The 122488-nt window shown below is 33.3% G+C and overlaps 9 protein-coding genes and 1 long non-coding RNA gene across 16 annotated transcripts; 6 read left to right on the top strand and 4 right to left on the bottom strand.

Annotated features, from left to right (window-relative positions):
• Positions 1-1468: 1468 nt before the first annotated feature.
• LOC134282393 (uncharacterized) lies at positions 1469-35853 on the bottom strand. Its single transcript, XM_062764789.1, has 20 exons — positions 35725-35853; positions 26688-26835; positions 24434-24548; positions 23018-23096; positions 22825-22930; positions 20842-20956; positions 18774-18862; positions 17834-17979; positions 17359-17479; positions 16689-16769; positions 13844-13955; positions 7690-7738; positions 4685-4757; positions 4367-4511; positions 3972-4147; positions 2814-2895; positions 2679-2698; positions 2397-2453; positions 2103-2195; positions 1469-1954 (listed from the first exon to the last, which is right to left on the bottom strand). The coding sequence occupies exons 1-20, from the start codon at positions 35851-35853 to the stop codon at positions 1899-1901; spliced, it is 1992 nt and encodes a 663-aa protein (XP_062620773.1). The 3' UTR covers positions 1469-1898.
• LOC134282381 (uncharacterized) lies at positions 30975-33869 on the top strand. The gene is made up of 4 exons (XR_009995282.1): positions 30975-31059; positions 32483-32634; positions 33052-33165; positions 33411-33869. It is a non-coding gene; the product is annotated as an uncharacterized LOC134282381 (long non-coding RNA).
• Positions 35854-36841: 988 nt separating the features above from the next.
• LOC134282394 (histidine protein methyltransferase 1 homolog) lies at positions 36842-46158 on the top strand. Its single transcript, XM_062764790.1, has 7 exons — positions 36842-37064; positions 37214-37302; positions 37740-37814; positions 38047-38180; positions 44569-44667; positions 45759-45874; positions 45994-46158. Exons 1-7 carry the CDS (start codon positions 36842-36844, stop codon positions 46032-46034), a joined length of 777 nt encoding a protein of 258 aa, XP_062620774.1. The 3' UTR covers positions 46035-46158.
• Positions 46159-46202: 44 nt separating this feature from the next.
• Positions 46203-74188, bottom strand: LOC134282417 (protein YIPF5-like). The gene is made up of 7 exons (XM_062764817.1): positions 74140-74188; positions 71387-71491; positions 69225-69391; positions 68639-68673; positions 47545-47655; positions 47047-47228; positions 46203-46769 (listed from the first exon to the last, which is right to left on the bottom strand). The coding sequence occupies exons 2-7, from the start codon at positions 71488-71490 to the stop codon at positions 46607-46609; spliced, it is 762 nt and encodes a 253-aa protein (XP_062620801.1). The 5' UTR covers position 71491; positions 74140-74188; the 3' UTR covers positions 46203-46606.
• Positions 49344-67003, top strand: LOC134282410 (leucine-rich repeat-containing protein 24-like). Of its 6 annotated transcripts, none has more exons than XM_062764805.1 (3): positions 49344-49676; positions 62826-62923; positions 63373-67003. In XM_062764805.1, exon 3 carries the CDS (start codon positions 64077-64079, stop codon positions 66078-66080), a length of 2004 nt encoding a protein of 667 aa, XP_062620789.1. In that variant the 5' UTR covers positions 49344-49676; positions 62826-62923; positions 63373-64076; the 3' UTR covers positions 66081-67003. The 6 variants fall into 6 exon arrangements, with proteins under 6 accessions (XP_062620789.1, XP_062620790.1, XP_062620787.1 ...); XM_062764806.1 differs by lacking the exon at positions 49344-49676 and adding an exon at positions 59643-59661; XM_062764803.1 differs by lacking the exon at positions 49344-49676 and adding an exon at positions 59740-60110.
• A 218-nt stretch (positions 74189-74406) lies between the features above and the next one.
• LOC134282409 (large ribosomal subunit protein uL6-like) lies at positions 74407-82135 on the top strand. Its single transcript, XM_062764801.1, has 5 exons — positions 74407-74441; positions 76830-76877; positions 77833-78038; positions 78259-78469; positions 81996-82135. The coding sequence occupies exons 2-5, from the start codon at positions 76832-76834 to the stop codon at positions 82094-82096; spliced, it is 564 nt and encodes a 187-aa protein (XP_062620785.1). The 5' UTR covers positions 74407-74441; positions 76830-76831; the 3' UTR covers positions 82097-82135.
• Positions 82136-84308: 2173 nt separating this feature from the next.
• Positions 84309-88215, top strand: LOC134282395 (uncharacterized). The gene is made up of 8 exons (XM_062764791.1): positions 84309-84443; positions 84742-84785; positions 84943-85134; positions 85522-85584; positions 85771-85962; positions 87484-87697; positions 87957-87979; positions 88158-88215. The coding sequence occupies exons 1-8, from the start codon at positions 84318-84320 to the stop codon at positions 88213-88215; spliced, it is 912 nt and encodes a 303-aa protein (XP_062620775.1). The 5' UTR covers positions 84309-84317.
• Positions 88216-91378: 3163 nt separating this feature from the next.
• LOC134282396 (uncharacterized) lies at positions 91379-94987 on the bottom strand. Its single transcript, XM_062764792.1, has 8 exons — positions 94848-94987; positions 94696-94764; positions 93561-93755; positions 93386-93451; positions 92587-92785; positions 92420-92500; positions 92184-92264; positions 91379-91883 (listed from the first exon to the last, which is right to left on the bottom strand). The coding sequence occupies exons 1-8, from the start codon at positions 94985-94987 to the stop codon at positions 91557-91559; spliced, it is 1158 nt and encodes a 385-aa protein (XP_062620776.1). The 3' UTR covers positions 91379-91556.
• A 5563-nt stretch (positions 94988-100550) lies between these two features.
• Positions 100551-108093, bottom strand: LOC134282398 (uncharacterized). The gene is made up of 9 exons (XM_062764793.1): positions 107986-108093; positions 106684-106872; positions 103119-103304; positions 102909-102944; positions 102604-102777; positions 101815-101937; positions 101402-101467; positions 100794-100979; positions 100551-100608 (listed from the first exon to the last, which is right to left on the bottom strand). Exons 1-9 carry the CDS (start codon positions 108012-108014, stop codon positions 100551-100553), a joined length of 1047 nt encoding a protein of 348 aa, XP_062620777.1. The 5' UTR covers positions 108015-108093.
• A 1539-nt stretch (positions 108094-109632) lies between these two features.
• On the top strand, positions 109633-119111 carry LOC134282382 (trichohyalin-like). 2 transcript variants are annotated; one of them, XM_062764779.1, is made up of 22 exons: positions 109633-110095; positions 110255-110392; positions 110502-110663; positions 110900-111019; positions 111262-111408; positions 111563-111691; positions 112030-112170; positions 112396-112545; positions 113120-113278; positions 113442-113579; positions 113917-114078; positions 114321-114458; positions 114654-114803; positions 115045-115173; positions 115311-115448; positions 115585-115689; positions 115976-116128; positions 116274-116378; positions 116561-116774; positions 116883-116939; positions 118536-118631; positions 118733-119111. In XM_062764779.1, exons 1-22 carry the CDS (start codon positions 109911-109913, stop codon positions 119009-119011), a joined length of 3195 nt encoding a protein of 1064 aa, XP_062620763.1. In that variant the 5' UTR covers positions 109633-109910; the 3' UTR covers positions 119012-119111. The 2 variants fall into 2 exon arrangements, with proteins under 2 accessions (XP_062620763.1, XP_062620764.1); XM_062764780.1 differs by lacking the exons at positions 109633-110095; positions 110255-110392 and having other exon boundaries at positions 110645-110663; positions 110900-111110.
• The last annotated feature ends 3377 nt before the right edge of the window (positions 119112-122488 follow it).

Here is a 122488-nt window from a genome sequence, read left to right on the forward strand (position 1 = left end):
AACTACTGCAAGATCGACAACTAAGGAGAGACTCACAATTACCAATACACTCTTTACAAGGAAGACTGCAAGAAATATCAGAAAAATCCTGTCCTTCAAAGAGTGTTCAGTAGGGAAATTGTCCGTCATAATTAAATCAAAACACAGGAAATCTATTAGAATAAAGCGTTATTAAAGTTGTTTAATGATTATTAATTTACATTGTATTCTCCTGTATTTGCTTTTTCTTTGTTTGTTTATGTTTCTTCCGATGGAAGACCTAACTTAGGGTTCTCCCTTTAGCCTCGAGCCTCTCATAAATCACAGAGGATCAAAATTTGCAGACGTTTTAATTCCAAATGCAACTGCATGGTACAGCAGTGCAAGTATGCACATACATGCTCTGTACCAAGCTGTTCTGACAAACACCCTGCTACAGAACATGCTATATTAAAATCATATAAAGAGACCATCTGATCTTATCCTCTCTGCCAGGAGGAGGAATGTTCCAAAGACCCCAATGGAAATTTTATCACTGAGAGAATTAAAAATGGTTTTGATATTATTGACCCAACCTTATCCCCAATAACAGCTAAAATGTAAAATCACCCTTTCTTCTTTTAATTCGGAACTATTTGATAAAGCTACAGACCAAATTCTTAATGAAATTGCTGAAGAAAATTATTATTACAACCTGTAAATTCTAACCTCGCATTTTACCATCAAAAATGTTTTGCAAGTGTAATTATTTGCACTGTAAATCAACTAAATAATGCTATCAAAATAAGATGTTGTATGGTGAACCAGATCTAACCAGATTTTGTTTCCTTTCTCACAAAAGGAAACATTAAGAAAATCTGGAAAATATCAAAATTAACAAGGAATCCTGTATTTTGCTTAAAGATACTGTTAGTATACTACAAGTAGTAGTGTATTGTATACAGAAAAATGTTTGAACCTGTTTTATTTTCTTCCCTTTCACCCTCCTCACAAGTTTAAACAGAGCAAATTCAATAAAAGCTGTATAATTTTTTAAACTGAACTGTGACTGTGTGAATTTTAAATTGGGCAAGATTGTTTGCAAGTGTGAATGGGCAAAAATAACACGGTGAAAATATTCCTCTGTATACAGTTTGCTATTCCGCAACTTGGTGGAGAGCAGCTTCCACTATATCAGGTATTATTTGAAAATACTGTAAACCTATTACATTTGGATTTGTATTCTTTTTAGTGGTTTAGGTGAAAAGAAACTTCTGCTAACTCAAGTACACTGCTAAATGGCTTGCATAAATATTCATAAGAACATTTAAAAAAGCTATAAATTCACTACTAATTTCAAATCTGTGCTAACATTTTCTCAATTAATAGGAAGAAATTCAATGAAATTGAAGACCAAATGTAATACATGCTAAATATAATACATTTACAGTACCATACACAAACATTAAAAAATATCTCACCTATACTAATTTGTTTAAAAATCAATTTCTGCCATTAAAATAAAATGTAAATGCAAAATACAAGACACTTAACTTTAACCTACAATTACATCTTGCTTTATAATATGTAAATCTATGTGAATACATATTTATACAGTTAAGCCTTGCGATCTCCAGCGTGTATTGTAATTTAAAATGCTACATTCACATCTAGTGAATATAATCAAGATTTGTGCATATCTATTGGTTTGCTCGAGGAAACTTCAGTAAGTTTCAATCAGAAAGTACAACTTTCATTGCTCCTAGCATTCAAAATGCAGAACCTTAATGACTTGTAAACGCTTTTATAGACTGATACTTCATCAACTATAAACAGACCCCATTTTGGCTCTTTTTTTGAGTTGAGCTGTTGTTCATTCAACACTATGCTCCTCTTCCTGCTAAATCAGCTTTCCGCCACACAAAGAACACCTCTTCTCATTAAATCAGCTTTCCCCCACATAGCGAACACTCCTGTGATGGCATCCAAGCAATATCTGGAATAAAACCAGATCTATTTATTCTATCTTAAATCAAATTTCCATGTAATTATTTCTCCATAATAACCTCATGTGTTCAGTTTGGAGTTTTTGGATAGGAAATTTAATGAGAAATTGCTTCACCTTGCTTTTAGTCAAGCCATACCTTTCAACATCTCAAAGGATGATGCCAAACTGTTGCAATTTATACAAGTCCTGTACGTCAATGAACAAGGCAAAAAGGTTAGACAACACATCCCTGTAAAAAAATTAGCTTTAACTAATCGCCCAATATGCAATGAATTACATATTTCTTCATACAAGTAATTATGCTTTTGTGTTTGTTGCTGTTCATATCGTCAATATCACTTTGGAAATTGAACTGTACCATTGCATTCTTAAAAATCTTTAAACGTAACACGTGAACTCTTTTGTAACAAAATCTGCTCTAGTGTATTACCAAATGTATGGCCATTAGGACAAATCCAGGTCAGTTCTTCTTCCTTCAGAGCTGTTGCTAGTCAGGAAAACAAGATCAGTTATAACTGAAAAACACTATTTCTTCATGAATGGAACAGACATAACTTTAGTATTTTTATGCCATTAACTTTAAACCTGTCAGAATTTTCTGGTTTAACCACAATTTTGTGCTAAAAAGCTTCTAATGCTTCTCCAGTCCTAAAAATTGCTTTCAATGTACAAATTACTGCATATAGGAATTATGATACTTTTTTTTAGGTACATGTAGATGCAGTATTTTCCCTTTATTTCAAAGTAAAGAATTCAATCATGTTATGAAGGATAACAACAGGCTAGGGGCTGAGGTTTATCATAATTAAAATCTCTGTGGACCTAACAACAAATTTTTATTTCAAACTGATTTTTGTCATATTTTGCATTGGGAAATGTTTCTCCTTGGTCATTCTGCCATTTAAGCAATGCACTCAATATCTTCATCTCTGAAAACAAAATTTTTGTTTCATTTTAATTTCAAACAAAAATTTGCTTTGCAATGCATTTCACCATTCTCTATTTCGTATATAAAATAATTTTAGAAAATTATCTTAACCAATGCATATTGTCTTATTTAGGCCAAAAAAAATTAATTAAATGTTTCTCAGGCCAAAAAATTCAAATTTCAATGCGGCAGGCAGACTTTTTTTTTTTTTAATTTCAAACAAAAATTTGCTTTGCAATGCATTTCACACTCTATTTCAAGCCATATTGTTCAATAAAATGATTATATCTGCATTTTTCTTAATTTTTTTCTCTAAATTAGTTTTAATATGTATTCAACTCTAAATAATGTTATTCTAAACATTTATTTAAAAGTTAATTCATAAAATACTGTAAATTAAGAAGAAATATATTGTTTTTCTAATAAAATGGGCTGTTCACCTTTGTGTAAAGGGGAATACCTGTTTGTGTCTTTTACAAGTTGTGAAAAATAGCAAATTGAGTTATTTGTGTGAACTGCTTACCTGTTTGTGTGAATGCGGCCATTTTTGTGTAATGCGGCAGTGCCTGTTTGTGTATTGATTAATTTTTTATGGCCTTATTTATTTTCTTTTTACTCTATGTCAATGAAATAAGTTCAATTCAAATTATGAAAGATCACAAAAAAGATCACAAAAACATTTCCCATTTAATAAATGGTTTTTTGTACCAAAATACTGGAAAACTCTTTCATTAGCACAGTCACAACTCTTCAAAGGAAATGGGCTGTTCACCTTTGTGTAAACTGCCTACCTGTTTGTGTGAACTGCCTACCTGAACTGCCTACCTGTTTGTGTGAACTGCCTACCTGTTTGTGTGAACTACCTACCTGTTAGTGTGATCTGCCTACCTGTTTGTGTGAACTGCCTACCTGTTTGTGTGAACTGCTTACCTGTTTGTGTGAACTGCCTACCTGTTTGTGTGATCTGCCTACCTGTTTGTGTGAACTGCCTACCTGTTTGTGTGAACTGCCTACCTGTCTGTGTGAACTGCCTACCTGTTAGTTTGATCTGCCTACCTCTTTGTGTGATCTGCCTACCTGTTTCTGTGAACTGACTCTGTTGTGATCTCAGAATTGCATCAAACACCTTCTCTACATGCTTCATCAGAATGACTTTAGACAGCTGAGATACAGTTCCTTTGGCCAGGGCCGCCTCATGAATTCCTTCATCAGTTGTTTCTGGGATGTGCAATTGTATTGTCATTATAAAGTACCTGAAAAATACTTGACATTTAACTTGTGCTCCTAAACAGTTCATTTTCCAGAGCCTGAAAACTGTTCTAGACACCCTTATTTAAGACATAGGAACAAGAAACATTAAAATTTTCTTGAAAACATTTCTATATGTACACATTTTGCTCTAAATTTTCAACAGGGCATCAGTTAATATATGCATACCAAAAAATATGAAATGCAGTGCATCCATACATTACCTTAACACACGTAGAAGTTTGACAGGCATAGTGATCCATTTGTGTGACTTGGACACAAAGCTGGTTAGGGAGGGGATGATATTGACTCCAGACCAGAGGCTGTGTCTGAAATACTCCAGGACATCAGGGATACTGTTCATTGGGACTGGAACAGAAAAATATATTATTCTAAATAATACTGTACTTCTTTGTTATTTTTCTTCCCCCATCACATATCATTATAAACACATTTCTTCAATAATTAGCTTTACGTTCCTCAAACACTTGAATTAATTCCAATGTTTTAGTTGTTATCAGAGAGGTATGAGGATAAGATACCAGTCTCATCTAGTAACAGTTGTTCTGCGGTTTTCCTCTGCTCCTCTTCTGATTTTATAGACAACGTGAATACCTGTAAACAAAATGAAACACTTACTAACAGTTTCTACAATATATTTGGTGCTTTATTTTTTTTGTAACTGTAATAAGAATTGTTTCCAATTTCATCATTTTCTTTCCTGTAAACAATATATAAATCAATTAGTGTTGGCAACGAGTACCCGGTTAACCGTCGAATGATGTGATTATCGTTTAGTAAAACTGCTATTCGGTTACTCGGATAAAATAAATTCTACATAGTAAAGGCATAAAAAATGAATGTTTTATAATTTATAAATGTATACTAACTTACACATTTCCCGAATTTTGGGTACCGTTAGACTTGATCTAGTGCATGGTTGTAGTGGATCAAATTGTTTTGATTAGTTTTCACAGATTATATAATTGCATGACAGCTTTGATTTCTTGGAGTATACATATTTTGAAGGCTTGAGTTATAATTACCTCATTTGATAATTTAATGAGATGCCGCTGAAGACATGATAAGCTTGGAGTTTCAAAATCTGTTAAATCACCTAAGCTTAAAATATTCGGAAACCAGCGATTTACTGGACACTCTACATATTACATATGTAACTATTAATTATGGAATATGTAAATAATTATTCTACTTGATTGCGGCATATTTCGGGGTCTGAAAAGGAAAGTGTAAAATGGTGATTGATGATGACGTATTTATTTGTCTTCTTCGTGTGTCCAATTCCCTATTAATTTTCTTTATTTTATAATCATAAATATATGACTAGATGCGATCTCGTTGCGAGCAACGAGTAGGTCTTCCGTCCGATATCTCGTGGAATAAGACCTGTGTTGGGATAATTCCATTAATAGGATAAAAATGTCAAAAGGCACAAAAATTTTTCTTAATCACGAAAGTGGACCATTCCGATTACCTACACTTTCATGAAAAAGGTGGTATGTTTCACAAAAAAAATAAATTCTTCGATCGCTCTACGAGAGTCAAGGAATAAGATTCCATTATGTTCACTAACTTGCATTGAGAAAAAAAATGTTTATATAGGTCAATTAAACGGTCTTTGAAAAATAGTTATCTTTTAAAAAAAATGTTTTCTAATTGTAACAGTTGTCCTTTCTATTAATTTAATTTGACACAAGTGTGCATGGGAAAACAGTGGTCACGTTTTGTACTTACTATATATATACTTTTCTTGAAAAACTATTAATTATAACTATGATTTAAGCTATGTGTTTCTGTGATGCAAAACAAAAGATAGTAGATATTGTACTTAATTTGCACATTAATTCTTTTCCATTTCTACTTTGAGAAACAACCAAAACCAATTAAAGAAGATTTGTAAGATGACCTTGGATTATAAATGTAGTTTGACACAGAATTGCAACGAACCTACGACGTGACAATCCAAGTATTCCTACACATTTCATTGCTCCTTATGTTACTTTCGTTCAAGCAAACGCTAGACTGCCTCTGTAAACTCCTATTGCGAAATGTCGGAATTGACAGAGACCGCTTCAGATTTTTGAATGTTAATATCTCGAGTTTGAATTTATCAATTTACAAACAAATTATATATTCAGCCTAATTAGAAAGTTTTCTATCAACCATACTAATATAATTCGAAAATATTGAAAAACAAAAAAGTTTAAAAATTCGACTTTTTAAACTCGCATGCCGTAACAACAGGAAGTAGAGACGACGTACGAAAGATCGCGTCCTGGATAGAACTTATCACGATCTATAATCCCTGAAAGTTTCACAGTGATATCTTTTACCGTTCTTGAGATTATGCGCGAACAAAATGTCATGTTAAAATCAGAAAATTGTCCGTAACTTGTCACCAGAAAGGAATTTCCAAAAAATATCTCAGATAAAATAATTTCAGATAACAACACATTGTTCCTGCAAATTTCATGAAAATCCATCAAGTAGTCTTCGAGAAATCGCGTGCACAAAATTAGATGGTCAGAAAAATAACAATAATAACGAACTCAGGCGAGCTTCAACACCTTTTGCGCTGGAAAGATATGGACTCAAAAAAGCAATTCAGCAATCCTTCCTCTACCTTCACTGAAAATCTCAAGTCAATATCTTCATTTGTTTTTCAGTGATTGCCAGGACAAGCTGACCCTCTTAAAATCAGGAAATCGTCCATATCTCACGACTGGAAGTGACGGCGTACATATAAAAAATTTCCAATAAGGTTCAGACCAATATCTATCAGATCTGAAAGTTTCGTGAAAATCGACCGAGCCGTTTCCGAGAACTCGCGTGCACAAAATCGGTAAGGAAAAAAAAAAAAATAATAATAGGGAAAAAGAAGCCAAACGAAAACAATAAGGTCTTCCGTTTCCAACGGAAGACCTTAATGATATCGTATGTGTGTATTGTAAATATAATGTCCCTATACAGTGTATTTGTGCATTACTACTACTGATAAGTATAGAACAAGATAAATAAAAGATATTGATACTTTTACCAAAAATCATCCGAGTAACCGGGTACTCGATCGGAAGATGAAGCGAGTAAACGGTTGCTAAAAATCGTCCGATTTGCCAACACTAGAATCAATGAATCTTTTTATATGCTTTATATCTGTGCTCTTAATTCTGTGCAATCAATACAAAATATATATATATACTGTAGTACTTTTTCCCGCGTGGTATTAATATTTTACGCTATGTACGCGGTATCAAATTGTCCGCGGAAATTTTTCCCATCGTACTCAGAATACTTGTAAGTATTATAGTGAGATTCTAAGATATCAGCGTAATTTTCTACCCGCGGATTAAAGAAAAATAGAGATTCCGCGGAATTATGACCCCGTGGAAAATAGTACGCCTACAGTATATATATACATGTAATGCACAGAAAAAAATTGAAATAAACCAAATCAATGAATCTTATTTTATGTTTTCAAGTTTTTTCGTTACCCTTGAACTTTTTTGAAGGATTAGTTGACACTTACATGCATTGGCTGCCTTTTCATGAATTTCAGATCAAATTTTTTCAGTGGCCTGCAAATTCAAAACTTCATAAATAATATGTGAAGAATGAAGTTATTGTAGCAATACAATTAATTATTTAACTTGATTTGGTATCAAATTTAGAGCTTAAACGAATATCATAAATCAATACTCGTGAATTTTATTAGTATTTAAATATTAAGTAAGGTAATATAGGAGTTATGCCTTTTCATTTCCTTGCAAATCTTTTTTGTTTATTACTATATATATAATTATGACATGTGTAAGAAATAAAAGTCTGTTCACGTCAGCAAAAAACAAAAATTAGAAAAAGAAGATTATCAACAATCACTTTACTTCTTTAAATTATTTCACTGTATTGCAATTTGATTACATAAAATGCTTGGTCATCGAACCTGAAGCTGCTCCCCATGTTTACTGTTATATTAATAAAACCAAAAAACAGTCCATTTCCAGAAACGTCTTGTTAACCGATTTAAACTATATTTGAATTTAAAATATAACATTCTCAAAAATAAAGTGCCCCGCCACAGCATGATACGCCCGTCAAATATTGTTCAATAATCATAAATTGGTTAGGATGCAAGAAAATCAGGTAGCCTTGATTAACAGATTGACACAGATTTCAATTATCTATTTTCCATTTCTTATTATACATCCTAAGAGACTTACAGTGTAGGGATTGACTATAACAAATAATACTAGTGAGACATGACTGCAATTTGTAGCAAATATATAAAAATTAAAATATAATTTTTTTTTTCAATTAACACATGTATAATTAGTTTTAATCATATTGTACAATACTAATTTAGTTTTAATCATACACTAAAACATCAATTTGTTTTAATTAATTACACCAATACGTAATATCGCGATTACCTTGCAGTTATCTAACTTACTACCGCTCTTTTGCGAGGGAGTCGAGAAAGCTCAAATCTCACGAGATTACCGGGGCACATGGCATTGTTTACAGTAGAGACAATCGAATGATTTGAACAATTTTATGCCGAAAGTACAATGTATTGCCAAGAATTGAATTCCAAATAGTAGATTGTAAGATAAAAATTAGTTTAAAACATTTTAACAGCTTTAAAATGCGAGATTTTCAATGAAAATATAATGAGAAGAGCCCGCTTAGTTAAAAATATCGTAAAAAATGTAACATTTTAGGATTAGCCCCTCTCAAAAATTAATTAGGCTGGTTCAGCGATTGTTAAGGAAGGTATTCCACCTGGATTTTAAACTTATCTGTCCTTATAAATTCTACAATGATCGATCTTGCATTGTATTCAATAGTACATTTGTCCCCAGCCAACAGATGTTTTCTACCTCTATCGCGAAAGAGTTCCGCTAAGTTAAGTAATCGCGATATCAAGTATTGAAAGATCTTTATCTGGACTAGCCATCAAGAACTCTTAATTAACACAACAACTAGAGGCCATTTCTTTTTGCCCAACTCCCAAGAGATAAATTAAGATAACTGCTGCACCAAATCTAGAGGTGCTCTTAGCTCCTGACAATAAACTCATTAATTTCTCTCTAATTTGACATGCAAATTACTGCTATCAAAATTCTTCTTGACCAGTGCTTGATAATTAAGCCCATGGGACAAACTGAATTCCTCTCAAAGCATAAACATTTGTTACAGATTGCTGTAAAGTATATAATGAAAAAATAAGTTTTTACTTAATTTAATGTTTTTTAATAAGGATACAACTACAGGTGACTCTCGATGGCTCGAACTCCGATCTCTCGAAGTTCTCTATCTCTCGAAGTGAACCTCCGGTCCCGTTTTTTCCCTCTATATAACTAAGCAAATTTACTCCTGATCTCTCGAACTTCCATCTCTCGAAGTTCTCTATCTCTCGAACCAAAACCTGGGTCGCGTTACGCATATTTCATTGAATTTTACTCTCTGTCTCTCGAAGTTGATTGCGCGTGTATACACGCCAATCAAGCGTAAAATTGATGCAGTCTGGACTTACCTGGAAACCGTAAAGGCCTTGGTCTGGCATGGAGGTGTTAATTGGGTGTTTACATAGATGACACTACACCTGTGGGTCGTCAGTGTGTTGTTTTATTTAATTGGTTATTATTCACGGGGTAAATTAAAAACAAATTCACAACTTATTTTGAATTGAAACCGAGACGATAATTATTTTAAAATTAATTTATAGCGAGCGCAGCGAGCGTCGCGAAGCGACGCTCGCGAAGCGAGCTCAATAGACTAACGTGTATGAACAGAGGAAATTCGGATTGAAATCTGTACATACGTCAGCGAAATTTCTCTGTGAAACCTTCCCAGAATTCCCACACTACCCAATGACCTTTGCGCGAATAAATCAAAAATAGTAAAAAAATTAAAGGAACATTGTTTCTTACCGAAATCTTAACGAAATGATTTTGCCATACCTTATTCAAAAAAATACCCCCATGACACAACACTGGCCTTCACCTTGCCCTTCGGAAAAGATACAAATGACGTCACCGGAAACTTACGAATTCTGACGAAGTTATGTCGGTTGCTTCCGTGAAACTCGGCTTCAACAAAGCAACTTACATGAAAAGAACAATTTATTAATGCAATCTCTTTTCCATAAAACTAAAGTTTGCGATCTAAGTCAACAGAACTTTTTAGCTCATTCTGACGTCAGACTTTCGTCACTTCTACGGTTCGGGTATTTCCGATTTTGTCGGAAACTTCCGAGAATTTTCGAATCTCGATCCCGATGCTTGGGAAATGATTTCATTTTGTTGTTTTGTTTTATTCTTTTTGCTTTTTTTCCTGAATGATAGACAGTACACGTGTAGGTTTATGATAGTAAATAAACTGCGCTCGCCCCAACGGTCACACCGTAAAACATATTAGATGTTCGTTTTAGTAAGTTCTCATAGACTATGAACTTTCATTTTGATTATATAGAGTCTACATAATCCCAGTATGGGAAATATTACACAAGAAATTCTTTTCTCAAGGACAGAATACCGATTAAGAAAAATCTGGTGAACACTGGTGAAGGACCCGATCAAGCCGCGGAATAGCCAAACTACAATTGCTATTCGGGTTTCATGTAATCATGAAATAGGAACAAATAAATATTGAATCTTTAGGAATTCGTTTTATTTATTTGAAATACAATCATTGTTGTTGAAATCAAGTAAATTACCTGTAAAATACGATTGAAGACGTGCAATGACATTATTAACATATACTTCCGGTATCTGTAAAAGTAGAACTTCGATGATCGGAACTGAAAATTCCGGATTTTATTTACTTTCCATCTCTCGAACCCCTCGATCTCTCGAACTTTTCTCGCGGTCCCTTGAACTTCGAGAGATCGAGAGTCACCTGTATATTTTTACATTTTTTAGGATTATGAAATTTAGAATTTAAAAGACATAGTTTTTTTAAAAATTCATTTTAATTAAAGGTCACAGTGACCTTAAAATAGGCCGCGACACACCTTCTACTTTAGATGTATACTTTTGCTAAGTTTGAAAGCTCTAGGTCTAATAGTTTTCTAGTTATGAGCCGGACAGGATTTTTCCATATTTTGCTATAGCAACTTTGTTGCAAATATATAAAAATTGAAATACAATTTATTTTTTTTTTAATGAACACATATATAATTAGTTTTAATCATATTATACAATACTAATTTAGTTTTAATCATACACTAAAACATCAATTTGTTTTAATTTCATTACACCTATTGAAAGATCTTTATCTGGACTAGCCATCAAGAACTCTTAATTAGCACAAGCAACTATGAGGCCATTTCTTTTTGCCCAACTCCCAAGAGATAAATTAAGATAACATCTGCATCAGATCTAGAGGTGCTCTTAGCTCCTGACAATAAACTCATTAATTTCTCTCTAATTTGACATGCAAATTTCTGCTATCAAAATTCTTCTTGACCAGTGCTTGATAATTAAGCCCATGGGGCAAACTGAATTCCTCTCAAAGCATAAACATTTGTTACAGATTGCTGTAAAGTATATAATGAAAAAACAAGTTTTTACTTAATTTAATGTTTTTTAATAAGCATACAACTATATTTTTACATTTTTTAGGATTATGAAATTTAGAATTTAAAAGACTTAGTTTTTTAAAAAAAATCACTATAATTAAAGGTCACAGTGACCTTGAAATAGGCCGCGACACACCTTCTACTTTAGATGTATACTTTTGCCAAGTTTGAAAGCTCTAGGTCTAATAGTTTTCTAGTTATGAGCCGGACAGGATTTTTCCCTATTTGGCTATAGCATCTTTATTAAAGGTCAGAGCGACCTACTTTTTGTGCGCGACACACCGTCTACCCAAGAAGTATGAGTTGACAAAGTTTGATAATCCTAGGCCTAATAGTATTCAAGTTATGAGCCGGACAGGAATGGACAGACGGACGGACACGAAGCCTATAACATAATACGTCCCGTCTTAAGACGGGCGTATAATAATAATTTAGTGTATATTTTTAACAAATGATTTCTGCAATTATTTGTAAAACAATCCATTTGTTAATATGGAATATCTATCTATATTTATAAACCTTTTCTTACTTTCAGTGTAAACACAGTGATCTACATCACAGTCACAGATCAGAGATATGAAATTTACAAACCATGAAGCTGATGCAGCATGTTTGGCTTGTAGATGATTAATCAATTTTTACATTGTCTCTTTACATATCAGGCTAATGGTACTATGTGGACAAAGTTTACAAAATGATTTGTCTTTGCTTTTGTTTGGAGAGAAATGCTCCTTTTTCCATTATGATCAAAAACCGGATGCTGTACAGTTTATTGTATGACATTTTGGTATTAAACATGAGTCCAAATATTCAAAAGCAATTTTTCAAATACCGTAAAATCCCGTGTATAGAGCGCAATGATGTAAAAGACGCACCCCCAACTTTGGGGGTAAAAATCCTGAAAAAAACGCTGGTCCTATGTAAAAAGAGCATCCCAAAAATGCAGAATTTGGACGTGACATTACTTTTTCTAGTACAGTAACTTAAAATAAAATAATGAAAAATTTACCAATCTCAAACGAAAGTAGAACGTCAGTTTTTTCACTTTACATATTCAAGTGTGCATGTGTGAACATTTTAATTTAATCTTTGTAATAGTTATCTAACAAGAGGTAATAATACCTGATTATTGTCTTTTTAATGAATTCCAAGCCAAGCTTGTTATCAATTTATGCTTACCAGTAGAATGCATATATACCAAGCGCGTGTCAGTGTGTATGTAAACAAAACTGGGTCATACCCAAGCGATATTAATGTCGAAAATTTGGCTTTTAGTAATTAAACAGTTCTTGGTATCCATTGATAATTTTCTTGAATGTAATTGACTGTTTTTACAAATACGTTTATATGTGCTTACATTGGCTAGTGTTTTAATAACGCAGGTGTTGAAGTGATAATTGTTATATAAACAATGGTCATGGCCTAAGTGACAACATAGACTAAAGTTAAATATAGCAATGACGCGGCAACAGAATCCCTAACAATTTGTAACTGGAATTACATATCTACAATTTAAAAAAATAAAAATAAGTCATAGAATTGAGAATAATTCAGAAAACATCAAAAAGATTATAGCTGTTGACTCATTTATAGGTATTAATTAAATACATCTATGTCTTAAGCGACATGCATTTCGTTGATGATATAAGCGACGGTAGTTCAAAATGGCGGAATATGCAATGGAAATAAAATATAAACAAAGATCGTTTTTCATCAGAATTTTATTTTTGAAACGGTTTTCTTTCTTTCAACACTAAGGGTATATGTTTATTTCTACAACAGGTAGGGTTTGCGTATATAACTCTCTGAAATTAGATTAACTTTGACGTAATTGGTTACAAAGGATAATCAATTCAAATGGATCAGGAAAATGGTCCTCGGCACTGAGAATGTGACCTGAAAAAAAGGGGGTTGAATTTTGTTCCTATATATTTAGCGCATTCCTACTTTTGAACAATTTTCTGACGAAAAAAAGTGTGTCCAATACAAGGGATTTTACGGTATTCATCAAAACTATTCATTTGCTAATATTCAAACATTCATTTCAGCTCCAATCAATATATCATTATTGTATGTGAACCGCTTTTCCTATTGTACTTACCAAGTAGCTAAGATACCAAACATCCTATTTGGAGAACTACCTATACCAAGTATTTTCCTTTTGTCAACAAAGTCTGTTGTAAGTGCAGAAAATTCAAGTCCAGTTTTTGCATCTACAGGGAAATAATAAAACAAGATATTAAGACATTGAAGAATGATGGAGTATTTTCAATACAATATGGAATATGTAAAGTGCAAATCAAATGTGATATAAAATATTTTCCTTTTTTGGTTTATTTATGCTAAAACAATAAGGTTTGTTTTTTTATTTACATGTCTGGAGAGAAAATGCAAATAAATTAATCAGTTTATTTATCTTGGACTTTTAAAATGTTGAGATTTTTGAACTGATTCAAAATTGAGACTTAACTCTTTTCCCCCTGTTGCCACCATTTGACGCACTTGCGATTTCCCTAGAGTGTTTATCTGGCTGCCCCCTGAAGCCATTTTGACTGACTTGAAATGACTGACCATTACATTTAGAACATGCTAATTAAGTACCTAAACATCATCATAGTGTCACATATTATATATCAATGTTTGGGGAATGGATTGAACTTTAGTATTGTCATATAATATTTTAAGAATAATTAATCTACAATTAACAATATATAGGTGAAACCAGGTAAAATGAATTTTTCACAACTAATCTTCATATTATGCTTTCTATGAGAGAAATTTTCTGTAAAACCAGACCTGCCAACCAAAATTGATGCTGTGGGGGGTCATGACCCAACATTCAGAAATGAAATGTTGGGTCATAGCGCGTGACGACATTTTTCGAGGGTTGAGTAACAATATAGTCCCCAAATTTTTAGACATCGATGTAAACACACACATGTATTCATTACATTTTATTTCAGGCTTAAATTATAATCTTTACATGCCAGTTTTGCTGCTTTAAGCACACTTTCAGATGGAAAGTATTCATAACAGTCATGGTCTTTGTTCTGTTTTGTACATAGCAATGAGCAAACTGTGTCATTTTTGAGTTCAGATCTGCATTCTGTGACAATTTTTCTCATTATGGAGTATACTAGTATAACAAAACATTTCTCTGAGCCCCGGTCATTACTCTCATCACATAAGACAGAAAAATGTTGATTTTTACATATTTCTACAACAGTTTTTTCATAATCTGGTGCAATTGCCCTTTTCACAATTTGAGTACATTTGGTGCGACCACAAGCAAAATTGGAGGCAATTTGACTATCTGAAAACATTCTTGGAACAAGTTTTGTGAAATGGTCAGCTACTGCAAATGATAGGTTATGCTCTGCTACAAAATTACTAAACAGAGTTTCAGCCAGAATAACTTTAGAAGACGTCTTGTTTTCAACAAAGCTAACAATACTCTTTGAAGATTTTGATGCCTCTTCTGCTTTCACATGAATTGACCTAGTTGCATGGTGTTTCACATCGTACAATGCACCAGAAGCAATTGAAAAATTAATCTGACAGAGCTTGCAATAAGCCCAATCTTCTCCTAGATTGCACTTTTGAATCCATTGGAATTCTTTTTCCCATGTACTTTGGTATTTACAACTGTATTTTTTACGTTTAGTAGGAGTCAGTGTACATGGCCCAGACATCGATCGTTTCCTTACCGAAGACATTTTCAAACTGATTGTGAACTCTTTATCAAAATAATTACCTGTTTTCTGATGATCACAGCTCATACATCGTTAAAAAAACATAGCCGCTGGCATTATTCATGGTCTTGTTTACACTTCCGTTTCCATTATCAAAGGCGCCGTCTGGTGTCGAAAATTTAAAATAAATTAGAGTTATCTCTCTTCGGATTATTTACCGAAAATTGGGTTAAAAAATGGGGACAATCGATTTTGCGGGTGAAAATGATGACCCGCCGCGGGTCATTACGAGTGGGGGGTGAGAGGTCAGTTTTGCGGGTGTGACCCACCGAATGCGGGTCACTTGGCAGGTCTGGTAAAACATACCATTAAACTTAAAATATAGTACCAAACCAACTAAAAGGCTCATTACTTTTTGTTTAATTAATTATAATTAAGATAGATTAATAATGATAGGTAATTATCTTAGACTTGAGCCAACTAAACTTCACAATCATGTTTATGCAGGCATGTTGTTTATAAATATTGTATATATTTAGTTGGCCATTTCTTGCAAAAGTCTTGGGGAAAATAAATTAATATTTATCTAAATCAATGCCCTGATGAAACAAATGCTGAAAGTAGATTATTTAGTACTCATAAAACACATTGGAAATCTGTGACCGCCATTGTTGTTCTTGTTAAAGATTCTATGATTTTTTTCCTTCTAATTTTCATTGTAAAATTTTATTTCTATTAAATTCAACTTTAGAACTGATGTAAAAACATTTTGAATGCTAATACAATCCAAGGTATGTTACATAAAATGCAGTATTAAGGCTTAATTTTGCTTGTGACAAGGCCCAATCTCTTCTTGTAAACAGACTGGGCATCATTGTTTTCACACAGGTAAATCTCACGTGAATTCACACCAAGCTGTGACTCCACTAATTAAAGTAACATTACCTAATGTGTAATACACATGATTGGCTATCATTTAGAGCTGAATTTATTTAGAATTAGGGGAAATCACAGAGCTAATTTAGGGTTGTTGTGTGTATGCATCAAAAGTCGTCAACAGGGAAATGGGGCATAGCGTCAAATGGTGGCATCAGGGGGTAAAGGATGTAATGCATTTGGGGGAAAAGAGTTAAAATTTAGATTTCAATTTATGACATTTAAGATCTAGGGACAGATTACACTAATTATGTAGGAGTATAAAATAATCAGAGCTTTCTAGTGTGTCACGTGTAGTGAAGTTTTAAATACACATACCTTCATTCAAAGATGGTTGAATAATCTGTAAATATCCATCTTGTGATGACATCACAAAGAAACTGTCCACGGAAATTAATCCTAAAATGACAGAATTAAACTTCTATTACTTCAAATCAACATTTTAAACCTGAAATTAAATCATATTATTTCCATTTCTAAATTTTTTCTCTGTGATAACTCTTTCAAAGTTAGTGGAGTTGATATCTTGATAATTCTACCAGAATGCAAATTAGGCAGGTCGATAGGTCAGGAGCTAGGGATGCCTAATACGCATGCAAATCTTGTGCACATTTGTCTCTGTGTCTGATGCTAAGGAGGCCAAATATGCATGTAAATCTTGCGTTGCTCCCTCTGTGTTTGATGTAAGTGGGACCATTAAAATTGACATGGTAGTCCTCGTGTAATATAAATCTAAGTCTATATTTTTTAAAATCTAAATCTACAATTTTATTTTACAATGAAATGGAAATACAAGGAATCACTGTCTAGTTAGTAAATAATGCCAGGGACATCAAAGATAGTGGGAAACATGGGGTAATTTATGCAAAAACGGCTTTGCCGTTATGCAAGTAATCCCATGTTTCCCACTATCACTGATGCCCTGGCATACTATATTATCTAGTCAGCGATTCCTTAAATCAATATTGTCTTTATTGTTTGGACTCACCTGTGACAGGAAAATCATGCTGACCCAGGTAAGATTTCTTCTCTACCACTTCTGATGTCTTGATATTAATCAGAAAAGACAATACATGGATGTCTTTGGACACTATTAGGAGTACATATTTCTGGGGGAAAAATAAAGATGACAAATTCTAAATATATAATAAAAATAAACCTGAAAGGTAGATATAGTTCTTGTTATTTATCATTTTCAACTCTCAAGAGTCATTCAAATTTTATAAGCAGAAGTCATGAAAATTATAACTGTTTCACAGTATTTTGTCCAATCTGTGATTCAATCAATAAAATTAAAGACATAAGACTTCTTTTACTTCTGTTATTTATCACCCCCCCCCCCCCCCCCCGACACACACTCAGCATATTACTATATCCCCTATAACTTTTTGCCGATGGATAAAAACCAAAAACCATAAGCATGTGCAGTACACACTTTCATAATGACTGACACAATGTGATACCTGTGATAACAGTTTCCAGGCAATACAGTCCACCCTGATGAGGTCTTCGTCTTCATGCAACACTGTTTTGGAGTCTGTAGTAAGCTTTCTCTTGTCTACGGACAAACTGATCACTTGACCCGATTGGTAACCAATAATAAGGCATCCTGAGAATAAAAGGGGAGGAATTTTAGTGCAAAATAAAATGCTATAATATTTATTCATAAAATCATGCTGCTATAACAAGAAATCTGTAAGCCAATGCTCACTAGTAATACCCCCGCTCTGATGTAAATAAGCACTATCATGTTAATACATGTATATATACACAAGTTCAATTACAGGCAGATGCACAGAAAAATATGAAGACATCAGATTCATATAAAAATTAATCCCACCATATTGCATGCCTCAACAAAGGGTGTAATAAAATTTCAAGTATCCGCTATGAATACTAATGAGAAAACTGCGACGAAAATTTGTTATGTGTGAAACAGACAGACGCAGAAACAAACAGGAAGTTGACATCAGTTTTGTGCGAAAATGTATCCAACCATATGGCATGCCTCAGAGAAGATTGTGTTAAAATTTCAAGCATCTACAATGAGTAGTTGCTGAGAAAACTGTGACGAAAATTTGTTATGTATGAAGTGGACAGACGCACAGACTAACAGGAAGTTGATATCCGATTTGAGCGAAAATGTATCCTACCATATGGCATGCCTCAGAGAAGATTGTGTTAAAATTTCAAGCATCTCCGATGAGTAGTTGCTGAGAAAACTGTGACGAAAATTTGTTTCGGACCGACACACAGACACAGGGACACACAGACAGACACACAAGGGTAAAACGGTATACCCCCCTCTCCTTCGGAGCGGGGGTAAAATAAAAGTTTCATTTAACATTAGAATTAAGACATATGTGCATGGCCCTGTAAATCTAACTTGAGTAAAATTGTTACCATTTTCTTCTGTGGTTCCTGGACACCAACATAGACTAGACGGAATGGAAGATAGTGGCAGTGTTTCACTTACAATGATGACATCATCTCTAAAAGATACAAATCAAGAATTTACTTATGACATTTAACCAAGAGTCAATTTTTACATTTTCTACTGTTTGTGAAAGCTTTTTTTAGATAGGTTCCCATTTGATAGATGCAATAATCAGTGCTCCAAGTTGCGACTAAAATGGTCGCATTTGCGACCAAAAATTGATTTTGCAACTAAAAATGAAAACACACTCGCATTTTCGCGACTGAGAAAATTTGGGCTGGAAACATCCATTTTTAAGATCGGGATCGAGATTTCATTTGTAAAGATTCTTTATCAAGAAAATGTTTGAAGACATATACTTAAATACACTTTACAAAGCGTCGCATGGACTTGGATCACGTAATGTTATGGCAGCATGCTGTACAAAGTTAGATTAGAACCAGAGACATGTATAAATAATGTTCCTGATAGAATGACATCGAAACTTCTTAAACTTTCTAAGATCCGACCTTGTTATTGAAGCATTTGGTCAATTGCTTGCATATCACAATGAATCATGCTAATAAAGAGTGTTTTGGGCGGCATTTATAATGACTATGTAATGGGTTAGGTACGTAGTAGTAAGTAAACATGACAAACAGCAGGCGAAGTCCTGTCTCAACAGCTGTCAAGCTTGTACAGGTGACTCTCGATCTCTCGAAGTTCAAGGGACCGCATGAAAAGTTCGAGAGATCGGGGGGGTTCGAGAGATAGAAAGTAAAGAAAATCCGGAATTTTCAGTTCCGATCATCGATGTTCTACTATTATAAATACCGGATGTATATGTAAATAAAGTCATTTCACGTTTTTCAATCGTATTTTACAGTTAATATACTTGATATCAACAGCAATGATCGTATTTCGACTAAATAAAACGAATTCTTAAAGTTCCAAAGTTTATTCTTTTTTCAATGATTACATGACACCCGAATAGCAATTGTCGGTTTGGCTATTCCGCGGCTTGATCGGGTCCTTCACTAATGTTCAACAGATGTTTTTAATCGGTGTTCAGTCCTTGAGAAAGGAATTTCTTGTGCAATATTTGCCATACTGGCATTATATAGACTCCAATAAAAGTTCATAGTCTTTGGAAACTTTATAAAATGAACGTCTATAAATTATTTTCCAAAAATTATCGTCTCGGTTTCCAGTCAAAATAAGTTGTGAATTCGTTTATCATTTATTAATATAATAAATAACCAATTAATTATATCAACACACGGACGACCCACAGGTGTAGTGTCATCCATGTAAACACCCAATTAACACCTCCATGCCAGCTCCAGGTGTTCACTGTTTTCCAGGTAAGTCCAGACTGCATCAATTTTACGCTTGATTGGCGTGTATACGCGCGCAATCAAAACTTCGAGAGATAGAGAGTAAAACTCAATGAAATGTGTATAACGGGACCCATGTTTTGGTTCGAGAGATAGAGAACTTCGAGAGATAGAAGTTCGAGAGATCAGGAGTAAATTTGCTTAGTTATATAGAGGGAAAAAACGGGACCGGAGGTTCACTTCGAGAGATCGAGAACTTCGAGAGATCAGAGTTCGAGCCATCGAGAGTCACCTGTATTTTCATTTGATAAAATTTCATTTCTGTAATCAGATTACTTGTGTTCTTCTGTACAACCATAAGGGTACATGTATTCAATAAAAAAAATTCATTCAACCTAGCAAATTTTTATAGTAACAGTAATAAGTAATCTTGGATATAATAAAGACATAATACATAACCTTATTTAAATTATCAAGTTTTATTCACAAAATGTATTTTTTTATAGCGAGTGAAATATTTGATTATGGCTACCAGAAATTCTGAAATGGCGACCAAAAAAAATGTTAGGTCGCCATTTTGTGACCTAAGAGCAAGTGTAACTTGGAGCACTGATAATGTAGCCCTCTCCCCCTTTTGGGGGGGGGGGGGGAGAGGGCTACAACTCCTTAGGATCTCCACTGGATTTTAACAAAACTAAATTAAACATTTGACACTTACTGTGAAAGAAGAGGAGGTATAATCTTTACCAGGTGTATAACACCACTTTTCATAGCAACTGCTAATATGTAATACTTCACATCATCAAAATTACACATGGGTGACCATGCAACATCTGAAAAAATAATAATAATAATGATTGTTGATTGCAATACCACAGGAAAAATTTACAATGAAATATTCCCTTCAGATATATTCAAAGTAAAGGAAAAGAAATAGCAAAACATATCAATTTTTAATTCTTCACACCTAGATTTTGAGATTTCAGACTCATTATTATAAGGTTAATTCAGTTAAATCAATTTTTAAGTCACAGGGAATGAAAATCACAGTTTTTATATTCTGTAAATAATAAAGTGCCACGCCACAGCATGATACGCCCGTCAAAAAATTACACAATTTTCTTGAACAGTTTAGGTGCAAGAAAATCACATCAACCTTGATTCTAAGATTTTGATGATTTTTCCATTCCTTAAAATATTTATCCATCCCCTGTGTTGTAGGCATCAATTATAATAAATATCACATCACCGATAGATTTCTGTGCTGGTTGTGTTAGACCTTGTCAAATGCCCATCATCAAATTAGTCTTAACAACTTAATCTATACCAAATTAATTTTGAAAAGAAAAGGCTGGCCATCAAATGACCAACAGTTCCTCTGTCTAATCCCCAAAGGGTACAGATTAATCAGAGCGACTGAGACAGCTAGCCATCCAACATTGAACTCATTGATTAATCTTTAACTGGATGCTTGTCTACTCATTACTACCAAGAGATGAATGGGTCTGCACTATCTACCATAATTTTTTTTTTAAAACATATAAAATACTCAAAGATTTTTTTTTTTGGTTGAGATTTAATGTCCGACAGGTTTTAATATGTAATTCATATGGACATGCTGATTCCATCCCACCCCATAAAATTAGTTTTTAAATTAATAATATTACATAATATCAGATTAGTCTATTATGCAAATCAAATTAGTTTTAATTACTTTTCATCAAATTCATTTTAAAACTTAAGCTAGTCAACAAAAGCTATTTTTAATCAAACAGGCTTACCCATTTGCCCAATACTCAAGGGATATAGATAAAAGCAATGCTCTGTCAGTTGGCTCCTCGCACTCAAAACCCATTAATTTCTCTCTAATTTGACATGCAATTTTCTGTTATCAAAATTCTTCTTGACCAGTGCTTGATAATTACACTCATGGGAGAGGCAGGATTTCTCTGACATACATTATATTTGTAATAGATTGCTGTCAAGTATATGCTTAGAAAAAATAAGTATTTTCTTGATTTAACACTTTTTTAATAAGAACAGTGCAAGACTCTTACATTATTTGGGATGTGTAAATGAATAGTAAAAAGACACATTTTTTTTTAAAAAAATCACTTAAATTAAAGGTCACAGTGACCTTGAAATAGGTCGCGACACACCTTCTACTTAAGATGCATAAACTGGCCAAGTTTGATGATTGTAGGTCTTATGGTTATCTAGTTATGGGCCGGAAAGGATTTTTCCATATTTGGCTATAACTTCTTAATTAAAGGTCAGAGCGACCTACTTTTTGTGCGCGACACACCTTCTACCCAAGATGCATCAGATGACAAAGTTTGATAATCCTAGGCCTAGTAGTATTAAAGTTATGAGCCGGAAACGAAAAAGCTAACAGACAGATGGACAGACGGACAGACAGACGGACACGAAGCCTATAACATAATACGTCCCGTCTTAAGACGGCGTATAAAAAGAAAATGAGTTTCAAAATAAATGCACAGCATTAACTTTTTACATCTCTACATCTCTATATGTATTGATCAGAAAGTTGTATCCTGACTGGTCCATTAATTAGGATTTGGAACACATCTGTTGGGTATCAAACATCTGAATTGTAACTTCTGTCAGAGGCCAAGGATGTAATCACAAAACCTGGACAATGTGAAGAACAAATTTGCACAATTGAAGTATGTATACGAACCTACTGCAAACATGTTGTGGCTGACTTCTTTAAATTCATTAAAGGTCATATTCTTTGATATTTTGTCTTCATATCTTTCAAACAAAATAGTGTGCAGATCAACTACCTGAATAAAGTAAAAAAAAAAATTATTAAATAACAATTAAATTTTAATTAGAATAACTTGACAGATCACATAAAATCTTAATCTTACCTCTTTCCACTTTTTTCTATCATTTCCTGTAACATATATAGCCAGTCTGTGATCACCAGTTAATGTTGCCAGTGCACATCTACAAAATTTTATTTTAAAAATATACAATAAGGATTAATAAGAACATCAATCTTCATCCGATTCCTGTATAATACTTACTATAACTGAGTATTAGCCAAAGTTTTTGTATTGCCATATATTGGGATATTTCTAAGTGTATTGCAGTTAGGGGTGGGACGATATACCGATACACCGATACATATCGATATTTTCCTCTAAGATACGGTTTACGATACAAGCATTCAAATATCGGTACGAAACGATACACGAACGACCTATCCAAAATTGAAAATGAAAGTACATGTCCTTGCAAACTGGCGGCTTGTACAAAGCGAAGAGATGATGTTGATTATTTAAAACACACTTAAGAACTAATAAGTCGTTGTTTAGGGGTAAAACATTTTCACTTTTAAGCAGCCTCGGAAGATTGGACAAGAAAAGTTCAGTATGTAATGCGTGCCTTACACAGAAAGCATCGTTTCCAGAGCATTTGATATTATTAATTGTTACTCCATCTCGTATTATTTTGTAATCTCAGCTTTGCTACAGACTTTCAGCAATTAATAAAAATGTAAATGTGATGTTTTTAAATGAATTTTAGTCAGTGTTCTCTGCTGAACTACACAACTATTTGTAAACAACTGTTTAAAAGTAATTTGGTAATAATAATAAGTACATGTATTTTTGTTTTTGTAAAGTTTTAGTGAATGATATTGATGAACTTCAAGTATTAATTTCAAAGCACACATGATTTGATATAGAACAATTTGTTGATTTAATGTCAAGGCAAAAAATGAAATAAAGTACTAATTCTTTTGAATAGTTTCATAATTTATCATGTTGATATAATGACATGACAAGAAATGAAATAAAATACTAATTTTTTAAAATAGTTTTATAATTAATCAAAATATCGAGATACGCATCGTATCGTGCCAATATATTGAGATACGTATTGTATCGCAAGATCTGTGTATCGTCCCACCCCTAATTACAGTATGTATAACAATATTTTTATCAAAACTTAATGTGGTATTTTCTTATTTAACCTATCTTCCATTTATAAGTAGAATGTACATATCTAAGATAAATGACCATGACATTTTTTTTTTTTTTGGTTTATCAAATTGATATGCACCAAAACATACACTGCAACAGTTTTTCCCTTACTGGTTGGTACAAAGGTGTATGACAATTGATCCTGACTTATTTTTTATTGTAGAAATTTGAGTCCAAGCACTTAACCAGCATATGTAAGGATAACATAAAAAAAAATATTGCAATACAAACTTTTCTGTCGTTTTATGCCTATGGCAATACACTGTATCAGTATTGTTGCCCAGCTCGAATACTTACCTCCCCAGTGTATCTACCCCTTCAGGTGACCACTTGGCCCTCACATAACCATGCTTAACTTGACCCTTCTGGTAAGGATGCAATGGATGGTTCAGGAATAATTCCTGTTGTTCATCTTAAAAATATATATAAATATACATAGTAAATTTCAAACAGAGATTTGTTCATAAGAAAAAGTTGTTTAATACCTTAAACAATAAATAAAATCAATTCAAAATGATGTCTTATGAGCTACGATTCTTTAAAAGATCTAATGGGTTATAAGATTTATTACACCAATAGTACAATTTTAATCCACATAAGCTCTGTATACTGGCACTACAGTACATTCTTTTATTTTGCAATCTGAATGTCAAGTGATAAATGACAAGCACTGTAGTGGGGCTGTCACAGTTCCATAATTTTTCAGGTCGGGTTGTTTCTAAATTTTTTGGTTAGGTTCTGGCTTTTTTGGTTCCTGTTTATAATAGAATAAATACTAACAGTGACAGCCCTACACTGTAGTAAGCTGATATTGGTCTCTACAAATCCATAGCTGCCAACTTCAAAATTTCTCTTTCTGATGAATGAATCACAGAATAATTATGAAGTGATGCCTGATTTATCTAGTAGATAATGTCTACTCTGAGCAATACTGTATACTGAATGAAAAATTTTCAATTGCCAATAATACTATCTTTTCCACAACGATCACATCAAAGCTAATTGAAAGAGTTAATATCTTGGAAGTTATCCATAAATAACTGATAGTTACTTGAGATTGCAGGAAATAGATAATGCACCTTCAATTCTCCCTAAATATTTGGTCTAGGTTGGTCCCTGACCTATAAATTTATATAAATTTCTTGTTATTTTCAAAACCTCAAACGCAAACAGCATTTTCAAGGCAATATTCTACTATTTTAACTTATTGGATATATGTTAATTATACACTGTCACTACAAGCTGTATGCATAGAATAACAAAAAGATTTTTTTTAAAAAAATACATGTACCAGAAAATTCAGTATTAATTAATAGCGAGCGCAGCAAGGCAGCGCGAAGCGCCGCTCGCATAGCGAGCTCAATACACTAACGTGTAGGAACGGAGGAAATTCAGGTTGAAATCTGCACATTGTTCCAAGAATCCAAGAGTCCACGTGAAAACATTCTTAATTCCCAATAATCCTTTGCGGTGCATAGCAACCAGTCAGGGGCATAACTCAAACAAGTTATTAAAAAAATAACTTAAATAAGTTATTTTACATTATTTTACACACACAATTTTTTTTTTTAAATAACTTAAATAAGTTATTTTTATATCCTACTTGGACATTGATTTCTTGGAAATTTTGTGTTTCCTGCCAATATGCATTGCATTTTGGGATTCCATTATGTAATACTAGATGGAGTTCACCGACTCCAATGGAGAATTTGTGAGGAGGTGGAGATAAACAGCATTTTTACCTTATTTTGTGGTTTTATCCACATGGTGTATATGTCCAATTTTTATCATTAAATAAAAAAAAAATCCCCACTTTTCCCAAGACTTTGGACACTTTTCCTGCATTGAGCAAGGTTTAAATTTAGTCAAACATTTGTTTTTGTCTTGGTGCACGAGCAAAATCCTTTGGTGCACGGGGTGTGAAGTTAGGGAGGAATGACACAAAATAACTTAAACAAGTTATTATTTTATTGAGGCTATTTTGGAAAAATAACGTGTTTGAGTTACTAAGACTAGGAGAAAGTAGGTCATAGCAAAGAGAAGTAACTCATTGAGACAAAAAAATAACTCATTTGAGTTATTTTTGAAAATAACTTATTTAAGTTATGCCCTTGACTGGCAACATGGTGGCTAAAATATAGCAACAACTTACTTGAAAAAAATTACAAACAACGATTTAATGCAATCTCCATGCCACAAAACTATCGTTTGCATTCTTAGTCAACAGGACTTTTTATTTGATGTCATATTTTTGTCACTTAAACGGCGCGGGTATTTCCGATTTTGTCGGAAACTGCCATAAGTTCCCAATCTCGATCCCAAAGCATGGAAGTGATTTCTGTTTCTTCTCTTTTTTAATGAACTGAGTAGGATAGGAAGTAGCTAGTAAAAGCTGTATCTGTGTCAAGGTTCTTGATCGTAAGTAAATAGCTGCGCTCGCCCCAATAGTTGCACCGTAAAACATATAATTCATGTGATAGACCCTACTTCATGTCAATGAAAGGGGTCTTTAAAGTAGTGAAAAGAGCATAGTTTGAAGATCATACTGCACCTTCTGTAAAAATACTTTTTGGTTTTTTCCATGATGAAAAAACTTCAAAGGGGAGTTTTGTAACATTGTTGGATTTTTCTGGGATTGGAATCAGTGAAAGATTGTAATGGAATTTCGTATCTAACTGCAGAGGTGAATGTTTCATTTCCTAAAAATAAAACAAATAAACTCTTTGTAAGTAAAATGTTTGAAATAAATCACAGGAGCATCTTATCCACTCTGTTCTCTACTTCACACATAAAAATACACAAGGGAAGAATCAAAAGTAGCACACGATTTTTAAACTAAGTCAAAAAACAACTTACTTGAGAAAAGTTACACAAATCCTGAAACGAACTAGCGCAAATGATGTCCTAGTACTTATCCATGCTAAAATATTCCAAATATATCCATCGAAAATAGCTTTTATCCAACGAAAATCCCAGCTTTCTGCACAGTGTGACTCGGAAGGCCTCGGGTACTACCGTATTGTCATCCGAGTGAGTTATCTTTTTCTTGGGCGAAGAGTTTCACACTGTGCAGAAAGCTGGGATTTTCGTTGGATAAAAGCTATTTTCGATGGATATATTTGGAATATTTTAGCATGGATAAGTACTAGGACATCATTTGCGCTAGTTCATTTCAGGATTTGTGTAACTTTTCTCAAGTAAGTTGTTTTTTGACTTAGTTTAAAAATCGTGTGCTACTTTCAATTCTTCCCTTGTGTATTTTTAATATATTCGATCAGTGCTTACCATCAGTTCAAGATATATTACTGTAGTCAGCGGCGATTCACACAAATTGTTCCGACGAAAATAGTTTCATCATTAATAAGTAGATACAACATAACTGTTCATGATAAGAATAATGTTGTGTATGTCATACGTAAAAGAAACTTAAATTAATGTAAATTTTTCCTCCAAAGATCACTTTCCCCCCTAAATGTAGGGCTGAAACGATTCACCGAAATATCGATATTGTTCGATATAAGTGCTCGGTTCAATGTTCGATTCACCATCTCGATTTTCGGTTCGATACGTTTTTTACAATCGGGTTTGGTTAACTCTTTGAAATAGATCGGGTTCGACCTTATTTTAACAGTTTGACACACACGAGGGAGAAAATTGGAACGGTATAGTTTCAGAGTAGGCTGCCTCTGCTATTATTTATACGAAGAAAGTGTTCTTAAACAACAGAACCACAAGTATCAGAGATGTGCAATTAACAAATTAGTAAATTCGGGCTAGTAAAAATTATAACTACGCATGTAATACATGAAAAGTACAACCGGTATTTTACTCATTTTTTGCTATCAAATTCCCAACCAGTGAATATTTTCCAGGCAGCATGCTCCGACTGTCAATAAATCTCCATAATTTTCTCCATTTTGCAGTACGTCCTGACTTATTTACTTCCAAAAACGATCGTTTTTTTTTCCTAATCCAAATTTCCTCCATTCCTCCGTTTATTGTAAATACATGCAGATATCTCATTAAATCATTTACGATCACTCAATCAACTGAAAGATCAGTGTGATTCACATGAAATATATTTCCAGTGTATTTAAGGATTTAATATGCAAACAAAATGAATTTATTTTCATTCTAAATGAGCTAGTGCAAAATAATCAGAAAAGGAAAGATCTTCAGATAATTTTTTTTAATTCATTTTTATTTTCTGTCATAATCATTAATTTTATATGATTTAATTTTAATAGAGAGAATAAAATTTTAATTTTCAAAAGAATGACCTTAGTACCCTGACTTTTTCAATGATTAATTTTTTTTTCAACATTAGTTTTATTTTAATTTTTGTCCCTATATTTGGGCTAGTAACTTTTTACTTGGGGCTAGTAACTTTATTGCTGCCACTAGCCCGTGGGCTAGTACTTGAATTTTTAAATTGCATACCCCTGATAGTATATTTCTATTGTATCACCACCTTTTAATTTATTTTTGAAATCTGAATATGTTTTCTTTAACCTTATGAATAGTTTCGTTCTTAAATTGTATCGTATTGAAAAAATTGAATTGTGACACAAGTATTGCAATACGTATCGTATCGTGGAGGGGGCGTATCGTTTCAGCCCTACCCAGAGTTCCCGAAACGCACCGGTCCACCGGGGATCCCCGGTAAATTTTGAATGGGACCGGTAAAATTTAAATTTTATCGGTCAAAATGTCCGACGGTTTTTTTTTACAGACTGTATAACAATGACACATAATTTTAACAAAATCATTTAATTCAAGATTCAATCAGCGTGCAAAGCCAAAGAAATTTCAAAAAAAAAAAACGTCAGTGGTGCGCCAGATTATTCTCGTGCATTCTTGTTTAAATGTAGACGGTGTATGTCTACTATAAAAGCCTACATAATAAAATAATATTCTCCATAAATCTGGAAAAAAAACCTGTCAAACAAATATTTTTCCTTCTTAATATACACTCTGTAGTTCTGACAGTAAAAAATGTAGCAATTTACTTTCGTTTTGCAGGACGAACTTTGCAGGGTTAACATGGTTAAGATCAAGCCAAGTTGCCAGCTATTTCTGCTTGATTATAGACAATTTATTACCATTTTTATTTTCTCTGTAAATTAATTCATTAGAATTATAAATGTAAAACTAATTTTTGGATTTTTTTCCCCATGCATTTGTTAGCATTTTATACAAGCGCGTTTTTCCCCGTTTCTAAAAAAAGCGGACTAGCTGACTTCATGTAATAAAACGACAAAAATGTCACTTAAAATCATCATTTTCATGATTAATTTGCATATTTTTATATTATTAGTACATATTTCTGTATAATACATTCTTAAGTAAAACAATCAAACAAAAGACGTCATGTTGCAGATTTTATTTTAAAAATAAAATATGTCAGAAAGGACATAATTTTTATACGATGAAGCCCTGGTCATCATACACCGTCAGCGACGTCTAACCCCAGATACATAGGCCTAATAGAAAATATTTTAATGAATTAATAAAAAAAAAAAAAAAAACGTATTTGCTAACTTTTCATTTAGATGTCCTAAGGTCTTCCTGATCATGGACTACAGTGGCAAACTGGTAAGACAAACTGAATGGGAAATAGAGAGAGAGAGAAAAGGAATAAATTAAAGATTTTTTTTTAACTGTTTGCATTACTTTTAAGTGGATTTTATTTTATCTAAAAAATTAATGTCCGGTAAATTTTACATTTGTCCGGTGAATTTTAAAAATTTACAGGACAATTGTCCGACAGATTTTTGACTAGTTTCGGGAACTCTGCCTACCTAAATGCAAATAAAAAATGTTAATATTCCTACGCTCGCTCCCTCCTCATCTTTTTTTTTTTTTAACATGTTTGATAACAGAGAATATCTAGGTCATTCTTCGGTTGATATTTTTTCACCGATGAATTGATTATGCTATATCAACAACTGTAGTAAAATCATGTTAATTGTTCGTTAATCATTATATAGTTTCCTCTTAGAGAAAAAAAAATCATTCTGTGTGTGTAGCAGATTCCTGCACGTGTGAAGACAAACTACACATAGGGAGAGTACCTATAAAATGTGTAACAAAACCCAAACTAGGCTGAGGATTTCTAAACTGACAGTCGTTTAATTTTTATTAATCAGAATTTGTATTCATGTGATCTAATTATGAAAAAAAAAGTTCTGTCTGCCATCGTAACTTCTCTGTTCGCGGGAGTCCATTTGACAACTCCATCGCACGTGTGTAGACCAAGGCTAACTGCCATGGTCTTGCGGACACAGGTATGTGTAGGCCTACTGTTTGTTAGGAGACTGGGTGACCGTAATGCTACGGACTCACGAAATTTTCACAAGTTCTATAACTAGACAGTGCAGTTTTATTTTTTATAAAAGTCATTAAACACTCTTAATTAAACATATTAAATCTAAAAGTCGAATATCTTTGGATTTGGGGTAACCCATATCTATTCTTGTTATATGTGAAGTAGAGAACAGAGTGGATAAGATGCCCCTGTGATAAATACCAAAATAAAGCAGCAAAAATCAACATTTTTCATTTCAACAGTTCAATGTAGGAAAAATAAGCAATTCTAGATACAACTGAACTCATACCAATGTTAACAGTATTGTATATAGAGACTTATTTAAATAATGTTAAAATTTGTAAACGTCTAGTAAAACCCATGCATTGATTTCGGAATCTCTGAGATTTTTCTGGCAATAGGACTCATTCGTCATATTTATGACGTCAGGTGTCGCTGGTGTACTAGAGGTGGTTACGTAAACGCTTTAATCACCGCGGCGCCTGTAACAATGTAAACAAATGGACGTGTCCTCGAACTTGGAGCCAAACGGAGGGGCTGAATCGATCTTTAATCGAGCTGTCACAACCGGGAGAAAGGTTTATCCGAATCTTGGGTAATTATTGTTTGTAAATAATATACATTTATGGAAACTTTCTAAGAATTATCGAGTGTAACATGCCTATATGACGAAGATAGTACAACGACAAAGCAGTGAGTTTACAATCGACGTTTTTGTAGGTTGTCAGATGTATTATCATCTTTACCACTTACACAAACACTAGATTCAAATGGAATTAGTATATGATACGAATACTCATGGCGATATTTTGGTTTTTTTTTGTTTTTTGGTTTTTTTACATGACAATCATTGCACAGCTAGGTTATGTAGATCTACACTGGTTACATACTGTTAAAAGAGCAACGTCCCAAATGATCATCAGGGTAATTAAGTGCAACGTAATATTCATTGCAAGGCAAATACAAACTAAACATTCATTTTATTTTAGTTCACTTAAAAAATTAATGATAATAAACAAAACTAAAACAATCACAAACATCATATTTCAACCCTCACCAAAAGACTCTCCAGATCCTACATAAAGATACATTAAATGACCATTCATTGATATTGGATAAATATAATTGATTTCCAATCAGCCTCATTTGTTTGTTTTTTTTAAATTAAAAAAAAAATTGAGACTGGTACGCTTAGATGTAAGTCGCCCACATTTCGCAGTGGTTAGAGTGTCTGCCTTGTCTACAGTCGCCAAAGCTAAGAGCTGAACCTAATGTCGCAGGTTCAAATCCACTGCATTACGTGTCCTACAGATGAGACCGTCTAAACCGTGGTCCTGTTTTGCAGTAAGTGTTCGCACTAAAAAGATCCATCCCTGCTCAATGGCCCAGAGTGCCGAGAATAGGTATATTTGCAGTCTGCCATCAGCAAATGATGGTGTCTCCGTATGAGTAAAAAATTCTTAAGAGGGAAATTAGACAACAAACAAACATAGATTTGATATGTGCCCTTGTACTATATAGTGCATATGAATAATTGTGAAATTTATTTGTTCTGTACATATTTTTTTCATAGTCAGTAGCTACTTGTATACTTAGAGCATTACATCTTTGTTATAATAAAGGTAAAAATGAGTACAAATATTTTAAAGTTATCATTTGCTAGGTCCATTTTGTACAGTACCGGTATTTGTGTTTCTATAATGTGACCCTCGACAACTTAGTTTACATTTACAATTTCATTAAGTCGGAAAGATATACTCAGTAATTAAATAAAACCTGCTGCATGTAAAAATAAATAAAAGGAATGTATACATGTAGTAGCTGTTATTGTACAACTAAATACAAAAAACATAATTAATTTTACAGTCCTCTGAAAAAAAGAATTTATTATCAGGACTATGGATTGACCTAACTTAAAGGCTGACTGTATATTTGTTCCTAAATAAAAGCCTATACTGAGTAAATTGGTTATTTTTCAGTTATTTAAGAATATATTTTTTTCATTTCATTTTATTTAGGAGATCAGCAGGTAAAATAAGAAGTCAAAGCTTACAGGGAGCTTTATTATGGCTGGATGGTACATGTTACATAAAAATTCTATTTTTCCCCATCTAATTCATGAAATGGCATCCATCCTATTGTCAGTGCTGTCAGGGAAAAAGATGAACTGGTATGTAATTGCATTTGTATTTTTTTTAATAATAGAAAGTACTCATAAATTACACCTAAGCTAGGCCATCCTTAAAAAATTGTTTGTTTGGAATTGCCACCTGAAGGGTTTCAGACACAGGAGGGAGGGAGGGAAATTACTTTTTTTTTAATTGAAAACCTAATTTTACATAGATCAGACACTATATATCAGTGTTTTGTATGGTGCATGTGATACATGTAATGGGCAAAAAAAAAAATTGATTAAATATAAAAAAATCTTCCTACTTTTGGTCAATAAAATTTTTTCAGGAGGGGGCATTTCAATGAGACGGGAGGCAATTCCAAACAAACTATAATTTTATTTTGGCCTAAGCAATGCTTCAATGCTTCCAATTTTAATTCTTAAAAAAAATGCATTTCCTTTTATTATCACTAGGTGTATTACAACCTAAGACAAAGTGTTGAGATGTTTGGCAGTCCTATACATTCACAGAGAAAATGTTCTGCTGGAAATATGGGGCAACATTCAGCCTGTACACACATAGACTAGGTATGCTCATGCTTGGAAAATTCTCTAATAGAATACCGGTACAATAATCTTGTATGCAGCATCTTCAGGCTTTTCACAAACTTACAATTAAGGATTGATTAAGAATTGTATTTTAATTTGAGAAGTAGATCAATTTTATTTAAAAAATTAAAAATATTTAAAGACAGTTTAATTTACCAAAAAACAAGTGCAGTCATGATAATGCTAATTACTCTATACTAATTGCTACTCATTCTTATTTGAAGGGATTCCACCAAAAACTGAAAGAGAAAAGAAGTTGATGTACTCAAACAATCCCTGGCAAGAGAAATTAATTTGTGAAATGAAAGAATGCACAGACATAACATTTTAATATTTGTTTGTACAAAAATTGACATTGAAAGGAATTTACTGTATGTGTACTTAAAATAGCGAGCTTCATATTTTAGTTGTTTTTGAGCAGACGAGGATGTGCTAATTCATAAATACCACTAAAAATTCATTTATAAATAGAATATACGACACAAATATTTGTAGCATTAATTCAAGATTATGCCAACAACCATATCCATTGATTGCGCTAAATTTTGAAAACACCAAGTTATGTACATGTACAGTATTTTTCCAAAGCTTGAACTTTTTTCTGTTAACGATTTTGCTTATTTTATTCATGGCTGTAAATAAATAAAACAAAAAAGATTGTATTAAATATTTATACATATTTATTCCTTTCGTACTTAAATTTGAGCATGCAAGTACAATATTCTTGGAAATCAATGCTTGTGGATTTGACGAGTCTCTCTTGCCCATGGATTTTGTTAACATATTGATTGAATCTACATTATCAATGAGTTAAAATCCACAAAATTACATACCCATGAACAATTTTTCTTGTCCATGAACATTGAACCCCACAAATTAACTTGATTAAAAAGATTCCACAGAATTCATAATACATGTACAATCATTTTTAATTCTTTTTCAAAGCAAGCAAAAAGATTTTTTTAAATTTTTCTAAAAATTAAATGTGTCAAAAATTCTTAAAACTATATACTTGTGTTCTGAAATTTAAAAAGTAATAGTTGAACATCTTCTAAGCACATCTCACTTAATAGCCTAATCATGCTAATAGCTTCTACAATATGTACCAATATGAGAAAGAATCATTCGGACAGAGTCTTCAACAGCTTAAATGCTTGCATTGAATTTTTCATATCTTTGTTAAAGAATATGGCTGATCTTAAAGAAACATCCGAGTGACTGCTAGTTATCACTGGGGATACTGGTCTAAACTCCATGATGCACACTTTAGTTCACAACTCTTGAGGAACATCTCAGTCTTTGTACATACTTCGTGTCTTGACTGCAGCCACGGAGCTGTTGGACTTGTATTGCTGGAGTTTTAAAGTCCAAAACTGGATGTCAAGTTTACTGCATCCTTTTTTAGTCTACTCTTGTCTCCTGTAAACAAGGAACTGTGCAAATATTATTTTTGTTTTGTTATTGTATTGAGTTAAAGTAGAATATTATATAATCAATATTTATCCAGGGAAAACCAAAGACCCTACTCGTACTAATCAAGCGGGGAAAAATATCTCATTATTTCTGGTGTTGAAATTTAAAATATATAATAAAATTAAACATTGAACTAAAATCATAAATTGCAGTACTTATTCCATTTGCTAACAAATCAAGTTAATTGTATGGGGACATAAACACATCATACACTCTATTTGTACATTTTTAAAAGAAAACTGCCACTGTACATTAAATTAATCAGAATTAATCCTATTACATTTACCAGTGCTGTGTCTGTCTGTTTAACAACAAAATCACAAAGCAACAAAAGCTTTAGACATTTTAATTAAATTTCAAACTTTTGAAATAATATTTTAAATAATATTAATTGCCATGTGTCAAGCTATTAAGACACTATTAATATAAATAGTTCAAATGTCCTTTGATGAAAAAAAAAATTAAAAGGGAGTTCACTTTTTTCCATTTAAGAAAAAGTTAAAAAGTCACAAAGTCAATATGTTTTATACTATATATAGTAACTCATTTTTATAGTTAAATCTATACGATTTAATGACATATACTTCGTAAAATACTAATTAAAATTAATCAAAATCAATATTTTACCAAAAATCTAATCCTTAATATCGCCGACTCCAAAATTCTGGTGACAAGCGACATCGTGTTTACCAAGTCAGCTGATCATCTTCATGACCGATTTAGCGTCACTTTTCGTCTCAAACAAATGTCTGGATCTGAAAATAATGAGTGTCCGCATCCTCTACAACATCCTGGCACACCACAGAGGGTTGACATTCTTTACAAATTAATTAATTTGGAGGTATACGTCCAGGAGAAACCACAGTGTCTCGCCACGCTACCATTTGTTTACTCTCAGTCAAGCGCTTGACAAATTCAAACGTTTGCGTAACCACCTCTAAAACCGCAGCGCCACCCGACGGTTAATGACGTGAATGGATACTATTTTTTGCTGATCATGCTGATGTTGATAATGGCGGATTGGCGTTTATCGGGTTTAAAATGAGGATATATAATAATTATTACCATTATTATAATGCCTCTCTCCGTGCATAACGAAATTCTATTATCTTCACTCCATTTAACGGCATCGTGGCAGAATATTTGGTCGGAAAATTCCACATCAGCAACTCTTTTCTCTTCGCACCTCAACATGGTGAACTAAAACTGGTTCCTACCCGATTACACGAACCAGACAATTTTTGAATTCTTATAAAGAATTTCATTGGTTCTTTCTAACTGGAAAGAGCCAATCCACAAACGCGTAAGAAACAAAGATGATCTCTTAACACGTGGGTTTGTTTATAACTTTGCCAGCGTTTGATTAAGCATGATTATTATGTCTAATGGAGTTTAAATTTAATTTTTCTGATTCCCAAGAGAAGGAGACGGAACTCAATATAGGTTCAAGTATGTAGAAAAGATTAAATCACTTACTGTCTTTAGAATATGACACTAGTTTAAATAATTTATTCAAAGAAATCCAAATTAAGGACTAGCTCAGTTGACATATTTTGCTTTGAAATATGATGATATTGTACATTTGATGCATGTTTTTTTTCTCTCCAGCAAGTGAGGCTCCACCAGAAAGTCAGACAAGTGCACAGGGTGTGGAACAGTTTCAAGAGTTATCTCAAGAGAATTTGGCAAGTAGATTTTGAATTTAAACACTCTTCTTGGAATATTAAAGTTTTTTTTTTTTAAATGATCTTCAAAAGGTATTTTTAACATTCAAGTTATAACGTTTCATTAATGATTTGAGGACAAAAGCATAGGCACTTGGTTTCAGGATGGTGTATTTTGTGTATTATGTGTTTTTCTAGATGTGTTTGAATACTCTCATTAAAAATAAAAATAAAAATTCGCTGAAATTAGCAGGTTTTAAAAATGTCATATTTACTGTATATAAAAAGAGTAAAGAGTAATAAAACATGCAGTAAACCCAAAACGTCCTCTATTCCAAGTGAATAACTCAAAAGCAATGGATCGAAGCGCTGATTTCTGAAGATGAAAAATGTAGAGGCATCCCGGAATTACATGGAAAATCTAGAGACGTCAGAAACCGTGCCAAACTTGTTCATGTTGTTCTCTCTAGATTAAAAACACACATTACACAAAATATACCATCCTGAAACCAGCACCTATGGACAAAAGCACACATTCATGTAAATTATATATTCTTCTCTTGCAGGATTTTAGCATATATTCCAAGTTTCAAAGAAATTCCTATACTTTTAATAAAGTTCATATCAACTGCTATAAAAGTGAAGATATAGAGAAATGGATAGTGAGTAAAAACTCAGACGAATCAATTGTGAAAACAGCAGCAGCCTCACACACTGATCTTGTACCTGATGTTTACGAAGGTAAAAAAAATCTTTCTTATGACAAGGGATCTGGGAGGATCTCATGAGAATATTGGTGTGTTTCCAAATGACCACACACACACATTTAAATACCAAATTGAAAACTACTCCTTTCATAACATCTAAAAATTCTTCTTTTTTTTATTCAGGTGGTTTGACAGTTTGGGAATGTGGGTGTGATCTAGCAGAATTCATTGCTGATGGAGGCCTTGAATTCAAAGAAAAATCAGTTATTGAGGTACGTTTTCCTGCTTTCAATATATATGTTCATGTTTCAAATCCTAGCTTCTTATAAATCTAGAGGATCTGGGAACCATTTTATTCTTTAGGTGATTTTTCACAGTCATATTATTAAAAACGGAAAGTTTTATATGATCTGTTACCACTTCTTGTCTGTAAAGTGGTATCAGATTAAAGAACATATAATTTTAATTACATTGAACAGCTAAGATGAATTTCAAAACCTCACAAAAATTAGTGATTTCAAAGTAATGAAAGGATAAAGCAAAGAAATATTACTGGGAGCAATTTACCAGATATGAATACAAATTATTTACACATGTCATTGTTCTTCCTAATTAAATTTAAATCAGATTTTGTTGACAAGTAAGTCATACATGTATTAGAATTTCAAATACTTATGAATTGTATTTATAATTAAATGCCTTTTTCAAGCTTGGTTGTGGAGCAGGTTTACCTGGGATATGTGCAATGAAACTTGGAGCAAAACAAGTCCACTTCCAAGACTATGCAAGTACATTGTATTAATATCATGTAAATTGTTTCAATAATGACAGATGTCAAATATTTCCAAGAATGTTTTAATATTCATCAAAACACTATTCAAAATATATGTAATTTGCACTGTTTGCTTTCCCCATTTTTCAATGTATGCCAGATAAAATTTATCCAAAAAATCTATCCCCATAAACAAAATTAGAACAGATAATATTTAATTATATGTTTAATTTTATTATTTCAGAATTCAGAAGTAATATCATATTTCACAATTCCAAATGTCTTAGACCTGAACCAGACAGACTCCTGTCAGTGTAGGTTTTTCTCAGGAGACTGGGGAGAATTTCAGATGTATGCCGAAAGTCATCCTGATTTAAAGTAAGTACACTTTCTATTTGAACATAGAAATAAAGGTTGGAAAAGAAATTACTAAATGATAACCATCATACAATGATTAACTCTTTAATCAACTAAGGATGACTGATACCTGAAACATCTAGAAATAATATTACATTACATAAATGATTAGTTATCTCCTCCCCCGGGGACAAGTTTTTTAGGCACTAATAAAATTTAAAAGGTCTGTATAAATCAAATATCAAATTACGGAATGTTTCATATCACAACTGTACTTCAGTCACTAGTAATTAAAGATCAATTGAACTGTCCAATAATCAGTTATTCCCTGCAGAATCCATGGAATCCTGTCTAGTATTGCGGCGTGGTCTTCCAGGCGTCAACATCTCTTTCTTTCCAGTTGCACTGTGTGGCTGAAGACGAGCCAGAGCGCGGGGTAAACGTGTGACCTTCGGTTTGTCTTCATGTTCTGTCGGAGGAGTGACTTCGTCCTTGTCCGTCAATAGTCGTCTTGGCGATAAACGTGACTTAGCGGTTGATTTTGGGGTCACGACCGCAGGTGAGACCTCTCCAGATGTAGCAGGTGAACCATGGTTAACAGGTGGTGGAACAGAAGGGCCATCCATCCTGGGAGTCACATGCGAAGGTTGTGGTGTGCTACATTTCAATGGATTTAGAGTCAGTGTTTTCTGAGTCGAGGATGAACCATCTGTAACAGTCTTTTCTGAAGACTGTGGCATTCTCGGCATCGTTTCAATCGCGCTGGGTGAGTTGCTGTTAAACGGGGTGAATTTCCTCAGATGTTGGCGATTTCTTAGCGTAACCCTTCCTGTGCCATCTACACGTACAACATACTGGTGGTATTGGCGGACCTCAACAACAACTCCCGTACGTTCCCATCTCCTTGGGTGGTTGCCCATTAAATTTTGGATATACACATGGTCTCCAACCTGCAGTGGTGGTAGCTGATGGGTATGCTCATTCCATCTTTCATTCTCTCTTGAGTGGCGTTTGGCAAGAGCTAACTCTCTACTCGACATCAGTTCCTTCCATGTATCATGAGGCGAATATCTACCCATTACGATTGGCATGGCATCTCTGATCGGACGACCAAACAGGATCAAGGCTGGGGATGCCTTCGTCTCTGGATCAATGGAGTTCCTGTATATAAGTAAAGCCCTCTGAAACTTATCCACGTCTAAGGAACCATTGGCTGTGATGTTGTCCGCAAGCATACGTTTTACCATCTTCACCGCAACTTCAGCTCTGCAGCTGGCATGTGGATTTGCAACTGATGAGATTCTATGTCTGACTCCCCAGGCTTTCAGGAATTCCTGTGTCTTTCCAGCTGTATACTGAGGACCTCCATCTGATGTTAATTCCTCTGGGATACCAAATGTGACAAACGTCTCACGAAGGCGCTTCACCAGTCCATCCGCTCCAGACTCCGATCTGTATACCATGGGCCAGTTGGAGTACCTGTCCATGACCACAACATAATCCTTGCTGTTGTAGGTGAAGTAGTCGCTGTAAATCTTCTGGAAAGGATATTCAGGAGGAACTATATCAGTAGGTGGCTGCATGGGGTTTGACTTAGCCATCTGGTGACAATGTCCACACTGGTCCCTCATCCTGGCAATATCCACCGTGATATCTGGCCAATACACTGAGTCCATGGCTCTGGCACGCATCGACGAGACTCCTTGGTGTGCTGCATGAAGTGCATTGAGTACTAGTTTATGTAAGGCAGGTGGAATGACTATACGCTGTCCCAAGAGAACCACACCATCAACAGAGCATAGACTGCCAGAAAAACGATGAAATGGGCACAACTCCAGTGGCAAATCCCTATAATCCTCTGGGAACCCTTCTTCTATCTGCTGAAGCAGGCTAATATACGTAGGATCTGATGCTGTGGCTTCACGTACCATATCCCAAGTTACAACCATGATGTTGGCATTTAATGCAGTTGTAGTGGCAGCAACTGTGGAGGTATCATCAGCTTGATCTCGATCCTCAGTAGATAGGCCAAAACTGGTGGGTGTATCACGACAACTGGCAGAGCAACTGTCAAGGGACTCGTCTACTGTGGCATCGCCAGGTAATACCAGTCGATCTGGGGGGCAAGCTGGATGTCTGGAAGCTGCATCCGGACCAAGGTTCTTCTTCCCAGGTACATGAACCACCGTAAACTTGTATCCAAGGGTCTTTTCTTTCAGGTTAAGGAGACGTCTGTTATCTATCTCAGTGAGTGATCGGTCATTCAATCTCTGGAGTAGTGGTTTATGGTCAGTGGCGACAATGAGATCTTCGCATCCGAGCACATAGTATCTTGTCTGGTGGAGTGCGTACACAACAGCCAAGGCTTTGCCTTCGATTGGAGCGTATCTACTTTCTGCTGGGTGGGTGAATCTACTGCCGACCAAACAAAGCTTCCATCTGTCATTACAGCATGCTGGGGTCTTACTGGCACAGCTGCAATACTTCTGCATCATGAAGAAGCCAATACCATCAATGGACCAGTCTGTGGCTAGACAGGTCATGCGTGCTGGGTCAAACAGACGAACACCTTCCTTCATCTCCTGGATTATGACCTCTTTGGACTTTGTAAATAGTTCATCTAGCTCATCCGTCCAATGGAACGGTGTAGATGGTTTCAATAGAGCTCGGAACGGTTTCATCTGTTTAGTCATGGCAAACGCGTAGGCACCTTGGTTGACCAATCCAAACCATGCTCTTGCACCGGTAATGTTGGATGGTGTGGGAAAGTTGCTGATTGCATCTAGGAACTTCGTGCTTGGTCGTATATTTGTAGGAGTAATTGTGAGTCCAGCAAAATCTACAATATCTTGAGCAAACTGGAACTTCTTCGGGTTGAGGGTAATACCATTCCGAGCACAGAGGTCTAACCATTCGCACGTCTGGAAGAATGCTGCTTTAACAGAATCTGCCCACATACAAGTGTCATCCATGCATTTGACCTTGTTCTTGAAGTCCGTAATGACAGCATCAAATCGTTGGTTGTAAGCATCTCCGCTGGCCATGAATCCCTGTGGAGCTACCTTGTATCTGTACCGTCCCCATGGTGTGATAAAAGTGGTAAAGTGACGGTCCTCCTCTCGAATAGGTACAGAGTGGTATCCATTCCAAGCGTCAGTAACGGTCTTCTTCATACCTTGAGGTACCCTGTCTGCTAGATGAAACGGACTCGGTACATGATGGGTCTGGCGTACGGAGTGACGGTTTTGTGGTTGAAGATCTACCGTCCTTCTGGGAGTACCATCAGCTTTACCTGTAACTACCATCCTGGAACACCAAGTTGTAGGGGTATTCTGGCTAACTTTCTCCAAGACTCCAATCCTTACGTCTCTCTCCAGGTCAGCATAGACTTTATCCTGCCAATGGATGGGTACCAGTGCTGGCTTGTGAACAGCAACTGGTCTGGCATCAGGATCTATGTGAAGCTTAAGGGGCTCACAGTTCATCAGCGGTAAAGGTTGATGTTCACATACATTAAAAGTTGTAGCACCGTAGTAATCAAGTAGCCATTCCTTTAATACATCCACATTTTCTTCAGTAGCGTCCAAGCCTGGTGGTAGTGTTGTTGGTAGTGGAGGTGGATTAGGCTGACGTCTGGGACAGGAGCAGGTAGTCTCATTTTCTACAGAAGCAAAACTCTCTGATGTGTCTACGGGATGGTTTGGGAATTCTGCATGAATTATTCCAAGAGAAACCAAAGCCTCCCTGCAGATGAAAGCTTTTTCCATGACATCAGATACATAACATAATATGCGTGTAGATTTGGAACCATCTCTGACCCTCACATCAACTGCAACCGCTCCAATAACCCCAAGGTTTTCTTTGATGGCACCTCGCACAACGAGCTTTACTGGAATTAGGTCCTTTCTGGTAATTCCCAGGTTGTTGGCTGTCTGTAATGGGATAATCGTACTCTGGCATCCGGTGTCAGCTACCATGGTCACTTGTATTGTTTTGAGCTTTGTAACATCTTTGATGGGATGTCCAAATGACGCATGGTCCTCGGCCAAAGGTGTCATATTAACCAGTAGCATCGGATGAGGTTTGGACGGCCTAGCTATCCATTTTCCTTCGAAGATGTGATGTTCAAGACGTGCTGTATTCTGATATTGTTCTGATGTGGTACATAGCTGGTCGTAGACATAACCAACCTTGTCGTCAGCATCTTTCGTCGGTTCCTGTGATGGTCCCTGATTGCGGAGTTTCTGTCCTCGTCCCTGTGTACAAGCCCTTGACGATGAATCACGATGTCCCCAGGCACCACACGTTGAACACTTGCTGCATGACTTGGTATAATAACCCTTAACTTTACACTTGGCACATGTAGATGTCCAGGCCTCACAACTTCTTTGTCTGGCTCGACGATCGTTTCTTTGTCCGTGGGCAGGGCCACCACATGCCCAGCACTTGCCTCCAGGTCCTTGTACTGATTTTTGGCTATGGGTCGTAGTCGACATCGCACCGGCTGAATCTCCAACTGCACTCCGTGTAACTTTGCCTTGTTCCTTCTGTGCTATGAAGGAAACAGTCTCTTCCAAGGTTCTGTCTGTCTTAGGATCACCAAGCAGGTCAGACAAAATTTCAGGGTCTGCAATTCCTCTAACCAGATTGTCCTTTATGATCTCATCACTGTAGTCGTAAATGTGGTTACATCCTTCCTCCTTGCATGTGGCCTTGTACTGACAGAGTGACGCCTGACCTCGGAGACTGGCTAAAAACGTTCTGATGCTGGTACCAGGTGCTTGTGTCATCTTACTGAGCTTAATGCGTTGTACCAATGTGCTCTCATCCTTCACAGCAAGCCGTTTAATGACATTCATCAGGTCTGCCTCTGGCATGTCTGTGATGTTACCTCGTTGGTCACGCATGACGTCGGTCCGAAGGTCTGAGTCACAGCAGTAGAACAGAGCAGTGGGTATGACGTTTTGGGCAATGGCCATACCCACCTTGTACATCTCCCATTGTCGAGTGAACGCTGACCACTGGTCTGGGTCACATCCAGCAGCTATGGTGGGTGGGTCCAACTTCAGTTTGGGAGCTGCGGCAGCTGCTGGCTGGGCCTGTGGCTGGTGAACAGTTCTATCATGGATCTGGAGGGCTGCCGTCATCGCTGCGGCAAAAGCTGCATCCAGGTCCTGAGACTGAGATCACATCCAAATACAGGGCACTCTAACGTTGGCATGTTGGGGAGTATAGATCGTCTTTTGTACCAAAATTGTCAATAATTGATTAATTTCTGTTAATTTCTTGTTCTGGAGGCCTGTTTTTCGTCAAATTGTGTAGAACTGGTATCAGTCATAAATGATAACCATCATCCAATGAGTAACTCTTTAATTAACTAAGGATGGCTGATACCTGAAACATATAGAAATAATATTACATTACATAAATGATTAGTTAATTACATTCAAATGTGTTGTGTTACTTTTAAAGTGATCTGGCTGTTACTGGTATTGAAGATGTTAAACTTTGTATACTTATAACTTTGTGGGTAATAATATATAAATGGTGCCTGTTTTGGAGGGTAACAGTTGAAATTGACACCCCAAGGAAAACCATTGTCAACCAACGCGTCAGCGGAGGTTGACAATGGTTTTCCGAGGGGTGTCAATTTCAACTATTACCCTCCAAAACAGGCACCATTTATTTTATTATACTGAATGTCTTCTTGATTTACTATGTCATCAATACAAATCGTCGATCGCCTTTTCGTTCACGTTTAGAAAGCTTTCAAACTCCCCGCTACTTCAAAAAAGATTTACTGACCTCTTTATTGTTTATTTGATACTCTATGAGTACTTTATCATCTAAAGTTTCGTTATTTCTGCACTCGCAAGCATGTTTCGTCTGTCGTTTGTTGTTTTCAAGTAAGCTACATCGGACGCAAGCTTTTATTGACGTCAAGTATATTCCGGTTCTTTCAAACGCGCAACTGATGTTTTGAGAATTCTACGGTGAACTGTACGCGCATAATTTCCACGCATGTGGCATTACCGTTGTGTTACCCGTTGTCACGTGTGTTGCTAAGGCTGAGGGTAGTAGAACAGATTGTTAACTGCGTCTAAATTAATCAGATTTTAGTATTTAACATGAAAGTATAATAATTTCTGTTGACACATTGCAAGTTTCACATGCATTTCATTTACTGTCAAATCATTAATTTTCATGGGGGTTTAATTTTCGTTGTTTTCGAGGTATTGAAAAAACCTTCAAATTTATTACCACGTTTTTTTTTTCATATGCATTACGACTAAACATTTTCCAACCACGAAATCAAATCCCAAAAATACCAATATTTTTTCCTCAAACTTCAAAACTTTGAGCCCATGAAAATATGTGATTTTACAGTATGTTTTGATTTTTCTTTCAGATTTGATTTCATTTTAACAGCAGAAACAATTTATAATGTGGATAATTATCACAAGCTACATAGATTATTTCAACAACTGCTCAAAGATGATGGTAAAATGTATCCTTCACAGAATTATACACTGCTGCACTATTTTCAATGGACTACCAATACATGTTGACTTGACTGACCCGTGCAGTTACCTTTCTTTAAAACTATCATTTATACAATTCTAATAACTTTTTGGTTTATATGACAGTCCAAAGAAAAAGTCAACAGCTGATCGTATGAGCTTTGTGGATGATTCTTTTGTGTAGAGATTGAATGTGATGAATACTTCAATACAGATGATTCTAAAAGAATTTTTTTTTTTACTGAATCTGCCACCTACATTTTTTTAAAGAAATATTTAAAAATCATTTTATGTCCATGTCCCATCAAATATGCAATGCCATGCATAGGTAATAAGAATATGCTTTATTCAATTAAAAAAAAGGCCTCGGAACCTAGCTGTCATGAATATTCACTCAAAAAAAATATTACTTACTTTTACTCAAATCAAGTAAACGAATTACTTATTTTAAGTAATTTTTAAGTAAAAAAGTTTGTCACCATAGCAATCATGATAAGTAATTTATAATATATTAGTAATTTTTAATACAATTTTATAGAAATATTTAAAAATAAACATTTTATGTCCATGTCCTTATATTTTCATTAATTATTTTTAATAGTTTACCTAAAACATTTATATTAGGTCACTTTAAACGATGTAAGTTGGGATATTTATATATCTTAACGAATAAGGCATTTAACTGTAACAAAAATGTTTAGAAACATTTAATTAATATTTTGAATATGGCAAGTAAATTATTTTTTAAAATTCTTAAATTAATTTTTTGAATGAAAAATAAAGTAATTAATTTACTTACAATAAGGAATTTTAAGTAATTCGTGAATTACTAGTAATCCTTAGTAATACTCAATCATAGTCAGTAATCAACAATTATCTTAAGTAATCAGATTACTTAAAATAAGTAAAAAAAAATTACTAAGCAATTTTTTATTTTGAGTGTTTCCTAAGACTAACACTAGGTCTATGATGAGTTATCTCCCTTTCACTATCTACAAATTCACTATAGGTAATTAGAAACAAGTTTGGAATTTGAATTTGGATGTAAATATGACTAAATATCCTTATCAGTACTCAGATTAGTAGCTGCCAAGTCCAATTACTATGGAGTGGGAGGAGGGACAGGGTTATTTGAGGATTTTGTGGCTAAAGAGGGATACTTCACTTACAAGTCTGTCAAAACTATAGAAGCTAGTAAGTAACAATACAAATACAGTAATCAGTTATCAAGATGGCTATAGAACAGATATATCAGACACAATATGGATTAATTTCCTTGCATAAAGTAACACTGCTTGATGTTTTTTTTTTAGGTGTACCACGAGAAATCATTATGCTGGAGAAATTGCTGTGATGGACTTTGTGTATCATCTATTTGATACAGGAGCTGTAGACTCTCAAATTAATATTGATAAAAAAAATAATTTTTTAAGAAAATTGATGTCTGGATTTTATAAAATCTGTGTTGCGCCAGTTACTTACTTTTGTGCAACAGTAAACTTTCAAACAATTAAATTATGAAGTCATTTATAACCTTTATTTTCAATATATTCATAATTATGCAAACTTTAGTGAGCTTTTAAGCATGTGAAGAAAATATACTGAAATTTGTAAATGTTTCACATTCAGCATTATAAAATAAATAAGCTCTGCAATACTTTGTCAATAACAACAGAAGAACTATATCACAAGTCTTGCAAACATGCAAACTAAAAAGTATATACATGTGACAGCATTATTTTTTCTTGTTTCACTTTATCATTTCTCATGTATATTGTACCAGTATTGTCTCCTTCCATGTCCTTAAAGCATAGCAAAATATTTTTGTTGCACTCTTTTCAAATACTCTTGGTTTTAAAAAAATGCACTAGAGTGAATCAAGACACAATTTTCCTGATAATTTAACATTGTCACATGACCAGTCCCTTAGAACACAGTTAATAATGCAAAAACTCCATAAACGAGTCCACAGGGATAGGCCACCAGAGGCTGCTGATTCTCCATTGACAGGGCGGACACAAATAGCTTAGAGGAGGAGAAACTGCACCATAGCACGGCCACTACCGTCAGTATAATACCCAGCATCCCCCTGTAAAGACACAAAAGTCATACATTTATATCATGGTATATGTATAACCCATACATATTTCTATTGCTTTCTATTATTGGCAAAAATTGTAATGTATTTGACTATTTAATGATTATTTTAAAAAATCATCACTGAAAAATAATTTATAAATAAAATATAATAGTTGTTTTTCAAGTCCATGTAAATTTGACGTAGAGTTACACCTTGATGTTTTTACAACTCCTGGATATTGATATAAGCCTGGTATTTATACCTAGTGGAGTTTCTGGATACTTACTTGAGGGAGAGAAGTACAGCGGAGAAGGACAGGATGACCATTGGTAGGAGACAGTAGCCCAGTACACTGATGATACAGCCCACCGATACCCCCGTGATGCTCATCATGTTAAGCAGGAAATACATGGCAACACAGCCCACCACACCAATTCCATAGATGTATCCAAAATGCAGCTTACCACTCTGTCAACACAGAAATAAACATACGGTCAACAGAGAAATAACTGCACAGGATTAAGGCATTAGCACCAAAATAGGTTCTTTTATCTCTTACATATATAAATAATTTTTTGTATTGTATATAGAGAAAGGGATGTTATTTAAATCAGAGATTACAGAGAAGTAATTGGTGAAGTCATCAAGTTTAATTAAACTGACAGTTGATTTGAAGTTGAAATAATAAATGTGCAAGCATCATGCCATGTTGCATTTTTTGTGCAACTGTTAAGCAATGCAATTATACAATGATGTAAGAAAGCAATTAGGATTGTAAATGTACCAGCATCAAGGATGCTCCAAAGGCCAGACAGAATACTAGGGGTCCAGCTAAATCTGTATCCTGCATCATGTCATGTTCAGCTGCCTTGAATGGGTTCAGAACCGCCAGTGTCTGTAAAATAAACCAGAGGTAAAATTAGAGTTATCTCCCTTTAATCACAGTTTTTAAAAACTCTTTTTGAACAATGTGGTACATATTTTTTTATGCATGCAAAACAAAAATGCCATTTTACATTAGTGCAGTCCGCTGCACTTGCCAATGCATGCATGAATTTAAAAAAATTCCACTCTGAGATTAGATTGACATTTTTATATCAATAGCTAGATTAACAAGGGCCTCTCAATTGTAATCTTTGTCAAGTCATTAATATTTCTGGCTCAAGAGGAGATAACATAAAATTCTCTTATTCTCCAAACTGCCAAATGTGAGATGATAAAGCAAATTACATTGGCTGTCAGTTGATCCCCAGTATTGCTCTGACCAATCGAATCTTAAAATGTCAGATTTGGCTGCATAATAAATCAAAGTTTTACAACATTGATTTGAATTTTATAATGATTAGGATAAAAGTGTGTGGCATGAAAAGTTCACCTCTGAAGCCATTATAGTTAGATGGATTACAAATTAAATATCATAAAAGTATTAATGGTTTTACAGTGTTCAATGGGCCCCACATTAGCTCCTGCTGATGGCAAATATTTGTTTACGTCTTGATTTCCAGTAATGGGCTGGAATTATAGAGTGGAATTTTATGTGGGAATGGGTTGGTCATAAATACATGAATTCAATCTTTAAAATATATTTAATAAACATGTTTTGATTACATTTTTAACATTTAAAAATTACCACTTTGATGTATTAAATATATCCTAGTTTAATTAAGTATAATTAAGGCTATCTAAATTTAATTCCTTGGTTCTCAGGCCAATTTTCTCCAAATCAGATGCGGGAGGGCGGCATTTTATTTTTCATTTTATTGGCAATAAGGTAGATGAGGGAGGTATTTTTTTTAATTTTAATTTCCGAATTTTCTTTAACATAAAGATAATTTTTTTAATCACAGATATACTTTCCATTTCTGGTCAAAATTTCTGCTTTATCCATTGCTTAACAGCGTGTAAACATCGTAGGTAATGTCCTCGAATGTATTTTCAAACGAAGTAGCCAAAATCTCATTGAAAATTACCGGAAGTGATATTTGAAAACTAAACTACGAAACAAATGAGGTCGAAATTTTTTTTTTCCCGGATTGGTCTCCGCAACACCAACTTTTTATTTTATCAAAAATACAAAAAAATCGGCAATGCGGCTACCTCAAAACGGATGCGGGCGGGCCTGAGAACCAAGATTTCAATTTTATTTGGCCTAAATTGTCAATTTATATAGGACCATGAACTTCTTTAGTATTTGATCTCTTCAAATTTTATCTTTCTTTTATTTACTTTGTTTAATTCTATCTTTTTAAATAATGGTAATTCAGTTTAATTCTATCTTTTTAAATAATGTTAATTTAGTTTAAGTGGTATGAAAATAAGATAATGACAAATTTTTAAACTTATAATACCAAATGCAATTAGAAAGAATGTAGATTTTGCCAATGTCTTACACAGGTAATAAATTTCCTGGTAGCCCAGGTTCTCCCAGATAAAATAGTATTTATTTAGCATATGAAATTATGAATACACATTTGAAGACACTGTCACCAGTGTAATGTGACATGTCTCACTAGCTGTCATTCCTTATAAAGTAGGATCTGGTGTGCGTCTGTTGCCTACATTCATTTGTGTGAACTGTTGGTCACATGATCATTTTCTAGCTGTCTTCTGCTAAGATCAATAAAGTTATTTGTCTCACATTTTACACCAAACAGAAAAAAGCTAACTATTATCTCTCGAGTCACAGGCCAAAATACCAACACACACACTGTGTCTGGTATCTCACTGACTTGTTACATGATAAATGGAAAATAATGATTTAAATATCTGTCAATTGTTTGGTTTTGGAATTTGTAGGAGAAAGAAGACATAATGATTAGATAAGCCTAAAATCCACAAACGCTAGTCGATGACAGTTCAGAGACCCGCTGGTGTGCTCTTTACCGCTTCTTCTATCGGAGGAAACCAGAGACACTGGTATGTATAAACTTATTATTCACTATCTGTTATCACCAGCAAACATCAAAAGATTACAACAAAACAGTCAATAGTTCAGGTGTCATTTGTGGTTAGATGATCCTCACACAACACTGACCAGGATCTGATGGCTCTGTCAGTCTGGGATCAGCAGTTAGTATCATTGCAGCCATCTCTTTATCAGAGCCATCTAGAAAACACTTCTCATCAGCTAAGAATCTATTGGACATGATAGAAGCTTCATTCATTGAGTTTTATATTCAATTTTAAGGAGCCCCCTCTCTCTCTTTCTCTCTCTTTCTATTCATATTGAATGTATTTTTTTTCACCATGGATTTTTCGATCACTACTGAATGTTTAAGCATTTGGTCAATTTTTTCCTCGCATTAAAAGTAGGGAATTTCTTCCCCACTTTACGGAGGCATTCCAAATCTAAACATCTGACCTGCCAAATGGTACACAGAACTAACATCAAACATTAAAATTCTATAGTAAGGATGGTAGGGTTTGCTATTACTGAACGATCCAAGTTTACACAGTCAATATCTTCACAATAACAGCATTCAATTTAACGCTGGCCTGAAATATAACTTGGAATTGGAGTGTTTGGGATTTTCTTGTCCAGGTGTGAAAATATTTTTAATCTCAACAAAATAAGTGAAGGCCTCTAAAGTTTTAGCCAACATAATTGTCAAAAATTTATAAATTAAAATTCTAATCAGGAATGTCCATGTCCCTAAATATTGAAATTGAGGGGGATATTAAACAAGAGGCCCACGGGCCTTATAGGTCACCTGAGTATCATGTAACAACTTTCCAGCAATTGTATTTGGTTCGTGTTTTAAGCCAAAAGCCATGAAATTCACGAATTTTGAAAGAGGCACCATTGCTTATCAAAGAGCAGATTTCAAAGCATTAATTTATTTTTAGTCAAAGTACCCCCTTGGTACCCCTGACCCAGCAGCCCTGAAATTATCTATTTTGAAAGAGGACCCTTTCTTCATTATAAGGCCAGCATTTTTTTTTTTATGTTTAGGTTTAGTTATGAACATGAAAATAAAAAAGTCCCGAAGGAAAAGGAAATAAATTTTTTTGATAAATCAATTATTTACATTTGTACATTCTTTTTTTTATGCTATCCTAATAGGTTCCTTACCACTGGACACATAATGCTTACAAATAGGAAAGTAGAATATTTAATTGCTTATTTGAAGTTATTTCATCATCTGCCAGTTTGGGCCAGTAATATAAATTTTGTGATGTTGATCAAAATATATTTTTAAAAAATCAATCCTTTAAAAGTCTTTCAATACATCTTCATTTTCTTAATATGTGTTAGGTGAATGTGTAGACATTGTTCTAAAATTTACTTGATGCCGAAAATTATAATTCCTATCATAAAACAGACAGGAAGTATTGGGGAGTAGGGTCAACATTTTTTCAATTAAGAATAAAATAATTTTTCTGGCTGATACAAATGTGATACTACATATATTTGTATATTCTTGCCTTTTAATAGTTAATTACATCTAATGCATAAGCAACCATTTTCTGAATAATGATGCTTAGACTGTAAGCTATAACAGAGATCTAAACAATGTCCCTGGCAATATGCAATAGCCAGGTCCAGCACAATACCCCGATAAAGGTATATAGCTTGATAAAGCTATATAGCTTTATCAAGGTATTTAAAATACCTTGATCAAGGTATTTTATGTAATGAAAATTCAAAAAAAAAATCTTTAAAAATTAATTACTGAAAGTCGAGTTCTGAGTTGTTGTCAGTAAATTCACCCATGCATGTAAAGTACTCAAACAAAAACAAATCAGTATAAAAACGTGTCGTAAGAGGAGACATTATTTTATGCTTTCTTTTTGATACCAGAGTGTTTTTCATGCACGCATAGACACATTGTCAAAAACTCAGAACTCGACTTTCAGTAATTAATTTTTAAAGAATTTTTTTGAATTTTCATTACATAAAATACCTTGATCAAGGTATTTTAAATACCTTGATAAAGCTATATAGCTTTATCAAGCTTTATACCTTTATCGGGGTATTGTGCTGGACCTGATAGCTACCACGGGCAGTTTAAAACCTGGGGGAGGAAAATAATTTACAGTTACTTTTGAAACGAATACATAATTATCTCACCAGCATGTCATTGTGCAACAAAGTCGTCAGCATTTTATTTTTCCTTTGAACGGGTGAAACGTTTTGAATGGCACTCTTATCGATGAATTTTACATTAAACCATGCAAAATTCTTGGATCTAGCTTTATTTACCCGCCCTTTCATCCAAAACCCGGAAGTGCAAGTTCGTAAATTTGAAATCTCGATCCCGACTCAAATTTGACATCAGAAAGAAAAAAATTGTTTTATTTTTTTCTAAAAGTTCAAAACCTTGAGCGGAGGGTTTGTAAAACTGAAAATAAAATAAATCCTGGCCTTATATATGTAATTAGATCATTAACATATTAACCAAGAGCAAAGGATAAGATGTTCAAAGAATTCATACATTTCACTATATAATCATTAGAGCCCCACCCTAAAACAAGAACCCCTGACCCTGGGGCCATAACATTCACAATTTTGGTAGAGGCACTCTTGCTTATCATAACTATGTACTTAGTTAGTTTATTTAATACCCAGGAGCAGAGAACAAGATTTTCAAAGAATTAATGTATTTTCACTATATTATCAATAGAGCCCCACCCTAACACCAGAACCCCTGACCCTGGGGCCATAAAATTCACAATTTTAGTAGAGGCACTCTTGCTCATCATAACTATGTACTTAGTTGGTTTATTTAATACCCACGAGCAGAGAAGAAGATTTTCAAAGAAATAATGCATTTTCACTACCTACTTATTTAGCCCCGCCCTAGCACTAGAACCCCTGACCCCAGGGCCATGAATTTCACAATTTTGGTAGAGGACTCATTGCTGATTACAATCATGCAAACAGTTTGACTGCTTGATGTCCAGGAGTAAAGAAGAAGATTTTTAAAGATTGCACTAATTTATGTGGTTTTGGCCCCACCCCTCAAGGGGGGCAGGGATCATGAAATTCACAATTTTTGTTCCCCTTCACCCATAGATGCTTTGTGCCAAATTTGGTTGAAATTGGTTCAGTGGTTGCAGAGAAGAAGCTGAAAATGTTCAAATGTTAACGCACGACGCACGACAAACGACGAACGACGCACGACGAACGACGACGGACGAAAACAGATAGCAATAGGTCACCTGAGTTTACTCAGGTGACCTAAAAAGTACACTGTAGAAGGGAATCTGGGGGTTCTCCTAATTGGGAGTTTAGGAGGAATACCAGAATAACCAAGGGATTACATCATTATAGATGGGGAAATTCCCTGGCCCCTGAGTCTTAGGGACAACCCTATTATTCAGGTATTATGCTTCTTGCATTGTCATCTTGCAATACTTCCTTATCACCTAGGATACTCAAAATTCCACATTTTTTCATCAGTTCTGTTGGAAACAGTTGATATCAATATTGACCAATGTTCTTATATCCAGATTTAATGGGACTTGAATACACATTTCTGGACAGACCTATCATAAAGCAAACACTCCACTGACTGAGAATTGTGCACCGATATATTACTTGACCATCACTTTTAACAGACTAAAGTTTAACATGTTCTGGATTTGGTCAAAATCAATGCCACTTAAAGTCCAGAAGAGTCAAAATGGGGCCAATATTATATGGACTGAAAGTGATATACTTCAATACTGTGATGACTTCTTTAAGTGGCCCCTTGATGTTCAAACACACAAACAATTTTAACAAAATGGACTAATGTAATTTGTTCTATCTAGTTTTAATAACTGCAAACATCTGGATCAATTTAAGGCTCTTTCAATCTGCTAATTTTAAATAAAGATATCAAAACCCTGTTCTTGAAAAGAAAGTTTAAATCCATATAAAATAACTATGTGTTTATTACACACAACCACTCTCCACAGTAAAAGAGGTCTGTGTCATTACTCATTAATTAGAAATAAAATACAGAGGGGGTGTTCCATTAATTAACACTTAATGGCAAAGGCTGGTTAGATAGGGGACACTAAAGTTCACACTATAATGCTAACTTGTGTCTGATGATTTGGTCTGGGCAGTGTGGATTCAGCCACTGGGACCCAGCTGGACGCTAACATTGCACTAATGACCCCACAGATGAAATGGATGTTTTCGTGCAGTTAGAACTTGCATAGTGACCCACCAGAAATTTACAATTCACATTGCTCTTGAAAAAATTCCTTATGTTAAAAATTGAAAGCCAGTGAGGAGCTATTCATTCTTTTGATCTGATTCATTATCCTCCAAATAACAGTTTAACAAACAGTGTTTGAATGACAAAGGATTTAGCACTGACTGCAATTGGCTTTTGCTGGGAAGTGGACTGTATTCTAGTTACTAGGCAGAAAGGTGTGCGTCTCAGACCTTTTCAGTGATTGATTTTAAGAATATATCATATTTTTTATTGTGAGGAAGAAGTTATCTAATTCTGTATAAAACACAGGTAAGTTGTGGTAACAGTTTTATCTCCACTTAGCCAAGTAAACCATTGTGTTTTTAATGCCTTAACAAAAGTTGTGTAGGGGAGTATTTTGTCTGCAGTCTGTGTTTTGTTTTGGGATTAAAAGTATTATAAAACATATATAATGGCCCTGAACACAATTATAAAGGCATGTCCAATATTAGTCACTCATAAGCTGCAAAAAATATACAAGGCCTGCTTTATTAACTTATGATATTCTCTTTAAATTCCTGTCTCCTAAAGTGCACCTTATCTCAGCATGCACAGGGAGATATGAGTTATGATAAGTACCATGATAAAGACAGTGCAGTGTCATGCACACTATTCAACTTGACACCTCTGTCATTCTATCCTTACATCCGTAACAGCCAATCATTAGGCCTATATTTAGCGGCAGAGACCTTTCTGAAGTGCCTCATTAGTTTTTTACCAAGCCTTTCATTGATCCCCTACTGTTAGTCCACGTCAAATCTGTGACCCTTTCCTACATAATTCTGGATCTCCAGCAGGTCGATATATAACCGTATTGATCTGGACTGCCTCTCTATATATATAAGTATATATATCTTGCCATTTAGAGGGCAGGTGCTGAGACTGTTTTGTCTTTACATATATGGAAATATTGATTTTCAACTCTGGCAGTTCACCCCCATAAAACTTAGCGGCATTGAGAATTTGATTCATTTACTTTCTGGAAATATGTAGGAATCATGTAAGGTTTTCTGCTTGGTGCAAATTCTGGTATGTATAATTGAGATTTTAGTAGAATTTTGTTTTGATGTGTGTAATTAGGGTAATATATAATAACTTGTATATGTTTTCCATGGTAATACCACAGTGTATAACTATAAGTAAAGTGTACCTACATGTTTTATTTACATGGTGTTTACTACATGATTTATTTACATGGTGTTTAGATCAAATTTAACATTCAGGCAGAATACCAAGGATTCCAGATCTCCCAATTATCATATTAAAACAGATAGGGTTATAGTCCGAGTAGGGTTCCTATCCATTCAGTCATATTTCTACATCAATCATATGTTATCGTACATATTTATCAATTACAACTTTAAAGGATTTATATAAGCTACCTGAAAAAGTAAATCAGGCTAAGTATTTTTGTAATTCACAATCCACAGGGTTATACCCATAATTAGGATAAGGCTTATGATAACAAAGAAAGAGCTTATTTGTTTCATAATCATTGGATCACCTGCTCAATGTGCTAAAAAATATAAAATTTCAATACAGACAAACAACAGTTGAGTCATTTCTGAAAATAAGATGAAATGTACCCATCCTAATATTTTTTTAATATTCAATCTAGGCACTTGAATACAAGAACTTAAATTTACCTCATTATCAGTGTAAATGTTAAAACATTACTTTAATATTAAAATGAGAAATGAATGTGTCAAAACTCATTTTTTAAGCAGTGGCCTAAAAAAATGTTATTAATGGCTGTAGGATATATACAGATTTATGAATCATTCATAAACCTGCAGAAAAGTGTGGATCAATGCAAATTTATAGACACATCATGCAGAACCCATTCCCAAGAGAGACACAAGCTAATCTATGTTTATTGATCCAATATTGGAGTAAAGTACATTGTAAATTACCCTAAAGCTAAGGTCAGGTGTATGTACCTTTCAAAATGTGCACATGCTGTTCACACAGTTTTGAGGCATTAGGTATATTAACTGTAAACATGATTTATGTACAGTCCATTATGGCCAGCATTATTTCAATTTATTTCAATTTATGAACAGTGAAATGACACAGGTGTTGATGGCAAATACTTGAACCATATATTCTAAAAACTCAGTAACCCTTCGTTTTAATTTATTTTCAATATCTGAACATAAAGAACATGAACATAAAGAATGTCATAATGTATATTTTGAGAAGTCTTCTGTCAATTATTTATAACCATAATTCAAAACACCCACAACCCATACTTATTTTGCCATCAATGAGGTTGGGGGTCAACTAAAATTCAATATTTAATGAATGAAGAAACGGGGGGGGGGGGGAAATGTATGGAGATGTTCTGAGGAAGAAATTGAACTAGAAACCAATGTCAAATATTCACATCTGCTAATTCACAAAGGAGACAGGTGCTAAGCTTAGGCTGACCCTAAATTTTACAAAATGTCCATATATGGTCATAAAATTGTTGCCAGAAGAAATTTTCTAGTAGCAAGACAATTAACATAATATACGTAAATTCTACAACATAGTCTGAATTATTTATCTACATTGTGCTTAATACTATGGGAAAGAGTCTTTTAGGTTTTATTGGCAGAAAGATAAAGGTCAAAACTGGCTGGTGACCATGTGGACTGTCAATTTATTTCACCTGAAGGCAGGTAGCTGTCCAACAAGACTTCACACACAGATATGAAAAAAAGATAATACACTTCAATTGCTATCCTCATTTCTATAAGCGATGGGAATACATTGAGAATTTTTATGAGTTTTTGCTGATGTCCATTTGTGGCTGATAAAAATGTGATTAGCCTGTACTGGAACATTTGCAAATTTCATTGATGGTGAGTTTTTGCTTGATACCATTTTGTGATCCATAAATTATTCTTTGTTCATACATAAATTTGTTTTTGATGTAAGGTCACAAAGTTCATGCCTTTACTCTTCTTCATATTTTTATGCAATGCCCTGCTGGCTTTAAGATTGATTTCTGCATAAATGCATTCTGGAAATGACAGCATAGCATTTAGCATGCCATGCTTGATGGTAGCACTATGTAATTTGCTTGTTGTTTTTGTAACTTAACAACTCCATCATCAATTTTAAACAAACAAATTACAGTCTTTTTCATTCTTTTCTACCTTTCAGGCAAAGAATTGGGGTACTATCCAAACGGTGTTTGAATTATTCAATTATATCTTGTGTAAAACCTATCTCCCACCTTTTGTAATGAGCGAATGACACGTCTTCTCTCAGATATCGCTGGCCTCTAGCAAGACGTGTTACCTCCCCTATTGAATTCCCTGGACAGTATTTACATTTCCTTTTGGGGTAGCATTTAACGTAGAAGGTTAAGATGGATTAAGATTGAATCTGTTTGCTGGAGGATTGTGCCACGCAATAAGATTTGGATACATAACCTGTTATTATGTGGCTACCTACTTAGTAATCCTTGCTCTTGACAGTAAAAGAAGACTAAAAACCATTTAATGCCTGACACAAGAACACTGTTTTCCTTAAAGAAATCTTCAAATATTGATACAGATTATATACATACTTGTAAAAAGGCAAGCCTTAACCACAATTGGAAAGAAAAATAACTGAGACAATTCAGACAGACATTTTAAAACTTCAGAATGTGTCTTAAGATATAGAAGTTTATATTCAAAATTAAAGTCAATTTTAAAAATGCATATAATACTGTTCACTTTATTATTAATAACTTTCATAGCCTTTCCACTCCAGTACTAAATTTCAAAATAAAAATTCAATTATACACCCTTGCCAGTTACAATGATTAATTACGATACTTTAACCATCCAATTAGAAAAGGAAATGGTGGTTTTGTTCAGAACTCCACAAACATCAATCACTGGAGCTAAATTCACAGTGGCTACAACTTATCAATCATTCAAGACTGTCAATATTATGGCCACTTATGTCAGCTTATTACACCATTCCCAGTTATGGCCAGTAGGCTGTTCACTGCTTAAGCCAGCTTTGGTGCACTGTAGAGACCGCAGACTGTATCATGTGCCCTATGTAGATACCGATCTATCTATCAGTGTTAATTTCTGGTCACTGTCCAGTTGTTTACCATACAGATTACAGATGACCCTGAGAACAAACATACCCCCAAACCTTACTTATATTTCACCTTGTAAATTAAAAATAGAAAAAAATTTCTCATGATAATTTTTTTACCTTGTTTAAATCCTGGCTAGATTTTTTAAATCCGTGAAGGAAAATGTCAAAAACTTTCATGAATAGTGCACATTGTGTAAATTTTACAACACTTTATTTGTTTTCAAATTCCTTTCCACCAAAAATTATGAATGTTTTATGTTTACTTCTCAATGTTAGAATTCAATAGTCTAACAAATAATGGGTACAAAATATGTGCCTATTTTAGATTTAAATTTAAGATTGATTGACTACAAGATGTAGCTGGTATTGACAGTAACAGTTTTAGTTCAGGTGCTTCTCCACAAATCCATGTGATACATAGATGTCATGTCAAACTAATTTGGTGTTTCATCATGTGGACAAACATCTAAAGAGAGATGTTTTCTCATTCTATCTTGGCTTTTTGCTGCAAGACTTGTACATTCCACAGTAGTTACTCATGACTACAAGACATCTTGCTTTTTACAAGAGAGCATCATCATGATCATGGGTCAAAAGTAAGACTCCTTTAAATTGGTAAAGTATCACAACTAGCCCCATTCTGCTCATTAAGAAATCCAAACACAACATTTAGACCTTACTCAGTCACCCCGTTTTAATGCTGACAAATGTAAGAACAGTGACTTGAGAAAGTTCATGATGAGAATTCAATGGATATAAAGGAAACAAGAAGTTAATTCTTGACTTATAATAGAACAAACAACATACGAATGAAATCTATGGAGACGGCTAGGTAATGTCTCTATAATCTTGACTAGTAAAAATCTGGCTTCATTGAATGACAGGGAGTCCCCTCTCGGCTATAACTACTGTTTTATAGCTCAATAATGGCCCTTGATTTTTGGCCAGAATGTCTACATTTGGTGTGAACTGAAGTTTGTTGACTCCAACAACAATGGAACAATTGCCATTTACGTTTGTGTTGCAACCATCCCCTTTTACTGAAGTGTTAAATTTTCTCTGTAGATTGTACCCCGCTAAAACATTTCAGGATTAGGACAGAGTTAAAACTCAGTCACAAGTATTAAAAGTAGGGAATCATATACAAACTCTTTATTCACCTGTGTTTGTAGCTGAAATTGTTATACCTTTACAATTATGTAAGAGTGCATGGATATCAAAAGATGTAGTTCTCCTGTTCCACTGTTTAATTGAATTAAGGTAAGCTTTATAATATTGTACAAGATGGGTGGTCAGAATTTAGAAGACTAAAAGACTCAAATACAGTAAAAGGGGGTCAGAAAAACAGAGATATATGTTACCACATATTAACACACATAAGAGATAAATCTTTAACAAGCTTACAATATTGGCTCAAACAGTATGTGTTAATTATACATGACGTCTGAAGATTTTACATCCATTCCCTCATTGGTCAGGTTGTTAGATAATTTTCTTACTTCTGATATTCATATAATCTACATATTTCTCATAACAAGGAATGCTCTGCATTAGGAGATTTTGTGTGCCTGCTATCTTCTTGGTTTTATCCAGAGATACTGTTTTTGAAATGGTTCTTGGAGGTAAGAAAACTTTCAGGTGTCACTTTAATATAATATTGAATTAGTGTGACATAACTATTGATTATCTAAATCAATTACCCAACACCTACAAGGGTTCTTCCGTCTGTCTCAATCAGATAGTGGGACTAGAACAAGGCCCCCCAGGGACCTCGACTCGGGACTAAATTTAGGGCTAAAATGGAAATAGGTGTTCCCATTTGTCACGGAAGCTTTCTAAGTAGGTGTGAATAAGCAGGATTTTAAATTTATAGAAAGAGACTAAATAACAGGTGATCGCATTCTAACCTTTGGCAATACAGGCTGCAGCAATCGAAGTATGAAAGTGAAATTAAGTATTTAAAATTCATAAGAATGGAGGTCTTTAAGTTTTTCAAGTTCAGTGCACTGACATGACAAAAGTTGGATTTTTCATTAGAGATTTGTGTTGGATGTTAAAGTGTCATTAAACGGTAAGTCTAATATTGGTCATGTAAAATAATTAGTGTCATATGTATATATATAATGAAAAAGGAACTTGGTAGAGTACTGTAGTAAATCTTTGTGTCACCTCTTAACATATTTGGGTTGACACTTCTGAAGAACAAAATCCACACAAAGAAAAATATTTTGTCTTTCATATAAGTATAAAAGTTTAAACTACCAAAGGCTTTGGAGTTCAAAATCCTGATAATAATTATGAGTAGTCAATTTTAACAAAGAATTTCTTTAGCTTTCAATTGCTCCTATTTAACAAAAAGGTATATATCCCTTGCTTTATCAAGATGGAAGAGTTGTTCATTGGAAACAAAGTTGTTTGACACTATCATTCTTGTAAATCAGGGATATCATTACATTGGTACGTGCTTTACTAAACATTTCAATCGTCTATTACAACATGTGACATTTGGCCTGTGCAGGTATGAAAAGGTGCATTTGCATAATTAGAGAACTATAGATACATGATTATGTGTACTTGCATTTCCTAGTGCCAAATGAAAGAATTCACGTAGAGTATTTAATGCGTACTGGTAGTCTCTACAGCATTATAAAATTTATACCATTAACAATTAAGTTTCATTAATTTTATGAGTTTAACCATTAAGAATATAATTGTGTGGTGATCCACTGAGTAGCCATGTTTCCTAAAAGGTAAAGAGATGATGTCATCAAAATTTGAGAACACAAAAGAAAAGGAAGAGGCATGATGAAATTAATTCCCCAAGCAAAATCTAATGAAAATAGTCATTTGTACAAATGATGTAATTTGTCTAACATTTCTCCAAGTGTGAAAAATTCTACAACAAACAATTTATCAGGCGTAGGTTTTGGGTTCTATTTTGTCCCTGAAGCACCGCGGAGTACAAGTTATACAGGAACCTTTCACAGTGTTACCTGGGGGCTGGACTGACCCAGCTGATTATGATTAATAAAATCATAGTAATTACTTACACTGGAGACACACTTCTACCAACTATCACTATCAACTTCAAACTCGGGTTTCAAGATTTATGAAATATTTCAGCTATATCAATTAACATGGATTAATTCTTATCAAAGTCAGGTAAGGACGATAAAGAAATTCAATTCTTTAAAAACTTGACAGAAATTTCAATGTCACTTTGACCATTCTGTTCAATTTAACATTAGGGAGAAATTTATGATATACCTAGATTTCATCAAAACTTGTTTGTCACGAAGACCCATAAGGCTAACATTAGTGATGCATCATTTCTGGTGATTTATGAATTTTGGGGTAAAAAAATTGTGTGTTGTCAAGGTAACAAATGTAAATTGTCATCCATAGTTTATTTACAACTGTCAATTCTTAAATTTAGTTTTTAATAAAACTAAAAATTTCTACTTAGCTTTGGGGGCATTCAATTACACTGTTTATTTTTTAATGAAGGATTGGCCCTCTTCCTTGATCAATACTTAGAAGTAAAGGTAATTTTTTTTCCAACTCTTTGTCTGTGGTATATGCTGACAAATTGCACCTAAATGACCCCCACAAAATGCAAATGAGCCTCGCTATATGATGTCAAAGTAAACATGCGTTATCAAACAAGCACAGCTTATCAATATCTCTATAGTCTGTCTGAGGGGAAACCAATGGTAAAAAGCTACCTGGGTTACGTAACAAGATTTGAAATTTTGTAATGTGGTAGGAATACACGTTTCTTTCTCTGTAAGTATTTTTTTCATTTTTTTCAAGCAGACCCTTTCGGCAAACTATCTCTTTAACTTATCACCTGACACTCGGCAGAATTCAGATTCTGTATAGTTATAATTGCCGCATGTTGAAATAGTGTGATAAAAGTTTGATAAAACATGCTTCGCTATAATATGTACATGCCCCCATCTCATCTGTTTATCTTTAGTGATATTAATCTTGTTCATTTTATATCTATCAAGGAAATTATTTAAATAAATAAAATTTGATTTGATTTTTTACAAATTAAACTCAAAATAAAAAACTGTCAAGCATGTTCCTAATTTGAATTCTTCAGTTATATCTTTTTGCTATAATTTTAATACAAAATTGTACTGAAAGTCATCCAAACTACAGAAAACATGATTATTTCTACATTATTAATTATTAATATATTTGAAATACCATCATATTTTTCTACAAGGTTAACACCTAACTAAGTAAGCCTTATACATCTTTATTCTTTATTCACAATTTCAAAATGACTGTATTACACAAAAGGTTAATTAAAACACTCTCAATTTAAAAGGACTTAGATTACTGATAATACTAGGTTTAGGTCAAATAAGAAATATTGAATTTAAAACACAGAGTAAGGAAATGTCACAATGGGCAATCACTGTCTAGACTAATACTGCACATGTAATCCAGCTTAATAAAACACACACTTGTCAAGTCAGACATTTAATTTCAGCTGAACATCTACCATTGTGTTTTAAGACGGAAATGCAAATTCGCTTAAGGTAAAACATCAAACTTGCGCAGTTATATGCACAGGTTAAGAAATCCTGTCTGACAGAGAGTTCATTTTGATGGCTAAAACTACAGGATATATGGGCGCACACTGTGTACTAGTTGTATTTTTTATGTGAGGTTTTATTTTTTAGTGGCTTTTCTTGAGGATATCGGCAGATGCTTTAAGATGTTTTTTGATATCAGTAACTGAGAAATTCATATGTTATCTTCATTTTTCCAGAGAAATAAAAAGGGAGAAGATGATGAAAGAATTGAGCCAACAGCTCCTACCTTCAGTCTTTGAACAGGCGGACCTGACGATGATTAGCGTTAATTATTGTGAGTATTAAATCCGTACAGCTGTGAACAAGTTTTATGTATAATCTCATTAATGTCAGGAAAATTTACTCAGAGGCTGTCAAAATTTTGGGTGGTGTTTGATTTTGTGAGAAACCTGATATAATTTTTTGGGTAAAATTTGAAATAAATCTTCCTTCTTTTGCCAACCCTAGCAAAAATAACTTCTACTCCCCCTTTACAAGAGATGAGCAAAAGTGGAAACACATCATCTACAAATCAATTTACCAAAGCATATTAACTGAAATTGAGAAATAATTTTTTTTTATCTGGAAATGATGAAATCTAAACACACTAGTGATAGAACTGATGTCTGCCCACATGAAATGGAAGATTCTCTCCCTGTGATCCATTAAAACTTCCATTTCACTCCTGCAGATGTTGCTTAAGATGATTATCCCTATACAATGTTTATATATCTCTCTTTTTAGGACTTCAACACAGAGAAGAGCTCCAGAATTGTGCATCAAATTAACAAAGTCTTCTGGAAAATTAACACTTCTGTTCCAGAAAAAAACATATGTACCTTGGTGAAAGGAAATAAAACATTGTTTTATTCGTTTTTCCCTAGCTGGATTCTATTGAAGTCTGGAGGCAAATCTTCATTTCTTCAGACCACTGGAGTAATATAACTACATTGATCATTATATTCCATAGCACACATTCCCATGGAGACAATGACTAGAGTTCACTCTGATATCACTGGATGAATTCAAAATAATCTGCAGATCAATTCTCCCTTGGACCATGTGAAGGCAGAGACAAGACATATTTTACTGGAATCCGAATTAAGTTGACTCATTTCAGGCTAATTGTGTCGGTCCACCAGTGTGCTGTTGTGAATGGAATTAGCATCTGTTACTGTGTACAGCAGCATCTATCAACAGCTATTTTTTGTGATTTCATTTACACATGAATTTGATCATGCTTCACAAGATTGGATGAGAGAATCAACAGCAAGTGCAAAATAATGTACCGTAAGAAAATCGGATAGGGTGTGGGAACTCGTCACAGCAAGGAGCTTGTTAAAGAAGTTCTTTCTGGATAATTACGAGTTTTTCTGGCAATCCGTGTTGAATAATGCTGCTTTGTTTTTGACTAATAACATTGGATTACAAACCACCAAAAAAACAAGATGGCCAGGAGTTTCCAAAACAAAAGGATTCTTTTCCTAAAAGTCTTGTTCATTCTCGGTATGAATGTCAACTTAAATATGGCACACAATTGTGAGGTTACCTACGGAGCAGACATGATGGCCAACTGCAGCGCTCGGGGGTTAAAGTTCATTCCTTATGACTTACAGCATAATATTGCCAGCTTAGATTTACAACACAATAATCTCGGAATTATTGAAGAGAATGCATTTGTCAAATATGATCAACTTTACTCCCTGAATTTAGAGAACAATTCCATAACTGAAGTGAAAGATAATGCTTTTCAGCTACTCAGGAGACTTAAATACTTGAATTTATCAAGAAATAAACTCAAAACAGTGCCATCCGGAGCATTTAGTGATTTACCATCTTTACATTTATTAAATTTACGTGGAAATATGATCTCAAGCATCAACGACAACGCATTTGTGAAACTTCATTCTCTAAAAGAACTTAATTTAGATGGAAATTACATAGAAAATATTGCGCCCGATGCCTTTAAAGGCTTAAACTTTCTACAAGTTATGGATCTACAAAATAACGCTCTGCGTACGCTAACAGAGGGGGTAGTGCAGCACCTGACGCACCGCATGAAAGCATGGCGATTGTACAATAATCCCTGGTATTGTGACTGCAAGATTGGCTGGCTTTACTCCTATCTGACAACAAGTAAAAAAGAATTCAATTTATCATGGAAGTTTAACCAAGGTGAGCCCAAGTGTCAGGGACCTCCCCTGGTAAAGGAAAAATTCTTTTCTCAACTGAACCAAAGTTATTTTGTGTGCCAAATTGTCATGTATTCAAGTGGACATCAGAAAAACACTAAACTTGGAGAAAATGTCAATTTATTTTGCAAGTATTTTTCCAAGCCTTTTATTCAGCCCTTGTGGTTCAAAAATGAAGAACAAATAGAACCCATTGAGGGAAGAGTAAGCATTCTCACTACTGGGAAGGAAACTTATACAAGTACTCTAAGCATCAAAGACTTTCAGTATTCAGACATTGGGGATTACAAATGTCATTTAGAAAATGCCAGGGGGTCCAAAGTCATCTCATACTCTTTGTTAATCCCAGGGGTGGATCCAGAGAATTTACCCACCACTACTGAGATTTCTTCCCTCCAGCCCCTGGCTATATCTGAATCTCAGAGCAGTGACCATGGTCTAGACAAAAAGACCATCATTATAATTGCATCAGTAGTCAGTGGATTCATTTTTGCATGTATCATTGTTGGATTACTTATTTTTGTCTGTGTCCGTGTGAAACGTAGCAAACGACTGAGGAAGGAGGAGCGAAGTTTGACCTTTAAAGAACATCTAAAGACAACAATTCTAAATGAATCTACTATAAGGGAGTCTAAAAGTGACCTCAAACTTGAGACGACTCTCGAAGAGATCCCCATTGAGAAAGAACCTTTACAAACAGAGGAGGTGGAAGAACAAAATGGCATAAATACATATGTTTCATTCAAGGCAGGGTATAATGAAAATGAGGACCAATTTTATTCAAGTACAAATACAAACAGAACCAAGGAGAGTGATAGTTCTAACTGTGAGTCCACCTCTCCCTTACTGGAGAATTTCTCCCCTATTAGGAGTGACTCTTACGACCCTCTGTTTGAATCTACTCCACACTCTTTCTACAACATGCCCAAAGCCAGCACACTGAACTCTAGGTACCTGAACTCTGACAGTTCTTATGATACCTATTTATCTTATACCCCCTGTAGCACCTTGTCACATACAGGCCCATATTCTCTGCCACCTCACGGACACATAGCGGGCACACTGCCCAGCAAAAGGACTAGTGTCTCAGCAGGTTACTTAAACTCATTACCTCCTAAAAAGCCACCCCGATTATTCCACTCCAGGGATAATATGTCTCTTACATCACAAAACTCTCAAACAAGTGACTATGGAGAACAAAAACTTAAACTCTCTCTACCCAGACCTGGAACTGTGGATAGCTATGGGACAGCAGTGTAGAGAGTTGTCTGCCCCTTTCACCTGCCAAAATGTAGTTCATAATATACCAAAGTATTCTTTTACTATGTTACTTAAGAAGATTTCTAAATAGTGCAATGGAGAAAATGTTATAGAATTTATTTTTATGATGGATCTGCACTGGTTGTTCTTATCTTCATTGACAAGTACTATCGAGATGACTTTTTCATTATAAATGTATACATTCCATTTGAATATTTGTCGTCAAAAACTTGTTGAGAATGACTATGTACATAAATTCCTGGCTCTGTTCTACAAAAACATTTGCAGTTGTATAAAGTGTAATGAAATACAAAAAAATTACTACATGTTGGCATCTCTTCAAGTTAATTACGCTGGGATGTGTTTTATCTTTAAACATTTGGGTGGATATTTACATATCAAGCCTGATGCTGCCCGTGGTCTTGTTTTTATTAAGGAATTTGATAGATTGACCAATTTTCATTTGCCAGTTTTCTGTGACCTTCATACAAACATCTCATACCAATCTGTAAACATTAGTGTTCTTGTCAATCTTTCCAAAGGTAATTTTTTTAGAAGCTTTTGGTTTTGTGTTTTTTTTTTTTACTTTGTGCATTACCTGGTAACTCAGTGCTTTTTATTGCATGCCTAGTTTTATTGTATGTAGTGCTATGACTTCTGATAAATAGGAATATTTTGACAAAAGATTTTTTTCCTGGGCAGGTTTTGCCTGCTTTTATCAAGTAATCAGAACCATAAGCACTTTTTTTGGTTACACTTATTAACATGGCCTAGATGAGATATGAATGGTGTAAAAAAGGAGCTTTTGTTTATTTGTTTCAACACATTCTGTGAATATCATTGTTTCATTTATATTTGTGCTATATGTATTAGTTTCAAGGAATGCTCAATTTTCAAACAAAATAATAAATTTTGCTTGTTTTTTGCTAGTCTGTTTCTTTTTACTTTTTTCCACCCTTAGGTTACAGATACTGTTAAAGGAAAAAAAATATTAAATAAGATACTTCAGTGTAGAAAAAAGTTTGCCTATCCCCACTCTGAATGATAAATAGACCTCCTATTAGAAATGCACCTGTAGAGCATTTAAACTTAGTTGAAAATTGATTTTACAGTAAATGTAATTTTAAAAGGGACAAATAGATCCATTTATCATCAACTCTGCATGTGGAAAATGAGTTGGTAAAGTAAATCCCACAAAAAGTGATAATACATGCTGAAGGCATTATATAGACCCTCTCTATCATTTCGAGGATTCCATGAGAAGCTCATTGAAGCACATTAAATTGTTTGATCATTTTGTGTAATTTGCAAAATAGCAAATGTGATGTAATTGAAAGTTTGACATATTCAGGGAATTTTTACTCTCTAACATTATGTGCTCAGAACTGTAATGGATTCACAGAGTTGGTTCCCATACCCAGTAAAAATTAAGAATCTCCCAACATATATCCCTACATTTCTTTTGCTCTTATACAAGTTTACAAAATACCAGACCTTATTACTTTTCATAAAAGAAAGTTATGGCAAATTAAATATAAAAATTGTTGCATCACCTAATGAAATATTAGACGTAGAATTTATGAAACTTGCAGAGTTGGTAAAGTCACTATATGCCTTACATTAATATTAATGATTGCAAATTTCCAAGGAAAATGTACAACTAAAATAATACCACACGGAAAAAAAGTACTTCTACAGTACTTGATTTTACAGGGAATTTATGAAACTTGCACAGGTTGTAAATCAGCTATTTTCAACTAATGATTGCAATGACGCACTATAACTTTTTTCACCATACACTTTTCAAATGTATTTTTTACATCCTCTATACAGATCATTGAATGAAGTAAAAATATGGAGAATAAAAGATTATCAAAAAATGAATTGTATATATACAATTATGTATACAACACCTTACATACACTCCAACAGCCCAGGAGTAACAGGTGGAAAGTACTGTGGATCACCAAAGTTTTACAATAACTTTAATATTAATATTTGAACAAGATTGTCTTTTTTTTTAATTTATGAGTAAGACTTAATTCTGTTTCTTATACTAATAACCTTTTATGATAAAAATTTAAAATTAAATTTTCACAAGCAGACAACCTTGCAAAATTATGCAAAAATAAAGTTTATCAAATGAAAATATATTTACTGTACACTATTATCAAGACACATTTTAAAGTTATGTGGCATCAGTAACTCACTCACTCTCTCTCTCTCTCTTGGCCACCTCAAAAAATCCATCAGATTGGTCCAATTAATCATTTCATTTTTTTTACCCGTTTTATATACTTGTTATGATTATGCCACTGGTAAAATCAACTGCGAGATGAATTAAAATTAGGACTTATTCAAATATTTTTTAAACCTTAAAAATGAAAACGTAACTTTTAAGTACAAGATAATTTTCAAAATAACACACTTTGTGATAAATATCCAGCCCATGCAGTAGTCATCTCTTCAGAGCTGAACGTTGGAGAAGGATACAAGAGTTGTCTTTCCTGATTTCTATGATTTCTAACTAGAATATGACAACATATATAAACACTTACCTTTTGTGTAATATGATCAAAGTTAATTCCAAGTTCTACAAAAGAAAGTTAAAAATTAGAAAAATATTATGAGGAAATAAGCTGGTCTTTAATATCAATACTTTTAAAAACAAAGTTATGCTTTGAAATACACCCATAAACAGCTTCTATCCTACTGTTTGACTTAATAACAAACCTTTCTTAGTTACATTTATTTTCATATTTAGTGATAAAATTCCTAAATCTAAGCATCTTGCCAGTACAAAAATATTACAAAAACATATTGAAATGTATTGCAATATACCAAGATATCAATATTTTTTCCCAGCCCTATGACAAAACGTGATGAGAAAAGCTCACTTGAGATTTTAACTAAAGCGATCTAAAAAGTGTGGAAAACCAGGTGGGTTAAGAGTACTGACTTACAGATGGACAGGGAGACAGATAAGGAACATTTCCTTCTGGTTTCACCATTAAAAGGCTTATAAAACCATAATGTGAATTTCATCAAAATTTGAAATTAATTGTTTGAAACATAAGCTTACGGATAGATGTAACACTAACTGTTGGAGCCACATGTATACTGAGAGCAAAAAAACCCACTCACCTTCCAACAGAGGGGGCTCGTCTTCATAGCTGTCTGAACTACTGGGACTGGCATAGGTAGCACTCATGTCCGGTGTCATGATGGAGCCCGTGTACATATTGGACTGGGGAGCTGAGTACTGCTGCTCTGAGCCGTACCCCTGACTGTAGTCAAACTGGCCAAACTGCCTACAAGGATTTACTTTCAATTAATGCATGGGGGTGTTTGACATTCTAAATTTTAGACATCTTTGATATGACAGTCATATAATATATTAAGGCATTTTGTTATTGTTTTTTTTAAACTTACCAAAAATGAGCAATTAAAAGTTGTAAATGAAATATTAATTTTGAACATTTTGAACAATCAACTTAAAGATTTATGCATAAGATGAAAGAATCAAGAGGCCCATGGGCCTTATAGGTCACCTGAGTATCATGCGACAACTTTCCAATAATTGAATTTGATTCATGTTTTAAACTAGAGGCCATGAAATTCACAATTTTGAAAGAGGTACCATTGCTTATCATAATTATACACTCAGCATGCTTATTTTGGTTACATGTACCCAGAGGTAGATCAGAGTAACAAAGAGAAAATGCATTTCCACTTTTAGTGAATTTCAGGGCCCCTGGGTCAGGGCTTCTTGTGTTAGGGAGGGTCCACAGTGGAGCTCCCCATCCCACAGGAACCACTGTGTCACGAAAATTTTGGAAATTTTTAAAAATTTTATTTCATAATGCTGTTGATTAATACCAAAGTGCAGATTTCAAAGCATTATATTATTTCAGACTGTTACCCCCCCCCCCACCACAAATTACCTCTGTCCCAGGGGCAAGGAAATTAACCATTTTTGGAAGAAGCAGGTTTTTTTGTCATTAATATATACTAAGATCATTGGCATTATACCCAACAACAAAGGAAAAGATTTTCAAAGAATTCATACATATTCACTATATAAACATTAGACCATCCTAACACATTTATTTTTATACCCAGGGACCCTGAAATTAAAAAATCTCAAAGAGCATTTCCTCCTCATTAATATGTACATAGTTCATTGGTTAAATACATAGGTGCAGAAAAGAAGAGTTTTAAAGAATTTATGCATTTTCACTATATGATTAATAAAGCCCTGCCCTAGCACCAGAACCCCCAACCCAGGGGTCATGAAATTCACAATTTTGAAAAAGGTAGCCTTATTCAACATAACTATGTACTTGGTTAGTTTATTTAATACTCAGGAGCAAAGAAGAAGATTTCAAAAGAAAAATAATTCATTTTTTACTATATAATCTATATAGGCCCTTATAAAACCATAATGCCATGAAATTCACAATTTTGAAATTAATCGTTATTCAACATAACTATACACTTGGTTAGTTTATTTGATGCCCATAACAGAAAAGAAGAATTTCAAAGAATTTATGCATTTTCACTATATAATCAAAAAGCCCCGCCCTAGCACTTCCAACCTGGGGCCATGAAATTCACAATTTTGGAAAAGGTGGTCATTTTCAACTTAACTATGCACTTGGTTAGTTATTTAATGCCCAGGTGCAGAAAAGAAGAATTACAAAGAAATAATGCATTTTCACTATATAACCTGTTTAGCCCCGCCCTAGCACTAGAACCCCTGACCCTCAGCCTGGGGCCATGAATTTCACAATTTTGGCAGAGGATTCAATGCTGATTACAATTATACCAACAGTTTGACTGCTTGATGTCCAGGAGTAAAGAAGAATATTTTTAAAGATTGCACTAATTTTAGTGGTTTTTGCCCCCCCCAGGCCCCATGGGGGCAGGGACCATGAAATTCATAATTTTTGTTCCCCTTCACCCATAGATGCTATATGCCAAATTTGGTTGAAATTGGTTCAGTGGTTTCAGAGAAGAAGCTAAAATATTCAAATGTTAACGCAAGACAAACGAACAATCAACTTACAGATTTTTGCATAAGATGAAAGAAAAAATTAAAGAGGGTTTACTAGACTTATCAAACTGTCATATGAACTTGATGTCAAAACATGTAAAATAGCAAACAAATTTAACAGTGATATAATACTTCAAAGAGAGATATATCTTGGACATAAAATGTATTGATATGATCATATCAAAACAATTTAAATAATTAAATGATACATGGATGTCCCCTCTTTAAATAAACTAAAATTTTTACTTACGTCTCCTGTCCATACTGTCCACCTCCCATGTCATAATTCGTGTTCTGTTCATAACTGTACCCCCCACTGTAAAACCCATCATTGCCTGCAAACTCTCCAGACATTCTGCAAAAAAGAAACCTTAAGTGTACAAGTATTGTATACATTGCAGGGTTATTTTTGCTCTTTGTTATTTTTGCCCTTTTGCACTTGTTAACAATTTTGCTCTCTTTTCAATTTGCCACAGTCACAGTTCTGTTTAAGTTATATATAGAGTACCTTTTAGTGAGTGGATCTTCAGATATCAGACTTGGAGAACAATTAGCCCCCTTGACTGATATCTGAACATATACTCATTATTAATATAAGATTAGATAATATTTATTTAAAGTCGGGTATATCAAACAAAGAACATTAGCTCTGAAGAGCTATTTTCATACTACATAATAATAATAATATTACATAAAATACAACAATCATACATAATAAACCAGAAACAGCTTTTAAAATTTACATCACACTACTAAAATATCACTATTACTCCGTGATGCTTTACAATGACATAGTATTCATCACATTAAGACCAATAAACTGAGAATAAATTAAACCCTGTTTACTAGTTAAGTAGTTTCTATAAATAAAATTAGCGACAAGCACAGCAATTACTGTGAATTACACCAATTTCCATACCAACTTCTTATATTTGATTTGAACTGGTTAAAAGTAGTAATATTTCTAAAAGATTCTGGTAAAGAATTCCAGTTTGGCGAACTCAATTATCTAAAAGACTTCAACCCATATGTTGTTTATCTTGTTTTTGGTAAAAAAGCAGTAAAAGGTACTATATGTTTTGTATCATTGTTTTCAGGCAGTGAGTTACCCATGATCGATTCACATTAATAGCATGTAATTCAACTGTATGCTCATGCACTGAGTAAGGCATGATCTTTCAAAATTTCATAAAATTTTATTTGATCAATGAAAAAAAAGAGCATAGCAGAGTGTATAGGAATGTATAGCAAAGTATAGCAATGTATTTCTTGAACTTAATAACTAGCTCAACTAATCAAGGATGACAGTTGTGATTTTTAATTTATGCTATGGCAATTCTTAGTGGAAACCAAAATTATGATGGAAAATTCCTTATGTCAGTAAATCCTAACACTGGTTAAATACCAAATGGACAATTTAAATGTTCAACGTTAATACCCAAAAAAATCAAAATCACTTTTGACGAACATGTACAGCGATTTTCTACATTACTGAATGCAGCGTTTTGTGTTGGACTTAATAAAACTCGGAAAATCCACCTCATTTCCTGTTACAGTATTACAATGTGTGTGGTTTGTAATGCTTTGTAAAGTTTATTGGAGTCAAAAAGGTTCATTTAAAATTGTGCTGAGTGAATTTTATTTTGGATTTAAAAATAGACGTACGAAATAAAACTGGCTATTTTGTTTATAGTGAGCACAGTGAGAGTCTCTGTTCAAAAAGCAAGCTCGATAAAATAACATGTAAGAACAAAGGAAATCAGGAATGAAATCTGTACATAAGTCAGGCAAATTTTCCCAGAATTCCTTCGTTAGGAGTGAAACGGTTCACCGCGGTATTTTTTCTCGGTTCGATACACGGTACAAAATCTCTGCTTTCGGTTCGGTTCATTTTACGGTCGGGATCGTCATTCAGTCGGGTTTGGCATAAGGAAATCAGAAACGTAAGTTTGTGTGGACTTGAAGTTTGTAAAATAATTTTTAACAGTCAAATCAATTAAATTGATACATTCTATCCATTTTGCACATAAATTATTTTACTAGATTAAGTAAAAGGTAGCATAAAACAACATTGAATCTGTTTCCTTCTATCAAAAATCGTATCGAAAATACAAAAGACGTGAAGGAGGCGTATCGTTTCACCCCTATCCTTCGTTACCAGTGTTCCATGGGAAATTATTACAAAATGTACAAAAGACAGAATAATTGTTCATACCAAGATATGTTCACTTTTAATTTCTTTATTTGCAGAGAGCTTAAAAGAAACAAAAAATATTTTCATAATTTTTAGTTGACATCATATTTCGATAAATATTACACAACATCTGTAGTCTCGTTCAACCAGGCGCTTGGCTGTCTCTATTAATTCTGATGTCATGTGACAAAACAGAGTCACAGTCAAGACTTTGTCTCGTGTTGTGAGGGTTAGAGTTAGAGTTAGGTGGCCAGTGTTTGGGTTTAAGGTTGGTTTAAGAGTTAGAGACTAGATTAGGGTGCAAGTGCTAGGGATGTTTGTCAAGAAGAGGTGGATCAAAAAGATGTAAGCTGTGTATAAGACTGGCTGACTGCGCTTGCCCAAATGGTCACACCGTAAAACATATTATTTTTCCTTATTCAGTGTTATTCAAGGTTCCATCATCATCCTGGCGTGCTCTATGATTAAGATGATCTTGATAGAGCATTGTTGTTAGATCACAATATATGATGTATAAAAAAACCCAGAGTGGTCTTCAAAAGAAATACATTACAACAAATTGTTGAAAAATTATATAATTTAAACAAAATAAGTATATCCGCTAGCCCTAACGGTCACATCTTCAACATATTACTTGACAGAGGATTTTCGAACAAAACTGGCCAAGGTATGACTTTTTGATTTAACTGTCTTTTATCCTTACAAAGTGAAGAGGTATCCATTTTCAATATTAAGAATCATTATCAATATATACTTGACACATCTGGAATTGTTTTACACATACAAAAGAAAAATACCGGCTTTAATACCTAATTTTGATGTTTTGTATCGTTCTTTGCAGCTGACGTGTTGTTACCGGAAGTATGTATAATTTAAAAATCGAGCCCGATGTATTTTTACCATGTAACTAGAATAAAAATGTCAGAATAGTATACAACTTGGAAGACTGTCTCCTCATAAATTTATTCGATAGATAAATAAAGTTTTAAAACAGTATGATTATATAATGATTCAGACTCAGTACACAGATAACGATTTCTTATCTTTAGTATTTATTATCGGGATCGATCTACTTGTTAGAAGTCCTTTTCCGGTTACCATAACCAAATAGGTACGACATGATACGGTTTCGCCGTTTCAATCGACGAAAATCTACAGCATCAATAAATTTACGTCATCATTTGTGATGTTATCCTTAACATTAAACATGTTTTAACTGTATCATGGTAAATTTGAACGTTTTTCTGTAGTGATCTCTAAGTAAATCGGTTTCGAATTAGGTTATCATCATAGTTTGCTCATAGACCCTTTCAAAATTATTTACATCATTAGTGTGATATTTATTTTTAAAACAGGGACAGACAATGAATCGTAGCCTTTGTCTGTCTAGTTCTATATGAAGAATATATTCAAAATTTTTCCATAATTGTTGATAAAGGCTGGGTCCACTTATAACACAGATAATAACAGAGACCTGAATTGCTGTAGGTCTACATTTATGATAATAAGCATTAGGGTCTAGCAACCTATCGGTAGCATATTCAAACTATACTTTAGGTGTGAAAAACAATCCCATTTATGAATGAAGTCATTCCATTTTCCTCTGCACAGTCCACTTGATAAATTTATAAGTACCAGTTAACTGTTTGCAAGATCTTAGATTTATAGATTAAGGACAAGTTCTTGGATCTTATGTTTTTCAAAGCTAAATAACTTATGCTAGCATCACTGAACACCATTTTATACTCTATAAGTGACACTGTAGACTAGAAATAATTTTGTTTAGTACATAGGCTTCTGGATTTAGTTGACACAGCGATTTTTTTTCCACCCATTGGGAAAGGGTCCAATACCGGTTCAATTGGGAAAAATAACATCAAAGAAGAACAATGAGAATTTTCTTTCATTTAATCAAATAAAACATATTTTCCACTTATTCAAACTAAATTACCTATTACTACGTGTTTTAAAGAATAAGCAACAAGTACTAATTGCTTTTTTATCAATGTCCCATGTTTTCCACATTTTCATGCTTTCAATTTGTCAAAATGTACATACATGTGACAGAACTGAACAATCACAACTGGAGATTTGAAATTTTTCAGCTGGAGTTTGGGTCTCAAAGCTGGAGATTTTTTATCGACATTTTTTCAAATCGCGAAAGACCATCCAACTCCTTAAATAAAGGTTAGCTTAAAAATAAATATGTTTTAATTTTTAGTTAAGTGATCAGAAGCGAAATTAAATCAAAAATTAAATTAATTCATTGAAATTAGTTAAGAGGTAACATCATCATTAAAACATTGAATGAAATTTATTTTTTGTTTGGTATTAAAACATTGATCAACCAGTAAGTGAAGTAAAACATGCATAGATCTTATATTTTATGTCATTAATTTGTTTTTAAATAGAATATGAAAAGATAAAATTAACTTCTCTAAAAAATTAAAAAAACATTTTTTAAAGTAGAGTGAAGTATATTTTTTGCAGTAAGTGAAGTAAAACAGGTTTTATGTAACATATTTTATGTCAGTAATTTTTTTCAAATAGAATATTAAAGAGATTTAAAGAAATTAATTTCTCTAAAAATACAACAAAGTGAAAATAGAGTCAGGTATATTTTTTAGCAACACCCTGTAGTTTGATCTATTTTTAACTGAAGTCAAAAGTGTGACCCATATCATAACTGTATCTTGTAATGACCACCGCACCATTAGAAGATGGCAATTGAGTATTTTAGCAACTAATTACGATGTTCTGCATTCAGCAGTTCAGCAATAAAACATCGATGGTCATTTATCAAGTTGATTAGCACTAATTTTTACAACCGAATTATACGACCTCATGTCGATTTCTACGAAGCCTACTGCTGTGAAAATTTATTGCTCTGCCGTTGTTATCTCAATGTATTGTCATTCTAAGCATATTATAAGAAACATGATAAACAGTTATGCAAAATATATTTAATTTGAAGAGTTATTTTAAACACGGAAGATTTAAAAACAAATCGGGAGGGGCGGAAGGGGGGTTAAAAATCGGGAGATTTTGCCTCCCGCCGGAAGAATCACATGTATGAAATGTATGACACTACACTGTTTACACCACAGGTCCCGCCAAATTACGACATTCTCTACTTTTGATTTAAGCAGAAGTGAAACAATTAATCAACTTGTACATTGTTTCATTTAAAAAGAAATATGATGTCATCATAGTCTGTTGCTTTACAGTTTAATTGGAAATTTTTGGTCACAAAATTGGGAAAATTTAACGTTTTTGGCATTGGGAATGGTGCCGTTTATCGGTACCAGTTATATAAAGAAAAAAAAAACGCTGGTTGATGTTCCATAATATTAAGTTTAAAATGAAATTAGAGGGGAAAAATATAACAAACTGACATTTACATATTTTGCCCAAGGTAGAAATTACAGAATGATCAGATTTATATCCAATTGTTTTTGATATTCGAAAGATTAATTTCATGTGCATTTACTTTTTGTAGACATGAAGGAATTGCACACCAGTCAGAGTGTGAAGATCCCTAAGGGAGGTATGTATGACACATTTCCCCCCTAAATGTTTTTTCAACATGAGAATGTAAAATTCTTTATAGTAAATGTTACTATTGTTTTTTTCCTGGACTATAATGCTTGAATAATACAGTGATTTTTCTACAATTTTTAAATGGGGCCTGGGCCTTTTCAATTGGGAAAAATTGTTGAAATTTGTGTTAAATTGGGAAAAACAATATTTGTTATTAACCTTCATATTGACAAGTAAAATAAAATATACAAGTAAATGTAATATCATTTTATTAAATTTATTTGCTATAAAATTTTTCAACAAAATGAATAAAGTTCTACATTTTTAATTTCTTTCATTTTTGTTCTTTGATTGTCCTATATTCCATTTTTTGCCATAATGGTAGACATAATTAGAAAAAAATCATTCCCGCTTTCTCGTTATTGCTCGCATTGGAGCTGGAATAATCTTGACACGATTTACAAGCATGTATTTCTGTGCAATGCTAGTATCTGCAGGATGAAGAAACAGTTTAATTTTTGTGAAATCAATGAAGCTTGTTGTAGAACTAAGTACTTGCAATTTACAAATGAAGCTATGTTTAACCAATTCACATGCATATTAAATTTCTTACGATATATTGACACACAAGATTGACATCCACATGATTGATGTGTTTTTCCAAGTCTTGCAAACACACAAATAAACTGCTGTTTTTCGCCATAAGTTTAAACGTCCGAGTGACCAAAAACATAGCGTTCCATTTTAGATAAGTCGTACATAAAAAATTTAATATAACCAAAACAATACATTTTGATTTTGGGAAATAAGCAGTTGAAAATTGGGGGAAAATCGGTAATTTTTGAGAGGGGAAAGGGCCGATATTCAGACCTAAATTGAGTGTAGAAAAATCACTGTAATATGAGTATCAGTTTTGAGATTTAAATGTAAATTACTAAATATTAAATTGATATTTTTTACAGTGACATGCAGTGTGAGGGCCAGGAAAGTGATCATTAAAGGACCACGAGGAACCTTAACTAAGACCTTCCGTCACCTGGCTGTGGACATCTCCATGGTTAGCAAGAACACCGTCATGGTAGAGAAATGGTTTGGCAAACACAAGGAGTTGGCAGCAGTCAGGACTGTGTGCAGTCACATTGAAAACATGATCAAGGGGGTCACAAAGGTGCATTATTACACTATAGTCCTGATTCTCTATAACATACAATATTACTTATTAATTTCATTTATTAAAAAGAACGCAAGGAAGGAATAAACTAAAATGCAGTTGTTATGAAAAATTAAAATGCACATATTGTTATTAAATTTTCTGCAAAACAACATTTTTGGAAAGAAATTTTTTGTTTGTTGGTCAAAAATGAAGTTACTATCCCTTGTCACTGCAGGGCTTTCTATACAAAATGAGGTCAGTGTATGCCCATTTCCCCATCAACTGTGCAGTTCAAGAAGGTGGTCATGCAGTAGAGATCAGGAATTTCTTGGGAGAGAAATTTGTGCGAAGGGTGGACATGTTGACTGGAGTGTCTATCAAGGCTTCCACTCAAAAAGATGAGTTCATCCTGGAAGGCAATGATATAGAGGCTGTTTCTAATTCAGGTTTGTATTCAGATTAAAATTCGGAAACCGAAAAAGCAACAGGGTGGGGGCATTTGAAAATCTTGTTCTCAAGAACCACTGGGTCAGATTAAGTAGTTAACTTATCTTGATATAAGTAATATATTTAGATGCAGAATTATTAGAGAGGATTTAATTTTGGCATTATTAGCGAGGGTGCTGAGATCACTAAAATTGAATATCGCTGAAAGTTGATTGCATTTTATCTGTAATAGCTTCTTTAAGGAAGCTCTAAACACTGCACACTAGCTCTACTTATAGGGTAATTTTATGCAGTTAGAGTGATCTGCCCTTAGAAGTAAGATTTAAAAAAAATGTTATTTACATAGCTCACCTGAGCCGAAGGCTCAAGTGAGCTTTTCTGATTAAAATAAACTTTTTAATTTTAGAACCACTGGGCCAATTTCAACCAAAGAGGACCATGCCCTTTGCCAAGGGGAGATAATTATGAATTAGAGAAAAATTAATGGCATTTTCTAAAACTCTTCTTCTCAAGAACCACTGGGCCAAGAAAGATGTAACTCATTTGGAATCATCCTCAGATAGTGTAGATTCAAATTTGTTCAAATCATGACCCCCGGGGTTAGCGTGGGGCCAAAATGGCTGATCAAAATTTTACATAAGAGAATTTGGAAAATTTTTGAAAAATCTTCTTCTCAAGAACCACTGGGCGAGGAAAGATTAAAATTGAGGGTGGGGCCAAAATGGCCGATCAAAGTTTTACATAGGAGTATATAGGAAACAGGGCTCTCACACCACTTTTTGGTACTGGGGCCGGGGCCATTCAAATTGGGAAAATTATCGTCATTTTGGGAAAAGTTGGATAACCAAAATTCATTTAAAAAATCCTCAAATTTTGCTTTCCTAGCATTTTGTCATCATGTTAACTCTTGTTTTCAATAAACAGTTAAACAGGGCAAACATGGGAATGTAGGCTATTTATGAAAGTACATTTATTTAGCTTTTTCATTACTATCTTTGAGTGTTGATATTGTGGTTATATGTCTTTCTGAGTGACAGTCGCTAGTCACATATTCCCGAATTTCCTCAATCACATGGACAACTTTGCTTACAATACAGCGCGAGTCTGAACATCCCGAAGCATGGGTATGTTTCTAGGTGCAGCTTACTAATGTTTAAATGAAATGTCTATTTTTGAAACCAAAATGCCCTACATGACAAGATACTCTGCACTCATAATTAGTACACATTTTTAAAAAATGTTATTAACAGTTAAGTTTACATTTGCAAGTGTGTTTTGTTTGGTTTCATTTTTTGTAAGATTCATATATTTAATATTTTGCTATGGAAATTGGGAACTTTACACCTTTCTTTTGGGAAAAAAAGTACCTTTTTTGCATTGGGAACGGGGCCGTATATCGGCCCCAGATTTAGAGAATCGAGAGCCATGGGAAAAATCTTTAAAAATCTTCTTCTCAAGAATTACTGGGCCAGGAAAGCTGAAACTCATATGGAATCATCCTCATGTAGTGTAGATTCAAGTTTGTTCAAATCATGACCCCTGGGGGTAGGATGGGGCCAAAATGGCCGATCAAAGTTTTACATAGGAATATAAGTAAACAGCAGATGAATTCTGCTCACAGAGTCAAAGTTTTACATAGTAGTATATGTCTTTGCACAGTTATGTTTCCTCAGGTAGTGTAGATTCAAGTTTGTTCAAATCATGACCCCCAGGGTTAGGGTGGGGCCAAAATGGCCAATCAAAATTTACATAGGAGTATATAGGAAAAGTCTTTAAAAATCTTTTTCTCAAGAACCACTGGGCCAGGAAAGATGAAGCTTATGTGGAATTATCCTAAATTAATGTAGATTCAGGTTTGTTCAAATCATGACCCCCAGGGTCAGGGAGGGGCCAAAATGGCTGATCAAAGTTTTACATAGGAGTATATAGGAAAATTTTTAAAAAAAACTTCTTCTCAAGAACCACTGAGCCAGGATAGATGAAACTTGTGTGGAATCATCCTCAGGTAGTGTAGATTCAGTTTTGTTCAAATCATGACCCCCAGGGTTAGGGTGGGGCCAAAATGGCCAATCAAAGTTTACATAGGAGTATATAGGAAAAATTTTTAAAAATCTTTTTCTCAAGAACCACAAGGCCAGGAAGATGAAGCTTATTTGGAATTATCCTAAATTAATGTAGATTCAAGTTTGTTTATGTGTTTTATGGGAATATATAGAGCTTCCGGGAAAGATGAAATCATCCTCATGTGCTTTCTCCTAGCCGATGTGCTCAGGTGAGCGATGTGGCCCCTGGGCCTCTTGTAAGCATTATATCAGACCAAGAAGAAATAATTGAATTCATTATTTTCATAAAGTTTCCCAATATAAGTAAACAGCAGTGAATTCTGCTCACAAAGAGTCCATTGTCTTTGCACATTTTTCCTGTGGAAATAAGGCAGGTACCCTATGTTGTAAGTGAATGAATAAGTCTCAATATGCATACCTTTATACGATATATTTTTCTCCAAGTACAAAAAGAAGTTTCTGTTAGTGTTTAGAGCTTCCTTAATAAGCATTTTTAAATCGCTAGAAATAAATAACAATCTTTAAGTTTGTGTCTCGCTAAAAGTTTCCGGGTGTAGAATGTTCAAATCACAGCCCTTGCAGCTAGCGTGGGTACACAGTAGGCGTTATGATTTTACAGGGGGAATATTTTTCAGAGAAAAATGGTATACTTCTCAGGAGTAGCAGGCACTAGCAGCATAACCTTGATGTCATACAGTTATGTATTAAATTGTCTTCATCTTAAAGATAATGCAGATCAATATTTTAAAGTCATGGCCAAACTGGAGAGGGAAGGGGGATGATAAAAACATTAAACTTTTACCTTTGAAGTGGAAATATCTTTTCTAGAACAGCAAGGCCATGTTGATCACATTGATGTTGAGGCTCTCCATGTTGTGTGGATTCAAGTGAAGTTTTTTCATACTTCTATGGAAATGGAAATGATATAGAATTGGTCTCATTTTAAGTCAGCATTTTACAAATTCTATTAATGATGCAATGAGTCAGACCTTTTTAGCAAATACAGTTTTATTATGTTGAATGCTGCCTGACAGTTTTCGTGCAAATTTTCAACTCATTATTTACAAACTGAATTCATGAATTTTTCTTGCTTGCCGGATCACAGAGAATGCTTACTCCTCAATGGCACCTGCTGCCACCTCTGATATTGTTAGAGGACTATGTTTTACTCTATCCCAGATTTTATTGGTGCAACTGGTGGTTTGAATTGATATGAAGTGTTTTTCTGAATGTGTAATATAAACATTTTCAAGAAGAAAAAAATGAATCTGAATTTATAATCAGTTATCAAAAAGTAGCAATGAAGAAACAGAAGTCTCATATAGGGTTTATGTCATCATTTTTATAAACAAAGATCTTCTTGTAATGTAAAATTCATGTAAAGTTAATGATAAATGTATCACTAATAAATTGCAATGCATTGTACATTAGGCTCATGTGATGTTCATATTACTTTTTTCAGCTGCCTTGATTCAACAGTCAACAACTGTAAAGAACAAGGATATCAGAAAATTCCTGGACGGTATTTATGTTTCAGAGAAGACTACAGTGGTTGCTGAATAATTAAATGAACTGCACAAAAATAAAGTTAAAAAAAACAAACATGTTATTTAGTTGTGTTTTATGGTTAATGGACTTGTTTCAAACCATACTGGGTGTATGGTAGGTGTTTGACTTGGACACTTGCAACAAATCTAAACGAATGCATTGCTTGATATACTTGAATATCCCAAAAAATGCGTTTTATTTGTAATAGCTTCTTTAGTGAGCATTTAAAAAATCACTAAAATTATGAAGTTTTTATCTTCAGAAAAAAAAAAAAAAACGGGAAGAGCTGTCAAAGTGGAAAAAGGGCAAGGAACGGCCAATAGTCGTCAAGCAGACTGTGCTTCTCTGTAATAATAAAATACCTTTTTTAAGAGAAATCGCTAAATGCATCTCGCTATAATTTCCATTTATACAGTATATATTTTTTGATATATTACAATCTGCTAGGAAAGCAGGAGGTGCATGTATAATTCTATTGTGATTGGAATCTCTCTCTAGATCTGTAAAATTTTGAGGCACCCATACATGTACCTCTAAATAAAACTGATTATCCAAGAACATTTATTTCATCACCTGCTTATGGAGTTTATATTTATATCTCGATTGATTCAATACGCAAGAGCATGCTCTACTAAGAACAATTTCTAAAACGAGGTAAATTATTGACAAACAAGTTGATGAAACAAGAATATCAATGACCTTGTCAGCAAATGCAATTTATCATTGAGTCAAATGCTGACTGACGTTTTTCATACTAATTGTTAGTCCATTATGTATACCCTGAATTGACGACGTATTTTTCCGTTATTTCCTGATCATGGCAAGGAGCACACGGCGGGTGTGACTGGTTGGCAGGCGATGCTCACTCCTACATGGCACATGATCCCACCTCTGATGTTTTGGAGGTCCGTGTTTGCTCTGCTCCTATTTTGTATTGTTTTATGGAATTATATTGAATACTGTTCGTTATCTCCATATCCTTCATTCTTTAGTGCCATCTTGCGGTTTCCTTTTCCAAAATAAACCTGGAGACCGGGGAAAACCATATCTTATCCTCATAGCATATATCACTGAATTAAATCTAATGAGACATTGTAATTGGCACCATTGTGCATCTCTGTTTATACCCCCGCTTGAAAAGCGGGATGGTATAAAGTAATCGGTATGTCCGTCCGTCTGTACATCCGTCCGTTTGTTACGCTGTGGGGTACCCATCTCTTATCCGCAACTCCTCTCATACCACTGAATGAAATTTGATGAAACTTTCACAGAATCTTTATGACATTGGCAATATTGCCATTGTGCACCTCCTATTTTACTTTTTGATCTGACACATATTTTGGGTTTCCCACAACAAAGCATGGACACTCCCAATTTATTATATTCATATGAGAGGCGGGGGGGGGGGTGTCATTTATTGAGCTCACCGCTCACAGTACCTCTAGTTATACCCCCGCTTCAAAAAAGCGGGAGGGTATATAATAATCGGTATGTCTGTCCGTCCGTCTGTCTGATACGCTACTCCTCTCAAACCACTGAATGAAATTTGATGAAACTTTCACAGAATCTTTATTACATATTGCCATTATGCACCTCATATTTTACTTTTTGATCCGACACATATTTTGGGTTTCCCACAGCAAAACATGGACACCCATTTTATACATATGAGGCTGGGTGTCATTTAGTGAGCTCATTGCTCACAGTACCTCTAGTTTATATTGGATTGTGAAACTTATCTATGCAAGGTATGAGAATTTGAGGCAGGTTAATGGATCAGAATTCGCAGAATTATTAAATGTACATACTATTACTAAAGCATTTAAAAATGACCTTAGACTACTCCTCTCCCCCCTAGAAAACGTGTACCCCTGTCAAAATGTCAAAGTGATAAGAATAGAATACACGAAGATCAATAGATTTATCTTATTGAAAAGGATCCCCCTCTATCTCCCTCTGCCTGCCAAAACATTTCTGGGGTTTTTTTTTAATCTTGGTTGCATCCCTTTAACAGCTTTATTTCAATAATTCATTTTGAAAATATTGGGCCGAAAATTTATAAGTAGAGTATGATTCCCCCCCCCCCCCCAAAAAAAATCTGTCAAGTTTATTTGCAGATAAATCGTCATACCATATACAAAGTAAGCGTTTCGTTCATTGTACTTTCGTTTTGTGGGGATTTACAAGGAAGATCTATTTACATCTAAATGCATATATAAATGAAAGGAAGTAACAAATGGATGATATGATAAGTGAAGTTACAAATATGTCTGGTCATGAGGAGAAAATAAAACCTACAGAACCTAAGCAAGAAGGTGCCATCTCAAACACCACTGAAGATAAATCAAACATTTCAGTAAAGGTAGGGGTGAAATACTAGTACATAGCGTTTTTATCACATTGATGAATGATGTTAGATCATAACTTGCATTAAGAACACCTAGAAAAATCGCCACCAGTCTGCAGTGACTGTTCTCTGTTGCATGTACCTCTATATAATAAGAGAGTGTTCGATATGTATTCAAGAAAATAAAACAATTGCACCACCATAAAACGGGCATCAAGTGAATCGATAATGCTTTATTTTGCAAATATATATAATTAGACTAATTAAATAAATAAAGTAGCTTTGAATGAATGATATGCATTCTTTTTCATAGGGACACGATGTAATTCTCAGTATATCAGGAAAAAGAACTCGGAGGTAAGATTATATTTTCAAAACTTAAATGTAGTAAAATTATTTTGACACCTTGAAACTATACAGTAAACAACTTTTAATAAGTTCTAAAACAAGGAAATTGTATTTAGTGTTGGATATGATCATATAATTATATTTAAAAAGTTTGTTAATTTTCCAGTGAGACGAAGGAAACTGAGAAAATTACACATGTACCTGTCACGTGGTTACAGGAAATCAGATCAAACATGCAGAAAGCTTTACAGACATTTCAAGGCAAGGCCCCAGAACCACAGTCTATTCTGTATGATATTAATGTGTTGTCTGACTTGTTTGTAAAGAAAATAGGACAACTTGAGGAAGAAAACACAAGGTAACATTGAGAGCTTTTTTGAGGGCCTCCAAAAAAAGACTGCATGCTTGCATATCATACAAGAAAGGAAAATGAATAAACATTTTTAAGAATTGATTGCATCTTGCTCATTTTGCTGTTTTGATATAATAAATATACAGATTATAATTTATACACCTATGAAAAAATTAGGAAACAAACGATATGAACCATTCTTGTTTCTTATTTATCCTTTTGCATAGTATACATGTACAGCTGTAGCTTCTTTTCTTTTTTAAAAAGTATTTTCTTTACAATTCGTTAAGCCTTTATTGGAACTTGAAATAATAAATTGAAAACTTAAAAAACGTTTTCTCATTTTATTTCTATTACAAACGTAATATAACTTCTATTTTTACTTCCATTTAGCTATGCAATTAAATTAGCAGCTTTAAATTCAGAAAATGAAAACGTTAAAAAGGAATGTAAAACGTAAGTATTCTTTATCATTGATTCATGAAAACATGTTTTTCCCTAAACTTTTGTCAATCCTAAAAGACAGAGAATGCAGGCATATTATTCTCAACTGATTTACAAAATAGACTACTTAAAAAAAACAAACAGTTTTTTGAATAAGAGAACTTCTCTAAATTGACAATGTTTTCTTTCAAAATGAAGGTTAAAGCAAGATATCTTGAAGAAAAACGTTGAAATACAAGAAGCCAAATCGGAGCATTCTATAAATGTTGGGAAATATGGTACACTAAAGGGCGAGGCTAAAAAAGAAGTACAACGATTGAGAAAAGAAATGGAAGAACTCAGACATAAACTAGGTCACGTGAATGAAGAAAAAAACTACTGGGTCAGAAGGTATTTATAGTTTGATCACAATATGGTTATTCATGATAACAAGCATTTCTGATATATACAGTTTTAGAAAACATAGATGTTTTTAAAATATGTTACATGCAAAGATAATTACTGCACCTTTCACTTTTAGTACATTAGTACATAAAACAAAACAAAAAAATCTTGTAAATGTACATTATGTAGTTGCTAAGAGTCTGGTGCATACATACATGCATGTGCCACAGAAATCAGATGTGCTATGTGAAATTCCCCATTTGATATTCACCAACTGACCACCACAATAGCTGAAGCCTTTAAAGGGCGTAGTTGGATTGTATGATAGTTCATCCAAGCTGCATCTGCCGCTATCTTTAAAAGAGGTTAACTGGGATTCAACAGATGTCAAACTCGTCATTGATAGCAGGCATAGGAAGGAAATGGTCACTATCAGCATTAGTGGATTAAAAGAGAACATTTATTTAGACACATTATTGAGAACATATTAATGGAAAGTAAGGTTCGGGCATAACACACTTCTAGCAGTGGGCAAATATAACAAATGAAATGGGAAATATCAATGAAGACCCAATGAGATTTAAAATACTACGACTCCATCTCTGGAAAATTATGAAAAGATTTTGGGGTAGACAGGAACGATAACGCAAATTCATGTGGAGCGTTACAAGGTGTTTAGTGACGAAGCAGATGTAATGGAAGTGAATAGGAAAAAGAGAAAGACCAAAGGGGCGAGGAAGAAAGTGATACAGTTCTTCAGGACTCAGAAGTCCACAGCTAAAAGTTAAACCTAAATCGATGCTGAACTTTTGGGAAGACTGAGAGCTGATCAAGAGTAAACAGGAGGCAAATTTTTCCAGTATTTGTGGAAACAACCATGGAACCAAACGTATTACTCTCTAGGCAGCCAAAGACATGTGCTTCTTGTAATGGGTATCAAGCTGACTGTACCTTTGCAGGAACAGCGCAAGACAGAGCACGAATGGAAAACTTCAAATACGCAGCCCTCACAGCAGACTTTCTAGATGAAGGATTGAGTATTTGGTTGTTACATCAACTGTTGATGATGGAGGAAAAATCGGTGTGACAGATGATCCAACAAATAGATGTATGTAAAACAAAAAAAGGAAATGAGAAAATGAATATTTTCCTTTTATATCTAAATGTTTATTTACGTTTGACTATGACACCGTCGGGATGAATTGTATTTGAAGTTTGTTCTTATTGGCCTCCACTACTGGGCCACCAACGTGAGAATGTCATGGTCCAAGGTTGAAATGCCTTTAAAAAGCTAGAGTCCATTAAATTATGATAGGAACTCGCAGACGTGCATAAGGAGAATGTGCCAAAGTTAGAGGTATGGACTTTATAGCCAACGCTTATAAAAGACTGACATCATGAATTTAACGAAGAGAATGATAGACAGTATAAAGGTGTTGGTATTATGAAGCATAGCGTGTCTGACCCCTGTGACGTTGACCTCTGTTTACTAGTATATATCTAAATTTTTGAAACTTCTTTCTCCAGAATAAGCGAAATTGCGGGAGCTAAAATGACAGACGGTAACGCCCAAATTACAGATCTGAGTGACCCAAATCGACCAATCAAATTGGCGGAACGATTCGGAGAATTGTATGATGCATGTTGGACTGATGTACTAGAGGAATTCATGATCCACCACAGCAAAGGTACAGCCGCAGAGGAAAAGAAAGCCATCGATGGTTTAAAGACTTTACTAGAGGTGCGTCCAAACTTTTCTTTATTTTTTCCTTATAGATGTTACATAAAAGTTATGAAATTTAGTAGCCACAGAGCTGATTCCCGAAGTTTCACCTAAGGTGTAAATCCCAGTTTGAAATAGACCTTCAACATGTGATAGCATTAAAAGTAAACTTTATTATAAACACTGTTAAAATCATTTCAACTTTTAAAATATAGTTTACATTCATACTAATAAAATAAATATATCTCCCCTTTTTAGCTCACCTCAACGAAGTTAGGATTGTCACAGTGCCGGGTTAAGGTTAAGTTTTTTGGAGCAGTTTTCTTTTTAAGTACTTCTATGTCCTATATTGATTAGACATGCATGGAAGATGCTTCTAATGTGTTTCATTGTACCAGTCAAAGTTTCAGATGCTGCAATTTCAGCAAAGGAATGACCAGGTTAATGTTTTTGGAGCAGGTTAACACTTTTGGTGTAGGTCTCATTTAATTATCCTAAGAACAGTTTGTACTTGCAATTTGATTCTGATTCACTAATGAATTTTTATGTTTGTTTGCATAAATTAACAATACATGTATTATATTTCATAATTAGCATATCACACCAGCACTAAGTCATGAAATCAACAGTCTTAGAAAATTGGCATCGCAGAAAAATATAGAGAGCATCAAAAAAGTAAGATGATTTCCTGGAAAATTATACAAAATACTAGTATATATTAATAACTTAAGCTTTAATTGCATCGCAATTTTATACTTAAAAAAGAACATGAGGAATTTAGTAATCAACATTCTTCATTAACTAGATATGCAAAGAAGAAGTCTTGAGCAAAAGTACATCCTGTGTTAAACAGCTAAAATCCGCCGACTTTTTCATCGACGAATGCCTCGATGTGTGTTGGTTTATGGTGATACAGGATCCACCCCTTGTGTTTTATTATCCTGAGAAATTAGAGGGACAAGAGTTTGATACAAAACGGTTTCAGTTCTACACGAGGTCAGGGACAAAGTTTGAATATGTTGTGTGGCCCGCTCTACTGTTAAATAAAGGCGGTAACCTACTTAGGAAAGGAATCGCTGAACCTGTGGAAGAGAAGAAAAGAGGGAAACCAAAAGATGCTTGAATATAGAAACTCACTTCCTTCACCCCAAAAGTATACTTTTTTATTTCTGCAGTAAAAGCACTAAAACTCCATACCTTTAGTTTTTCAATAAAATGTAATATTTTCCAATGACGAGAAGTGAGTACACATGAATGTAAAGTACATAATGTACAATGTATATGATGATTTTGAGGTCAATGTAATTCAAAACAAATTTCGTATTTTCTCTTATATCTGAAATATAACTTTGTAACCACAGTTTGTTAGTTCATTGAGATGTAAATTCGTGAATGGGACGTACCCACAAAGTGAAATGGAAGCATCCTCAGGGAAGCATCCTCAGGTAGTGAAGATTCAAGTTCGTTCAAATTATGACACTTACAGATTAGGGTGGGGCTTTACAAAGAAAATGTAGAAAAAAAATCTTAAAGATTATGCTTTCCACAACTTGTGGTTTGTGATATTTTTATGGAAGCATCTTCAGCCTTTGTAGATTCATTTTTTTTTTCAAATTATGCCACTTGTGGGATCCGTTGGACGACAACATGCGGTCAATATTTTACATAGGATTAAACTGGAAAATAATCTATGGATGAAAAACAAAAAGGGTGTAGCTACACAATTTCTGTTTTCTTGGAAATTTGCAAATAGTACAGTATAAAGAAATTTTGTAAAAATTTGTAATAAAGAAAATATTAGTGATAAACATTTCACTAAAAATAGTAAAAATCAAAGTAAAGATTTATAATGTTATGCTTTGTGTGTATAATAATTCCTAACGAAATATATGGAGATAGCAAACAGTACTCAAGCTCAAAAGTTCACTAAACAGTACAAATCAGGAACAGAGCAAACACGGACCTTTAAACCATTAGAGGTGGGATCAGGTGCAATGGAGGACTAAGCATCCCAGCCGACCAGTCACACTCGCCGGGTGCTCCTTGCCATGATCGAAAAATAACGGAAAAATCTAGTCTGAAATATTTCAGTAAGCATTTGATTGACATGCAATGATACTATAGTAGATTGTATCGACCACAGAACATATACAAAATTATGAATTCAAACAAGACCCTAGAAATTTTTGTTTCATCATTTTGTTTATCAATAAGCAACCTCATTTGAGATTTTGTTCATACGAAGAATAACAGATGCATATTGATTCAATTTTAACTACATGTAAGAGTCATCACCCCCACATGCAGGCGATAAGAGTATTCTGCTGCATATGTAAGGGAATTCGACGATTAAAACGCCATATGTTTATCATACAGCTTGGTTTTTAGATTACCATTACCATTAGATTAACGTCTTTTCTATTAAATTATCAAAATATGAAACAGATGTGTTATTATACTCTGTGGTATCTTATATTTCAAACTCACTTGGATATAACGTGTCAACACAGTTAAATCACAGTATCGACACAGTTAAATCGCAAATTTTCGTGGAGGATTAATTTTTGTGGTGTTAGAGGTATGAAGAGTCCTACGAATTTACGTCCACCATGAAATGCAATTTTTCACAGATATAACTACTCAACAATTTTCAATCCACGAAATTTAATCCCTATGAATCCATATTATTTTCCTCAAACCACAAATATTTTACCCACGAAAATATGTGAGTTTATTGTAATTTTGCAAATGATCAGTGACAAGTTAATAAAAGTAAATTTCATTTTTCATTGAAAAACATCTGTCAATTTTCTATATAAAAAAAAAGCTTGAACTTTGATAGTGAATTTAAAAAAAATTCACTCTCAAAGATTACTTCGACATTTTTTCGCAGGAAATGTCATGAGTTTGTACAAAACAGCAAAACAAAAATGAATAAAATATTTTAATAATAATGATAATAAAAGACATTACAAAATCACACAAACGAAGACATAACTTTCCCATTTCAGCAACATTCAATATACAGAGATACCTACCGAGAGTTTTCAATTTTCCTTACTTAATAAGCTGATATTTAGTTGTTTTTGGAGGAAATATAATAGACATAATTCTTGACAAACCTTAGCTATATGTCCTCAGGCTAAGAATCACACGCCTAAGGAAACTGGTGCCCCAGGCAAGTACTGATATTGGTGAACGGGCATAATTTACACTTTTAAATTCAAATAACAGACAGTTAAATTAAAGACTGATAATATATATGTAAATATGAAAGACTATAAAGACAGACAATGAAAATTAATAATTTTGGATTGCATTTACATTTTTATCTCATTAAAGCCAGAAACTTTAAGTTGTTCTATCCTAATTGAGCTTGATCGTTAACTACGTGTACGAACATCGCTTTATAGAAAAGTATAAACTGGAATCTATATACACTGTATAATTCAAAACTTTGAAGAATTTTATCGTCACCTGCATGGAGATCTGTTGACTTAGGCCAATTGAGCAGCCTGTAATGGTGTTTTACTTTAGAAAAAAGGAAAAGACTCCATTTAGCTAGCTTTATTATAAATCAAGAAAAACCTTAAACCACATTATTTGTCATTTGGTACGACAAAGGACCTTTGTAACGTAAACTAAAGTGTGTCTGATTGAATGAGAGGGATAGAGAGAGAGAGAGGGAGAGAGAGGGGGAGCATGTTTGGTGTGTGTCAAGAAGCACACTTTTGCCTTCTTTACACACAGTATTGTCAAATTAAGTAAAACACATGATATCGCTAATTTTATTTTCAACATTGAAACAAGTATGTAAAAAAAATTAATTGGCACTAATATATAGAGAGGATACTGCATACCGGTATATACGGATTTTTTAACTAGGGGCAGAAGACGGGCGGTCCACAGATTGTCTTAGCCTCCTATGCCTTGGTTTTGGTTTAGGTTGAGCAACACCTTTGCTAAGAAGAGGTCCATCCTCGTGTAAGTAAAGAGGAGGCCACACCAGAAATGAAATTGTATCTCCACTTATTGTGTATTCCTTTAGAATACTTTTGACGAGAGGCGCCCCCGTTTGGAAGTTTACTTCCATATGAATAGGAGGATTTTGGATGACCATATACCAGCATAATTCCAAAGACTTTTTAATAAAATGGGAAAGGTTTTTCTCCAATTTCTTTTTTGGATTTTCTTTTAAGAACCTCTGAAATTGAAAATGAGTAGTATACAGTATCAATCATAGCAATTTTATAACCATGTATTTTATAATTCTTGAAATACTAGTAATACATACAGATACTAGAGGTTTCATGTTTTATTAATTAATTGAGCACTTCCTTAACATATCCTGACATATGCCAATATATTGTAACAAGTCACTATGTCATAGTAAAGAATGTAAAATCGGAATCCAAACTGCCTGATGCTTGGAGCATACGTATCTTGAGACTTTTTTCTACGTGTTTCAAAGTGAGACAAAACAAATTCCTTTGACCTCACTTACTTGTTTTATTTGTCGAATGTGAACTTTGGCTAAAGTCTTCCTGGTTTCAGATAGTAGATGATGTTCATCGGCATCTAATCCCTTGACAAACAAACATATTCTAGTATACATTGTATATAAGTATAGATTGGATCTATTTGAAAAAAAAAATCAATATGGTCCTCCACATCATATTATAAAAGGAAGAGACATTACTTTTTAAACCCACGAATTTTCCACAAAAAGGAATAACATACTTTCCTCCAGTCCAAATCATCACACATAAGAAACGCTTGTAAACTCTGCTCGGAATTCCTCAAACAAAACTGGTAACATTTCTGTGGAAAATCAATATAACTGTTATACATTTAAAAAACAAATCACTAGGAGGGAATGAATTATGAGACTTATAAGGAAAAATTACCGTTATTGACTCTAAAAGTAAGCCAATAGCCGATGTTTCCTCCATTTTAGCTTCACCTAACTCTTCCAAGGCATTAGTCCATTCTTTATCATAGAGCTCACTAAACTGTTCGGCAAGCTTCAAAGGTCTGTTTGGATCTGACAAGTCTGTTATATTTGGGTTGTTCTCTTTGAGTTTGGCACCTGCTACCTGACTTAGTCTAAATGAAAGATAAAAACATCAATGAAATTTTTTTATAAGATGATCTGAAGCATATTTATATTTCCGTTCTGAGGTTTAGTTAATTAACCTGCTTAAAACTTATGCAAAGCTGTAATCCATTATTTCCGAGAATGATGATTTTATTATAAATCGAAAGTGAAAGTAAATGTGATTTAGGGACCTTTTAGCTTTTGGAGCCGTTGTTATTTCATAAATAATTTGAATAGGTGATATCACCTATTCAAAACAACCTATTCACCCATTCAAAACGATAAGGTGATATCACCTATTCAAAACATTAAAGTGATATCACCTATTCGAATAAGTTATATCATCTATTTAATTTGAATAGTAATATCACTTATTCGAATAGGTGATATCACCTTTTCAAAAAATAGGGGATATTACCTAAAATATTCGAATAAGAGATATCACTTTTCCAAATAGGTGTTATCACCAATTCAAATCAAATAAATTATATCACTATTTGAATAGGTGATATCACCTGTTCGATAAGGTGACATTCCTTTTTGGCAGTAAATATCAAAAAGCGCCTCATAGATTAGATCAATTCAAAGAAAAGTGTTGTTTATATTACCTATTTAATAGCTGATCCCTGTTTTTCTCCAACTCTGCTTGCACGTGTTTTAAATTTGCAATTATTCTGAAAAGTTTTGATAATTACTTACATAAACTACATGTATATAAAACATATAAAGTAATCTTGAAAACTGTGAAAAAATATAAATGTAAACAGTTTGACTAATACCAACCGCTGAGTCTGATCCTTTTCCAGAAGCATGGACTCCAAACGTTTTTGTTTTTTATGATACCACTTTTGAAGGCGCTTTCTTGTTTTTTCATCACATGACTCAAGTTCTGCGTTGACATCAGCTAAAACTGTCATCGTATTATTTTCAAATGCAGTCAGCAACCCCTCCATTGTGAGAAGTTTGAAGTTAAGGTCACTGTTAAAAACAACACCATATCTATTCATATATACGAGTTTCATCTTCAGTTTTGTAATATGTTTTTGAAAATGCACCAATCAATGTTATTTTGACACAGAAAACAAGATATAAGACTACAAATTAAACAAATTTTTGTCATTAAAAAATAAAACAAAAATATTGATTCTATAATATTCTTTCCCAAAATATAATTCTAGCTGAATAAATATTTATATGTTTGAATAATAACAAGTATCTAGATGAGAAAATTTATCACAATATACCTCTTTTCGTTTAATTTGACCACTTCAAATCGTTTTATGTATGATATCATCTTTTCTACCCATAACTTTACATTTTTCCGCTCATCTTCTCGGTATTTCTTCTTCAAATGTTCTGTAGCAGATTGGTCTTTAGACAAAAGGATAGAGTCCAATGCCTTTTCCAGAATTTCAGATTTTTGAGAGTCTTCTTCATGTAGTAATTTTCTATAAACAAATCTTTTATTGTCATAATATTCCAGTATTGATAAAGATTATAGTGTCCTTTTTAAAATGCATAATGTTTCTCGTTTGTATCAGACTAAATATAGATTATCTAAAACTTACCGAAATGACCTAATATCAAGTTTGAATGTCTTAAACCTGAGGAGAATTTGTTCATTTGCGACTTAAAGATATTTAGCAAAACTGCGGCTATGGTCATATTTGTCTAATAATGGCTTCAGAGATAAAGATCAGAGATCAGATAAAACTTATATATAATGACAATAAAATTCATTTCTGAAACTACTTGTAACCTTACTTAAATCTATGGATGTTTGATAAAAACAACCAAGAAACACAAGCATCTTATGTTTTCGTTTCTTTCTTACTTTAGGCCCTTATTGTGTTTTTTTTCAACAAATCAGATATACCAATTTAACAGTTAAACAAAATTGAATATTCATATCTAATACCTTGCCTTTACTTCTTGGTCAAGTTGTTCTTGTAATCTAAGTATATTTTCTTCGGCATTGCTCTTACAGCTGTAAAAAAAATCAATAATTGTTATCAATTAAGCAATCAGACATTCAAGGAAATACATGGATCAGAAGCAGAAATCATGTACCTTGATATTTCTCTCTCCAATGAATCAGTTTTTGATTTCAGCAAATAGAGTCGTTTTTCTACCTCTTTCAAAGCTTCAGCAGTATTAAAGGATGTTTTGTTCTCTTCAGATGGCAAAACAACTTCCGCAAATTTCAACATATTCTTTAAAATTTGGTCAGATTTTTCAATTTCTTCTTCGTAACCTTTTCTGGAAAATTATTGAAATGACATAATATCAAGTTTAAATGACATATCCTGGCGTTACCGGTTTTCGTTAGTGTAAATGTAATCTAGGCATCCATGTTTTTCTTACCTCAATTATTTATGTATTATTAGTCAACAATAAATAAATATATTCAGACATTTATTTGTTTTTGAAATCAAGAATTTCAGTACTGTTTCAACTTTCTTTGGATCCGCCATAATCCGAGTTGTTTTGAATGACGTCACCCATTTTCGATAGCAAGTATGGCGCACAGTTATTGTCATTAAAACATCGATTTACGTTATTTTGTGTGGGTTTTTGTTTTCTTTTATTTGTTTTTTGTCATTTTTTTCTGCTATTGGATTTTTTTGGTTCTGTTTTCAACTATAATCTTAACAACAAATAAAATATACTTAATTATAACATTAATTTTTTTTATTTTTTGGTTGAAATTTTATAAAATTGAAATTTCAAGCCAGGAGCCATTGTCTGCTTGGAAAGCATTATCCACAGCCTTTGACCTATAGTAATTCTTGTAATTTCCCCTTTTGATGGAAAATATCTACAAAAAAACGAACAATAAATCAACAGGAACAAAACATAAAACATTAAAAGATGTCAAAATTTAAAATAAAATACCCGTAACAGGCCTCCATACTTTATTTTTTTAAGCGGAAGTTTGCCCAAAGTGAGGCTTATCTATTTTTAAGCCATAACACAGAGCTTTTTAACAGACGATAACATTTAAACATCAAATGTTGTTTTCAGGCTTAGGAGATAGGATTTTAGAGTGAATTTTTTTGGCATTATGAGAAAAGGGCGTGATTTGAATAGATAAAAAGAAAAATAGAACCTTACCTCTCTAAATGGCATAATTTTCGATCTTTTTGGCTTTATTACACTTTTAACATCTGGTGGTAATTTTGGGATAAGAGTTCCAAAAAATTACGAAAGGTTTTCTGATTTATTGTTAAAAACATTAGCCTATCGAAATTAGGATACTATCGAAAATAGGTTACGTCACAATACTATATAAATATAAGGAGGCTGGGAGGTCAACAAATTAACCACCAGATATAACTTAATATTTTAGATATGATATAAATGAATCCACACTTTTTAAAAGTTATGTCCCTTGGCCGCCATCTTAGAGGATAAACCCATAGAATCCTCACAGTAGCCTTGTCATTTGACTGCAAAAAATATTTGCAAAGTGTATAGTGATTGCCTCATGCTGGGGCTACCCACACATCCAAAGAAAACAATTTTAACACAGTGGATTCATCATAGCCCGCCCAAATGTTTGGTAACATAAAGAGGAGAAATGATCTTTGACCTTTTGGTTGACCCCGCAAAGGGACACGACTTTTGTAAAGTGTGGATTGGACTATTCTAAGTTGTCAACTATCATTTGGCAAAGACAAAATTCACAAATTTTAGTTTTAAAATTTAATCATTTTTCCACATATCTTTATATGGAAGTCCTCTTCTAAAAGAGATCAAAATAGTCTGAGAATGGCCACAACCACCCAGCCCCTTTAACAGGTCGGAGAGAATACTCGAAATCGGGTATTATCCGTGAAATCGCGTATAATACTCGATATAAGGGTATCATTGAATCCGCGAAATCGGGTATTCCGTGCAACTTTCTATAAAAACTAAAGAATAAAGCAACGGCGCATTATGCCAGTAACTGTTACTTGTACATCAGTATCTTGTGGATTTATTTTTATTAAATCTAATTCATACGGTTGTCAAATAAGTTTAAAATCACACGACAAACACTGCTGGGGTAACAAAGAGGACACAATGGCGTTATTATTTTTCAATATAATTTCTAAAAACAAATAACCACACTTCGTTTGTCTTTATTTCCCATTAAAATATTCCATATACTTAATTTTCTAATTTGTGCACTATTCACAAAACGTAAAATTTTAAAGAAATTAAACAACTAATGTCGTGTTATGTATTTTTACTGAAAAATGTATGGCGTACCTTTCACGTGAAACATAAATTATTCCTAACAGTTAGAGAGTACAGTATAAGCGAGTCATAATTGTATATCTCTGCCATAATAGAATACCAACGTTATTGTATCATGGCTGCGGTGTTTTTCCTTTGAAGTCAAGTGTACAATAACTGGAGATACACCGATGGGCGTATCCAGAAAAAAACTGTGCCGTGTATATGGGCGGAGCCAGCAAAAACTGTGCCGTGTAAATTAATTATTGAACACCAAGGCGATTTCATCATTTTAAATTACATCTATATTGAATCTAAATTACAGAATGAATGGGCTTTGTAAAATACAAATGCAAAAATTCTGCAAGCGAAATAAAAGTCTTTCACATAAGTTACAGTACGTATATATCCCAAACTACGAAATGATTTTACGGAGCTCTTCAAATATTCAATTCACAGCAACGCGAAATCAAATTCTTGACATGAATTCCACAAATATATTAAAATATCCCATCTATTGTAATATAGGGCTTAAGCTGTACTGCATCCACAGATGAAGAGTAATTGACCCTGACACAGCGTTTTCGTGAATACGACAGCTCTCGAATATGTCAAATGATCAACGGGTATCTTTTTTCTTTATTTTCGAATAACACTTGAATTTACCTTCTTCAACTTCGAGTTTTTCTTCTTTGATATCCAAAGGTTTTCTTGTGAATTTCATTAACAATCCAGGGGCGAATCCAGCAATTTTTGAAAAGGGGGAGGCTCCAGGTCGGTGCCCCCAGCACTCATGCACAGAATCACACCGGCCACTTTAAGTCCGTAGCTACATTTAAAAGAAAGGGGGCCTCCAAAAACAATTGACAAGGAAAAAAACCCTTTGCACCACAGTCTAAAATCCAGGGGGGGGGGGGGGGTGCTGGGATGCTGCAATCCGACGTCCTTTCTCATGAACACACGCACATAAAATGTTTATTAAAAATACTGACAGAAAGGAGAGATTATCCATGCGGTCACCTGACAAAAACTACATTTTCTATTGGTGTAATTAAAAATCATGCTGAAAATCTGTGACATGACGTTTGATTGGCCATGATACAAGAAAGTTATTGAATATTTATTATGGTGTATCCTGATTGATTTGGACGAAGGGCGGAGACTCGTGCTTCGCACTCGTCACCGCCCTTCGTCCAAATAACTCAGGATACACCATAATAAATATACAATAACTATATACAATAACTTATAAAGAAGAAAATAAAATAAGATTAAATAAATACCCACGGGAAAACAGTTTGAAAATAGCTAATTGAAGGCGAGTACCTTTTTCTATGTCAATTTAGCATGAAATTTTTATTCAAAGACAACGTAAATTTTTTGGTTGCATTTTAATCGATGCAAGATATGCTATTTTACCTTTATTTTATGCATTTTGTGTGAAAATTGAGAGCGAGAAGTCAAATGAACAGGATTTTCTTGGTCTTTTTTTTGGGGGGGGGGTATAAATAAAAGTCAAATGTGTACATCTTTTCATGAGCTTATAATACATTGAATTTCTCAATATAGATCGAGGTACAGTCATTCTGAAATATGAATTACATAGTCAAGTTTTCACATTTCTTATAGTTTTTACGTTTATGAACATGTGAATGAACAAACTGAAATAATGGAGTGTTCAGTTGCCTTGGAAACTCTTGTCTTACTTTTTGGAAATATAATTCCTCATCGGACATTAAAATTTCATAAAAATCGTAGCCACTTCCTTTCTTTATTATACTATTTGATAGACAGGGTAAAGTTTACCTCTTTACCTTCTATGTTTTTTTATATCGCTATCTTATACCTCATTATAATATGCTAATACAACGCACTATCTGATTGGTTCTAGGCAATATGTCAAAGTTTTCTTTTAGTTATTTTATCTATGATACGTATTACTCATGGCAATAACTTTTCCTAATACTCATCTATAATGAAAAAATGTGTTTAAAAAATTAACATGAATTCTAGTTACTTGTAGTCTTACATTGTGTTAGAAAATAACAGGTTGCTTTTTGTTTACCTACAATGTATATGATTTTTATTTGATGAATAAATCTATATAAAAATATATGACCGAGTTTAACCGACTGTGACATTCAAAGAGAGGTCTCTTGGACACATGTAGAACACAGTCGAGGTTGTTTTGTCAGAGGTGGTCAAGAAGCCTTTAGCCCCCCCCCCCCCCTTTGAAGTCGCCAAGAAATGGTAAAATATTGATGACTTAGGGAATTAAACAATCAACAGTTAGGTTCTCTCATAAGCTGTATTCCTGAAACCATCACTGTCTCTGCTTTAATGTTAAAGACATATTCTGCAAATATGTTTGAATGATAAATAAAAAAGAAAAGATTTTTAAAAAAGAAGAAAGAGGGTTCTTTTAGCCAAAATTTTAGACATTTTTATCATTACATTATTTATACATTCATAAATAAATTTGATTTTATGCACAAGATGAATGTGAAAGTAATTAATGACGCATAATTAGATACGATAGACAATCCCTATCATATCTGGTGTGTGAAATGCGTTTCCGTATACTAGTAATTTGATTTATTTACAAATTGTTCATATTTGTCGTGTTGATGTGGAATTATTATAGATTCCCGAATTCTGATACTTTACAATTCTGTTGTATTGGGAATGAACATTAGGAAATTGCATATACTTTCAACATAAGGAAAAATATAAAGCAAATCGAACGCCTTTTTGTGTGCAGATCATGAAATGTACTGAGCTCCACGGGTATTTGTGGTCCCGAGCGCATTAATCTTGACGCCCAAATTCTTACTTGGCCAGTGATACCTTTAGAGAACATGTGTATCTAGATGAAAGTTAACAAGTTGTTCTTGTAATATATAAAGTGTCGTACGTTTTCGCTACTTTAGACCATTAATAATTAATATTATTTTTTCGAATCAGAAATACCAGTGTAACCGTTTAAAAAATTGAAATAATCCTATCTACATGTAATACCTTGTCTTTACTTCATTGTCAAGTTGTTCTTGTAATCTAAGTGTATTTTCTTCGGCATTGCTCTTACAGCTGTAAAAAAAAATCAATAATTGTTATCAAGCAATCAGACATTCAAGGAAATACATGGATCAGAAGCAGAAATCATGTACCTTAATATTTCTCTCTCCAATGAATCAGTTTTTGATTTCAGCATATAGAGTCGTTTTTCTACCTCTTTCAAAGCTTCAGCAGTATTAAGGGATTTTTTGTTCTCTTCAGGTGGTAAATCATCATTCACTAATTTCAAGATATTCTTTAAAATTTGTTCAGACTTTTCACCTTCTTCTTCGTAAGCTTTCCTGAAAAATGTTACGTTTAAGGTATTTGATAAATTCTTTTCTAAATCTACACTTAGATTGATGTAGAATTTATTTGTAGCAATAACTTTTTATAATCTTATTTTTAAGAAAGAGCCATGTTTTTTTTAAATGAAATGTTTTACCATTGATGAATTCCGTCTCATCTTATGAACAATATATGATGAAGCAATATAATTTACCTCAGGTCTGAAATTTCAAGTTCGCTTTCACATTTTCCATTTTCTTTGTGATTTCTAAGTAGAAATACTTTCTTTTACAATCATATTCCATAAATTAAAAAAATACCAATATTTGTATGGTAATTATAGTAAAATATTACACTGTATAATTCTCATTAAAGTATAATTTTGCGTTAAATTTTAAATTAAATATAATAATGAATTCTCGTTTAATCTAAGGTTGAATTTACCCTTCCGACTCTGTAGATTTGTTGACTTTCTTTTTCAGTGCGACCATCGTTGTTTGGAATTCCGCATATAACTGTTTCTTCAGGTTTTCATCACATCCGTTTGGTACGGGAGGAGGTTCAATAGTGTCGATGTTAACTAAGTCATTCAAAACATCTAGTATCTTCTCATAGATCCTCAATTTAAACGCCATATGTCTGTTTAATAATAAATAAAATGAATTATGTTTATTATTGCCAGGGAGAAATAAACATAGAATATTGAAGACATACATTTATAACTTCTCGTACAGTCATTTGATACAATGGAATTAGTAATTTTTTACTGATGTAATAAACTCGAAGATTAATAGATAGATATATGAAAAATTTAACCACCAAGTAGAGTCTTCTCATTAAACTGAAAAAAAAATTAAATGTCGAAGAAATATTAAATGAAATTAGAAAAAAAACAAATATTTTGAAACTAGAATTGTCTATGAATAAAATGTACACTGTACACCGGGATCACTTAGGCGAGAGAATAAATAATGTCACGATGAAAAGTTTTTTTTCAGAAATGTTCCCTATTCAAAGAAATTTGACGAACACTACTTACTAGCTAGGACTAACAAACTTACAAATCTACTGGTAAGTCAGTACGAATACTTCCACATCTCTTATCCATCTTCTCTGTTTTTTGACATCTAAAAACAAATTTATGAGTGCATAAAATGTTGAACACCATATTTGTACATGTATATGTCTCCATTAAATTAACAATATCAGTCGATCAATGTATGCTAATCAAATTATGACACTAACATGTAATTAACATGAATACGTAATGTATATATGTGATTCAAAAAGTCTCCCATAGACGAAACATGCAGTTAAAAATTTCAAGGGCTATTTTGATAACAACAGTCTTGTTGTAAAATGCATATTTTCTTAAGTAATTCTTGCACTTAGAGAAATATTTTCCCAAGTAATTCTTGCACTTAGAGAATAGACTTCAACCTCTTATATAAAAAACTTTCTTGCAAATACCTACATAAAGTATTTAGCTATGGTATTCAGCTTTTTCTTATTTCGATGCTTCTCTAATTGGATTCCACTAATTTGATGAATGGCCTCAATGTATTTGATTGTTTCTTTATCTTCAGTGGTCAACTTGCTACAACAAATGAATTGGACAAGGAAGACAAAACCATCGTTTGTTGAGGTAGTGTGTCTAAACCTCTCTATCGACAGATACTGCTGGACGAAAAGACTCAAATATCAAAGTCTTTAATAACGATGAATTTTCTGGCAAGAAGTTGATTTTGATGTACGTTTGTATAAGATTGGTTTAATACAATGAGAAGTAAATTATAAAAGCAGTAAATACATATTAATTATCTAAACACATATTTGAGAAAAAAAAAATGTTTATACATTATCGTTTACACATGTAGTTAGACCTAAATTCTCCAAAAAAAGACGTTAAACATTTAAAAAAGGCTAGTAATTTAGCTTTTTCTTTTCATTGCAAGACATTCTTTTCCCACAAACTTGTAACACGGGCAATTGTGTTACTTTTCTGTTATTTTTAGTACCCAATAAGGGAGTTTGGGTGGAGAAGGGGATGTCAATGGGATTTTCCCCAACTCAACTTTTGGAGAATATCAGATAATTGTTTTTATCATATGAAGATAAAAACGCACTACTTTGTTTTTAATACTTAAGCCATAATTTTAAAACATATTGCAGACGAATGCTATATTCCAATGAAGCAATCTGAATTTAACTGAAACTGAATTTTGAAAATTTAATGCTTAATAAGAAAATTATTCAATAGTACCTTGACCATAATTCCTGCCAGGATACCACAATTTCCCTATGACTCTGAATGATCTTTTCATCAGTTTGCTGAGGTGGCTGTGGTGTTAGGTCTTCCACGAAATATGTGTTGCTTTCAAGATTAAGGACAGTTTCCAAGTATTGAAGATATGCAAGGAACCACTCGTTAAGACAGCTTATAACATTGAAATCGGTATTAATAATGATAATAATACACATTTAGAAAAAAGTAAAGCATATCCACGCTTTAACTTTCAATTTTTTCAAGACAAAATATGTTTGTGCCTATTGTAAAGATTTACTTACCAAATTTCTGGTTTCTTCGTAAATTCTTCAGTTTTTCTTATAAAAAGAAGGACCTGTATATCATTCATTCTTACATAATAATACTAGTACCGATCTATTTACTTTAATGTAAAATATTTATACTGTATACACTTTTATAGTATACATTGTGTGTTGTTCTGTTTATATATTATTATATATGTACGAATTGTAATTGGTAGAAATACTTACACGTCCATAAACGGTACATCGTTTGACATTTTTTCCCAAATATTTTGAAGTTTAACGAAAACGGGATCTTTCAACATCCCTGTGTGATACTCAACTCTTTTCAAATTTTCTGAGGGACTCTTGGACGTGAGTTTTTCAATTTGAATTATAGCTTTTTGGACATCAGTCCGTCGCAGCTTAGTACACCTAGAATTGAAATAAAAGTATTGAAAGAACTGAAAGCCGGGCTTTAATTGCTCGAGTATATTGTCTGATCTGAAAGTAGTACATGTACATATTTAATTTTTTTTCCCTTTTGGCCATTGGTTTTTAGCAGGTAGAGTTTGTATGATTATGATTTAAAACAATATCCCATATACCAGTAATTAAAATTAACAGTCCAGTCCCCAAAATATGATTTTGAAATAAAGCAAATAATATTTCCACGAAATTCTCGCATATTTTCTATTCAATAAGCAATTTTTTCTCATAATTTAAAAATTCAGTCTTGGAATTGTTAAAATAATGCACATGTTTATTTTATAGACATTCTTCTAGTGTCAAACAAACAATAATTTTATCGCCAACTACATGTAGAAACATTGATACATGTACATTGTCAAGCGACTTCATGCATGTTAATTCTTAAAATTCCAATTCACTACACTATTAATTTGCTAAAAATCAAAACAGAATATAACCACTAATATAACATCGACGGAAGCGATATAAAACATGAAACTCTTCAATAATTTCAACATTTCGAAGAGCCCGCGCTATTAAGAATAGTTCGAATACAATAACCATTTAGCAGCGTATGTGCACAAATTGTTATATCAGGACAATCCCAAAAAAGCAAATATCTAATTTCTTTGTCAGTTTAATTCTCAAGCAAAAATATTGATCATTAAATTCTTCAACGATTGGGATGTTAAAAATATTTGTTTGAATATTGTCTCGCAACGGGACTATTTTGTAAATCGGAATTTTAAGGGTCTGCTTTGACACTGTTTGGTTTTTTGTTTACTGTGCTATTTATATTAAAACAGTCGAACATGATGCCTATAGCCAGGACTTTGCTTTCAGCAAAGCTCGGCTAAAAAATCAAATTTTTTTTTGCAAAAATGCCAAACTTGAATTTACATTCTGTTTTGAGTCCATAACCCATTCTTGATGATAACATTTTTTTTCAAACATGTTTATGATATTTGTGACAGTTTCTTAATTCACTGTGTGCTTATACTGATGTATGGAATACGAGAATTCAAAAATGAATTTATATTCAATAATCCAGAAGTGAGGAAAGAACTAGATAGATTACATGATCAGTACGAACTGGCCCCTGCTGACAAAGCAGGTAACAATATTGTCTTTGTTTGTAAGGCTCATTATATAAATTGTAGTTTAGAAGAACTTGGATTTAAATCTACAAGTGGTAATCTAACTTATACTCATAGTTCTCTTTCTACGGAAGAAATTCTTCAAAATGATAAGTCAGTTTTGAATATTTTTAATATACCAAAGAGCCAAAATGAGTTTGAACTACTATATACATGTATATACGATGACCGTTCGGAAATTATTGAGACATTTTGTTATATTTTTTTTCTAATGAACGTCTACCAGTTTAAATTTGTATATACGTTTGACAAGCACTAAGAATTAATAGAAACAAAAAATATTTAACAAATATTTTATTTCTTCTTTTCAATGGTATATTATTGTGTCAATGGTGGGTGTACCCGGAGCAGTTACAAAATCAGAATTTCAAAATATGTAACACCAATGTTCAAACTCCCGGTGGACCCATAGCAAGAGAGAAAATAATTCAATTTATGTTTATAATTTTTCAATTTTATTTTGACTTTTTTTTGCAAGATTCTTAGAATTTCGGTAAAAATAAGAAGATCATAAAAAAGTAAACTTGATAATGAAATCTGATGATGACGAAATGACGCGTGTTTGTCTTATTCGTTCTTTTTAAAAAGTTGACGAAATTTCATGGATTTATCTTTGTCCGTTAGGAAGTAAAAGTAAATGCCTCAATAATTTCCGAATAGCCCTCGTATATATTGGATTCCGAAACTTCATAAGAATCCTTACAAACAAAAATACATAGCGGGTTCCAGTAAATGTAAAACCAAGCCTCTTTCTTTACTCCTTACTAATATATTAACAGTGGTGAAGGTACTGTCCAACAATATATTCAAAAAGTGGTGTAAATCGGATGTGGATACTTAAAAATTCCAAAGAACCTTTAGACAATTTGAAATCACAGGATTTCACCAAAATCAACATTTTAAAAACTTACGACTTTTCAACTTTATACATAACCATTCCCTCACGATAAATGTAAGTCCATGCTTTTCGATATCATTGACAACTACTTTTGCAATAAAAATGGAACTCGTAAATTTACTTACCTGGCCATTGGTCATTTGCAAAATTATTTTGTTAAAAACATTCTGTTTGTACAAACAAGTACTCTGAATTCGATATAAAAAAAATGCTTGAGTTTCTGATTGACAATATCTATGTGGTTTTTAGAGACCAGATCTTCCAACAATCTATTGGAATCCCCATGGTTACCAATTGCGCCCCGTTATTAGCAGACCTATTTTGTACTCATATGAAGTACAATTTGTGCAAAATCTTATGCATGAAAGATAGAAAACACTTGATGTGGCTTTCAGCTCGACATTTAGATATATCGACGACCTATTGTCAATTAACACATGTAACTTCCATTCTCGAGAGGGACGTTTAACAATATACAGTCAATCAATCAATATATTCTTATGTCGATATGATATATCCCGGTGAGCTTGAGATAAAAAATACCACACAATCTGACACATCTGTTTAATATTTGATATTTTACTTGAAAAAGACGTTAACGGTAATCTAACAACCAAGCTCTTTGATAAACGTGATGACTTTAACTTTTTTAACGTCAACTTCCCTTTTTTATGCAGCAATAAACCTTCATCACCTACATAGGGAGTTTATGTATCTCAGCTGATTCGATACACAAATGTATGAACAATCTCTAAAACGAGGTAAATTATCGATAAACAAGTTGATAGAACAAGAGTATCAGCAGTCACGTTTAAAGTCATAATTTCTTAAGTTCTGTGGTCGATACAATGACTTGTCAGCAAATACAATTTATCATTGAGTCAAATGCTTACTGACGTTTTTCATACTAATTGTTAGTCCATTATTTATACACTGAATTGACGACAGATTTTTCTGTTATTTCACAATCATGACAAGGAGCACACACGGCGGGTGTGACCGGTCGGCAGGGGATGCTCACTCCTCCATGGCACCTGATCCCTCCTCTGATGTTTTAGAGGCCTGTTTTTGCTCTGCCGCTATTTTGTATTGTTTTATGGACGTTTGATCTTGAATACTGTTCGTTATCTCCATATGTTTCATTCTTGATAATATTATAGATGTATAAAAAATATTATTTCTAATATGAATTTGAGACTCTATTCACCACAGATAAAAAAAAATATCAACAGGTGAGTCCAATACAGTCCAAAATCTACAAAAGCTTTAATATGCATTCTTTCTTTACCTTTCCCAGTAAACATCCCATTGTTCAGATATAGATTCTATTGTTTTTATAAACAGATCCCTCTTGCTATGGACATTTGGTATTTCTGGCCACTTGATCAAATCTGATGCAGATCTTCCTTCCTTCAAACATCGTTTTAGGTGATTTAGGGAACCTTTTATCCATTTTGTAGCATCTTTTGATTCCAACCTTGTAATGATAATTTATACGATAATTGATTTTACTTTTGTGAGAATATTTGTTGTTTGGGATGTTCCTTATCAGGTATATTAATGAAGTATGCTATGTAATACTCCCATCTAAGGAAGAAAGTATATACATTAAAGAAACGCAAATGTTGTACATATACAAAGAAATTACAAAGTCAATGTTTGCAGGCAACTACTTCGTTTGGACATAAATTCATGGGTTACTTGTACAAACAGAAGATTCAGTAACCAGCTGATACATTCTGTACGTACATAAACAAAATAATCGTTCTTTGGAGTGGATAAAAGTGAACTACGAAAATCACAAATATTGATTTACAACGAACAATTATGATGTCACAGTAGTTATCAAATGGAAGGACGGCATCACACACGTTATTACACATGCATCTTTATTCTTTTATTTGAAAACGTATACCGATTGCAAATTTATTACCTAGGGAAAGTCAAACCTGCATTCAAATTGATATACCTTTAACTTAATTTGCAGTCTATACTGTCTTTAGTCACCCAAAAAATGTAGGGTCGTTATTGTACTTTATTCTCGATGGAAATGAAATTATCTATACACAGTGTAATTTTGGCATACAAATTTGTTATACATTTGTAATGATTACAAAACTGTTGCATCAATAACGTTGACAATTTCTTACAAAATTTCAATTTTTAAAGAGAAAGGACAAAGTTCTAAAATAAATTAATTCTCTCAGAAGATAGATTTTTTATCTAAAAAATGTAATGTGATTTAAGTTTCTCATTCAAGACCATCCTCTTAAGTTAAATCGGAAAGAATCTAGATTTCTTTATTTTATCCATTCCTGCCTAAATATACTTCAGTTACATAAAACAAGTTAATCAAAGGTTACAAAATATTACTGACAAATTCACAAGTACTCCGTTTAACTGTTGAATTTAATTAAAATATCTCTTCGTTGATGCACTCTGTACTTTTACGGTTTTGACCATGTATCGTCATTGAATAATGAGTGTATACTACAAAAGGTACTTTCGCTTTAGTCATACTTAAAATATTTAGATCCATTTAAATTAATTCAAAGTAATAATTAATTTCAGAAATAAATTATATAATTACTCTGATTCCCGTTGTTGACCTGTGGCCATTTTCAGTTACATGCTACATCAGTTTGAGTTTATAAAATCGGTTAGTCCCTTCTTCGAACTTCCGTATTCTTGCACACATGTGGAGACATGAATCGACTAGAAATACAGATCACTGATCGATATTTAAATGAGACATATAGGTATTTAAAATGACATGGTTTGAACCAAAATTTGATGTTGCATAGATGTTAGGTAATTTATGTTTGATCAGTCCAAAAAAATGATTTTTTATACATATAATTTTACTTTCGATAAGCTGATTAATAATGTAAATGGCTATTATCTCTAATCATATTTACAACTCGAAAAAGTTCAACGTTTACTACACAGGTTGTGACATTAACCTGTTAAGTAAAGAAAAAAGCATTATTTATATTTGGTATGGTAATATTCTCTACAATTTGCATTTTTCAATTAAAATGTATATGACAATTATTTTTTCATATACAAATTTAAATTGAAAAATTCTAATTTTTTGTAGAAAACTCTACAAAAATTTGAATTTTTCGATTAAAATTTGTTTTGACAATTATTTTTGTAATGTACAAATTTTAATAGTAAATTAAAATTTTTGTAGATGACAGTATAGCAAATGCACAAAAGAATTGAAAATGTATTACATGTATTTACAATGATTTTCTTATAATTTCAGTCAAAATAATTTACACCTATGTTATTATATTCTTGTTTTAGTTTTTTTACAATACAAAGTGTTACCTATTCTAAATTCACGCCAGTGCGGAAAGGTTTCTAAATTAATCCTACATTCCCTTCTTTAACGAATGTAGTATTGGAAACACTGAAAACAGTGAAAACTTAATTTCCACAAATAATATTCATCTTTTTCGGTTTGTTAGACCTTTCGGTGGTTTTAATTTCACGGAGAATCGGTAAATATTCGATGACTGCAGACTGTTACAATTCAATCACCAAATTTCACCAAACTATTGAAAAAGCTGAAATTGTTTTTATTCTATTTTTATGAAATAAAGAAAATTTGAAGAACAAAAACAATAAAGTTTTTCTTTTTACATTAATCCATCATCGGAAACTAAGAAAGACAGCGATTAGAAAGGTAACATAACTGCTTTCTAAGATACGGAATTAATATGGTTTGTATTTAGTATTAAAGTCTTCAAACTGTATAGAATGCAAAGAACTGTATAGACTCTTTTCTAAACAAACAATTTTCATTGCATAGTTTTAGCAACCGCTAATCGAAAAATACCGCCAATGCTAAATATTTTAAAGAAGAAGAAATGATAACCCCAAACATCAATTGTTTCTGGTTCGGAAGTATTTGCCTTTGCTGTTGATAAATTAATCAGAAAAGTCCAGGTGTTAACCAAAGATAATTATTGAATCCAATCTGGAGTTTAACAAATTTTGATATCGCATTTATATCTAGAAGTCAATAATTGCAAGTCCATTCAGAAATTTACACCAAATAACTTTGTGTGTTTATCCTTGAATTCCAAATACCTTAACCTTACCTGACAATTTTTCATTCGAAGGAAAGCAATTTCTTAAGGTGAAAGAATTACTGTAAAAAGTAAACGTAAAATTCGTGTATCCTAAAAAAGACAATATATTTTCGCATGTTTCCAAACGTTGATCTTCGGTGCACCGAGACCAGAAACAGAGCGAGGAACTTTAATTGTCTTTGACTATGTTCTTTTTTGTTGTCCGTTGTCTCAAGACTAAGTCTCAAAGACAATTGCTTTTGGATTTAAATGCAATTCTATGTATGACGGAGAATTTATTGTTCGATCCTAAACAAATATTTTGTGGACCTATTAACAAAGTCAGGTCATTAATTGCCTTGGAATAAAATATTCGCATTGTCCGCTGGAGTCTTCAGTATCTAACCGGGGATATTTTGATAGCAAATGTAATATGAGTGTGGAGGAACCCCAATTAGAAGGACTGGAATCAGCACCAGATGACCTTGAATTCCTCCAAAACATCGGCAGTGATTCGGACTTGGACGCAGCTTTAGAAGAAGACGAAGAAGATATTGCTGCAAAACTGTGTCTGACAGCCCGAAAAATGGACGAAATGCTAGACTACATGATCACTTCGTAAGAACAATTTTTATTAGCCTTTTGTGTTTGCTTAATGAGATTTAAAAGAGTTTACTTTAAATTTGCGACATTATTTAAATAGAGAAACTGTTTAAAGAGGGTTGATGTTTTCTTTCAATACACACTAAACTCTTCTTTTTTAACTCTCTTATCAAGAGGGCCAGCGAGAAAAGATAATGCCAAAAAGATCACAAAATCTCAGAATCGACCCTGTCACAATCTTCGTAATAGACAGTCAGCGAAGGAGAGACCCAAGAGTGGTAGGAACGCCCGGCCCCGCTCTACAGAGACCAGGTAATGAAGGATTTTATATTTATATTATTATAAAACAAACATCAATTTGAAGATCGACTTAAAGAAAAAAATATTTAATGAAGGATTAAAATATCAATGACATTAATAGATCACCAGAAAGAAAACAATCCAGAGGAATATCAGCCAGTGGGAATCAACAGACTGTGGAAATGAGGCGGAGAATATTAGAATTGGAAAAAGAAGTGGATCTGCTAAGGAATGAAAATAGATCACTTCGAGAACAATCTGCAAAACCAAGCCATGCTAAGAGGTATTTTTTCTTCTTTGTACACAACATGGGGCAATATTTGTAATCACTATATATACACTTTTGTATATACATATAGTGATTGCGTAAATTCAAATACAGTAGGTCCTTGTGACAAAATGGGACAATATTTGTTTCAAAATCTGAATGCTATAAATAGGGCTATCACAGATTGTTAATGACTCTTACATATATTCTTATAACTATATTTAATGCGAATATTTTATAATAAAATACAGGTTATCAGATGAAACCATCCATAACAAGATACAATCTGGAATAAAGAAGGAGAAGAGAATGTACGAGATGTTGTTATCAGACAATCAGAGAAAATTCCATGAACTGGAATCAAAACACAGGTACCTTATGGAGGATAAAGACACGCTACAATCCAGGCGAGTCGTTCAAACAGCTTCATAAAGCAATTTACGGCATGTCACGATATAACATGTAACTAAGATCTAGTCAAGTACTGTAATCTTTATTTTTTACAATCTATTAGGGAGATCCTTTTATCGATAAAATATATGGAGATAAAAGAGAAACAGCTATTTCAATACACAAGAATCTGAATTTATTTTAAGTAGTAATTTTATTTTAGGATACGAATTTTCGAAAAAGAGATAGAAAATCATATCAACACACTACAACAAACAAGAAGGGAACTCTTTGCAGTTAATGAAAACAATAAACAGTTAACAGAAGAAAACAGAATTCTAAAGAAGGAGAATCACTCCCTTAAATCTAGGTAAATGTTTAATCAATTTCTGAATACCTGAATCCAAACATTAAGGGTGTTTTAGAGGTCTCTTTAAGATAACGACAAGTGAGAAATCAATACATCGAATCCTTTGTTATCTTTTTTTATCCTCATGTTTAATTCTTTGTTTCTATCCACTCAGAATGCAAACCGTCGAGGCGAAATTAGAGGAGGATTCCGAACACGAGCTGATACTACGGCAGCACATGAGGGACGAATATGAAAAGAAACTGAACTCGCTGGAAAAAGAAATCCTGTCGATGAAAACAAGGTTTGCAACATAACAAAACATCATTTCAATATTTATTTGATTTGAGGTAGCATTTTCTTCTTTTGACAAAAAAAAATTCTTCAACTTCAGTTGTATACATTAAAACAAGCCTATAACAAAGTACCATATACAAACAGTTTTGATACTGTATAAATGTAATTTGTTGTATCTGTCAAGTTCAGAGTGAGTTTAAAAATATTGTGAATAAAACACATTTGAATTGGAGCTAAGCGCATATATTTACAATCACTACATTATAAATTTAAAATCATCCAAAGCATGCTAGTGTAACCGTGTTTAATTGTTGTTTTTTGATTCCGTTAAATCACTTATTTAAGAGTGGACAAGAAAAAAGACGTAACGAAAGCTAAAAGTAGACATGAAGTAGGAATTGTGACAGAACATTACCAGACTGTGATTAAAAATCTTCAGAGCGACAGGGAGAAGTTACAGAAAGAAAGAGATGCTGCAGTGTTGAGGTAGCGAATTCAAAATTTCGTTTTTCATGCATTAAATCATAAACTAAAAGCTCATAAATTTTGATAAAACCATATATTGAAAATTAAAGTTAGTAAACGGTGTATATAAGATTGTTTTATTTCTCTAAAATTTAGCACTGTACAAATGTCAATTTCAAGATATTTAACACAGATAACAAGATTCCTATAGCTTTATATACTATAACATTATGTGTTTTGACACAGAATCCATCAGTACAAAGAGAAATGGAGCGAGAAATGTAAACGAGAGGAAATAAAGAGTCGAGGAAAGATACAGGTTCTCGAGAGACAAGTCAGAGAAATGGAGATGGAGAAGGGTTTCCTGGAGGAGGAGAAACAAGCGCTGGAGGATAAGTAAGATATCAGTTATTCTAATCACTTGAGACAAGATATCAATTATTCTAATCACTGGAGGACAAGTTAGATATCAGATATTCTAATCACTCGAGGAAAAGTTAGATATCATTTATTCTAATCAATGGAGGACAAGTAAAATATCAGTTATCATAATCACTGAAGGACAATTAGATATTGATTATTCTTATCACTCGAGGACAAGTAAGATTTCAGATGTTCTGTAGTCATTGAATTACAAAAAATAAATTATTCTAAATCACTGGAGGATAGGTAAGATATCTATTATTTTAATCATTTGAAGACAAGTGATATATGGATTATTCATTGAAGGACATTAAGTAACATAGCAAGAAGACAAGATATCAGATCATTCTCTTCAGGGAATCACAGTGCTATACCGGGCTAATCACTGGAGGACAAATAAAATATTGATTATTTTGATAACTTGAGGACAAGTAAGATATCGACTATTTTAATCAATGTAGGATAAGATATCGACTATTTTCCGAAAAGCAGAAGTTGAGTTGGCTTTTAATATTGCTCACATGATGATTCCTCTTCATCTTTAAAGAATAAGCAAGTTTATGAGCAAAAAAGGACAGGAGGCTGAAACATTGATGCATATTGAAGACGTTCTACGGAAACACGACAATGACCTTGAGAAACAAATACAGGAATTACAGCGAGAAAAAGAGGAAAGTAACACGGAAAAAGAAAAGCTCATGACTCAGTAAGATATAGGTTACAGGGATAAATTATCAATTACAGATAAAAACTTTATTAAAAGGAAGTAAAGTAAATAGATATTTTGTGTAAAATTTGGCTTTTCTCATTTTAATTATATTGTGAAATAACACGTAATAAAACATTCTGATGAGAGATGATTTTCAAAGATTACAGCAGCATGAGAAATACAAAGACAATATGCAAACACAGTTGAAAACAACAAGAGAGGTCCTGGAGAATAGGATAAGTGAACTTTATCAGAGAAATGAACGACTTCAGACGGAAAACGCGGAATTAAAACGTTGGTGAGTTCACAAAAGAACGCATTCTTTTTCTGAGTACGTAGTAAATTTATTTTGAAAAAAAAATACAGAAAAGCTCTTTAAAGTATTTCGCTAGGAGAAGAAGTAAAATAAGTAGATACAAGTAATACCGGAATTCGTTACATATTCATTTTCTAGCATTGGGAAAGAAAAATAGTTCATTGTAAAAATGAATTGGAATCTTGTAATAATTGTTCCTTATTTTTAAATGATGAAACTTGTAAATAACTATAAATGAATATGTATAAGACATCTTAAAAAATATAAATACATTGATTCGAGAAACAAAAAGTAAATAATAAGATTTTAAATGTTTCAGCACTGAAAATAAAAAGGGGGAACTGATAAGGACAATAACGGAGGTCATAGGTCATGAAGAGTCCTCAAAAAGAGATAAAGAACAGAGATTTCAGGATATGATTGAGAGTTTTCAGAAAGAAAAGAAAGGATTGGATGAGGAACTGGACTTCCTTCGGCGTCGGTAAACAATACAAATATGGAACCACAAGATTATTCCAAAGTAGCACAATTAAAACACAAAGAAGTCTACGTTAAAAGTGTTAAAAGTTACGCCGATCAATGGGTTTTTATGTAAAATGTTCAATTATCTTTTTAAATGGTCTTTTTGAATATTAAAATAGAGAGTAATTTTTTTAATGCTTTAATTACAATTTTTTTTATAACTCGATGTTGAAATGTTTATTTATCATATGAATTTCCCAGATTAAATGACATTGAAGAGGAGAGAGAAAAACTTCTTGCCATGAAAGAGACTGCAGCAAAATCACAGAGAGAAGAAATTGAAAAATATCAAGAAGAGTTAAAATCTCTTGTCGAGGAAAAGAATTTATTAATCAGAAGGTAAAAACATTTTATATGTGTTGTTAACGAAATCAATAAAATGACATGGATATTAATACATGTCACATAAAGTTATTAATGTATATATTCAAAAACTATGTTAAAATGTAAAACGTAAAAGAAAATATAGATCAAATGTTGCTAGTAATTTATTAGAACCAGAAAAAAAGAACTCAGATCAATGTTTTCTTAAAGATTTAAAGAAATGGAAGTCAACAATAACAAACAAAGGGATGAATCGGAGAATTCAAGAAAACAGATGGAAACTGAATATGAAGAAATTGTTGATAAAATCAGAAATGAGAGCGATGAACTAAAACAGGAAAAAGAATCTCTTGAAGCCAAGTAAGAATGCAAATATGTTTAAGGATATTGCAAATAATATTGTTTTATAAAAATTGTAATAGTTCTTGTAATTATGACATAAATACTAATAATTTAGAGAGGTAGAAAACAGATGTTTTCCTTAATTTGAAAAATAAATTAAATCATCTTTGCAATCGCGAAATGCTACAAAGATTTTGATTTACCAAAAAATACTTACTGGTCCTGTGTGTTAAATTAATGTCTTTCCTTATGTGAACAGGGTTGACGAACTAGAATACACACTGACTCTTAAAAACATTGATGAAGAAGAGAGTAAACAAACAGAAATCGCAAATTATCAGAAAACAATTGGAAACCTGCAGGAAGAAATTGCCAAAGAAAAACAAAGGTGACTGCCTGTACATCATTTTACTTATGTTCAAATGTTTGTTATATTAAACATCCCTCACTTTAAAAATACAGATTTTTGTCTGAAAAATAAATAATTTTACATATCAGTTTCTGATTAATCTTTATTGAGAACAGATTTCATGAAAAAGAAAACAAATGGAAAATAGCATGTCAGTCACAAGCAGAAAAAGAAGAGGCACTAAATATCAGAAATGCCAGTTTGGAGAGAACTGTACAGAAGTATCTAAAAGAAATAGAAACACTAAAAAATAGGTATAAATCAAAGCTAGTTTTTTTCTTAATTTAGTTTTTGGTTTTATTAGTTTTACTTTGCTTTATTTTTGGCGTGGCTGTAGAAAGGAGTTGGAAGCTTTTTTGGTAGAGTTCTTGCATTTGGCTACAATTGTAGAATTTTGGATCACGAACAAGGGATAGGTCATTATCAAAATCAAATAGAACACATACTGCAGGAAAAGGCACTCATTCAAGCACAGTTAAAAGAATGTCAAAACAAGTAAGTAGACGATAGTATACTAGTATATAAATGTTACTTTGTCTTTATTTTGTGTTAATTTTGCAATATTGTGAATGATTTTACAATTTACTTAGTAGGATTACTTATATTTCTTTGGGAAGAAAACAATGGTATATGGTATAATCTTTTTTTTAATTTTATCTGTTTAGTTTATATAAGATTTTTCTATTAATTCAGATTTTTGACTCTGTCTCCAAATAACATTTATTCAGCATGTTCCATCAATTTTCTTACAATCATTTGATCTTTAATTTTCTCTTTGTAGAAAAGAAAATGTTTCAAACGAAGAAATGATATTTCATATTCAAACAGAAAGCAAAAAATTAAAAGAGATCGAAGAACAACTAGAGAGGGAAAACGAAGAACTTAAATCTGAGAAACAAATTTGCATGGTGGAGAAAAATAACCTGCAAGAAAGGTTCATCCATAAATTATTATTTTAAAATGTATTTTGTAAATATCATATAAATAAGGATTAATTAGTATATTTTAGCTTTGAAAATAATACTTGGTTTATGTACCGAATGCTTACAATAAATTTTGCATTATGTATCGTAATAAAGGGTTCGATCTCTGGAAAATCAGCTGAAATTGAAAGAAACAAAAGTAAATACCCTGACTCAAGACAAAGCACAGCTACTTCAAACAAACGAGGAAATACAAACAAGGTATCATATCATTTTTGAAAATATAATTATGACCAAATAATTTGATGTTACAATATCTCTAAGATTTAAATATATCCTGTTAACAGAATTGCATTGTTTGTAGTTTTATGAAATCAATCGCTGCTTGTTACATGTATCTTCGCCATTTTTTCGTTATGCTTATTGTTCGTGATTTGAAATAGACTCAAGGAGAAACAAAGTAATGGTGACCAGACCACAGTAAGTGAACATAAGATTGCAGAGACCAGTAGTAGTATAAACGTGGAAGAAGTCGGGACACGGTTCACTGAACTGTATGAAGAGGAATTTCGGAAGTCATTGAAATCCTTAACAAGCGATGTAGAACTTTGTCTGGACGAAAGAGACGCCATCGAATGTCTACTGAGAATTCTACAGGTAACCATCGCAATATGACCGTAATAATGAATGATACAAATCTGTTTTTGTCTAATGACTAATGAATTGTGCAATTGATATTCAATTATCTTTCATATATCTTACAAGACGATTTACAAAGACTGTGGACGAATTGCAGAAGAACAACTGGATGATTTACAAATGGTAAAATGCGGTATTATTTTTGAAAATTATATTGGCAATAGGTATTACAGTCATTTAGGGTGTTCCGAATCACCCTGCATTTCGCGACACTCGGTAATTTACCTTATCGCTGTATCTTATACGAGACATGCACACGTGTGACAACTAAATAGTCATTAGCAACATGGTTCATGCTTAATACATACAATAAATAAAGAGGTAAACTTAATGCGTTAATTAAAAAAATAATTAATTCATTCGTTAACTTGCTTTCCTTCTCGAAGAAAATTTACGTGTATAAACGTTGCAGAATATTTCTCATCGATGTCGTGGCGTTGTTGGTGGATGAAACCTAGCATATTAGGTATTGATAGAACGGCAATTTTATGAGCTTTTATGAGCATTAATAATTTTTTATTACATCTCAAAAATTTGTATGTTACAACCGCATTTGTAGCCCCCTATAATTTGGGGTATTTCGAATCACGTATGTGCATAACCGCAACTGAAGAAATTGCAGGCTGCATTTTGTTATATGCCCGGTATTTCGAAAACATCGGTTTTCTTTATATGCAAGGGACCTATGAAAATTATGAAATGGAAAAGCTGTGAAGAGTTAATGAGTAGCTTGACCAGTGGTTATCCTTTTGTCACACAATTTTTAAATATGGACTTGCACGCATGTGTGTACATGCACACATACATATATGTACACTGTGCACATATGCAGTGATTTATGTCATATTTAATAATGGTGATACATATATCTAAACAAGAGCTAGTTTTTATTCCTTTTCATGCATTTTTTATCACCATTATCATTATACATGTATGATTTTTTTTCGTAGCCGATTCGTAGAATTATGATATTTTTAATGTTAATTGTTATGCAGCGAAAAAAAAATCCCACGTGCAAAAAAGTGACATAATTATATTTACAGGACAACAATTTACAGTCATATAATTTCTGAAACCCCTATTTTCTTTGTCATAATTGCTTTTCTGCATGATCCGCCTCTGAAAAGCTGTTTTTAGTGCGAATAAAGAGGGGGGTGCTGATAACTTTCAAATAAACAAGAACAATCAAGAAAACTTTAATTCTTTTTAATTCTTGGAGCTTTTTATAAACAATACTAACTAGTTCGTCAATTATGATGATGTTATCTGACCGTTTTCAACCCATTTACCTGGTGATTCGAAATACCCGGAAGTGATTCGCAATACACTAAAAAGCTGATCCAAATATTACCACCGTCAAGGTCGCTGTATCGAAGATAGTCTCGTTCTGTAAAGTAGATCTGATTTTTCACTAAATTGGCTTTCCTTTGATACCAAACAACCATGTGAAAAGTTTTTAATAAAAACATCTACAGTCAAAATGTAAAAGGTGATTCGGAATACCCTAAATGACTGTATATTAAGGCACGAAAATTGTACGAGCACTTTCATTTTTTCATAATTTATTCTCATCTCATCTTGGCTTCTAATAACATAAGATGTCAATTTTCATTTGGGTATTCGGAGTCATGAGTTGCCATTTATCACTGGCTGGACTTTAAATCATATAGCTGCTTTCATATATTTTTGTATATGGATGTGTGGGTTTGTTATATAAAGGTTATGGGTTTGGAGGTGGAGAGCGAGGAAAACTTAACAAAAGTCAGACATATTAGAAACTATGTGGCGGTGGACTGTTTATCTAATATTTCAAAGGTACAGTGACGAAGAAATTCTGGTGAACAATATTTTTGTGTAATAATTTGTCCTTTTTATTTTCGTCATACAAACTTTATTTGAAATTTTTTACTTTGCAGAAAATCAAACAGGGATCGTTACAGAAATCGTACTCAGAGTATATAGAACATTGTGAAATTTATACAGATAAATGTATTGAACTATGCTGGTTAATGAAAAACTTAGATCCGCCTGCTGTGTTGGACTTTTCTGTACAACAAGGCGATACTATGGATGATTCCAAGTATAAACTCTTTACAGAATCAGGTGATAGTGTGGATTATTTAGTATGGCCAGCTTTGTTATATAAAGCAGATGTTTTGCAAAAAGGTGTTGTAAACGCAATGGAAATGGAGTGATATTTTCTATATCACAAAAATAAACATTTTGATAATTTTAATTGTACATATATATGTATATATGAGAGAAAAAAACTATTGAACAATATGTTTTTAAATTTAAAAAATTGAAAGAATTTATAAGACTTTTCTTACATTGTTTTACATTATTTGAAAAATCATGAGTCTCGCAAATCGTCTCAACCTGTATAAACGTAATATGTTTCAATAGATTTTTAAGATACGAACATACATGTATATCAGTATACGTCGGATGTGAATGTACGATAGTAAAATTAGAGTTACTGTGAGCAATGAGCTCCCTAAATTTTTAATATTCCACAGAGCCAAAATGAATTTGAACTACCCTATATAAATTGGATTCCGAAACTTCATAAGCATCCTTACAAACAAAGATACATTGCGGGTTCCAGTAAATGTTCAACCAAGCCTCATTCAATTCTCCTCACTAAAATATTGACAGTAGTGAAGGAAAAACTTAAAGAGTACTGTGCAACAATCTATTCAAGAAGTGGTATGAATCAGATGTGGATACTCAAAAATTCCAAAGAAATTTTGGACAATTTGAAATCACAAGATTTTACCAAAATCAACAGCTTAAACACTTATGACTTTTCAACTTTATACAAACCACTCCCCACAATAAATTAAAGTCCAGGCTTTTTGATATCATTGACAGCTGCTTTTTAATAAAAATGGAACTCCTAAATTAACTTATCTGCTCATTAGTCATTTGCAAAATTATTATGTTAAAACACATTCTGATTGCACACACAAGTACTCTGAAGTTGACATCAAAGAGATGCTTGAGTTTCTGATTGACAAAATCTTTGTGGTTTTTGAGACCAGATATTCCAACAATCTATTGGAATTCCTATGGGTGCTAATGGAGCTCCGTTATTAGCAGACCTATTTTTTTTTATTCATATGAAGCAGAATTTGCGCAAAATCTTAGGCATGAAAAGAAGAAAACACTTGCTGTGGCCTTCAACTCGACTTTTAGATATATTGACGACGCATTGTCAATTAACAAAGGTAATTTCCACTCCTACGTCGATACGATATATCCTTATGAGCTTGAGATAAAAGATACCACAGAGTCTGACACATCTGTTTCATACTTGAATATTTTACTTGAAAAAGACATTAATTGTAATTAATCTAACAATTAAGATATATGATAAACGTGAAGACTTTAACTTTTCTATCGCAAACTTCTCTTACTTATGCAGCAATATACACTGTACCTTCATCACATGTATACAGAGTATATAAATCTCAGTTGATTCCATAAGACAGAGCATGCTCTACGTATGAACAATTTCTAAAACGAGGTAAATTATTGACAAGCAACTTGATGAAACAAGAATATCAGCAGACTCGTTTAAAGTCATCATTTCGTAAGTTCTATGGTCGATACAATGACCTTGTCAGCAAATTCATTTTATCATTGAGTAAATGCTGACTGACGTTTTTCATACCAATTGTTAGTCCATTATTTATACACTGAATTGACAACGGATTTTTCCGTTATTACCTGATCATGACAAGGAGAACAAGGAGGCGGGTGTGACCGGTTAGCAGGGGATGTTCACTCCTCCATGGTACCTGATCCCACCTCTGATATTTCGGAGGTGCTCTGCTCCTATTTTATATTGTTTTATGGACTTTGATATTGAATACTGCTCGTTATCTCCATATTCTTCATAATACCTCGCTTCTCATATGGCTAAGTCCATGTTTAACTCTGGGAGACCCGAAATAAGTGTCAGATAAATAAGTAAAATAGGGGGTCACAAGGGTATCATGTGATGAAGAATCTGGAAAGTATCATTAAATTTTATTTAGCGGTATAGGAGGAGTTGCGGATAAGAGATGAATTACATTTCAATATTACAGAAAGAATGACCATGTCCATGTTTTGCGTTGGGAAACCCAAAATAGGTGTAAGATCCAAAAGTTAATAGAAGGTGCATGATGGCACTATGTAATAAAGATTCTGTGAAAGTTTCAGAAAATTCCATTCAGTGGTATAATAGGATAAGAGATGGGTACCCCAAAGCGTAACGAATGTTCGTACAGACAGAAGACGGATATCCCCGAGGCTCCCATATTTCAAGCGGGGTATAACAATGGAAACATGCTATAATCAGGTGCAACTTTGTTTGCTCGAAGTTTGATTTTGTGTATTGTTTGCATGTTGTTTAACGTCCCTCTTTAGAATATTTTACTATAAGGAGACGCCACCATGCACTTGGCGGTGGAGAGCTGCAAATTTTGTCCTATACTCGGCTTTTACGGCCATTTAGCAGTGATGGATCTTTTTCGTGCCAGCACCTACTGCAACACAGGACTTCGGTTTATACCACGTCCACGTCCCACAGTGGGATTCGAACCCCGCGACGTAAGGATCAACTCCTTACTTCGCGACTCTAGAGGACACTTTAACCACTGCGCTACGCGGGCGACTGCTCGAAACTACACTCAAAATATTCTAATTAATTTATTTTCGAATTGCTGAAAAAATATCAAGTTTAGACCTATTTCAAAGTTATGAGACGTCAACTGGACCTGAAACAGAAAAATCAAGAAATGACATTTTTCTGTTCAATTCAAACTCTCTTCAAAAGTTCCATTTCATAGTTCGAAAAAAAATTATAACAAACAACGATGAAAATAGTAAGATAACAGACTTTTGGTGTCTTTCACTTTAAAATTATTGAGAAAATTTTGATTTTTTAATTCCTTAATATCATGATCCATATTAATGGAAGAGACTAGTAAAATGTTGATTGACAAAATGTCGTCGATATATCTGAATGTCGAATTAATTGAAGGTCACAACACGTTTTTATTTTCGTGTAAATAATTTTTGAATATATTTTGATTTATAAAAATTAAAAAACAAAACAAAACAGGCCGGCATACAAATAAACTCTTAATGCTGGGGTCCATTGGAATGTGGAAGACCGTCTCCAGTTTTACATAAACGTCAATGATGAAACCAACAACGATGTCCCATTATTATAAAATTCATAGAACCTTTGTGTTGATTCACAATGATTTCTGACAACGTGTTTGTTGAAGACCAAACACAAGATACGATGTATAATTTGAAGGTTTCAGAAGCAGTTATCTATGATAATAAACACATAATAAAAACAAATCTATGGTAAACGTGGTGGCTTTTTAATCCATAACCTTCCTTGCTTCAATAATGTTCGTTGCCTCCATAATTTCCATGAATTTGTGCACGAATTAGGCGATATTGTCAGGATAATCTTACTTGAGAACGAAAGTAACTTTTTACATTTAAATTATGGTCTTATCTTACTTCATATGATAAATTTACACTTTAAATTTTATACTGTGACAGTCATCTAAGAATTGACGCATTATGGTACATACTGTTTCTGCTTTTCTTTGAAGATTCATGTCAAGCTACATGTAACAGTACATTTTGATGACATTAAAGTA

This window comes from Saccostrea cucullata, unplaced genomic scaffold (assembly GCF_032062105.1).
Source record: "Saccostrea cucullata isolate Sc308-1 unplaced genomic scaffold, CSIRO_AGI_Scuc_v1 ctg312, whole genome shotgun sequence".
In the NCBI taxonomy this organism is placed as follows: Eukaryota; Metazoa; Mollusca; class Bivalvia; order Ostreida; family Ostreidae; genus Saccostrea; species Saccostrea cuccullata.

Bases quoted from the DNA above. Each gene is read 5' to 3' on its own strand.
- LOC134282393 (XM_062764789.1), bottom strand. From the start codon at position 35,853: ATGTTGAGGTGCGAAGAGAAAAGAGTTGCTGATGTGGAATTTTCCGAC. The intron at 13,956-16,688 runs GTATGTGTATTT...ATTTCCCTGTAG, and splicing joins TCAACCATCTTTGAATGAAG to ATGCAAAAACTGGACTTGAA. The intron at 1,955-2,102 runs GTATGGCTTGAC...GTTTTATTCCAG, and splicing joins ATCCTTTGAGATGTTGAAAG to ATATTGCTTGGATGCCATCA.
- LOC134282394 (XM_062764790.1), top strand. From the start codon at position 36,842: ATGGACAAAAGCACACATTCATGTAAATTATATATTCTTCTCTTGCAG. The intron at 44,668-45,758 runs GTATCCTTCACA...ATCAGTACTCAG, and splicing joins CTCAAAGATGATGGTAAAAT to ATTAGTAGCTGCCAAGTCCA. The intron at 45,875-45,993 runs GTAAGTAACAAT...TTTTTTTTTTAG, and splicing joins TGTCAAAACTATAGAAGCTA to GTGTACCACGAGAAATCATT.
- LOC134282410 (XM_062764805.1), top strand. From the start codon at position 64,077: ATGGCCAGGAGTTTCCAAAACAAAAGGATTCTTTTCCTAAAAGTCTTG.
- LOC134282417 (XM_062764817.1), bottom strand. From the start codon at position 71,490: ATGTCTGGAGAGTTTGCAGGCAATGATGGGTTTTACAGTGGGGGGTAC. The intron at 69,392-71,386 runs GTAAGTAAAAAT...AAATCCTTGTAG, and splicing joins GGACAGTATGGACAGGAGAC to GCAGTTTGGCCAGTTTGACT. The intron at 46,770-47,046 runs GTAAGTATCCAG...GTGTCTTTACAG, and splicing joins GCTGTACTTCTCTCCCTCAA to GGGGATGCTGGGTATTATAC.
- LOC134282409 (XM_062764801.1), top strand. From the start codon at position 76,832: ATGAAGGAATTGCACACCAGTCAGAGTGTGAAGATCCCTAAGGGAG. The intron at 76,878-77,832 runs GTATGTATGACA...TATTTTTTACAG, and splicing joins TGTGAAGATCCCTAAGGGAG to TGACATGCAGTGTGAGGGCC. The intron at 78,470-81,995 runs GTTTGTATTCAG...TACTTTTTTCAG, and splicing joins AGAGGCTGTTTCTAATTCAG to CTGCCTTGATTCAACAGTCA.
- LOC134282395 (XM_062764791.1), top strand. From the start codon at position 84,318: ATGGATGATATGATAAGTGAAGTTACAAATATGTCTGGTCATGAGGAG. The intron at 85,585-85,770 runs GTAAGTATTCTT...TTCAAAATGAAG, and splicing joins GTTAAAAAGGAATGTAAAAC to GTTAAAGCAAGATATCTTGA. The intron at 87,698-87,956 runs GTGCGTCCAAAC...CAACGAAGTTAG, and splicing joins GTTTAAAGACTTTACTAGAG to GATTGTCACAGTGCCGGGTT.
- LOC134282396 (XM_062764792.1), bottom strand. From the start codon at position 94,987: ATGTTGAAATTTGCGGAAGTTGTTTTGCCATCTGAAGAGAACAAAACA. The intron at 93,756-94,695 runs GTATTAGATATG...TGTTTTTAACAG, and splicing joins GACCAAGAAGTAAAGGCAAG to TGACCTTAACTTCAAACTTC. The intron at 92,501-92,586 runs GTAATTTTTCCT...GATTTTCCACAG, and splicing joins TACTTTTAGAGTCAATAACG to AAATGTTACCAGTTTTGTTT.
- LOC134282398 (XM_062764793.1), bottom strand. From the start codon at position 108,014: ATGGCCACAGGTCAACAACGGGAATCAGA. The intron at 102,945-103,118 runs GTAAGTATTTCT...TCTTTTTATAAG, and splicing joins GATGTACCGTTTATGGACGT to AAAAACTGAAGAATTTACGA. The intron at 102,778-102,908 runs GTAAGTAAATCT...CAATGTTATAAG, and splicing joins ACGAAGAAACCAGAAATTTG to CTGTCTTAACGAGTGGTTCC.
- LOC134282382 (XM_062764779.1), top strand. From the start codon at position 109,911: ATGAGTGTGGAGGAACCCCAATTAGAAGGACTGGAATCAGCACCAGAT. The intron at 110,096-110,254 runs GTAAGAACAATT...TCTCTTATCAAG, and splicing joins CTAGACTACATGATCACTTC to AGGGCCAGCGAGAAAAGATA. The intron at 113,279-113,441 runs GTAAGATATAGG...TGATTTTCAAAG, and splicing joins AAAGAAAAGCTCATGACTCA to ATTACAGCAGCATGAGAAAT.